Below are 117,146 nucleotides of genomic sequence, written 5' to 3'. Positions count from 1 at the left end.
TTTGCCGTTTCAACGAACGAAATCGATTGAGTATTGCCAAAGTTATGTTTGAATTAATTATGACTTAAAAAGTTATCATAGGTTAGGCCTACACATAGGCCTATAAACATAAACTTGTTCAGCAATCAGCATATCAAAAAAATGACATGGTCAACAATTAGTAATTTATAGCGGGGAATGATCACTGGAACGAGGTCATATCAGTGGACTACTGAGCATAGCATGATGTTTGGTTGCCTGTGAGTGCTATTAATTGATATGTTGATAACAGATCTAATGATGTTGTAGAATCAAAATCTTTATTATATGGACCACATTGAAGTCAAAGTAGTTATCTATCCTATCCTGTATCCGATGGAAAATAAAGTTTTTAGGTGCTAGCTATAATATTGAACAATATAGGCCTATCCCATATTTTGACATGCACTTATAGAAAATAAATAAATTATTGTCTTACTTTATTATAAATACTGTAAAAAATACTGTAAAATGACACATAACTAAAGTGAAGCCACTTTCTATCTTTTTTATTTGATTCATAAAATTACATTCAACAAAATGATTGAAGACTGAGAAAACACACAATGCAGACTATTACAGAATGGAGTAGGTAAGATGCCATGTCCATAGCTTTGCAGGAGTTTCTGACTAACAATCAACACATTCAAAAAATACAGTTTAAAAGTGAAGATTGTAGTGAATGATCAGTCCTTTATCATGTGCTTGCCACTATCTACGATGATCTACTTTATAGTAAACTATACATTGCGAAATAATATAAAATCATTTTCAAATAAAATGTGCATGTAAGTTGAGTTTACATAGCGAATTAACTAACAACTTCAGTGTATTTCTTGATTTTAATAATAAGCATGGGTAAAGCAGTAAAGACAAAAATGCAGAACAATTTGGAGTAATGAATTAAAGAGATGACAGGAGTTATAGGAGTTAATGTTTTTTGCTGTTTCAGTGTGCATGTTATCACCATTGATGGTTTGGTGAACTGTCATGTAACATGGATGTAAGCGTGATCCTAAAAAATGCCTTTCACGGTGACCCAAACTATTTACAAGCCTCATTGAGGCTGGCCTTCCCTTTAAAGGGAATTTTTATTTAATACTTACACGGATTTTTATTTATTTTTTAAAAATGTTTAATGCTTTTTCTTTTATCTTATTTTATTTTATATCTTTTTACACTCACAGTTTTTTACTGTTTTTAAAAAAAATTATTTTATGAGTTTTACCGTAAAATGGGGGTAACTTTGGGCACTTTTCAGAGTTTTTAAACCACTGCTATTCTCTGCTTCAATTCCAAACAAAACCCATTACATTTCTAATTATCTCTCTTTTTTTTTATGACGTTAGGGTTCCCTTCTACACCTTGAAGTTGAAAAAGATTTTTAAATAATTTTGTAAGGGCGCCCTTAGACCCGGGGGGGTCACTTGCATACCAAAGTGGTACGCATGCTCGTCCCCAAAAACGTCGAAAAAGGGTTGATTTTTGGCCTTGTGGCGGCGTCGACGTTTTTAGAAAAAAGGGTGCTTTTCAGCCTAAAGTTTCGACGTTTAGGGTATATTTTTTCATTTTCAGTGGGTTTGTTTAAGAATTTACGCCATTTAGGTGTCCATTTTAGTTTCTTACGCCGAATTACGCCATATTTTAGGGGTAAGATTTACAGAGCCTTACGCCAATAAGGGGTGAAGTTTTTCCACACTGATTACGCCATTTAGGGTCCATTTTGAGGTGCTGGGACGAGCATGCATACCACTTTGGTATGCGAGTGATCCCCCCGGGCCCTTAATAGACTGCGCTGCATTCTTTTTTTTTTTTTTTTTTTTGATAAACAATTCATACGTTTACATGCATGAAACCATTTAAAATCTATGACGAAACACATCACATCTCCAGTGACTGCCCTGCCCAGATAGCTGAGCTGTTGAATCAGAACAGGAATGATGAGTTTTCCATGGTTAGGTCAGAGAGATTAATTTAGGGAATGATAATTAAACTTAACTGGTCTAATACAGTAGACTGAAACTAACTAAAATAAGGTTGATTTTGCGTTACTTTATTTTTTCATTCTGTTCAAACAAACTTTCTAACATTACTTTAAGTCCTTCATACCTCACTCCAACTCCAGTTTTTTAACCCCAATATGTCCAAACTTACTGGATATTTTATAATTCACTCCAATTCAATTTGCCCGCATTTCATTTCGACATTTGAAAAACCCGCCTATATACAAATTTATATGTTCTTGATAGAGAATAAACATCTTTAAAGTAAAGGGAAAATGAAAATAACAACAAATAATGTTTCTTCTCCTCAGACAAAACCCTGGACAATAACACTTTGGGCGCTCCATTTTATTTGAAGCTATTTGAATGCAATGCCAGTTAAGAAAATGACAGTTGTTCCTAATCTACCTTACACAGAGCGGGCTGACATTTAAATTTTAGATATCTCTTGGACAAACATTAAAATAAAATGTGTCATAAAAACAAAACGGTAAATGATTTTCTCACACATGATATCTAATGGGAATGTTATGTATAAAATGTTTTAAAACCTTAAAGGTTCAACTCGGTTCTTAAATAAAAATTGATTCTTTTCACTATTGCACTTTTTTTGACTCACCCTGTATGATTGGTTATAAGAATAAAACACGCCTTTTCCCAAAAAATAGATAATGAATAAATTGAAATTAGACTTCGTACAAAGTACAAGTCTTTAGACATCATGTGATTGGCGCCTGCCAAAAATGCAAAAACACATAAAAATACACGTTTTTGGCCCTTAATTCATAAATTTGTCCAAATTGTGAAATTTAGCTTTTATTGCTAGTTAAGGGGTACTACACCCCTGGCCAATTTTTTGCCTATTTTTGCATTTTTCTCAAAAATTATAGCACATTGGTGACAAGTAAGATATCTATATTATAGGGGCAAGGACTACAACTACTGTACTGAAAATTCAGCAACTCAAAGCAAGTAGTTATTGATTTATTGATCAAATATTGGTTTTCCTCATTTTTGACTGTAACTCCACAACTGTTGTCTGTGCTGAAATAAAATTTCCAGTGCAGTAGTTGTAGTCCTTGCCCCTATAATATACATATCTTACTTGTCCCCAATGTACTATAATTTTTGAGAAAAACGCAAAAATCAGCACAAAATTGGGCAGGGGTGTAGTACCCCCTTAAACCTAAATGAATAATTAGGATTGAGCTGTTTAGTCGGGCCTATTTGGCAGAGGTTGATAATATCTTTTTAATCTAAAAAAAAACGGCTGTATTTTTCTGGAATTGGGAGTATAGGCGTGGTTTGCAACATAAAATTGGGAACCTAGAAAAGTTGGCACATGCATCATAGGAACCGGGGAATCCTAGGTGAAGCTCAAAAATTGTGATAAAATAGAGGGAAAATGTGTGTTTGTGACCTATATTTTGCAAAATTTTCTGACACCGAGGGTGAAACCCGAGGGACCACTCACATAAATTGTCTGTACGCATGCATGCGTGAAAAAAACAAAGTAAGGGGTGTTTTTTTTAGGCAAGGCAAGCCTGCCGCGAGTGACCCATAGGGTCTAAATAACACTGATTTTCAAGAATAAGGGTAGTTTTCAACAACCGTGTAGTCATGAAAATATATGAATGAACCCGTTCAAAAAATACCATAACATTTTGTGATTCTTATTTCATCAAAACAATAACAAAAAAGTACAAGTAACATGATTAGGCCTATTAAAAAAAACCTGAGGGGATAAATTTTATATTAAATTACCTTAAGGGATCTGGAATGAGCGTTTTGACAGTATTTTTGTGGGACATAAGAGCACATCAGACATATCAAATTGCATTCTGAATACGAAGCATGTCTTCCTGATATCAAATAATTTTCATTTTGTGAAATTCACGATATAGGCCTAATACAAATTTTATGACAAATTATTAAAAATTGATATTTTTCACATTTTTGATATATCAATCAATCAATCATTTTATAAGTCTAATGATATATTCTTAAAGTGTAGGCCTAATAGCTGGGAGGAAAAGCCGACGATCAATTGATTTGATCAAAAATTTGACCTTTCATATTGAAGATATGGATAAGACCTAATTTGTTTTGGTGTTTGGGGGAAAAAGTCCATATCTTCAATACGAAAGGTCAAAATTTTCAATTGATCGTCGGCTTTTCATCCCACCTATATATACATACACTTTAAGTACATATCAACAGATTTGTAAAGTTTACTTCGTACTGTTAAATATCAAAAATGTAAATTTTTAATCATTTGCCATAAAATGTGTATTACATTGCGAATTTCAAAAAATCAAAATTATTTGATATCAGGACATTCTTCGTACATGTATTCAAAATGCAATTCGATATGTCTGATATGCTCTAAATTATGTCCCACAATAAATACCGGTACTGTCCAAACGCTCATACCCCATCCCTTAAGGGCCTAAATTTGCTGGTAGTGTAAAACTCGTTTAGGGGGTGTTTAAAAAAATCATTGGTAACGCATGCGTAGGGGAGACCGGGGCAAAGTGGATCACGGGGTAAAGCGAAACACTTCTTTATATGCTGCCCTCGATCTCCAAGCTCATATGTATTTAGAACATTAACACAGCATGGTTCCAGCATTGCTTGTGAAAGGGGGCAATCAAGTGAGTCAGGTATGTGTGATTTTTGCAGAATGTCTGTTTTTCATATATTTAACCCGATAATTTATAGAAATATTATTATCTGCCAAAGCACTGTGCTTTTGCTGAATTACTTTGATAGCCATATTGGGCTATTCCAGAAAATAGATGCACACCCCTATAGAGGAGTTTGGATTTCCGGACTTTTTGGCCAATCGTGACTGTTGGAAATCCAGACTTTTAAAGTGTCCAAAGGCGACAAAATCCAACAGAAAAATAGTTCAAAATCAGAAATCCTCAATTTGAGAGCTCATTTTGGACATTACCGTGATTTTCCCTTCATTTAAGTTGGAATTTCCAGGCTTTTTCAAGTGCCATTTGTAACCCGAATTCCTGTCATTTTCAGAAAGCAGACCTGGAAATCCAGACATTTCCTTGATTGAAAATTTACTCCTCTATGGGGGGTGTGCGCTTATTTTCTGGAATAGCTTAAGCCTATTCTATGCATGGTAACAGGAATAGGATACGGTACAGCATGCACGTATTTTTCTGGGGGGCAGTAGCCCCCGGGGTCAAAGTAGGCCTAGGGGCGGCAAAAACGAAGGGCGGCGGAAGAAGAAGGGCGGCAAAAATAAGGGCGGCAAAAAGATTTTTTTTTTCTCTTCACTTTTTCAAACCACCGAAAAAAAAAATTGGGTCAACCTTTTCGGGCTGTTGAGGAAGGGCCGGCAAAATGTGATATTCTTCAGCCCCCGCGGGATAGGAGCGGCCACGGTACACCACTGGTAGGCCTACAATATTATAGCATAGTTTTGCCTTGTCTTGCTTCGGTAATCCTGTTTGGGCATGGAAATAGTAGATTTCCATGGTTTGGGCTAGACGAAAACTTTTTGTGGTCCACTTTGCCCCAGTCTCCCCTACAATATCATAGGAGTCTACTGAGTGGCCCCCTGGGGGGACCCCCCCTGCCCAGCCCCATGGTGGCCCACCAAATTTCTTCAGCCCCCTCCAATGTTGAAAATCTTTCTAAGCCAATGCACGTGCAAAGCCAAGGGGGGGGGGGGGGCAAAGATTTTTGGAGTCATAGTCCACAATGCGCGGAGCATGATGGGATGGATTTAACTTTTCAAATTTGGCGCAATTTTTGGAACTGACACGAAGTGGATTCTGGGATCGCGTCGACAAATTATTTTATCCAAGATGGCGACCGAACAATTTGTTCGAGCTCCTGAACATGATGAAGAAGTTCTTGTCGCAACAGCACTTCTTCATGCTCTTCAAGGAGAGTATGTGGAGAGAGTGGATGAATCAGGGACTACTACTGCTAATATAATGACTGTTATGAACACGGATGGTGTTCAAGTTTGGCAACAACCGACGGGTAAGTCTCACGTACTTCCTCACCAGAAAACAGCCGTCCAGCAATTAATTAGTGATTCTAGCCTGTAACAGTTTATTCCTATAAACCTCTATTCGATTGCAAAAATTATGGTAAATTGTACAAATATAAGGCCAATCTATGAACAATCTAAATCTTTAATATATTACTCTGATCATTTCAGCTCGAAAAATAACTAAATGTTGAACGAATCATGTTTAAAATAGTGTAAAATAAGGTCTGAATCGAGGGATCGTCGTGAAATCAAACGCCATGTCGAGTTTCCAAATTTCTGTAGTGTTTCTAGAAAAGGCAATTATTTTTCTTCTTTATTTACATGTTTTTTCAAGAATTTGAGAATTAATCGATAAACTGCAGGAAGCACGGTATTCGTGAGATTGGATTGCGAAAGTTTATACTGTTATTTTATGTACAAAATACAAGATTTGTCGGTGCTATTTGTAAAGGTGGTATGTGTGGAGTTATTATTTTGTCGTCATTGTGTGGTTGAATATATCGTTGTCGTTGATGTTGTTTATTGTGCACTTGGCGTCTTTCGGCGCTGCGCTGCACTGCTTTGGCCGTGGTTTCCCCGGTACATAGGGCCAATGATTGGCTATGTAGCATGCGCAGTAGGCTACATGAGTAGGGCGGGTCTCTTCATTATTTTATATCCAAAGCTTTGCCATTGATTGATAATCTTAATATTAAGATTGACGATCTTCATCATTCACATGTTCAGCAGGCCAGCCCAGGCTGTTCATATGTTTTATTTTAGGCAAAATAAAAAAGTAAACATGTGTGAGGTTTCTTCAACATTACTTTTTTATTGTTTGAAATTTAGTTAAAACTTTTCAAAAAGAGATGCCTTTATATAGCCTTGCTAATATACAAGAAACACTTTTATAAGGTTTTGTGATAAAAAGAGGCCTCCTTTTTCCAGGCATTATTGTGTACGCTAAGTAAAACAGCTCTAATTATGGTTATTTACATGTACACAGATTTTGCGATTAAAAATAAAAAATAAAAAGCCCCCTCCTCCTTTTTTTCAAAAATCCGGACGTGAAACATGCTTTTTATTTTACTTGGGCCTTGGCCTTATAAAAAAAAAGTTAGTAAGTGTAAAAAATGTTCTTTTCTCTTAATCATGTTTTAAAAATGTAGCCGTATAATAAGCTAGCATGGTAAAGGGGCTGGCATTTTCTTCGGAAGGGGGGGCCCAAATATACGGGGGTGGGTCATAAATTTATGGAAAGAAAAAAAATAGGGTGGGGGCGGGAACATGAGTACATGACCAATAACGAAAATGTCATATACCGATACATGATGTGTCTGTTTGCCCGTTTTTTTAGTTTGCGTTGCGAACTAGGGGGCTCATAAAATTGTTGATGACCAAAAATGTAGGGAGTCACAAGATGACCACAGATACACAGATACTTGTGTAAATTCAATACAATTTTAGCCTGTTTAAGGGGTAAGGTGTATCGGTGAGGGGGGGGGGGGTCATAAATTTTTTGTTGACAAAGTAGGGGGGTCACAAGTTTATAAACGCTGACTTTTTGTTAATTTGGGACCCCCCCTTCTGAAGAAAATACCAGCCCCCTAATGGTACAGACAAATTTCTCTCAGATTTCCAATGTTTATGTTTATAAACCAAACAATTTCCTTCCATTCCAGATTACCAAATATCCTGGGAATGCCCGAACGAGTCCTGAATATTCCTCATTTTTTCCAAGCCTGCCATTTGGGGGGGGGGGGATTTCCATTCCATATGGCATGACAAAAATTAATGCTCCCCCTGTTTTCCTAAGCCTTTTTAGAGAGTTTTATTTAATAGGTGCCCTATGAACGTGTGCCAACAATCACTCTCTCCCCCACCTCTTGGCTTGCCAAAAGGGCTATTTCATTATAAATGACACGTTCACAAAAATGGCTTTTATCATATCTGGTTGATATAATTAGGGTGATAATGCAGTGTTATTAACTTAATTCTAAGTATGCCACAAACTACAAGCTACATGAGCATTTTTACAGAATTCTGTCTATTTTTGTATAAAAAAATTGCCAAAAGGTACATTTTTAACCCAATTTTGGAGTCCCATTTCATTTTGCCCATGTATTCTGAATTAATTCTTTGAAAAATTAGGTACATTCTATGGCAATGTGCTTGTTGCAATGAAAATATGATATGTGTGGAACATCATGCAAGTTGAATGGTGAAAATTGGTGCAAAAATGTTAAAATTCAGAGATTCTTGCAAAATTGGCATTTTCGTTAAATAAAAAAATGAGTGTCCTCTCCAATTCATGCCTCCATTTTTGTTAACATTAAAGAGGAAATATAAACCCTTACCCTACCTGTATAATCTGTGTTATATTACCAATTGATGGGACAGGGCACTGATTGAGGAATTCATTTATTTTACATACAGTAGACCACTTGTTCTTGATACCACAGTTCGCGTTAAAAATTTGTCCTCTCCAGAACTGAAGTTAATTACTAATTGTTGAAATAAGAAGGATTATATCATAGAATGTGAAATTTGTAGAGGAAGAGTGGTCTTCCTTCTACCAAGGTGGCACATGATTTGGTATTTGTTGCATTTTTGCAAGCCTGTATCCACGATTCTGTTTGCAATTTAACAAATGTCCTCTCCAGCACAATTATGTCATTTCCATGAATTGGTAAACAAACAAAAAAATAAAAATTTCAAAGAGCCAAACCCACAAGAAATTTTTGCATTTTATTGCAAATTATGCTTACAAACCACTTTAGTGTTCAAATTATTGTCCAGTTGTTGAGAACACATATGATATTATTCTGCATTGAACATCGGATAGATAAAAATTGCAATATTCCTAATTTAACCAGAATATTAACCCTGTTTGTAGTGGATTTTAAATGCTGGGGATCTTTTATGCAATAATATTGATGCAATAATATTGATGCAGCTATTTCTAAAGTTAAAGTATGCTTTATTATGTGTTAAAAATGTGTCCTATCCAGAACAAATGACACAGGAGGGTCTTTTATTTTAGGTTTTCCATGACTAGTACAACAGATTGACGCAGAATACTCACTTATGCATCAGTGTAGCTATTGGGCAGGACAAAATGACTATTTCATGAATTTTTCATGTGAAGATAAAGTTTATCCTTAAAATATGTAGTAATTTTGCACCATTTATCTTGATTAGTATCAATTTACTAATTGTTTTATATTGAAACTGGCATATTTAAGACACTGAAGTGTAAAGGAACATACAACAATTATTACAGACTAAATATGAATAAGTATGAACCCAATGTTGGTTACATATACTCTTTCAAAGTTGTGTATTAAATTGTTTAAAAAATGTCCCTCCAGACGGCAGCTATGTTTTACACAGCAAAAATTCAATTTAATTTTTTAATGGTTCCTGAGGGTTTGACGCTCTAATATTTTGAGAATTATTGACACACCATCTGAACTTTGAAATGATAATGAATTTGCATGAAATAAATGAGTTTGAATTTTGACCCCTTTTGGGACTCAATGTTGTCATTTATAATGAAATAGCCCAAAAACTGCTTGCCCCCCTTTTGCCCTTTGGCTACTGGCTACTACCCATGTATCCTACATGTGATAAATCACAGTTTGTAGTTTACAGATCAGGGTTCGATTTAGAAAATAAAATTTACATGCACAACTTTTTTTTTTTCCTCAAAATGGGCTGAATAACACAAAATTTTGCATGCACAGGCAAAATTCTACATGCACAGAGCCAAAGTTACATGCCTTTGTGCATGTAAAACCCCTCTAAATCGAACCCTGTTACAGATGTAGTTTACAACCACATGAAGGTGATTGTACAACTATTATCAAAAGTTTCACAATATTTTTTACGGGATGAGATCAGAGCAGATCAAAAAGTGCGGGACAGAGAAGTGAGTAGGTATTCATTATTAATTCATTATTAACCATATACCATGCTCCTACTGCAAAGAAAATCTCTGAAAATCAACAGAAAGAGATTTATGATATATTTAAAACCATAATTATTTATACGTAAAAACATGTTCAAGTTTGTTAGAAATCAACATTTTATTCAGAATAATGAAATATTTGGCCAGCATTTGGTTTTGAGCGGAGTAGGGTAACAGGAAACTAGGGATCGACTTTCATTAGCCTAAGGAGAAAATATTGGTCAACTAAGGAGAGCTATTTAGTAAAAATCACTCTCCTATCAGATTTAAGGAGAGTGCCAGTAGAGAGCGATTGCTCTCGCTCTCCTCAAAAGGCAGTCCCTGCATTTTTGTGCAGATTAAAAAAAAAAAATTATCATACATTAGGCCTATGTAGCACTCTGGAAAATAACCATCAATTATCACATTCTGAAATTTATACTAGCTTTTTATCAAGCGTTGGCCGTAGCCAGTATCGCGGAGCAAAATGATGCTCAATTTTGATCACTTTGCTACACAATTTTTGGAAATGTGTAGCAATTTTATGCCATAGACTTACAATGAAGTGTGCAAAATGTAACAAAAATCAAGTAGTGCAAGCTGATAATGCTACGCATGAAAATGTCTTACAGCAGGTACGTCCAACGCTGCCTTTATCACATTCAAGGGTGAAAATGTTGTCTACTGTAGTGTACCGTACTGTATAAGTTGAAATTTTCGCGAGGGTTTTATTCGCGATTAGAGCTCCAACCGCGAAAATAACACCTCGCGAATGTATGCAATAATGTATTACAAGTATAGAGGAGGACTGGGCAATCGCGAAAATAACATTCACGAAAATGTATCTCTCAATCCAAATCAAGAAAATAACTGCATTGTACGCGAAAATTACCACTTATACAGTAGTAGCCCATTGAGATTAAAAACACCAGGCTACACAAGTCACCAATCCACCATACAGTCTCAAGAAATAGGAGATGGTGAACCAAAATGGGGTATCTATCCAGCAGGGCTGTCAACTCTCACGCATTGGCCGTGTGTCTCACGCATTGGGTCACTTTCTCACGGCCTCACGCCAAGGTGGTATAATCTCACGCCTAGGTAGTAAATCTCACGCAAAAAGCTGGAAAATTAGTAAAATCGCACGCATCGTCATGAATAATTTGTTGCTCTACCCCCCCCCCCCACACACACACTTTTCACATTCTCGAGCGCCGTGGCTCAAATAATCATGGTACAAAATGAACATTGGAGTCGGCAAATCCCGGTACGCCTCTGTCTCACGCCAAGCAATTCCAAAAAAGTTGACAGCCCTGCTATATCCAGTGTGTCAGGATTTGAGATATTATTTATTGTTGAAAGTAGCTGTGCCATTTTAGATTAGACCATTTTGGTTTAAAATCTGACTGTTAAAAAAAAAAAGCGAGGCCTGTTAGGACTTAAGTGAGTCCTGGTCCTGAAAGTTAATTCAGATGAACCAGGACTTACTTTCCCCCCAAACTGAGTCCTGGTAGAAAAGATATTATTTTCGCCCTTGATCACATTATTTTGTGTGGCTGACCTGGACATTATGCTAATTATTTGAACATTTCTATTCGACTCCATTGCAGAGGATGGGGGAACACACACTGTACAGGTACAAGTTCAAGTCCAGGAAGGTGTCCCTGACACTATTGTACATCATGAGTTTATTCAACAAGAAATACAGGGTGGAGAAATTGTGCAGGTAGGTTATCAATTAACTCTCAACAATTACAAAAATAAAAATTTCAGAATTGTAAATTTTAATTTCATGACCATTTTTGGAATCAGCTTTAAAAATGCATAAAATGAATACAACAAGCCTAGTTATTGATTCAGAGGTTTTTGAGATATAGCTATTGATATTTTGATAAAATATCTCAAAAATTTTCTTTGGAAGACATGATCTTTTAATTGTCCACACAAGGAGTGTGAATTTTGAATGGGGTTACCTGATATGTGATTCCATTCGAAATCTACAACCCCTGTGTGGGAGATTAAGGTTATATCCTCCATAGGGGGTGTATGGATTTCAACTGGAATAGCCTAAATGTACATGTTATTCCTTCTTCAGGTGCCTGTACAAGTACAGTTGCAGCAGATTGTTGATTCATCTGGCATGCATATGGAAGCAACAACCATTGACGGTGAGATTCCTGCTCCGACTACAGTTGTGGCGTTACCAGATAAAGGCCGTAAAACAAGACCCAAAAGTAAAAATCATAGGTAGGTTTATGAACTGGAAGTGAAGGCTGGCTCTGTCTAGGGTACATAGTGCTAGGTGCCAATTATTGGGCTGTGAATGTGGTCTAGGAAGCTGTTCCATATCATTGCATTTTGCTGGGGTGTCAGTGGGACAACTGCTTGGTTACTGACATGTGTTCAGAGTAAGAGTAGAGTATTGAAGCAATCTTGTTTGTAATTGTAGTTAATTTTGATGGACAGGATTTGAAGATCTAACCTTTTTGAAAATTTTTTTTGGCTTAGTGTAGTATTTGTCCCTGATTGGTAAATTACATTTTAAAAATAATATACATGTACCGTACCAAAAGTAGCTAAATGCACAGTTGAAAGAAAGAGTGCACAATTAAGTTTCAACACATTTAGTCCATGATGTGGGCTAAATGATATACAATTATACATAAGCCGCGACTTTTATTCCAGAAGTTATTGTAATCCATCGTAGACTCGGAGTAAGTCGAGTAACCAATGGCATTTTCTTTTGCATACATGTAGGTGTTTGTTTTGTGGCAAGGAATTTGCTGACAGCAGTAACTTGAAATCTCACCAAAGGACACACACTGGAGAAAAACCCTACATGCCGCTTTTGTGGCGAGGATTTTCACAAAGCAGTAATTGCAAAGCTCATGAGCTGATTCACTCCGCAGCAAAGCCGTTTAAATGCCGCTTTTGTCCTAAGGTATGTATTGATGGTCCTAGAATTCAACCTTGTGGAATGTTGAATGCTTTTGTGGCGAGGATTTTCACAAAGCAGTAATTGCAAAGCTCATGAGCTGATTCACTCCATAGCAAAAGCCATTTAAAGCATGCTGCTTTTGTCCTGTATATAAATTGATGGTCCTAAAAATGTCAGATATGAACTGCTCAGTGCTGATGATTTCAGCAGGTTGTCTTAGTTTAGGGGCAGAAGATGTAGCTAATAATGAAAATGTAAAGATGCCCTCATTGTTCCTGGTGATTACAAACATACTATGTGCCTGCACTTTGCCATGCCCAATTGCCCATGGTTTATTTCTTCATTTATGACAGGCTCTCTGTAACACTATATTTTTTTTGTGACAGGCTTTCTCAAAGAGTGGCTACATGAAACTTCATGAGAAAACCCACACAGGGGATATACCTTGGAAATGTCAGATCTGTGGTAAAGGCTTCCTGTCAGGACAGGATCTCAGGTATGAAAGGTCAAAGGTTAAATCTTGGGGCAAGATCTCATATTGGTATATTCCATTTAAAATCCATACACCCCCTATGGAAGACATGATCTTAATCTTCCACACACAGGGTGTGATTTCAAATGGAGTCACTCATCCCACTTGTTTAGGATTCTTTTTGAGACATATGGTCATGCATGATGCCACTTGTCACTAACCAGAGCTCCACCCCACTAAAAAGCTTGAAAGAAATTTATTCCTAATCAACTAAATATGGGCTATTCCAGTTGAAACCCATACACCCTCTATGGAAGACATGACCTTAATCTTCCATACAGTGGGTGTGATTTCAAATGGGGTTACCTGAATGGGTGACTCCATTTGAAATCTACACTGTCTGTGTGGAAGATTAAGGTATATCTTCCATAGGGGGTGTATGGATTTCAACAAGAAAGTCAAATAAGCTGTGGACAAAGGGTACATATGATGACTGATTTATGCATGTGCCTAATTTTCAGGATTGCCAAAATAAAAGAATCAGCCAGAATTGTGGGTAAAATAATCGAAAAGTCTCCTTTTCTAAAACCATTGGTTTCTATGGGACAGGAAACTACCAAAAGTCATGGGGGCAATGTTGAAAAGTCGCCCAATTTTTTTCTTAACCATTGGTTTCTATGGGACAGGAAATTGTTAAAAGTTGCTGGGAAAATCTTCAAAAGTTGCCCAGTTGGGCTACCAATTCGCGAGTTTGGCAACCCTGAAAATGCTACCTCTGATTGGTATAAACATATCAAAATAGAGCTTTTAGACCCTAGCAATCTCTGCATGTTCCATAATTTTAACCCACTGCTGCCATTCTTACAGTGCCTCTGATTGGTTAATTACATTATACTCATCTGAGTAACCAATCAAAATAGAGCAGTTAGATCTCTTAGTAGCAATTTCTGCATTTACCTTTTAAAATTGTTATTTCAGAAAACATGAAAAAGGACATACGGCAGAGAGACCATACTGGTGTCAAATCTGTGGACGCAACTTCACATCGGACGAGGAACTTCGCAAGCATAATGAGCGCGCTCATCTGGTTGACAAGTCTTATAAGTGTAAGACCTGCGGCAAAGCATTCGCTAGACCAAACTATTTGAAGTGGCATGAAAAACAGCATCTGGGGAATAAGAGATTTACATGTGGAGAGTGCAATGGAAGCTTTCCAAAGAAGATCCAGCTGATTGATCATATGAAAGTCCATGCAGGTGAGTTACTCATTCCTCCCAAACACTGCCCTTGGCATTATTTGCATAAAAAATTAAAAATGTAAGATTTGGGGCAAGTCCATGCAGGTTAGGGACTTATTCCTCCCAAACACTGCCCTGTTATATTAACCCAGGACAAAATCTGGACAAGAGGACCAAATTAATGCAGGGTGACTTTTCATACATTAGCAAAAATACACAAGAATATATACAAACAAGCAGAACACACCAGGAATACCAAGCAGGACTGAAAGAACCCAACAAAATGGCAGGGCGGCAGGTGCGATCACAAACTGATACTGTGGGACTGATCTTCGGAGCCTCAGGCCGGCTCCTGCCTAGCATTCCAGATCGTTTAACTAGACAGGAGGGGCATTTTGCTGAGTTCCTTCATGAATTTCTTGGTACGGTTTGGATATGCATACAAAAGAGAATCCCGACAATGCAATTTGCATAAAAATTTTGGTTTGGGGCAAGTCCATCCTGTGTATTTGCATAAAAGTGCAAGGCTTATGGCAGTCCATGCATGTAAATTATCCAATCCTCCAACCACTGCCCTGGTCATTACAAGTGTAAGACCTGTATCAAGTCTTTTGCAAGACCTAATGAGCTGATCCTGGCAGCCAAGGTAGTTTAATGTGAATTGTGATATGTCTTGGGTGTGCTTTCTCACGGTACCTCTGATTGGTTAATGACATGATATATATGTGTAAGTAACCAATCAAAATAGAGCGTTCTAGGCTGATTGTTGTTAAGTGAGCTATTCCAGTTAACATACATACACCACTGTAGAAGACATGGAGCCAATAGGGTTGTAGATTTTAAATGGGGTTACCTGAATGGGTGGCACCATTTGAAAATCTACACCATTTGAAAATCTACACTCTTGCCATACTCTGTGTGTTGGAGAATTAGGTCATGTCTTCCATCTAAGGTGGAATATGGATTTCAACTGGAATAGCCCAATATATATTTTTTCCTTATGAAATTGAAAACATTGTGATTTATTTTAAACAACTTTTAAAACTTTCTAGTATTCACCAAGGTTCAATTCAGGGACCTTTAATCTTATTATTACATTTTCATACACTCATGTATCAAAGCAGAAAAGCGGTTAGAAAAAATATGTGGAGTGCATTGATTTTATATAATCCGCAGCACGTGCATAGGCTTGATTCATTTTTCGGGCAGGTTGATGCATTTACATTTGGTGCTATTTTCTAATATTTATAGTGATAATTTTGTTATAAAAACAACAAATATCACATGTTTTTTTCTCTATGTGTATGGAATGTGAATAAACACATATTACTTCTTGCTCGAGAAATTAGACATTATTTAATATTTTGTCTAATTTCTCTTTCAATAAGTAACTATAAGTGATAAATATTTTTGTTGCAGGTGCCAAGCCCTACCAATGTAAGCAGTGTGGTTTTGCATTCGTAGCACCAGAAGAACTCCAAGAACATGTCAAAATTCACGAAGCTGGGGCGAAATTTGTCAGCCCACCGAAGGTACCACCATCTCCGCCACGCATCGATCCACCAGACTTACCTTCATTAGTACAGTCACCGCAACAAGTGCAGGTAAGATATGTGTGTAAGAGTCTATAGTATACCCCAAGGTTCAATTCAGAGTCTTCTAATCTAATTACATTGTGATAAATTTGTCTGCCCCAAAGGTCTCTGCCTCGCATTGATCCACCAGACTTGCCTTCATTAACTAGCACAGTCACCACAGCAAGTGCAGGTATGATATGTGTGTAAGAGGTGGAGTATAAAACAATGTGGTATATGGTTACGGTTTACCCCAAGGTTCAATTCAGGGCCCTCAAATCTAATATCATTGTGAGAAATAAATTTGTCAACCCCCGAAAGTACCACCATCTCTGCTGCACAGTGCACATCGATCCACCTGATTGACATTCGTTAGTACAGCCACCACAAGGGAAGGTAAGATGTCAGGATAAAGAATGCAATCATTGCCTTGCCTTAAGCTGTTAGAACTATACCTGGGGATTGGCCAAAATGAATATTGTGTCCAATTTTGAACCAATCAAGGAGGGTATTAATAAGAACATATGTGAGTGGACGCGGCGAATCAGCCGTAAACTCGGCAAATTGTATTCTGAGTTAAAGTGTAAAATGTATGTGAAGGTCGTATTCATAGGTGTATCAATTCGCTATGCGACAAGTATCTTATCAAACGCTGTTTAAATCAATCAATAATACTACTGCTGAAGAGGATAATAAGCTTCTACCTATTTCTATAGAATAGTTCTTGTCTTTGTTTGCTTTGGCTAAATCCTGTTCAAGTGGTAGATACACAAAGCATTGTATTTTGTCTAGGTATGTATAATCAACAATGAACAATGAGAGGATATTTCTGAACCTCGTTGACTTGGGGATGATTTGAAATGACCGCCAATTATGACTGTTGGATATTTATTACCAGAAATGTAGAAAAAGAGACACATGTAGAACCGATAAAAATACAATTTTGTCGAAGTAACAGAGTTCAACAAATCATAACCCCGCTTTTGGATATCGTTTGAAGTCAAATGATATACGATTTTAAAGATTATGGTGTATATTTTCTAAACACGAAATAAAACAAAATTGACGGGCCGACTTTACGGCTGATTCGCCGGCGATCCAGTCACATATATGCAAATGCAAGTTTATAAACCATAGAAGTTTAAAAACTAGTCATAATTGGCAATTGAAATGAGCATTTCAAATGATCAACCAATCAATTATCAGAAACATGTACATGTATTGGGCTATGCCAGTTAAAATCCATACATTCCCTATGGAAGACATGGAAGGGTGAATTCCCTAATTCCAAGTGGGATTACCTGCATGGATGACTCCATTTGTGACACGATCAAGGGAAATGAGTCGGATGTCGCTAATATTGATTTTGAGATATCGGCAAAGAAAGTGTTCAAATTCTTTTGTTTTATATTGTTTTCAGCGATTGATAAATTGACATAACTTCGCAACGAAAAGTCGTATCAACATGGGGGTTTCAGTTTCTGAAAGCTCTAAATGTCCTCTTTAGAAACATGTAAAACTTATTTTGGACCAGGGTCGACATGTGACTCATTCCCCTTGATCATGTCACATTTGAAATCTACACTCCCTGTGTGGAAGATTAAGGTCATATCTTCTATGGGGGTTTATGGATTTCAACTGAAATAGTCCATTGTCATTTCTTAGCATAGCACAGAGCTATTGTCATTTAGTCACCAGAAACTGCTAAGAGTTGTCATCATGATGTGGTAGTATATTTCTCTGATAGAAATATACTGCCACATCATGATATTTCTATGGTTAAAATATTTTATCTGTTTGTTTTTTTCTGGTTGCTGTGACAGACTGACAGTCATTAAATAATATAGTTTCATAGACCCAGATGGTTAAAACCATATATTCCCCAAGACTCAATTCAGGGACCTCTCATCTCATGTTAATGCAGTCATATCTATACTTACCCATGGGCTGATGTTAGCTCACTAGACTGATACTAGTGTTAACCATCTAGGTCTGCACTGCAAATATATAATTATGGTATTCCCCAAGGTTCAATTCAGGGACCTCTCATCTCATGTTAATGCAGTCATATCTATACTTACCCATGGGCTGATGTTAGCTCACTAGACTGATACTAGTGTTAACCATCTAGGTCTGCACTGCAAATATATAATTATGGTATTCCCCAAGGCTCAATTCAGGGACCTCTTGCTAATTGTTATTCAGGTGGTTATGACAAAGTCACCAGAGATACCTGATGGACATACTACCATTATATATGGTATTCCACAAGGCTCAATTCAGGGACCTCTTGTTAATTGTTATTCAGGTGGTTGTGACAAAGTCACCAGAGATACCTGATGGAGATACTACCATTATTTATGGTATTCCCCAAGGCTCAATTCCGGGACCTCTTATCTCATTACATTTTGTTAATTGTTATTCAGGTGGTTGTTCAGGAGTCACCAGAGATACCTGATGGAGATACTACCATTATTGAATTAGGACCTGAGCCAGAAGACACAGATGAAACTCAAGGATACACTGTGGTGGATGCCAGTACTCTGATGCAACAAGTCGGTAAGTGTTGATAACTAAGCTGTATGGTATTCCCCAAGGCTCCATTTAGGGACCTCTTAATCTTATTACATTAGGACCTGAGCCAGAAGACACAGATGGAACTCAAGTATATATTGATTATTGTGGTGGATGCCAGTACTTGGATTCAACATTTTAGTTAGTGTTGATCACCTTTATGTTTGCAAAAGAACATTTACATTAATGAATATGTTTGAAATTAAACAAGGCTCAATGCAGGGCCCTTAATATAGTTTACATTAATTTTCTTTACAACAGTGGAGACACTATTATAAGCAGGACCAGAAAAAATGCTTATTTCCAGGAACCAGGGCTAGAAATTTGAAGATTTCCCTCCAAGATTGCTGTTTTTTTCTTCCAAATGACAAAATTTCCCTCCAAGTGACAAAATTTCCTGGCCACCAGGTGGCTGAGTCACCGAGTTTTTCCTACCTGCACTATAAGCAAAGGAGGAGGTTAAACAAGTTGAGCCACATTTGGCATTCCACAAGTCTCAATTCAGGACCCTCCAATATTATTTTTGTTAATGCATCATTGCTGCAGAAAGATGGAAGAGTTAAAACATACATTACGCACATACCACACCTGACATTTAACATGAACATGGCTCAATTCATAATTGTTTTCTACATTTCCTTGCCACAGATCAAGGCGTTAAGCCATAATTGGCATTCCACAAGGCTCAATTCAAGGCCCAATAATAATGTTGTTTATATTTGCTTTGTTTACAGTTACAGAGAAGGCACCTTCATCAAAAGAGGAGATAAAACAAGTCCCACCGGGTTCTATAGAGCTGCCGCCACCTATGAACCCAAGAAGGATCCGGCCTAAGAACTCCCAGTACCAATGCCTCTACTGCAGCAAATGCTTTGCTGATAGCAGCAATTTGAAGCAACATTTGAGAACACACACAGGAGAGAAACCTTATACGTGTCAATTCTGTGGAAAAGGATTCACACAGAGCAGTAATTGCAGGTAAATATGATATTACAATAGGTGTTCCACAATGATCATAAACTAGAATGTTGTGCGATGAAATGAAATCATGGATTCGGTTATAAATAACCTTTTCAAGTAATTTAGAAATGGCTGGAAGGATTGAAATTGGTCTTTAATGCGAAAAATCATGGGTGTCACCAGATTTAAAGATTGGTGTCACTTTGGCAATTTTGAGTTTATCAAGAACTAAGCCATGTTTAATTGAAATATTGAAAATGTGGCAGAGGACCATGCTGACATTGTTTATGATTGATTTCAATAAGATGGTGCTGATGCCATCCATGCCTGAACTATGGCTTGATTTTAGGTTAGCACATAATATAATTAGTTCCTCCGGTGTTGTTGGGGATAAAAAAATGCTATTCATTAGTGGCGGTTTTGATGGAGCCTGAAAATCGCCACATGGAGGTGGAATTTTATCAGCAAGGGAAGCACCAATGTTTGTGAAAAAATCATTGAATTTGGTGGCAATTTCATGGGCATTGGTGATTTTGGATCAATTCAAGGGCCAATAATAATAAGATTTGAGAATACTTTACCAAAGAGAGAAAGTCTGTACATGCCAATTGTGTGGAAAGGGATCCACTTAGTAGTAATGTGTGATCTCACAATTGGTATTCCACAAGGTTCAATTCAAGGGCCAATAATAATAACATTTGAGAATACATACTGGAGAGAGAAACAATTTAAAAAACAGGAAAATTTTCAGATCAGTGCCGCCATTGGCATTAACCATTCTTAATATTGATAATGATTTTGTTGTCTCTTTCAGAGCTCATGAACGCCTTCATAGCGGAGAGACCCCATATAATTGCTCTTATTGTCCTAAATCATTTGGACGCAAAGCCAATCTGAAACTACATGAAAAAACACATACTGGTAAGTACTGCTGCTGCTATCAGAGCATCTGAAAGCCTACAGAGGTGTAGCATCCTAATTCAGCACCCAAAAAGTATCTGAACACATATAACAAAAGCCATATCTTAAAGATACTAAAACTAAATTACCAAATAAAGAACACATTTTGTTCTGTGTGATTACAAAATAAAGTAGTCTAGATCAGGGTTGTAGCTATGCTGGGTGGTGGCGGGCGGACCCGCCCGGCACTCTTAATTTCCACCCAGCACTCAAGTTAATTTTGAGCCCAAATACCCGGCACTCCAGTCTCAAATGTTTCAAAATCAATGAACAATCAGTATAACAATTAGCAATTCTTATCAAAATTTTTTTACCATTTCATATCAATTTCACCCGGCACTAAAATTTGCCTAGCTATAACCCTGGTCTAGATAGAGCATTTTGTTCTACATGTTTTGATACCTCATTTGGTATGATACAAGTTTGTTTTCTTGTAACTTGTAGCAATTTGAATAAAAAAGAGAGCTTTTCAAAATAAACTGTAACAAAAATATGCATTGCCTCTTCCCTCGAAGCATGCAGATATTGATCGCAGTGGAGTGAGCGTTCATCCTTTAGGCATTATTGAACCTGTAACAATAAGTAGCAGAAATCGCCTTGAAGGAGGAAATATCTAAATTTGTCACTTTTGAAACTCGATCATTTGTCATTCAAACAAGTATAGCTTAGTGGAATAAAATTGCATCATGCCGATTAAGGTATCAAAGTACGCAGAACAAAATTCTCCATTATTTATCAACTACTTTATTTTGTAATTTAGATTTAGTGTCTTCCAGATATGGCTTTTGTTTTAAGTATTCGGATACTTTTTGGCGCAGTATATATAGATCCGATCTATATATACCCCATTATTAATGCTTTTGTTGGCATTCTCACCATATCTCTGATTGGCCAATCTAATAAAACTAAAGTTGTTTTCTTTAAACTTCCGTGGTCCGAGCTCTGCGCCAAGCGTCTACGAGCGTACACACAGAAAAAATAAGCAATCACGCTGATTGGCTGATCAACGCACTTGACAACAAGTCGTCGGTTGACCCATTGGTTGTCTGTTCGGCGCGTAGTAGGCGACCTTGTCACTTTTACGCGATCGCAATTCACCAGCGCGTACCCCGACCACGGAAGTTTAAAAAAACGAGGGAGCCCGTCTCGTTGTGCCATGCAAAAGTGATGCTATCTCCTGTGTTATATCAGGTGATAGAGACATGGCTGGGTCTCAAACCATACTTCTATTCTCATTGTTAAACAGATCAACCATAAAATTATTTTGGCGATGTGATTTACATCCACTTTTTATGACCCTTTTTTATCATCACTAAATAAATCAGGTTTGTTGATAAACATAAAAGATTTCATTGGAACAAAACCAAAATTGTTGGGATACGTCCAACCGGAAGTAAGGATCTACAAGTTGTACAACCATCATTTTGATGATGCCTACCGACCATGATAGGCGAAACCGTCAATAGTGAGTTCAATTTTGGTTTTGTTCCAATGAAATCTTTTATTGTAACCTTTTTTATCATGTTTTATATAAGTTGCCAGAAATTAGCTAATCCGTCATTAATGCTCTGTGTGCTAGCCATAGGCTTTAACATAAAAAGTCCATTGGTTCTTAAGATAGCTCTTGATATATATTGAGAAAATATCTCAAAACTTGAATTTTGATGTTGAAGTCTGTAAATCTGATCTCTGCAAGTCCTTAATGTCATTGATGAATGATTATTGTATTTCTTTGCAGGCATTGCAGACTACAGTTGTCAAATCTCATGGCAAAACCTTTGTGTATCACTGTATGCTGAAGACGATATCCGACTCCACACCGGTGAGGGTTTACTGACGTGTACCATATGTAGCAAGAAATTCCTGTCACAATCGCAGCTGAAAATGCACATGATAGTACACACAGCAGATCGGCCATATAAATGTAGCAAGTGTAACAAAGGCTTCAAATACGCCAGTTATATGAAGCTACACATGGCATCGCATACCGAAGAAGGGAAAGGGGAAGTTTAAATGCCCGACATGCCATAAAGCGTATTCAAGCGAGAAGTACCTGCAGATGCACGCCCGAATACATACGGGTGATAAACCGTATAAATGCCATCAATGTGGGAAGTTATTTGCGTTGCGCGCGACCCATCTGCAGCACATACGCACACACGATCCAAAAAAGATGTGGAAGTGCTCATTTTGCGACAAGCAGTTTCACACCAAGACGCAGGTTAAAGTTCATGAAAGGATGCATACTGGTGAGAAACCATATAGTTGCTTGCATTGCGATAAGAAATTCACTCAACGGAGTAATTTAAACGGGCATGTCTCTATGCATCATGGTGATGTTACGGGTGAAAGCGAAGGACAAGTTCAAGCACCACGTAGAGGTAGGCCCGTAAAACCAGGACCTAACAAAACCATAAAGTGTCCAGAGTGTGATCGTATGTTTGCGTATAAAGGCGCCCTGCAAGTTCATATGCGCACTCATACCGGTGAGAAACCGTATGTTTGTGGTACTTGTGGGAAAGGGTATGCTCAAAGCGGGAATTTGAAGCAACACGAGGTGACCCATTCTGGAGACCGACCATTTAAGTGTGCGTATTGCAGCAAGACGTACAAGTACCGTGGCGACCTGGTCTCACATCGACGCGAAAAGCATTATACGAAAACAGGACGGCACTACAAATCAAATAAGACCTACACTTGCGAGTTATGCGAAGGCGATGATAAGATGACCTTTCCGGCGTTGCATCTCTATCGAATGCATCAAAGAGGAAAACACGGAGTCAAGCCGTATAAATGCGACAAATGCGATCGAGAATTTGGACGAAAACTTGAATTAACCATGCACATGGAGAAGCATATCGAGTTATACAAATGTTCGCATTGTGAGAGGGCGTTTTTGTCGGAAGATGATTGTCATGATCACGAACGCATTCATCGTATCAAGACAGTTGCTGCTAAGTGTGATCTTTGCGGAAAGACGTTTGCTTCAGCAAGTTATCTAAAAATGCACGAAGCAAACAAACACGGACTGCATCCGTACAAGTGTAAGCATTGCGATTTCACTTTCAAATTTAACGAAGAAAAGCGTGAACACGAACATAAAGAGCACGGAGTAGATACGCCGTTTAAATGTCCGGTATGCGATTTATATTATCGCACTGATCATTTGCTTCAGCTGCACGTAACAGAGAGTCATTCATCAGCGGGAATGAGACCGTGGAAGTGTGGACAGTGCGATAAATCGTACAAATGGAAAGGCGACTTGACCAAGCATGAGAAAGAACATCGCGGGGACCTTCCATTTCAGTGCGACTTCTGCGATAAAGCTTTTACGTGTAACTCTGATCTTCAGAAGCATTTGCGACGTCACACCAAAGAGAAACCGTTTCAATGCCAATCATGTGATCGCTCGTTTGCGCAAAGTTCCACGTTGCTCCTTCATGTCCGCAAAGCTCACGGAATCGACCCATTTACGTGTCAAATATGCAACGAGACATTCAAAATGATGGCGGATTTGAAATTTCATCTGGAGACGCACAAGACGCACAAATGTCAACATTGTCCGCAGAGCTTCATCTCACAGGAAATCCTCGAGAAGCACGCCCTCAAACATATGCCATATCGTTGCTCTTACTGCTCACAACGATTCAACGCAGAAGAGGAGCAAACTGAACACGAGCAAAGTTGCCCTAAAAATAAGAAATATAAGTGCTTAAAATGTCCGCGTGGATTTGATACGGAGGAGGAGTTAACAAAACATCTAGAAAAACATGCCAGAAAAGACAGCCCGTGTCCACATTGTGAAGAAGTATTTACTTATAAAGGCGAATTGAAAAAGCACATCAAAGCTGAACATCCCGGGGAGGTAGCAATCATAGCGCCCCCTCCTGTGAGAAATCTTAGCGGTGGGAGAAACAAAGACTATCAATGCCCGCATTGTTCGATGACGTTTTCAAGACAGAGTAGTTTGAAACATCATGAAAAGATTATACATACAGAACAAGTGTACAAAGATTTGTTTGAGTGAAAAGATTATACATACAGAACAAGTGTACAAAGATTTGTTTGAGTGAAAAGATTATACATACAGAACAAGTGTACAAAGATTTGTTTGAGTGAAGCAGCTATGGGTGATGGAAGAAGTAAAAAGCTAATACTTACTTAATGATATAAATAATTTGATTTAAGGGCAGAGGCCTGAGTAGTGTATAAAAAGAACATGGACCTTTTCCTGACTTCATTATTTCTTAATTTACATGTTGAATATATAACAAAACTATGGCAGGTTTGGGTTGCGTATTGCATATATCATCGCATGCATTATCAAAGTATTTCGCATTAGTGCATTCTGGACTCAAAATTTTCCTGCCAATTTGTGTTTGCCCTCTTGAGCCATGTGACTTTTTAGTGTAGGGAAGAGGGAAATATTAATTTCTAAATGAAGAAAAAATTGGAGAGTAATAATGTTGTTTTATTTTACCAGATTCAAGTGAACGAATACATCATAGTGTTAATCTCAAATGTGGGCATGTACAAATGTGTCTCCGGCACTCTCCCCTTATTCTGCCCTTGGGGAAGCTGTTGGTGTATAGAAGAAGTAATAAAAAAGGAGCTGTGGGTGCATTCAAAGATTTGTGGTAAAAAAATTTTTTAAACAGTTCTCTCAATAAAATAGTGACTTACTTTATATTTCGTCACCACATCCGTGGGATTTCATCAGATTGTGACTGCAGCGGTGAAGCATATTACACGACTCCCAGGAAGCTGCAGAGTCACATTGGTTATGGGTTAGACAGGGGTAGCTAGGTGAGCTCCAACTGGATAGTATCGAAATGTTTATGAACAGTTAGATTTGCAATTTCAATAAACAAATTGATTTAATGTGTTTTTATTCTATCGTAGGTAATGGTAAAACTGTAGCTTGTATTTTGTCTATAAATTCCAGTTGAAATCCATGGAAAACATGACCTTAATCTCTCACACAGGAGGTGTAGATTTCAAAAGGTGTCACCCATTCAGGTAACCCCACTCTCTGTGTATGAGATTAATGTCATGTTTTCCATAAAGGGATGCATGGGTATTAACTGGAATTGTTCACTGGTACAGTAGTTGTCAATCATTCGTGTTTTGTACATATCAATATACTTTGGAAGGACAATCCTGAATTTAGAGGATTTCAATTTGTATTTATGGGGAAACTCGTTGCCATGGATTCACCACCAAATGTGATGCTTTTCTTTTCTTATAATTATTTTGATTACTTTCTTGTTTGTTTGAGTGACTTTGCCTCAATTTGCAAAACCAGTTTAATTATGAAGTGTAGAGAATCCTGGAATCTAAACATTGATTTTATTAGTTTACCTGAAAATGAAATGACTTTTGCATTATCTCGAGTACAGGCCATACTTTACCTGGTTCTGCAGGTGGGTTTTTTGGCTCCCAAAATTTGGTTTTCCTCCTGTGTGCTATGATGTGTGGTATTTATCTAGAGTGTAATTACGGTAGAATTTAATGTGAATAATAAATACTTAAATAAATGATGAGATGTTAGGTATTATTGGGTTATTTCAGTTGAAATCCATACACCCCCTATTTAAGACAGGCCTTAATCTCCCACACATGGGGTGTAGATTTCAACCCATTAAGGTAACTCCATTTGAAATGCATGTACTCCATGTGTTTGTGTGGGAGATCAAGGTCATTTAGGCGCATTCTTAACACCGGTACTGCGGTACATGTTCAATGTAGTGCTAATTTTATTTTAAAATTAAGAAGAAAAAACAACATTAAGTAATACATTTTGGTGCATTCCTGGGACATTTGGGTGTACTCTCTGAGGATAGCTCATTGTATATTATTTTATATTTATTTAGTTGGTTTGATTTGTTTGTTGTAAATTTGTAGTTATGTAAATATTCTGATGTAAATAGTTTGATTTGAGAAAGGTCTATTCCATTTAAAATCCACACCTGGAATAGCCAATGACTCTAAATTTGAATGTGAACATTAGGGGCAACAGAAGTAATCTTACACTTCCCATAATGCAATTCTCCCTTTTCAATTCTCTACACTGAATGCAACACAGGTAGAGAGTGACGCACTGTACCTATTGACCCATGTTTAACCAGTTGGCCTATATTCTCAAAATGAAAACAAAGGGTACCTGAACGAAGTAATGAGAGTGTCACTTGATGAAATGAAGTGATATATCATGTTGCAAAGGATTCTGGGAAGGGTAAGATGTTTTCTCTGATTAGTGGTACATACTGGGCTAATTGTAGAAGTAAAATTTCCAAGTCGTCCCAATCTTGGAATGGCTCCACTGTGACAAATGCTTTTGAAGCACATGAAAATATACAATTTAATGCTACCTTCGTCCTTCGGCTAAAGAGGTGATGGTTTTTGGTTTGGGTGTTTTACTGATACATTTGGGTGTATTCCTAATACATTTGGGTGCATTCCTAAAATCCTAATAAAGTTTGGTTTGAAACAGGTTTGAAATCAACAAAAATCAATGAAATATTTTTGTTCCAGCACCAAAAAATGTTTTGGGTCGAAGGGTTGTTGTCCAGCCTTAAGACTTGAGAAAATGCATAAATTTATTGTCTCGGCATTTTTGAGCCAGGAGAGGCAACTTGTGCCCCCACCATTTGCCACTGGTGATGTGTGTACATATATGTAGTGAAAGTAAGCAAGAACTGATACATATAATATGGTGTATTTCTGATACATTTTGGTATTTGTTAGGTGATACATTTGGGTGTAACCAGTGATACCTACATGTAGGAAGGAATATCCCAATTGGCTTCCTGTTGAAATACATACACCCCTAGATGGAAGACATTGTCTTAATCTTTCACACAGCGAGTGTGAACTTCAAATGGGGTTAGCCGAGTGAGTGAACTTCAAATGGGGTTAGCCGAGTGAGTGATTCTATTTTGAAATCTTACTTCATTGTGTTGGACAAAATCTTGTGAGTGCATGTAGATATACAGTAGTACACTGATGATTGAATTTATGCATGATTTGTAAATTAGTAATTTGTTAGTTGTATGTATATTAGGCATGATGTGTAAAATTGATATAAAATAAGAAATTGTATTGTATCTGATCTGATTCAATATTCATTAACCTCATGAGAACTACCTGCCGATTGACCAAAAAGAAGTCTTCATTATCAATTGGACCAATCAGCAACATTGTTAGAATAATTTCACCACACAAAATAATTGGGGTGAATTATTTGCAAAGCTTCATTCTGATTGGTGATTAAAGTGAAGATATCTTGTAATTGACCAATCAGAGGCAATGTTAGATCGGCAGGTAGTGCTCAGTGGGTTAAAAGACCTAAAACAGCTTGAAATTTTGTCATAAATGTGGTAACCAAATTGACAGCCTCATTCCCATGTGAACCCATTGAAATCTGAAGAAACCTCATGTTTCTCATAACCTCAGACATCAGTAAATCAGTTATGCCTGAGATATATTATTGGCCATTCCAGTTGAAATCAAAACAACCCATTGGTAGACATTACTTTAATCTACCACACAGGAAGTGTGAATTTCAGATGGGGTTACCTGAATGGGTGACTCCATTTGAAATCTACACCCCCCCCCCATATGGGAGATAATCCATGGGGGGGGAGGTTGTATGGATTTCAACTGGTATAGCTCATTTCCTTTGGATGGTCGAAGTAATAGCCTTTTCATCAGGTGTTAATACTTCTAATATAACCGCTGGAGCAATTTAACACCTGTACATATGTGACCATCCAGCACAACTGAGCCCTGAAGTCGTTTTTGAGATATTCAACTAAAATATTCTGCTTGAAATTGGCTTTAAAATGATGTATATCATGTCTATAGTACCGTACTTGACATTTAAGTAGTGAAAAATCAATAAAACAGTCAATAAATCCTTTGTTTCCTATTGTTTATTGTTAAGTTCAATGGAGCATATCTCAATAGTGGCACTGGCAACATCCGGGCTCAGTTGTGGAGGATGGTCACATTATCACATATGTGACCAGCATGAATTCTTCCCTATGCTAGGCAAGGGTTTTTGGTCACCAAGGGCTAACATAACATTTCCCCCTGAGGCTATAGTTTCAGACAAATATTTGCAAAAACATTTTGTGTTTGCTGGGATGTTAGTATCTGTTATTTTGTTGTTGCACAGAAAACCCCTTTGTACATTTGGCCCTTGAACATGTGTAAAACAAAACTGCCAGGAGGTTTAAGATGCTGTAAGCATGTTCCAACGACCGAATGACACACATTGTATTTGCACATAACTGCAATTGTACTGAGAGTTTTTTTGCTTATGGCAAAAAGTATTTTGGTTTTTGTTACTATGCCCGTAAAGTCCCAACCTATGTAAATTCACCTGCGCACGCAAGTCACGCAACACACAACTAGTGTAGGTGCTGCACCAATCTGTGCATGCCTACACTACGTGTATGTTACACTGTGAAAAGTTGAAAAAAGTATATAGGCTATAGTTTGTTCGGCTATAATTGGCAAAAAAATAGACTCTTAACATAGTGCACACAGATTATTTGACCTGCGATTCAGGTTGAGTTTTTTTGACAAATCTGTATACACACATGCATACAAGGGCGGTTTTCGCCGGGGTGTCTGTACGCTTGCGACGCAACCATGTTATTACCAAACTCAAGATCTTGTATATATCATAAAAATATCAATGTATCACTATGTATTTCTGTTATGTTATTATGACCATGCAGTTGCTACTATTAAAATATATAAGCTTTGAATTCAACAAGTTGTGTGATTTGCTCTGTGGATTGCTAGGGACCCGGGGGTGATCACTTAACACAAGACCCCTGTTTTTGGACTGTGCAGCTTCTAAAGACCCCTGAATGTTGCCAAAAATGAGCCCTGAAAGACGCTGCTTTTAAATCTGTGTCCGGGGACACCTTACTTTTGGTTTGGACCTTTTAAATTACAAGTTGAAACTGAGCAACGTTTCTGATCAAAACTTCATGGACCCTAACTTTTAAGATGCACAGTTAAGCGTTTATCATGTAAATATTCCTTGGCAAGTTGCTCATAAAAATTTCTTCATTGTTGATACAAAAAAGGAACCAATTATGACAGAAAACCTAAGAAATCGTTGTCAGAGATAAAACTTCATGATGATGAAGATTTTGTAATGATAGACGTTCATAGGCTAGCATTTTCTTCAAAACAGGATAAATTTGAAAAACCTTTGTGTTGGATAGTGACCAACACAAAGGTTTTCTTAGTTTAACCTCTTTTGAAGAAAGGGCTGGCCTTTAATCGGCTATCATTACAAAATTTTATATACAATATTTTATACATAGAAAATAAATTTTGAACAGACATATTGTGTGGGGAAGTTATTTTGTGGACTCTAAATCAGTATTTGACTATTTTTAAAGTTAAGAACTTCGGACCCCTTAGATTGAATCTCACTGGACCCCTTAAATTTGTGTTTTGCAGGACTTATAAAGTTTGGAAAAATCAGCTGGACCCTTTATATTTTTGAGCTCGCGCTATCCCTTGTGCAGATCATCTTTCCATTATCAATTCCAATATACTGATGATGGGGGTATATGTTTAAATACTTTGACGAAAAAAAAATGATGCATAACATGTTCTCTGAACTTAATTTTTGACTTTATAGACCACTTGACATGTGACGTCATTGCCCGGCAGTATGCGCACGCATTATGGTATTTTCCATTGTTCTTTGCTCTGCAGTGTGCGTGCGCATCGTAGTCTGCTCAGGGCATGTGTATTTTAAATCTCCCACCACATTTCATATAGTACAAGAAAGCCATTGAACAGTGAAGCGGTTCGTTCGGGCATATCGACAGACCAATCCCTCGCCTTTGTTGATGAACAATAATGTAAAGTGGTCTATTGATGTCTCTACTCAGCAGCCCTAGCCAGGACAACAATGGCCCTCAGGTAGCCTGTAAATTCAGGCCTGGGTAGGACATCTAGGGTTCGGACCTGGGCACCAGGTTTTTAGTCACTGTCTTGGATAAAATCAAGTCAACTAAAAATTGCAGTGTACAAGATGCTTTTGCAGTAAGTTGATGATTTGTTTTATTTATTTGAATTAAATACTTGCAAGTAATACAAAATAAATAATAGAATTATACAAGTGATAAATTTACAAATATTATTATATACTCATTGTACTGTAGCAGAGCAAAATTATAAAATACATCAGGGGGCCGACATTTTCTTCGGAAGGGGGGTCATAGAATTTTTAGACCAAATAATTAATATAGGGGGGCTATCATATTTTAACACCCAAAATAGGGGGGGGGGATATAGAATTATTAATGGCTGGTGACTCAAAATGTGCACTCTAAGTTTTGGTGCGCTCCTTGCCTTTGTTCCGGCAATGAATAATTTGTCTTGAGTCTGTGTAGTCGGAAGGGGGGGTCATAAAAAATTTCGACTCAAGATGGGGGGGTCGTCAAAATAATTTACCCACGATAGGGGTCATAAAATATTTACTCCAGTCACTGACATATTCATGACCCCCCTGCCGAAGGAAATGACACTCCCCTAATGTGTTTTTGCCAGGGCTGCAAATTCAGTGAGATTCGATACTAAACTTGGTTTGCGATAATCAAAATTGATTCTCCCCTAAATTTGTACCCAATTTAAAGTCATAATGTACGATCTTTTTTCAGAATTTACCTTTATTTTTTTCAAAACCGATTTTTTGGCATATTTGTAATACTTACACATGTTCCAACTTAAATCTATGAGCAAACTGTCAAATTCGTCCTATTTGTAGTAAAACAACATTCACTCCCCCCAATGCCCCCCTGAAAAAAATTCCTGGTGCCGCCACTGGCTAGACATGGGTTGATAGTCAAGAAATAAACAAGATCTGGACGTGCATCATGTGCACTGATCATTGAAGTAATTGTTGTTACTACTGACTCATGTTACACTAGATTGCAAATTGGTATAGAAAATTGAAAGATTTTTGAAGAAATGGAAGAAATGCATTATGGGAAGTGTAAAGATATCTTCTCTGCATGTACATAAAAAGGATTTCATAAAATAACAAAAATGTTGAACAATATTATTAATTTATTTTGCTAAGTTTTCTAATCTTTCATCAAATTTGTCTAATTCTGCCAGTGCTTCTGCTGCTTCGTCAACATCATCTTGTGTGTAGTCCCTGATGGGAAAAATAAGAAAAACAAAACAACTTAATGGATCTGGAATGAGCGTTTATTGCGTTTCGACAGTATTTTTTGTGGGACATGAGAGCACCTCAGACCTATCGAATTGCATTATGAATATGAAGCATGTCTTTCTGATATCAAATAATTTTCATTTTTGAAAATCACAATATAATACAAATTTTATGACAAATTATAAAAATTTGATATTTTTCAAATTTTGATACATAACAGTCCTCAAGTAATTATATAAATCTAATGATATATTCTTAAAGTGTATGTAGCTGGGAGGAAAAGCCGACGGTCAATTGAAAATTTTGACCTTTCATATTGAAGATATGGATTTTTTTCCCAAAAAGACCTAATTTTTTTTGGTGTTTTGGGAAAAAATCCATATCTCCAATAATGTAAACGTCAACATTTTCAATTGATCGTCGGCTTTTCATCCCACCTACATACACTTTAAGTATAAATCATCAGATTTGTAAAGTTTACTCCAAGTACTGTTAAATATCAAAAATGTCAATTTTTAATGATTTGCCATAAAATGTGTATTAAATTGCGAATTTCAAAAAATCAAAATTATTTTATATCAGAAGGACATTCTTCGTATTCAGAATGCAATTCGATATGTCTGATGTGCTCTAATGTCCCAAAATAAATACTGTCCAAACGTTCATACCCCAGCCCTTAAGGCAACGAAAAAAAACCAACAAACTGTTCTACTATAACAGGTGGACGGACCGTCGGCGTTCAAGTAGAGTCGGGCAAGAGTTCTAGTATTTTTTGTGGGGCCTGAGAGCACATCAGACATACCGAATTGCATTCTGAATTTATACGAAGAATGTCCTTCTAATATCAAATAATTTTGATTTTTTGAAATTTGCAATAATACAAATTGGATACAGTATCCCAATTAGACCTACCCATCATCATCTGTGATTTGAGGTTGTATTGTCGCTCTTCTCACTATGTCATCTTTCTGTAAAACAAAACACAGGAATTGGAATTGAAATGAGAGCTACATGTATAATAAGGTCAAGAAAAAAAGGGACTTTTTCTCTGGTTATAAAATCGATCGTGCAGAAAAACCTTGTTTTTCCTTGTTTTTTATAGATTTTTTAAAAGAATTTTTAGCAAAATCATAAAGAAGTCCTCGTTTGCAGATAGGTCTAGTCTAAATGTGAAAATCATTTGTATGTCCTTGTTTGCTGCCAACACACATACCTACATACAAATATACAGACATAAACCATGCCCTTTGTTGTTTCTCCTTTGTATATTCAAGATGTGAAGTTTCTTGCTGGGCTATGTGATATATGCACCTACATACCACCTCCACACACCCACCCCTACATGTATGCCTATCCCACTACACACCATCATGCGCATATTTTGGGGGGGCTTTGGGGGCGCCAGCCCCCTGGGGTCAAAGAAGGGGCGGCCAAAACGAAGAGGCGGCGGAAGAAGAAGGCGGCAAAAACAAAGGGGGGTAAATAGTCCCAAACAAAAATGTTTGGTAGACTCATAACCGGTGCGATCTTACCTTTCCGATGTTGATTAAGATACTTCTTGCATCGATCCCGAGATGCGGAAAAACCAATAGTCATTTTGTCCCACATAAATGAATAAATAACAAAACCCCCGATCCCGAAAGTGGACTCACCCATTCGGTGACGCCACACACGATAATCACCCCTTATCCGACTTGGGCAGCCCCTACCGCCAAACTTGTAGGGGCGGCCGGGTCGGGATAATCAACATCGGAAAGGTAAGATCGCACCGGTTATGAGTCTACCAAACATTTTTGTTTGGGACTAGACTCAGTACACCGTCGATCTTACCGCTTCCGATGTTGATTAAGATACTTCTTGCATCAACATCTGAAAGATCGATCTAGCAAGTAACCGACGGATGGAGGTACAAGATTGGCCAGCATCTGATAAGGATCGGGAGAGTGGGTAGCATGGTAATCGCGAGGTCAAACTATTCCCCCCCTCACGGCCGGAAACAGAAAGACTACGTGAACAGATTAAAAACCCCTGAACTGAAAGTTCAGTGGTTAAGAATAGAAACACTGGTTCTTACCATGTTGGAATTCTGATTGTCCGCAAAACACCTGATACCCAACCACCATATTATCTCCGCAGAATAGCCCTGGAGAACTTATCGCCTGGTCGTTGGTTACGTTTTTGTAGTAAACCGTGGAAAAGGACGACGGGTTCTTCCAAGACACAGCCTGACAAATCTCTTCTATGGGGACCCCCCTATGGTAGGCACACGAAGATGAGATAGATCTGGTTGAGTGGGCCTTGGGGCGAGCGTCTTTTGTCGCCCCCGAGTCCACCAACACCTGGACCAGCCACCGTGCCAGAGTCTGTTTAGCGGCTGGACCGTGCGGTTCTGCGTGAGTGATAAATAAGCGGTCATGAGCCCCTCTTAAGGTTTGTGTTCGGCCAAGGTAGTGCTGTAGCGCCTCACCGGGCACCACAACCTGTCTTCGGCTATTGACGAACCCTGCCCAATATTGGGGAGGAAGAGGGCGAGTGTCGGAATGTACTTCGCTCATTTTTGCAAGGAAATCCGGGCGAAGAAACAGCGTCGCCACGTTGTTAGTAACACGGAGGCTGACTTCGAGACTGCGTGCAACTCTGAGCAGCGCCGTCCTGAAGCCAACGCCAGAAGAAAGGCCGCCTTAAGAGTGACGTATTTAAGGGTCGCTTTTGACAGGGGCTCAAAAGGGGGGCCCTTAATATACTCCAAGACTGTGTTGAGGTCCCACGGAGGGACCACCTTCCTTTCCGGCGGGCGCGCGTTGAACATACCGTCGAGAAGAAGACTTAGGGACCCATCTGAATTGATAGTCGACCCATCTTCAAATCCCCGATGAATCGAGAGAATGGCTGACTTATAGTTGGCTATCGTTGCCTGCTGAAGTCCTGACCTGAACTTTTCTGTCAGAAAATCTGCCACTAGAGGCACAGGGGCTCTAGTGGGAGATGTATTTCTCATCGCACCATGCGTAGTAGGGAGCCAAACGCTGACTATATCGCACGGAGGGTAGACTCGTCTACCCCGGCGATGAGAGAAGCAGCTTCTGATGAAAAGCCTCCCTCCGCCGACGTTCCTGATAAGGGCCATGCAGCTAACTGCAGGTGCTCTAGTGGTAGACTTGGTACCTCTCCTCCGGCATCCGGAGTAGATTTGGTAACTCGGGGGAGTACTCGCGGCTGAGCCGCTAGTAGATCCACCATCGGTCGAAACCACAGGTGTTTCGCCAGAACGGTGCTATCAGAATGACGTTGCAATCCTCCCTCCCGATCTTGGTCACCACCCTTGCGAGCAGTGAGATCGGGGAAAGCGTAAGCAGTCATTCCTCCCCAGTCTCACGGACAGAGCGCCCACGGCGAATGCCTGTGGGTCTGCGACCTTGAGCAATACACCGGCAGCTGATGATTTCGATGAGATGCGAACAAATCTATCGAGGGGTGGTACATCACCTCGAAGATCGTCTGGGCGACCTGCGGAGCAAGGGACCATTCTGTAGGTCCCGACACCTTTCCTCGTGACAGATCGTCCGCGAGGATGTTGGTGACTCCCGCTATGTGCATCGCTCTCAACGTAATCTGCCTGGCCTTGCACCACCCTATCAGGCGAGTGCGTGCAGGCATAACTGGTGACCTGGTGCCCCTTGTCTGTTGAGGTAGGCCACCACGGTTGTGTTGTCTGTTTGGACAACGATATGAGATCTCACGATCACCTTCTCGAAATGCTGGAGAGTTCTTTCCACTGCCCAACGTTCGAGGAGGTTGATATGGAACTCCGTCTCCTGGCCGACCATAGGCCCGAGACTGAGTCCCGGATGTGGGCCCCCAGCCCAGCTTTGACGCGCCGGTCGTCACTACGCGGCCGCACCGCTGGTGCAGGAAACCTGACACCTTGAGTCAAATTGGGCTGATGGGTCCACCACCAGAGTTCCTCTCGCGCGATCTCCGACATCGGAACCGCGAGGGATATTGGGTGACGACTGGGCCTGTAAAAGGCTAGAAGGTGTAGTTGTATAGGCCTCATGTGAAAGCGGCAGTACGGGACGAGGTCTACCATACTGGCCATAAGGCCCAAAACCTTCATCCATGCCACAGCGGGTGCCCCTCTGACTCGCCAAGAGTCGGGCACACCTCGCCATGTTCGTCACCCTCTCGGTGAGGGCACCGCGATCCCTCCTTGAGGTTGATCTGGGCCCCTAAGAATAGTGGTGTCTCGCGTCGGGACCAAATTGGATTTCTTGACGTTGATCAGAAATCCCAGGTCCCGCACCGCACGGACTACTAACTCCACGAGACACTGTGTCTCCAGCGGGTGCGCCCGTAAATGAACCAATCGTCCAGGTAGCAACACATGTTGACTCCCCTGCGCTTCAGGTACGCTGCCACCGCCCGGACCAGGAGTGTACACCCCCGGGGCGCGGTGGACAAGCCGAATGGCAGGCATCGAAACTGGTAAGTTTGACCCTGTACCTTGAAGCGTAGAAACCTCTGATCTTGAGGTGCGATCGAACATGCAGATATGCGTCCGAGAGATCTAGCGATGCCGCCCACATACCCTTGATGGGGCAGGCTAGCACCGGCGAGAGTCTCCATTCTGAACCTCTTGGGCCTGATGAACTCGCTCAACGGCTTGAGGTTCAGAATGGGCCTCCAGTCGCCGGTCTTCTTTGGAGCCAGAAAAAACGTGCTCCAAAACCCCTTGGTGAAAGGGGGTAGACCGGGACAATCGCTTGCTTCGTGAGAAGCTGAGTGACCTCTGACAGTAGTGCCCGACGCTGGGGGCCGTCTGGCGGCACTACCGTGGACCTCTGAATCGTGCAGGCGCACGAGGGGTGGCTGGTAAATTCCAGCCTGTAACCCCCACTGACCACTGACAATACCCAGGCGCCCGGTGAGATGGCATGCCATCTCTGGGCGTAATGCACAGCGGCCGCCCACAGGGGAATCCCCTGTGGAAGTCCAAGGCCTGCCGGCATGGACTGTCGACCGCCCGTGCCCTCAGGACCGATCTGGTTTGCCACCCTTAGAAGAACGGCTCTTCTTAGGGGCTTGCCATACTGGTCCAGCACTACTCTTGCGCTTCCCAGTTTTTTGGGAGGTGCTGGAGTAGCCTCGGCTCGGGTGTAGTCTGTGGTGCGCGCCCTGCTGAAGCCGGAGCTGGCGCTGAAGAACGCTTAGAAGACTTCTTCTTCTTGTGCTTCTTCTTCGCCTTACTGCCCTTCCCCTTGGTCAGGGCAGCCTCCGACTTCTTCAGAGTGCTCTCATTGGTGGCCTTCTTTGCCCGGTCCTCAACCGTAGCGCAAAAGGCCTGTCCAAAGAGTAGCCCCTGTCCCACCGAGTCTGACTTCTTCATTGCATCAGCAAAGTCGGAGCCGTAAGTTGACTGGAGGGACAGACAGGCATTCTCCCGGCGGCGAGATGACATCCTATGGGCTAGGCCCATAGAACTCTCGTTGAGGTTAGCTGTTAGCACCGCTAACAGATTAACCTCGCGGAAGAGTTCGACGTTGCCCGTGGTCGCTCGCTACCTTCCTACCGAGGTGCTCGGCAAGCGTGGTAGCGACGCTAGAGACTCTGATAAGCGAGCGTGCTCGCTTATCGATGAGCTTTAGCTCCTCCTCCCACTGGGGGAGAACGACCCGGCGCCTTTGGCCGCTAGCGGCAGGCGCTGGCAACGCTCTGGATCCATGTCAGGGACCCTGAGGTAGGTTTCAGTAGTCCTCCTGCGAAACACGCAGTGGAAGCGTGCAAGCACGCGGGCGTCGAAGCTCCAGCGAGCCTGACAGCCCTACTGAAACCTACCCTTGAGGTCCGCCGGGAATGCAAGTGCGGGCGACCCTTGTGTGGACGCCGCTAGCTGGGCATCCTACTGAAAAGATGCCCTGGTCCTCCTGAACGGACTCCTCCTGAGAGAAAGCCAGGCCCAAACCTTGGGCCACACGGCTCATCACCTCAGCGGTGTCCGCAGGCAGACCATTGCTAGCGAGTTCCTCACGGGAAGCGGGGAAGGATACCTGAAGCTAGCTGCACAGTCTCATCAGACTGTGAGTCGCTACTGGTTTCATCTTCCGACTCCTTTCCTCGCCTTCAGACTCTGACTCACTCTCTGATGAGGAAGAGATCTGACGACGGGCATCTGAAGGTGGACAGGAGGTGTCGCCACCGTGTGGCTAGCCAACTGAACACCAGCAGAAGAGGGAGTACTCCGCTAGACCCCGAGATGCTAGCTATAGCACCCGGGATCCGTGACGCTCTCGCTGCTGTCGCCCTAGCCATAGCAGTGTGCGGCCTGCCGTGAGCGGTATCAGGGTTAGCCACTCGCCGCCCGGGGTGGGTAACAACTGGTGGTACTGCTTGCCCAACGCTAGGCGGCACTTGCCACGGTGGAAGACCGTGGAAGAAACCACCCTGCGGCGGATACCACGGGGCATACCCTGTTGGTAGCTGACCCTGAAAGGATCCGCCACCAGGGAAACCCCATGGAACGGCAGTACCAGTACCGCCTCCCCCCCCTGTTGCCACAGAGACTGTGGTAACCAGGACGAGTACTGCGGTACCTGCGTGGTTGTAGCGTAGGTGCCCGGTAGGGCTCCGGCGCGCACCACTGTACCCATGCCTCACAGCGTGCTCCCCGCTAGAGGATCAAGCCGCAGTGTATGGGTACCCGCTATACTGGCTGTCCCTTGGCTAAAAGGAGCTTGCCTAGTATCACGGGTAGCTGAGCGTGTATACCCTCGATCAGTCACCTCGCTACCTGAATAGGCAGTATCAATCAATGGAGCCATGCTCCGCTGAATAGATAGTGATCGATCATAAGAGGGTAATTGACCCATTGACTGTAATGGATCACCCACGCTCTGCTGGCTCTCGAGGACATAAGTGGGTTGTTGATCAGCCAGGCTGTTCAAACTACCTACCCTAACCTCTTGAGCCTCGCCCAAGGTCGCTGTGTGTGGCGGACCACTCACGGCAGCTATGGGCGCGTGCATAGTGGCTACCACTGAAGTCAAGCCGTAGCTCGTCTCGGTAGCTGCCACTGTTTGCACTTGGGTCGCTGTCCGTGAGAGACTGCGAGCCCAACCCCGTATAGCCGCTAGCCAGTCCCGGAGGACAGCCGGCAGCCATTCCAAGGCCCAGGGAATCACTCGGCGGTCCCACCATGGAACGCTGCCGTGTGACAACCCCAGTTGGTTCTGCTAAGACTACACCTGAAGCGTTAGCCCCGGTATCGTCTCTGCTAAACCCATGCACGTTTTCATTCGACCCTTGCGGGAACGAAGAAAGCGTGCTGCGTGTCGTGGATCAACCCAGGCAAGCCCGGGTTCCACTGGCACGCTGCGTGCTACAGACCGCCGAGGCAAGTCCGCTGCACGCTGTATGCTAGGATTCAACCCAGGCAAGCCCGGGTACCCTTGGCATACTGTCCGTCGCCGGCTACTTCGCTGGTGCTAGACCCGCTCGTTCGCCAGCAATAGACGGGTGTCCACCTGCAAGAAGCTCGCTAGAGATCTCACTGGTAGACTGGTACTCGCCTGTTAGGGCAAGTACCGGCCTGCTGCCTGCTACTAGCTTAGACGTAAAGTCAGTGCTTTCGCTGGCTGTTAGGCCTTCGGGCTCGCTTAGCAGTCCCCGGAGGGTCCGCCTGCTTGCCCGGGACCGGAGCCCCAGAGGTTACCTTAGCGTGGCCCTTGCCGCCTCGCTAGTACCTACCATATCAATCTTACCTGTAGGCTTCTGTTTCTTAGTCTTCGTCTTCTGTCTGTGTCAAGACCTAAACGAAGCGCTACTTTCTAAATCCTCAAGTGGATGTCCGATAAGCCTATGCAAAAGGAAGCACACTTATTTGATTTAGAGCAATCCCTGTGGGAGTAGCAGAGTGGATGCGGGTCCCACTCTGGCACAAGGGAAGGGCATGATTGACAAGGCCTAGACATTGTAGTAATCGGGGAGCGTACAGCACTACCCCCCCGAACACAAGCTCAAGCCCAATAAACAGACCCACACGCACAGTGGCTGACGCTGATGTAGTGGTATGATATAAAAATATATATACAAAGGGATGAAAAACTGAAAACCTTTTGGGAAGATTTGTCAGGCTGGTCCTTCGAAACCCACCGAACTCTTAGCAGTAACTCGTCATCAGACGCAGCATACTGAAAGATATAACGATAGAGCACACCATAAACATAGCGATAATCACTCACCATACATGTATACACAGTACTGTACAAACATCTATTGTAACTTACTAGTCTGTTATAGTTGTTTTACGTGAGAACAAAAATAAAATGGCGCCCTAAGGGCGGCTATTTTGAAAACGTGTGTCCCGTGATATGAACGGAAACACACATACAAGCTAAGTTTTTGGATCGTTTTTGTCACTTTTCTAGCCGAAAAATGTCGTCAAAACTATCTCCCTAGCGACTATATTGGTTGGCTTTTACCTCAGTGTAACAAACAAACTGTATATCTCGTCCTTTGGTTCGTAATGATACTTAGCGTTGGTAAAGAAAAATCCACACGCCTATCTCATCTAGAAACCAAGGAGGATAAGGGTGATTATCGTGTGACGTCACCGAATGGGTGAGTCCACCGGGGGATCGGGGGGTTTTTGTTATTTATTCATTTATGTGGGACAAAATGACTATTGGTTTTTTCCGCATCTCGGGATCGATGCAAGAAGTATCTTAATCAACATCGGAAACGGTAAGATCGACCGGTGTACTGAGTCAAGAATAAGTAAAGAAAAAAGGGCGGAAAATTGTGAAAAAATTGTACAATATCTAAAAATTTGTAGGTTTTAGGGCGCTAACGCCTAAAATCTTTTTTTTTTTTTTTTTTTTTTTTCTCTTCACTTTTTCAAACAACCGAAAAAAAAATTGGGTCAACCTTTTCGGGCTGTTGGGGAAAGGGGCGGCAAAATTGGATTTTCTTCAGCTCCCCGGGGTAGGAGCGACCACGGTATGCCACTGACCATATACCCTACCCACCCACCCCGACACACACAAACACCCCATACCCACACCTACATACAGACAGACAGACAGACAAACATAAAATGCTTACCTTTGTCCTTTCCTGTTTTCTCTTTTGTAAGATGTGAAGATTTTCTTGCCTGGCTATAGCCTGAAACAAAATTAATATGGAAGTGATTTAATTCGCATAGATATTGCAGAACCTCTTTTCCTGATATTTAAGATTTTAGGCCTAAACCATTTTTGACAATTTTAATCAAATTTCGCCCTCCCCTTCAAAGCTGCCTTGCTCCCTCTGAAGCAGTTCTGGCTTACTGTTTCAAAACTCCAGAAAGTTAGTATATTTTGGGGGTCTCTTTTTAGCCAAATTTTCAAGGTACGCCGCACATGCATCCCCACCCAATCCACTTCCCAGAAATCTCTGGGATTTGTTAGATGGAAGAGTGCTTGCTGTACTCGTGTTTGTTTGAATCATGATTGGTCTGTCTGTCAATCAATGTCATCAGAGAAGGTGATGTAGATGTACCGTACTCAAGCAAGACACTGGACTGGAAGCATCTGACTTGGGAACGGCGATGCAGGACAGGAGGATATGGAGAGCTGTTGTGGTTCGGGAAAACCACCGAAATAAGCAAGTAAGCAAAGTAATCACAGCTGAATAGCTGAATTATCCACTCAAGATTTCTGTTCTGACCTCTCTTAATAATATTGTGTCTTTGTATGGTATTGATTCACTGATGAATGATTGAGTGATATATATATATATATAGAGAGGTCGAAGTTCTGTGTGACGCTGGTTATTTATATGGTCGACAGTTGGGTAAACAAAGTTTGGCACAGCGCCTGATAATAATGTTATACCCGAAACGTTGTGTAATTTAATGTGTAATTTAATGTATTTTACATTATTATCAGGCGCTGTGCCAAACTTTGTTTACCCAACTGTCGACCATATATATATATATATTATATATATATATTATAAACAGAATCCATTAATTAATATCCTACCTGCTTTGTGAGTCTCACACTCTCTTCATATATGGTCTGTGCATGGGCTTCAGCTAAGTGAGCTGTTAATTCTGAAATAAAACCAATACCAATAATAAATATTAGGTTAATTACTCACAGTATGTGACACAAATGGCTGATTGAAACCATATACATCTGGATATTTTGATTTGCTCCTATAAATTTCGCAAACTAGCCCCTTGCAAAATATTTGGCCTTGTCAAAATTTTATTTTTTATTCTTTTCCTTTTAGTTTCAACTGCCCAATGACCACATTTTTAACGCAACTTTTTATACCGATAGGCCCTACTTTCCAACGTAGGTAAATACCCCGGGGTAGATGTCCGTCACTTCTAAAGTCGAGTGCCCCTGGGGCATGCACAGGTTTATAAAATGCTGTATTATAGATGTGTGTGCACATGAGAATCATGCAGTTGTCTCAACACATTGACAGGGTTGCCAAAGCTGCAATTTGGAAAGCCCAATTGGGGAACTTTTGGACTAGATTTTCCCAGCAACTTAACAACAATATCCTGTCCCATATAGAAACCAATGGTTATAAGAACAACATGGGCGACTTTTCAACATTAGCTCCTGTGATTTCTGATAGAATTCCTGTCCCATAGAAAGTAGAAACCAATGGTTAAGGGAAAAATTGGGTGACTGTTCAATTATTAATTGACCCGCAATTCAGGCTGAATTTTTTTGACATTACTGACTGCGCTAGAGTCATTGGCATGGCCAGTGGTGGGGCCAAGTGGTGGGGTGGGGGGTTGTCCCCGCATCATGACTGTCGGTAGATCTTAAGGCTTCTGTACATGGCAGGGCGTGGCGACAAAAAAATTGGTTGAACAATAGACAATAAATTTGTGTGAATGCATACTGTGAAGATTCAATTTAATCTGCCTACAGTCAGTCTACTCTGAAGTACAAAGTGCCGACGCGGACGCACACATTGTGCCGACTTTGAAGGCATGCATACCTGCAGCAGTGACGCAGCACTGCGCACTGTTTACGTGCGCATTGTCACTTCGTACTTCAGAGTGGACAAACTGTATTTACATTGATAAATAAGTTTTAAATATATATAAATGTGTGTTAGAAAATTTTTGAAAAAGGTTGCCCTACACTTTTTAGATTCTTTAGGGCACAGGCAAATAAAATTGTGGTCAACAATGTACAACTTCCAAGGGAAAAAATTTCCATCAGTACCGGTACATTTACAAGTTGTGCTCCCCCCCCCCAGTTCCGAAACCCTGGCTACACCACTGCTAGAGTACGTCTGACAAACTTACATGTACACAACAAATTAAACTTACTGGGTGATTCCTCTGTGGGTTTGTATGCATAATTGGCAGCTGAAAAACAAAACAAAATAACAATAGTAATGAAATTAATACTACAATGACAACCTTTTTTTTTACCTCAGAATTTAAAAAAAAAGAGACAGAATATTTTCTCCTCTGCTCTCCTTTTCTCACCATTTCCATTTTAGTGAGGGGGTGGGTGTGTGTGTGTGTGTGGGAGCGGGTAGTTCAATTGATTGTGCATGCAACATCCCTTTGGATTAACAATAACATTGTGTGAATCATAGCCATTATGATAAAGTAAGAGAGATTGCGCCGAGGGATCGTCTCCTGATGTAGCTCCGCACCACCCAGTTTTTAACCTGCACTGTATATTTCGCACCTGTCTACAATTTTATGTTCAAGTTGTTCCTACCCATGCACACAAGCAGTGCGTTTGTCCTCATAATTGAGGCTGCACTTTAAAGGAAGGAAGGAAGGAAGAGAGAGAGAGAGAGAGAGATCGAGTTAAAAAGTTCAATATTTAAAAAAAAGTCTTGTCACTCATCAAATTTCCTTCTAAAAAATATTAACTTTTACAGAAGTAGGGTAACATGCAGAACATTTCGGAGCACAAATGCATGCTTAGTACAGTAACGTATAGGAAAAGCCTAGAACCCATGACACAGAATGCAGCACATTTACAACAAATTAAACCAGCTTGGAATAAAATTGGTCAAGTTACCTACTAGACATAAATACCAAAACAATGGTACATAATTCATCCTAATACCTTGCTGGGTTATGAAGTTACAGTAAAAAATAAATTTGAGAGGCACTGAAAATCAATATTCCCTATACTTTAACACACGCCTCAACCGTAGGCACCTCAACCGTAGGCACCACCACCCCTGACTTTGCATCATTTGAATTGCAATATCTCAAAAAGTAAATACAGCATGAAGTTTTTACTTTCCACAGTTTTAGGTAGATAAATTAGCAACAAAATGAGACCATTTCTAGTTCAGTAGCCCTCTACATTCTTGAGATCTGCATACCTGCCAACATTGTAAAAATAAAAATCTGTACAGGGTGCGCGATCCGGGGCGCGCGAAGCACGCGCTCAACGGTAACGGCACATGCTTGCCAACCTTTGGAACTAAGGTTGGTGTATAATTAGAGTGAAGCAAGAAGCTTAAACAAAACTTTGGAAAACAGAAGTTATATACTTGTTATTCAAGGTTGGGAAAAAATAAAAATAAAATTTTTTTTTTAATTAAATTTTTTTTTCTAATTTTTTAAAAATTTGAATTTCTAAAAAATTCAAAGTTTTTGAAACTTTAGAGAACCACTGGACCTATTCTGAAAATTCTGAAGTGCTAAGATCATTCACAGGTAATTTGAAAAAAATTTGAAAAAAAATTACAAAAAAATTACAGTTTGTTATCCTTAATATGTAAACCATTAACTAGTGTTTACCTCTTCATGTATCACATATTATAGATGCATTGGTTTTGCATGCATTTATAATATGTGCTACATGAATAGGTAAATATTGGTTAATGGTTTGCATATTAAAATAACAAACTGTAATTTGTTTGTAATTTTTCCAATTTTTTTTAAATTAACTGTGAATGATCCTTATGATCCTAGCACTTCAGAGAATAGGTCCAGTGGTTCTCCAAAGTCGCTAAAAACTTTGAAAAAAATCTTTAAAAAAATATTTTTTTTTTTTTTTTTTTTTTTTGCATTTTCAAAATCGGATTCGTTCCGATTTTTGAGGTCAAGGTCACAAAAATCGGAACGAATCCGATTAAATCGGAACGGTTGGCAGGCATGGATCTGGGCCAAAACGTCCTGAATTTTTTTTTTTTTAAATGTAACACCACCACCTTCGTGACCTTTTCCTATACCCCAATTCATGACTTACGACCTATTAGGCCAAGTAAAAAATAAAACATGTTTCACGTCCGGTTTTCGAGAAAAAAAGGAGGAGGAGGGGCTTTTTATTTTCTATTTTTATCATAAAATTGGTGCAAATACCCATACTTAGAGCTGTTTTAGCGCATACAATAATGCCTGGAAAAAGAAGGAGGCCCTTTTTTATTTATTGTTCTGAGAGTTACACCCCCTCCAATGATCAGAAAACCTTCCTAAAATGTTTCTTGTATCTTAACAAGGCTATAGAAAGCATTCCAACTTCCTAAACATATTTTTTGAAAAGTTATAACTGAATTTCAAAAAATAAAAATATATTTGAGGAAACCTCAAAAAAGGAAGCGGGAGGGGACGTGAAACATGTTTATTTTTTTATTTTGCCTTAGGTCTTTTAAATATCTTTAAAAAAGTCTTTTAAAAAGACTCTCTTGACAAAACTTTTGAAGTTTTTTCAGTAAAATTGTTGATCTGATATCAAGTATAGTGTGAATTTCCCTTTATTTTTATATTAGGCCAAATAAAAAAATAAACATGTTTCACGCCCCTCCGCTTCCTTTTTTGAGGTTTTCTCAATAAATTTTTATTTTTGAAATTCAGTTATAACTTTTCAAAAAATATGTTTAGGAAGTTGGGATGCTTTCTATAGCCTTGTTAAGATACAAGAAACATTTTAGGAAGGTTTTGTGATCATTAGAGGGGGTGTAACTCTCAGAACAACAAATAAAAAAAGGCCTCCTCCTTTTTCCAGGCATTATTGTATGTACGGATTATACGCTAAAACAGCTCTAAGTATGGGTATTTACACCAATTTTGCGATAAAAATAGAAAATAAAAAGCCCCCTCTTCCTCCTTTTTTTCGAAAACCCGGACGTGAAACATGTTTTATTTTTTACTTAGCCTTAAATTATTATATTAATTTATGAAACTTTTTTTCGCGCTCTTCACAAATCTGTTTATTTTGGGCAATTGTATTTGTAATCTAAAAATCATTGCTGTTACAGTTCTACAATGTACCATTTCACAAATCAGTGTATTCCACAATTTCTTCCATCACTTACTTTGTACACCCGGTGGAGCTACCGGCAAACGTTGTCTGATGTCTCCGGACACCAACCGTGATTCAATGGGCGGATGTAACGTTAATGATTGCCAGAAAAGTTTAGCACATGCTTGATCTTCTTCACTACAACCACTAAAAACTGTCCATTGCTCATTTTCTGCGTCATTTTCTGGGGAATTCGTGTGGTAATCTACAATTAGATTGTCTACTCGTTCAATGGAGGCTGCCATTTTCGTGATTTCTGTGTTCCGGTTGTTTCTTTTATTAAATTTTTGAAGCGCTGGCAAAGCTAATTTTCGAAAACCAACCAAAAATTATCGTTGCTAATAACGCAAATAGAAGTTTACACACTTTTGTAAATACTCGTGAATTTTAGTCATTGCATGACGCAGTCTGTAAATACGACTAGTACTTTTCGAGTTTTTAAAAAGTATGAAAATTTTAATGCCTTAAATTTACGAATCATAAACGGTTGATATCAAATTTGATTTTTAATGATGATGAGTTTCAATGATTAAAAGTAAAAATCGATTTTGTTGTTTTTATTTATTTTTTGATTTTAATTTGGTAAACTTGTATTCATTTTTGAGAACTATATTTTTGAGAACTATACTAGAAACACCTATCCGCGGGAATTTCGCTGACTTCATAACTGATGGTAAATAAACCCGGTAAGCTTACTGTATTTTTGATATTTATTTCATTTTCAAGGCGGTACATGTGAAGTTACACACGTCAACTTGTTCTTGAAGATTAGAGGATAGTTATGGGAACTGTTGGCACTAACGCACGACGTTATTACTTTCGGCGAGGATGACAACAAGTTTGCCTTGCTTGTGCAGTGTGTGTTGTCAAATCCCATGCGAAAAGATATGTTCATTACCGCATTCGGAACTGCACCAAATATTTTGCAGTTCCGCATGCGGACATGAACAAAATAGGTATGACAAAAATTTAGTAGGCCTACATTCGTGGTAAAAAATACGTCAGGCTCTTAGGTGTTTTTACTTTTTTTAGTAATTACATGTAGTTTTAGTAGGGGGTCACATCATTATTTTATCTACAATATAAATGTTTGGCATTAAGTTTTTCAGAAGCATCTTGCAAAATGATGAAGATAGCAATTTAAATGGTTCAAATTGGATAAAGCGTTTTCGAAGTTACGCCAATTTAAAAGTTCGAAAAATAGCTGTTTTTCAGCATGATTTTGATAAAACGCATGTTTTCGACAATATGGCATGTTTGAAGACTAAAAAAATCAAAATTATATGCTTCCTATGTCCGATTTTCACTTAAAGTTGCTGTATAACTGAGTCTTTCAACATAGTCATAGATATGTCAAGAGGTACATCATTTGCTTCAGTTTTTGAAAAAGATTACTCCAAATATGGACTAAAACACCAAAATCAAGGATCGTCGCACTCTCATTTTAACCCCTTGCAGAATAAAATTGCAGATTTACGACAATCTCGGATTAAAAATAAGAATTGTGAATGGCTGCATTTACACTAAGCCAACTCTAACCCTTGGGTTGAAACACAAAAACAACAACAAAAGCTTCATGTGCATCAAAATATTGTGAGAAATTGCCTCCAAAGTGGGAAAAATCTAGAAAATCAAGGAAATTGCCGCTCAATGTAAAAAAGTGCTACAGAATGAAACAGCAAGTTACGGACACCCTTGGAAAGAAAATATCAACTTTGTACATCCATATTCAAGGTAAAACAACTCTAGGACTTCAAGTTGGACCACTGCAGTAGATAAAAACAACAAGTTGGTCATAATATGTTGATAACTACACTCCAGAAATGGAAAAATATGAAAACTTCACAAGTAAGGTCAACAATTTCTATGGGAAAATACACAGGAAAATGGCCAAAAACAAATGTTTCAATATATTGCCATTTTTAACCCAACATCCTAGAAATTTCTTGTTTACGCTCAAAAGAAAGATATTTTTGTGGAGATTCAGGAAAAAGGAGTCTCAATTTGATTGCACATGTGGCACACAGTAGGGTAACTCATCATCTACAGTCATCATATCAAAATTTCACCCTTGGACAGCGTTTCCTATGGGGAAAATACACACGCGTTCGGGCAAAAAACATCAAATTTTCAAATTTATCGAGAAAAAAACAAGTTGTGCCAAAATAAAGATACATTTCTCATGGTTCAGAAAAAGTAACTTTAAAATTCACTACATCGTTGGCACCGGTTGAAAAACTCACTTTCTAAAGGCAATTTCTTAATTTCTTCTGCGGATCCAGACACTGGTCTTTCCTGATAAATAATCTGGTGCTTTCACAGAGCCGCCGTGTAAAATTCAAAAGGTCAATAGACCTAAAAATATTTTTTTTGTAACTACACATATACTAAATAAATATTTGAAAATGTTTAGGTCTCTATGAAGAAAACAATTTGATATTTTTTTATGCTCAAAACATGCCATTGTTCATTTATGGGTCGCATGCAGACACCTAATGAGCTAATGTGTGACCCCCCTAGTTTTAGACAATCAATGATCGTCGCATGTAATTAATGTCGCATTTCTGTATTTAAAAGAGAGTCTTGGAAAAGTCTTGTCCGAAAGGTCCAGGTATAGTATAGAAACCTAGCTAATAGTTATTGTATGAAATTAATTTGATTGAAATCAATTTCACACGCCTCTTTAATGATGACTAGTATTATATATTCAACTTGACATTCATGGGACATTGTGACCACCTTCTACATGTGTTCTATTAAAGTTCCAACGGAGAATTTCTCAAGTGGATCGATTATCAATCAATATTTACGGAGGATAGTAATTTAATTTAGCATATAAATGAAATTTATATATATTTACTGCATGTCAAAACACGTAGCCATCTCACGTAAACTAAGAAATAAATTAAATAGACGACTATAATATTTACAGTAATTTCTTGGCCAAACTGGAACATGCGCGTTGCGTCCATGTAGCGTATTAAGCGTGTACGCAATGTAAGGCGTGTGTATGCTTTCTTCTGTACCACGCTATATTCGCGTGTGTTTATCGCGGAGCCACTAGCGTTTATAGTGTTCCAGTTTGGCCAAGAAATTACTGTAAATATTATAGCTATAGCTATAAGAGCTATAGCTATAAGTAGATCTAAGTAGGCCTAAATAATTACCTTTTTAACTTATATTATTACAAAGTTCGACACAAAAAGTATATCCCCCCGTTAACCAAGCGGAAAAACACCAAAAATATTGCACATCCCCATGCGGAAAAACACCAAAAATATTCCACATCCCCTAGCGGAAATGCACCAAAAATATTGCAGTTCCCCATGCGGAAAAACACCAAAAATATTCCACATCCCCTAGCGGAAATGCACCAAAAATATTGCAGTTGCCCACGCGAAAATACACCAAAAATTGTACATCTCCTAGCGGAAATGCACCAAAAATGTTGCAGTTCCCCACGCGGAAAAACACCAAAAATATTGCACATCCCCTGGCGGAAATACACCAAAAATATTGCACATCCCCATGCGGAAAAAACACCAAAATATTGCACATCCCTAGCGGAAATGCACCAAAATATTGCCCATCCTGGCGGAAATACACCAAAAATATTGCACATCCCCATGCGGAAAAACACCAAATATATTGCACATCCCCTGGCGGAAATGCACCCAAAATATTGCAGTTCCCACGCGGAAATACACCAAAAATATTGCACATCCCCTAGCGGAAATGCACCACAAATGTTGCAGTACCGCATGCGGTACTGCACATCCCGACCTGCATTACCGCATGCGGGAATGCAGGTCAGGATGCGCAGTCCCGCATGCGGAAGTGCGTGACGGAAGGTGCAGTTCGCATGCGGGACTAATAACGGAAGTGTGCAGTACCGCACACGGTACTGCACACTTCCGCGTCCCAAAAAATAGTTCAAATTTTAATGCCTTAAATTTACGAATCATAAACGGTTGATATCAAATTTGATTTTTAATGATGATGAGTTTCAATGATTAAAAGTAAAAATCGATTTTGTTGTTTTTATATATTTTTTGATTTTAATTTGGTAAACTTGTATTCATTTTTGAGAACTATATTTTTGAGAACTATACTAGAAACACCTATCCGCGGGAATTTTGCTGACTTCATAACTGATGGTAAATAAACCCGTAAACTTACTGTATTTTTGATATTTATTTCATTTTCAAGGCAGTACATGTGAAGTTACACACGTCAACTTGTTCTTGAAGATTAGAGGATAGTTATGGGAACTGTTGGCACTAACGTACGACGTTATTACTTTCGGCGAGGATGACAACAAGTTTGCCTTGCTTGTGTTGTCAAATGTTGAAAACAGTTGACTTGCAGTCAATTGCAAGCCCGGCTACCAGGGACCCGGGCACAGCGCGGACGTAGCGGGGGAGATTACCAAAGGCAATTGTAATAATCCCCGCTATGCCCCGGGTATTGTCCCGGGTACCGGGGCACAAATTGTGGGTGAAACCCCCGGTACTGTCCCCGCCCATGTCAGCCGGGCTGATTAAACTCTTGTGCCTTCAAGGGCTGTTATGCATCCGTCAATTGCAAGCCCGGCTACAGTACCAGGGACCCGGGCACAGCGGGGACGTAGCGGGGGAGATTACCAAAGGCAATTGTAATAATCCCGCTTATGCCCCGAGTACAGTCCCGGTACCGGGACATACTTTCTGGTAATTTCAGGGTGACAGTCCCGGGTATTGTGCAGGGTTAGAGCTACGCTGGTCGCTGCCGGTCGGGGCTAGCCGGCACTGACTTGGTCCGACCGGCACTAAGCTTAAAACTTGCAGTCACCGACCGGCACAGAAAGGCTTGGTAAAAATCCGAAAATTGCAATAAGGAGTGTTAAAAGTTGACAATTATTGCAACAGCAAATGTTAAAAGTTGACAATTAAGTCAGAAATGACTATTTAGTAACAAATATAATAAATCCTGGCGTTTAAAATCTCATAAACTCACATATTTACCATGTGAACCATACTTGCAGTGATTCTCATCCTCATTATACATGTAATATTAAATGCATGCACACTGCGTGATGTATGGGGGAACCCCTGTCTCTACACAGCCGCCTGGCTTCCGCTCACTCACTCCACACATTTGTGTGGGGTGAGCGGCAGGGCTGTCAACTCTCACGCATTGGCCGTGAGTCTCACGCATTGGGTCACTTTCTCACGGTCTCACGCCAAGCTACGTAGTATAATCTCACGCCTAGGTAGTAAATCTCACACAAAATGAGTAAAATCTCACGCATCGGGATGAATAATTTGTTACTCCTACTACCCCCCCTGTAAGTTTTGACAAATTCAGTGGGATTTTGCCGATGATTATTTCGGACAGAAATTTTTATTCACATTGATTGAATATTTTATTGCAACACCTGTAAACATTGCCGGGTTGTGAGAGCCCATTTGCGTGGCGATTGATGCATTTTTAATGCACCAAATCGTGTCAAAAGAGGTTCATTTTTTCAAAAATCTCCAACATCTGAGGGGGCCACATCCCCCCTCAGACACCTTCGCTCCGACCGGCACTCAAAATCCGCTGGCTATAACCCTGGTATTGTGTCTTCAGTGCGCGGGTCCCTGGTAGCCGGGATTGCAATTGACGGAAGCATTACAAACAGCTATAGTTTTCCAGTTCCAATCATTGAAACTCCTGGCTCCGACCGGGAGTTCCAACAGGTGATGTGTACGAGGGGGTATCAACAAGTTTTAGAAATCGCCCAGAAGTGAAAGAGCTATATCAATGAAATGTTGTCAGTGCAATCACTGGTCCTTATGTACACTATGGTGCAAAAATGGTCTCATAAGTATGTTTACTTTTTTTACAGGCGACGCTAGATGCTAATAACCTGCTGCCCCAGTTACTGCGCATAAACTGCAAGATTGAGAAAATTGAGGCAAGCAGCGTTATTAAGATCCTGCATTTGAAGGGTTGCAGTGCCTAGAAAATCGATGATGAAATGAAAGTTATTTTCGGTGGTGATTGTGATATTGTCGCTGTTGCTTTTTGGAAAATGAATTTTTATTTCATCACAGATTTTTTGGGCACTGTAACCCTTAAAATGGAACTTAATCATGCTACATGCCTCAATTTTCTCCATTTTGCTGGTTATGCGGTTACATAGGCAGGTACTGACATCTAGCGCCTGTAAAAAAAGTAAACATTCTTATGAGACCATTTTTGCATCATAGTGTACATAAGGACCAGTGATTCCACTGACAAAATTTCATTGATAGCTCTTTCACTTCTGGGCGATTTCTAAAACTTTTTGATACCCCCTCGTATGTACTGTGTTTATATGGCCAATTCCACCGTTATGGACATTACAGATGCATGCAAGTTCTTTCAAGTGAATAGCACACATGTTTGCTGTTAGGATAACACTTTATTTCTTAGTATGCTACTAGTACACACTCTAATGTTCAATGTAATGAAGCAATTTTGTTTTGGCTTTCTTAGTTAATTAGCTACAACAATTGGAAGCGAGCGTTACGGACGTTACGTACGCAAAAGTGCCTGCCTATTTGATGGATGGTACATATATCCTTAAATCTCTGTTCTGTTCTGTGATTTATTTTTCTGTTATCTATATTGAGGAAGCCCCGACTCCATTCTATGTAAACATGAAAAAATGGCATGAGCCCGTCCTTATATACATGTGTGACTGGTGAATGAGAGTCTAACTTAACCCTAATCCTAGTCAACCCCAGTGCTGTACGGTGCGACCAATTTAGGCGCATTGGCGACTAGATTTTTTCTGATGCGACTAAACCTTCAATCCTTGGCGCCAATGGCGACCAACTGTTGAAGCTTTTATTCGCCAGCAAATGCAAAACGTGTAAATAATGTAGTGTTCAATATAGTACAAATGTACGGCTATGAAAATCATGACATCTCAATGGGGACTTTCTGGAAAACGTATATAGGCCTACACTGTACATGCTGTCTATGGAGTATGTAGATTGAGTACAGCAGCTATGATTCATTCAACGCAACATGTGGCTGTGACAGGGAAACCCCTTTAAAATTGAACGTAGATATAAACATTGTGGCAGAATGACTTCGAGAAAAGTTGGAATACGGTGCGTTGGCGCCTCAGGTTTTTTACTTGGGAGCAAAATTTGGGCGCCTAAATTTATAAAGTTAGGAGCCATTGGCTCCTCAATCAGTTTTTGCACCGTACAGCACTGGTCAACCCTGTTTGTCATAGACTTCAGGTTATCATGATCAGTGAAGGAGATGAAATGTCCTGGTGTTTGTATCATTGGGTTGTATTTTAACCATAGTTAAAATAACCCTAATCCTAGTTAACCCTGTTTGTCATCTGCAGGTTATCATGATGAGTGGAGGAGATGAAATGTCACAGCGTTTGCATCATTGAGTTGTATTTTTAACTTAACCCTAATCCTAGTTAACTCTGTTTGTCATCTGCAGATTATCATGATGAGTGGAGGAGATGAAATGTCACAGCGTTTGCATCATTGAGTTGTATTTTTAACTTATCCCTAATCCTAGTTAACCCTGTTTGTCATCTTCAGGTTATCATGATGAGTGGAGGTGATGAAATGTCACAGCGTTTGCATCATTGGGCTGTATTTTAACCATAGTTAACTTATCCCTAATCCTGGTTAACCCTGTTTGTCATCTTCAGGTTATCATGATGAGTGGAGGAGATGAAATGTCACAGCGTTTGCATCATTGAGTTGTATTTTTAACTTATCCCTAATCCTAGTTAACCCTGTTTGTCATCTTCAGGTTATCATGATGAGTGGAGGTGATGAAATGTCACAGCGTTTGCATCATTGGGCTGTATTTTAACCATAGTTAACTTATCCCTAATCCTAGTTAACTCTGTTTGTCATCTGCAGGTTATCATGATGAGTGGAGGTGATGAAATGTCACAGCGTTTGCATCATTGGGCTGTGAATGAAATGCATTTTACGCCATGTGGGAGACATGTTAATTCTGATATGCCAACCACTGATGAATTGGCCATGTGAGTACAAACCTTAGTTAACTTAACCCTAACCCTAGTTAACCATGCATGGGAGACATTAATTCTGATATACCAACCACTGATGAATTGGCCTTATGAGTACAAACCATAGTTAACTTACCCTTAACTCTAGTTAACCATGCCTGGGAGACATTAATTCTGATATACCAACCACTGATGAATTGGCCATGTGAGTACAAACCATAGTTAACTTAACCCTAACCCTAGTTAACCATGCATGGGAGACATTACTTCTGATATGCCAACCACTGATGCATTGGCCATGTGAGTACAAACCATAGTTAACTTAATCCTAACCCTAGTTAACCATGCATGGGAGACATTAATTCTGATATGCCAACCACTGACGAATTGGCCATGTGAGTACAAATTAGTTAACTTAACCCTAACCCTAGTTAACCATGCATGGGAGACATTAATTCTGATATATGCCAACCACTGACGAATTGGCCATGTGAGTACAAACCATAATAGTTAACTTAATCCTAACCCTAGTTAACCATGCATGGGAGACATTAATTCTGATATGCCAACCACTGACGAATTGGCCATGTGAGTACAAACCTTAACTTAACCCTAACCTTAGTTAACCATGCATGGGAGACATTAATTCTGATATATGCCAACCACTGATGAATTGGCCATGTGAGTACAAATTAGTTAACTTAATCCTAACCCTAGTTAACCATGCATGGGAGACATTAATTCTGATATGCCAACCACTGATGAATTGGCCATGTGAGTACAAATTAGTTAACTTAACCCTAACCCTAGTTAACCATGCATGGGAGACATTAATTCTGATATATGCCAACCACTGATGAATTGGCCATGTGAGTACAAATTAGTTAACTTAACCCTAACCCTAGTTAACCATGCATGGGAGACATTAATTCTGATATACCAACCACTGATGAATTGGCCATGTGAGTACAAACCATAGTTAACTTAACCCTAACCCTAGTTAACCATGCATGGGAGACATTACTTCTGATATGCCAACCACTGATGCATTGGCCATGTGAGTACAAACCATAGTTAACTTAATCCTAACCCTAGTTAACCATGCATGGGAGACATTAATTCTGATATGCCAACCACTGACGAATTGGCCATGTGAGTACAAATTAGTTAACTTAACCCTAACCCTAGTTAACCATGCATGGGAGACATTAATTCTGATATATGCCAACCACTGACGAATTGGCCATGTGAGTACAAACCATAATAGTTAACTTAATCCTAACCCTAGTTAACCATGCATGGGAGACATTAATTCTGATATGCCAACCACTGACGAATTGGCCATGTGAGTACAAACCTTAACTTAACCCTAACCTTAGTTAACCATGCATGGGTGACATTAATTCTGATATATGCCAACCACTGATGAATTGGCCATGTGAGTACAAATTAGTTAACTTAACCCTAACCCTAGTTAACCATGCATGGGAGACATTAATTCTGATATGCCAACCACTGATGAATTGGCCATGTGAGTACAAATTAGTTAACTTAACCCTAACCCTAGTTAACCATGCATGGGAGACATTAATTCTGATATATGCCAACCACTGATGAATTGGCCATGTGAGTACAAACCATAGTTAACTTAAGCCTAACCCAAGTGAACCATGCATGGGAGACATTAATTCTGATATGCCAACCACTGATGAATTGGCCTTGTGACAAACCTTAAAACTTAATCCTAACCCTAGGTAACCATGTGGGAAACATGTTAATTCTGATATGGCAACCACTGATGATTTGTCCATGTGCAAGGTTTACTTTAACACACAATTTACACCAGGCTTCCCGTTAGTGTGCGTCATTGCGTCCAGACGCGTATTTTACAAATTTGGACGCAAGTTCACATGGCTAATCAAGTATTTTGCGTCCATGTCACATGCATGTGGACGCGAGACAAAACTTCAAATTTTATCATTAATTGATGATAAAAATAAGAAATTTTATTCTTTATATTTTTAAGATAATAAAAGCCCCAAAATTTTGACCAACCTGCTGAGAATTGAAGTAAATTCTGCAATATTTGTAAATGCAACGTCAGGAAATCGTGCACTTTTTGCATGATTTCCGAACGATCGCTGGAGTGTTTGATGGCCTGGGGAAGTCCCGATTGATTTGTTTACAAGCAAGCACCACATGCCGCTAACGTGCGGTTAATGTTTATTTAATTACTTATCACAACCTGACAATATTCAATTTTTAAAAGTTTATTTTCTCATAAATAATCTAGGTTTCCGTTATTAGTAATTATTGTTACGATGAATAAAAGCAATTTTAAAGACAAAATCCAAATGATAACCCTTTTTTTTTTTATTTTTGGCAGAGCGTGTTTTAGTTTTTGTAGCATCAACAACACGTTAATTTAAAAAAAGAAATGCGGAAGTGAAAGTACAAACGAAAATTGCTCAAGATTGACGGACTTTGCTCATGTTTTTGGCACCTGTTTTTGACCACGTTTCAGACCAAAACTGACACAGAAATGAGAAAAATTATCATAGCGAATGGAGATGGAATATCACGGCGAAAATGCACTTTTATTTTTAACAATCAACATTTGATGAGGTGTAGACCCGGGGTACGCGTGTATCGCCATAATCGTGAATTTCAGATGGACGCACAAAAATCTGTCTGGACGCAAGTTTTTGCAACCTCGTCAGCAAACTTGCGTCATTACGGACGCACATTTTTAAAACCTTAACGGGAACCCTGATTCACACATATTTAACCGATCACGCCCTTTCTGTACCCCTTCAAATGCAAAGTGATAAGTCCAACACATACAAAATATTGAAAACGTACACATTCATAGAAAACCCCAATATTTTCATCTTGTAGTGAACTAGTGATACACTGATAGACAGCGACACCCATTTGGCCTTGTGAGTACATTGGGCTATTACATGTACATTTGAAATCCAGACTCCTCCAAGGAGGGTTACTCAGTTCAGTAATTACAATACTGGGTCTCCCATGAGACCCTGATTAATAATATAGAAACAAAATAAATGTTTAACATATTAAGGGGGTACTACACCCTTCGATAAATTTGTGACTATTTTTGCACTTTTCTCAAAATACCACACTGGTAAGAAAAGTTATGTATATTATAGGGGCAAGGAATCCAATTACTACAGTGGAATTTCAATGACCCAAGACAAGCGGTTCGTTATTTATGATAAGAAATGAGGTACTGCTAGGATGTACCTCATTTCCTATCATATAAACTGAACCGCTTGTCTTGAGTCACAGAAATTTCAGTAGTAATTGGATTCTTTGCCCCAATAATATACATAACTTCTATTACCAGTGTGTTATTAGTTTTTGAGAAAAGTACAAAAATAGTCACAAATTTACCACAGGGTTGTAGTACCCCCTTAAATAAAAGTGGGAGTGGCAGGTCTCAAAAAAGTTAACCCTAGCCAATTCCATTTGAAACACATACTCCCTCTGTGGAGGACTTTCCTTAATTGTTCCAGTGGTATGGCAGATTTCAAATGGAATGGCCCATTTTATTGTAGCTCTTCCATTTGAACCCCCCCACCCCAGGAAGGTTTTGGAATTTCAAATAAGTTCAACAGTTGCAATTATTCCAGATAAACCATTTACAAAAGTAGAAAAGATAAATTCCAAACAAAATAATTTTCTGCATCACAGACTGTCGTAAAAGTTACCTTCTATATACGTATGTATCTTCCATAGGGGGTGTACGAATTTCAAATGGAATAGCCCACTTTTTACTCATTCTTACATACTTACGAATTATCCTCACTGTTATTAATTTCTATTCTTGTTCTTTTAATTTCAGGGTTTGCCGTGGGAAGTTGCTAGACATCTGGGACTATGTGACAACCCATGTACACTCAGCACAACGTGTACACAATGTCAAGTCTAATCTACTCCTGTATCCTTATTTATTCTGGCTGTGATGGTTATTTTATGTGTAGGCTGATTAAGGTTCTGTGCTTATATAAGTTGCTAGACATCTGGGACTATGTGACAACCCATGTACACTCAGCACAGCGTGTACACAATGTCAAGTCTAATCTACTCCTGTATCCTTATTTATTCTGGCTGTGATGGTTATTTTATATGTAGGCTGATTAAGGTTCTGTGCTTATATAAGTTGCTAGACATCTGGGACTATGTGACAACCCATGTACACTCAGCACAGCGTGTGCACAATGTCAAGTCTAATCTACTCCTGTATCCTTATTTATCCTGGCTGTGATGGTTATTTTATGTGTAGGCTGATTAAGGTTCTGTGCTTGTATAAGTTGCTAGACATCTGGGACTATGTGACAACCCATGTACACTCAGCACAGCGTGTACACAATGTCAAGTCTAATCTACTCCTGTATCCTTATTTATCCTGGCTGTGATGGTTATTTTATATGTAGGCTGATTAAGGTTCTGTGCCTATATAAGTTGCTAGACATCTGGGACTATGTGACAACCCATGTACACTCAGCACAGCGTGTTCACAATGTCAAGTCGTCGCCAGAGTGCTACACTATCGTAAGTGACATTTTTGGCCAAAATGAGATTTTGACGAATTATGGAAGGCCATATAAAAACGCACATTTTAAACCAGGTTTTAAGTTTCAAAATTGCTTAATTATTTTTTAATTAATAAAATAAAATATCGTAAGTGCAATGCAATTTTAATTAATGAATGCAAGACTATCGTATGTGCCACTTACGATAGTCTTGCCCGCTAATTTTGTTTTTCATTTGCTGCAAGACCATCGTATGTGCCACATATGCTACTTTATAGGGCCTAAACAACAAAATCACAGAATGCTACACCATCGTAAGTGCAAAACCGTCTCTGACACATCACTGGCTGTGACGCTTACGGCTGTATCAGGCCGTTGCAACTCGTATACAAGCGCAATACAAAAAGGTGGCGACAGCGTCGGCTTTCCCTGTGTATTACTCTGCGCTTAAATGGCGTCCGATGGCGTCTCCAACAGGCACCAAATTGATTCAAGGGCGGCGCCATATTGGAAAAGTAAAGAAAAATGCTGCTGCCACCATGATAGTACTAAAAGCTACGTAAAAAAATATGCGTAGTGCTGTGGAGACTTATGCTAATTAAAGAAAAATGCTGCTGCCATCTACGCCCACATGTTGCAAGCGTGACGATCGCTGACCTCACATCGACGAACGGAGTTGCAAGTCCATCGCACTTCGTGCTCTATTATACGTCCATGGCTGTATGCGTTGTCATCATGCTGGCTACATTCATAGCTCCCATGATAAATCCGGTGTTTTTAGTTTTAGATTCAGTAATAAATCTTGAGAGATAACATTACGGCAAAAGGTGTCTTGCTATTGTAAATATTATATGCCAAAATTAATTAACACTTGTTAAGAAACATAAAATGACAAAATATTGGATATTTGAGCCGATATTACGCATATCACAATTTAGCAATGAGTGCAACACTATCGTATGTGGCACATACGATAGTGTTGCACTCTACACCATTTCTATTTGAGTGCAACACTATCGTATGTGGCACATACGATAGTGTTGCACTCTACACTCATTTCTATTTGAGTGCAACACTATCGTATGTGGCACATACGATAGTGTTGCACTCACACTTATTTCTATTTGGGTGTAACACTATCGTATGTGGCACATACGATAGTGTTGCACTCTACACTCATTTCAATTTGAGTGTAACACTATCGTATGTGGCACTTACGACATCTAAATCAGTAAATAATTCATCGATTTATTAACTTTAACACCATTTATATAGTTTATATTATTAAAATCAAATTGCTTTACATTCCCATGTCATTTTATGGCTACTTGGAAACAAACGGCTATGCTAAACACAAAAATGCTCCTCCTGTAAAACTGTCCAAACTGCACTTACGATAGTGTAGCACTCTGCCGACGAAGTCTAATCTACTCCTGTATCCAAAATTATTTATCCTGGCTGTGATGGTTTTTTTCATGTTGGCCGATTAGGATTCTGTGCCTGTTTTATGTAATAAATATGGTTTCCATAAGGAGTGTGACCATGAGTGGTCAGTGACTTTCTGTAAAATGGACTATTCCAGTTGAAATCCATGCATCCCCTATGGATTATGACCTTAATCTTCCACACAGGGAGTGTGAATTTCAAGTTGGGTTACCTGAATGGGTAACTCCATTTGAAATTTATGTGGATGGAAGATTAACCCTTAAACGGATCCATATCAAAAAAGCTCAATGCACAAAGCAACTGCAAGCACAAGTATCCCATGTGGTATTTTTTCTGATAATTGTGGTAATGCATAAATCGTAAGCAATCAAAAAAGAGCTTTTAGCTTTCTTAACAAGAAATTCCAGGAATAATGCACGTGCCGCATATCGGGTGAAGTACAAAGGGGATCGCAAGTATTCACAACAACGCGCAGAGAAACTGGAGAAGAAGAGAGCGTTGATAGCACAGCTTGCTACAGCAAAGACTGATATGCAGCATCTTAGCAGAGAGGTGGAAAGAATGCAGACAGACATTGGTGATAAAGGTAAGGTCTGGGAAGAGGTGGTAAGAATGCAGACAGACATTGGTGATAAAGGTAAGGTCTGGGAAGAGGTGGTAAGAATGCAGACAGACATTGGTGATAAAGGTAAGGTCTGGGAAGAGGTGGTAAGAATGCAGGCAGACATTGGTGATAAAGGTATGGTCTGGGAAGAGGTGGTAACAATGCAGGCAGACATTGGTGATAAAGGTATGGTCTGGGAAGAGGTGGTAACAATGCAGACAGACATTGGTGATAAAGGTATGGTTTGGGAAGAGGTGGTAAGAATGCAGACATTGGTGATAAAGGTAAGGTCTGGGAAGAGGTGGCAAGAATGCAGACAGACATTGTTGATGAAGGTATGGTCTGGGAAGAGGTGGTAACAATGCAGACAGACATTGGTGATAAAGGTATGGTCTGGGAAGAGGTGGTAAGAATGCAGACATTGGTGATAAAGGTATGGTCTGGGAAGAGGTGGCAAGAATGCAGACAGACATTGTTGATGAAGGTATGGTCTGGGAAGAGGTGGAAAGAATGCAGACAGACATTGGTGATAAAGGTGAGGTCTGGGAAGAGGTGGTAAGAATGCAGACAGACATTGGTGATAAAGGTATGGTCTGGGAAGATGTGGCAATCACGGTTGATTGCTTCGGCCTCCTTTTTTCTTTCGATCACATACATACAATCAAGTAATGTGATCAAGCCGTCATCCCACACAGCGAAAGCTAAAGTAGTGAGTTACTTTTTTTAATGGATTTGCCTAGCAAAATGTTTTAATTATGTTATGTATCCTAATTGCATCTATTTGCTGAAAATCTGAATCTGTTTCGTATGTTCATCTGTTGGGTGTATTCCTAATACATTTGGATTCAGATGTTCATCGGTCCCTATGACATTGGATTGTATTTTGTATCTTCCTAATTTCATAGAAGCTGAATACCAAGAAAATTGCTCAAAACTTGTGGATTTGCAGAGGAAAAGCGCCCTCTTAGAAGCGCATACAGCAGAGTGCAAAGTTGATATAGCCAGATATGAAGAATACAGCAAGAGAGTTGCAGATAGATTAAGCCAATATCAACAGCCTCATATGTAAGTACATGTATGCCCTCATGTTATGTGTTCTGACTTGGATTGGGCGGATAGTGTGCTGATTGGGATAGGTAGTGGCAGGCAGATAGATTAAGGTGGTACATGTATTACACCCCTTGATAAATTTGGGAGTAATTTTGCATTTTTCTCAAAAAGTAATAACAAACAAAAGTTATGTATATGGGCAAGGAATCCAGTTACTACATTGTAATTTCAGTGACTGAAGACAATCAGTATGTTATAGAAAAGAGGTACCGCTACATGTAGAATGTACCTCATTTCTTAACATACATAATGAACCACTTGCCTTGAATAACTGAAATTTCAGTGAAGTAATTGGATCCCATGCCCCTATACATAACTTTTGTAAAAATTAGTCACAAAATTTATTAGGGGGTGTAGTACCACCTTAAGGCCAGAGTAAGGGGAGACACATTCGTCCACACCCGAATTTGAGATTTCTTGATATTTATCAACACTAAGATGTATTCTTTCACTTGAAACTGATAAAAATACAACTTCCTAATATTTACTTGTATTTTTGCTTGATTTATTTCACTCTTTTCAACTCTAAAAAGTCACATGGCTCAAGATAGCTTAGTAAATTGGCGGGAAATAATGAGTCGGCAATGCGCGAATGCGAAATATTGTGATTACGCGCGCTATTCGCGTCGCGTGACGCGGCGCACCTATGCGCGTATGTCCAACGCAGTCAAGGCGCATTCGGTATGTTGTTAACGCCAGCAAATGTGATGTAAACAAAACAAAAATTTGCAGTGAAAAAGCCACTTAGATTTTTTAATTATTTTGGATTTAGGCGCACTAAAAACAGACATTATAGATTCATTGGTGCAAAAAGATGCATATTTAGACCATGCACCACATACAGCTTTTACAAGCGTGAAAGTCTTGCCGTTTTAAAATATAAGGACGTTTTGTTCATAATTTTGACATTTTTTTACTAAAACGTCGATTTCTCAGAGTTCATTTTTAACAATATTATACGATTTTTGTGACAAGATAACTCGGAAAATATGCAAGCAAAAGGTAAACCTTTTGCACTATCGTTTAGAGCACATCAAAGTCTAGGGAAGGTTTTCTCATTTTTTCAAAATATTTGTTTTGAACAAAAATATACACCATTATGTGCAATTTTTAACTTAATAGAGTGACAAAATTGCTTTTTTCACATGTTTTTTGCAATATTTCGAAAAATAAGACGAATTTCAAAAAAATATAAAAACCTTCCCTAAGTTCATGTCTCTTCTCCATGAAAAACTAACTTTTTTTTTTTACTCCGAACGGAAGTTGTCACAAAAAAATTGGGGTAAAAAAGTGCATTTTTGTGATTTTTTCAAAAACTCGAGATTTTTGAACAAATCTGACGTCACCATGGGATTCCTTGACTCATTTCCTTTCCAAAAATGTATAGTTTTATATACTTTTGGACATACAATTCAAAAATAATAATGTTTGAAAAGGTCCGTGTTCTCTCCCATTACTCTGCCCTTAAACCAATATCAACAGCCTCATATAAGTGTGTAGTATGTCCTTATGTTATATGTGTACTGACTGGGACCGGGAGGCAGCCTCATATAAGTGTGTAGTATGTCCTTATGTTATATGTGTACTGACTGGGACCGGGAGGCAGCCTCATATATAAGTGTGTAGTATGTCCTTATGTTATATGTGTACTGACTGGGACCGGGAGGCAGCCTCATATATAAGTGTGTAGTATGTCCTTATGTTATATGTGTACTGACTGGGACCGGGAGGCAGCCTCATATATAAGTGTGTAGTATGTCCTTATGTTATATGTGTACTGACTGGGACCGGGAGGCAGCCTCATATATAAGTGTGTAGTATGTCCTTATGTTATATGTGTACTGACTGGGACCGGGAGGCAGCCTCATATATAAGTGTGTAGTATGTCCTTATGTTATATGTGTACTGACTGGGACGGGAGGCAGCCTCATATATAAGTGTGTAGTATGTCCTTATGTTATATGTGTACTGACTGGGACCGGGAGGCAGCCTCATATATAAGTGTGTAGTATGTCCTTATGTTATATGTGTACTGACTGGGACCGGGAGGCAGCCTCATATATAAGTGTGTAGTATGTCCTTATGTTATATGTGTACTGACTGGGACCGGGAGGCAGCCTCATATATAAGTGTGTAGTATGTCCTTATGTTATATGTGTACTGACTGGGACCGGGAGGCAGCCTCATATATAAGTGTGTAGTATGTCCTTATGTTATATGTGTACTGACTGGGACCGGGAGGCAGCCTCATATATAAGTGTGTAGTATGTCCTTATGTTATATGTGTACTGACTGGGACCGGGAGGCAGCCTTATATAAGTGTGTAGTATGTCCTTATGTTATATGTGTACTGACTGGGACCGGGAGGCAGCCTCATATATAAGTGTGTAGTATGTCCTTATGTTATATGTGTACTGACTGGGACCGGGAGGCAGCCTCATATATAAGTGTGTAGTATGTCCTTATGTTATATGTGTACTGACTGGGACCGGGAGGCAGCCTCATATAAGTGTGTAGTATGTCCTTATGTTATATGTGTACTGACTGGGACCGGGAGGCAGCCTCATATATAAGTGTGTAGTATGTCCTTATGTTATATGTGTACTGACTGGGACCGGGAGGCAGCCTCATATAAGTGTGTAGTATGTCCTTATGTTATATGTGTACTGACTGGGACCGGGAGGGGCAAGATGAAAAGTGAAGTGCATATTCCAGAGTGCAAAGTTGATATAGTCAGATATGAAGAATACAACAAGGGACAGTCTTGCATTAAGATTGGGCCAATATCAACAGACAAAGGTCGGGGAAAATCTCCAAAAGTCGCCCAATTGCATGTTTGGCAACCCCAAAGTGGGGGAGAGGTCCTTGTGATGTATGTATATTGCAGTAATTATGTCATTAATCTCTTCCACACACAGCTCATCCACACACCAGACTATATACTTCAGTAAGCATGGTAAGGGGAGTTTAGATGATGATGAAGAGACTGGTTTAGAAACAGCTTGCACGGTGAGTTGCAAAATGGATTCTCCTTCACTGGTTCCCTGTCACTTTCTCTGCACTCCTGACTAAAGATGCAAATAGTGGCTACTTGAAACCAACCATTTATTGTATCAGTTTTAACATGTGGAATTGTAATTATAAGTTTTCATGTACCAATGCATTGGGCTATTCCAGTTGAAATCCATACACCCCCTATGTGAACGCAAAGCCCGAACTCTCATAGATGCAACACTTAAGAAGTTTCCTTCTGCTCACATCATTGTATCCAGCGCCTCCCAAGACTCATCCCTGTGGAGTGGAAAAATACCACAAATGATGTGATTCGCCAACTTAATAGAATGTTTGAGCATAACTGTAGGAACAGTACAAGAGTCACTTTCGCTGATCACATTCCAACTTTTGTGACAGAATCAGGGGCCATACGCCTGTGAAGACTTATACTATGACTATGTACATTTGAACAATCGCGGTTTAGGCAAATTGGTGATGAATTTGAGACGTGTAATTGACTCTGTGGATTTTCATATGACTGCTCATCAACCAAGGCCTTAGAACTTTCAAGAAAGACTCTAGATAAGAAAGTAAACAATGGCATTTGTACCGTGAAGTATAGTACAAATCGTAATGTAAACACCAATAATGTGATCAACTTAATGAGTGATAATGAAGACAAAAATGATTGTAATAATAGTATAAATTTTATAAGTGATCATGTGCATGTTTCTAACCTTAGTACCAAAGTAAATAATTACAATAATTGTTTACGTTCCCACAATGTACCTATAAATACACATGAAATTGATGCCTTAGATGCAAACAGTGTAAATGATACTATTAATGACACATGTAATGAAGATATTATGGATGATAATGTAAATATTGTAAATAAGGATTTTTCAGATAGTACTTCTGTTATTGAAAATAGTGCTGAAAATAGCAATGACAGTTATACTGATTATGTTTTAAATGATATTAGTGAAGCTTGTATGGGCATTGAAAGCAGCAATAGTTTGAATATATCAAGTGACAATTCAAACCAAATCAGTAAAGACAACAATAGTAATGATATTAATCACTTGAATAATTTTAATCCCTACAAAGTTCTTAATACACATGAAAAAAATATTGTTTTAGCAAACCTAAACATTTGCAGTCTTACTGGTAATATTGATGAGCTAAAGCATATACTTAATGATAATCCCATTGATGTTATGGGACTTGGTGAAACTTTCTTAAATGAACATATATCAGATAACATTATAGATATTGATAATTATTTTTTGTATAGACATGATAGAGTACTAAATGGAAATTATGTTAATAATAGGCGTGGTGGTGTAGCTTTTATGTAAACAAAACTGTATTCACAAAGTAAGAGATGATTTAGTTTCAAATCAACTTGAACTGCTTACTATTGAACTAATGCCTCTTAAAAGGAAGCCCATTATAGTTATATTATGGTATAGAGTGCCTGGGTCAGCTATTGATCTATTCAATCATCTTAATCATCTTCTTCAAGTAGTTGAGTCAGAAGGTAAAGATTATATACTTATGGGTGATCTAAATTGTGATCTATTAACAAGCACTCCTCATTGTTATACAAATAGACTCAAAGAAATTTGTAGTAATATGAACCTTGTACAGCTAATTAAGGAACCAACCAGGATAACCAAGAATAGTGAAACACTCATTGATGTTATATATTGTACAAATCCTTCTAAGATATGTGATTCTGGAGTAATTCATGTTGGTTTAAGTGACCATTCAATATCATATGCAATATGGGGTAAAAAACACAGGATATGTAATGAACCAACAAATGAAAATGATGATGATAAAATGCGTGCAGATAAACATAACTTCAGAACATCTCGTTCTTACAAGAAATTCAATGAAACTGACTTCTTAAATGATTTGTGTCAAACAAACTGGGATAGTGTATTTAATACTGGTAATGTTAACACTTCAGCTGAACTATTTGAAAAATTATTTCTTGAAGTAATTGACAGGCATGCACCTTTCAAAAAGCATAGAATTAAGTAAAAAGTGTTCTCCATGGATCACCGATGATGTGCTAAATATGATGCGTAAACGTGACAAACTTAAACAAATTGCTATTAAATCAAGTAATGATAACAAATGCTGGGAAAATTTCCGTAAAATTAGAAACGAAACTAACAAACTTATAAAAGATAAAAAGAAAGAGTTTCTTAAACAAGGTTTTGATGCTCACAAGAATAATATCAAAAAAAGCTGGGAACATCTACGGCATATTGTTCCATCTAAAGGTAAAAATACAAAAATCTCTGTTATTAACTCTGAAAATGGCCTGGCACTAACTGAACCTAAGGATAAAGCAAATGAATTGAACAATTTTTTTGCCAATATAGGCCCTAAACTTGCAAGTAAGATTGCTAAAAATTACTTTTGTAATTATGAAGTCAATGAAAAGCAGCAAACTGATCAGTCACATTTTGAATTTGTAAATGTATCAAATGACTATGTATTCAATCAACTCAATAAGTTAGCAAATGATAAAGCTACTGGTTTAGATAACATTCCATCTCGACTACTGAAAATAGCATCACCAGTAATCACACCAATTGTAACTTATTTAATAAATAATTCTTTTGCATCATGTACTTTTCCTACATGCTGGAAACGTGCAAAGGTGATTCCTGTATTTAAAGCTGGTGATCCCAATGATCCTAGCAATTATAGACCTATCTCAATTCTAGTTGTTATCTCTAAAATTATTGAAAGGGCCGTGTTTGATCAACTGTACAAGTACTTAAATGTAAATTGTTTAATTAATATAAACCAATCTGGTTGCCGGCCATCTGTGTCCTCTTCTTCTTCTCTTATAAACATCACGGAGGACTGGTATAATGAAATTGATAAAGGTAATTTAATTGGATTATGTCTGCTGGATCTGAAGAAAGCATTTGACACCGTGAGACCATAATATCTTCTTGAGTAAGCTTAAAATGTATAAAGTAGGTGAATATTGTATTAAGTGGTTTACTAGTTATCTTTCTGGTCGCACCCAATGTACATCTGTAAATGGGACTCTCTCAGACTTTAAAGAAACTGTTTGTGGAATGCCCCAGGGCTCAATTGACGGACCACTCGCTTTTCTCATTTATATAAATGATTTACCAAATTATGTTTCTCATTGTAAAGTTAATATGTATGCAGATGATACTGTGTTGTACTATGCCTCTAACTCGTCAAAAGATATCACGGAATGTATTAATAATGATTTAAAATGATAAATAATTGGTTACAAAGTAATAAACTTAGTCTGAATACTGATAAAACTGAATTTATGCTAATAGGATCTAGACAAAGACTCAATACAATTAAGAACAGTGTTAATGAATTATCTATCAACATAAATGGTGTAACTATAAAGAAAGTTAATAAATGTAAACATCTGGGTGTAATTATTGATGACACATTAACTTGGAATGAGCAAATCAATAATGTACGTAAAAAAGTCTAAAAGGTATGTTCATGCTCAAACAATGCAGGGCAAATAGTCTCCCTAAGGATATTTTATGTACTGTGTATAATGCTATTGTTCTGCCGCACTTAGATTATTGTAATGTTGTATGGGGAAATTGTGGTGTTACTGTTTCAAAGAAACTTCAAGTTATTCAAAACAGGGCTGCAAGAACTATCTGTGGTGCACAATGGGACACACCTAGCATAGATGTCCGTGCTGAACTTAATTGGAAACCATTAATTGACAGACAAAACTCAAATTGTTTAATTTTAACCTACAAAATCTTAAATCATCTTGCACCTCCTTATTTGAGTCATATTTTCAGTCACGTAAACAATACCTATAATTTTCGTCAAAGCCAAAGCAATGTAACTATTCCACTGCCAAGAACAGAGTACAAAAGCGCAGTCTGTCATATAGAGGTGCTGTAAGCTGGAATGAACTAGAAAATAATATCCAAAACTCTCCAACATTGTATACTTTCAAAAATAATCTTAAAAAATCATAAAGCCATGCCTGTAAGCATGGTATGTATGTAACCATAAGTATCATTTTGACTTGACAATTAATACTTTTGAGTTTGTAATATGTTTAAGTCTAGATAATAAGCTTTTGTAATTATTTGTTATTTTGTACATGTATGTTTGTTTATGCACGGCCCCAAGGAAGAACAACTTTTGTTGAATTGGGCTTTCCGTGTTGAAATAAAGTCTAATATATATATATATATATATATATATATATATGGAAGACATGACATTTAATAATCTTCCACACAGGGAGTGTGAATTTCAAATTGAGTTATCTGAATGGGTAACTCTATTTGAAATATACACCCCCTTCACATGAGATTAAGGTCATGTCTTTAATAGGGGGTGTATGGATTTCAGCTGGCATGGAATGGCCTATTAGATATAATATCATCTCTGGATAGTTTTTCCCAATGGGGATTGATGGGCTTTCAAGAAAGCAACCAAACGCAAACATGTGGTCCAGGGTGAAGGCCGTTATTATAGAATCTATATAAACACATCAACAAAAATAAGTCCCCCTCCCAATATTTGGTCATGTAGCATTGTAAGGTTTCATTTTGTACCAATAAAACTAACTTTGAAATAATTATATGACTGTTTACTAAATGTTGTGTGAAAATGAAAGATGTCCATGACTTCAGTTGAAGACAAAAACTGCCCTTTACAAAAGTCACAAAGTAGGCCTAGATGCTTGTCACAAAAGTTGATTCATGGCTTGTCACTAATGCAAAACCCATGTGGACTGTGGTTGAGTGCAATTTAAAATCCTCACCAAGTGAACATTTTTGATCATTCAGCCATGCAAATCCCCATCTTGATGCAGAGCACAGCACAGTGAGCGGTAAGATGGTCAGTCTCATTCCTTGTCCCAATACACCTTGCAGTTAACAAGCATAGGCCTACTTTGTGACTTTTGGAACGGGCAGTTTTTGTCTTTAATTTGGGCTCATTCAGCCATGAAGTCATTGACCAGGGCAGCGAAAAATAATTTCCTTTCTGGGAACGTGAACTGTTGTTTGAAATATTTTCTCTGAGCGTGGAGCCGGAGCCTTGAGTATGAACACAATTATTAAACAGGTGGGGTCCAGGGCAAAGCCCCAGCATGAGTCTTAGAATTAATTTGCTTTGCAAGCGCTAAAAATTGGCACTTTTATTTTAAAATGACCAAATATGGGGTTAATTTTGGTTAGAAACCCATATACAGGCGTCAATTTTGTGGGGATGATTGTATGGACCATCCCCTAACAATATATTGGGGGGATTTATACCCCCTCCCACCCCGAATCTACCCCTATGTCATTAGCTAAAAATGACTGTTTGGAGTTATTATTCATTGGAGTCATAGTGTTACACCCAAATTGTAAAGTGCGCACATTTTGTTGATTTGTAGCTTGAGATTACAAAATTGAATACTTAACATTCGATGCTTGCATGAGCGTGCAAAATTTTGGAATGTACATGCCTTCTTGTACATTTTACTCCGAATTTTACCCTCGAATTTTTTTGATCCCCTCTATTAAGGACTGAATTTTTTTTATCCCCCTTTTAGGACCCAAAATCCTAGTTATTGAACATTAATTTAGTTCCAAAGATGTGAACAGTTGAAGTTTTTCCAAAACAATATGCAACAAAAGAAATTATTTCCCTTGGCAAATCAATGAAAAACCTGCTTTTCTGGGGAACGAATCCTACTTATGCTATATTCATTCCTGTCACTGGCGTTTAGTTTTATTTATCAGTTATCGCCGCAGAAAGTTCGAGAAAATATTTCACAGTGATCGTGTTCACAGAATATTTTCAGAGCTTCAGAAAAATGATATTAAAGATTATTTTTCCCGTCTTGATTTTTTTCTGCGACTCTGAATTTTTTTCTGGGATTTTTTTTCCCGGTGATTTCGTAGCCCTGTCATTGACATCTTTCATTTTCACACAACACTTAGCAAACAGTCATATAATTATTTCTCAGTTTGTTTTATTGGTACAAAGTTTTATCCTACGATGTTATGACGTAATTTTGAGAGGGGGGACTTATTTCTTTTGATGTGTTTATTTGGTGCCCTGTATTATCTAAAACGAATATTAACTGCTTTATATTTGGGACACGGTTAAAATGAAAAGCAGCTGTTACAAACAAGTTGTTCCCATATTATAATGATATTTATTACATCAAGTTGTTCACATAAGAAAAAACCCTGTTCTACGGGCGGATTGTATTTGACCATTCAAGTTGGGTCTGTCGCTCAGGCATTTTTTTTCAAATGACCTTTAAAATCACAAAAACCTGTAAATATTTTTCATATATTTTGAAAAAAAATCCTGGAAATTTGGGTCTGCATTCATTTGCATGGGAAAATTTCCCCCCAATTTTTGGTTTGCAACACATAGAGCCATAAGGTGATTTTAGATTTGATGACATTTAGGCACCGAATCAGCATCATCTGTCATGTTGTGTATGCTTCAGAAACTGCCAAAAACCCAGAGTCTTCTGTTTCACATTATGACGGACGATATGTGTACATCCATAACAAAATGATGCACTTGTCGGCTGCTACATGTTATTTATTCCTAGCTATTATGTGAAATGAGACACATCACACATGTAGCAGCCGACAAGTGCATCGTTTTGATATGGATGTACACATATGGCGTAAGGTACAAAATGAACTGAAAGCCCGATATGCTCTGTTTCACATAGTGGCATATTTTTATGTGTGATCTAAGCTTCAAAAATGTGCCGAAATCGCCAAATCTTCCATTAGCTATATCATTTTAAAGTTATTCCTTTTTAACTATTTAAAAGATGCATAGTTTGAACCTTTAACTTCAATTTCAAATGGAATCGGTTCACTTCAAATGCGTTTTTCTCAGAAACATTTTGCATTTGTCCAGCACGTATGCCACTATTATGTGTTGGGACAACAAATTTCTTAAAATCTGGGTCAGTCGCGTTCGTTGGAACAAGGGTTTTTTTTGTGGCCTCAAGGAAAATGTTTATACATGCACTGAGTTTCATTTACTTGCGATAACAAATGTTTCATCAATCACTTTGCAGAAACTTACACGTGAAACCTGTGAAGACATTGAGGGCTTACTGCAAGACATGGTACTGGGAGAAGACAAAACAGATGAAAAAACAATGTGAGTAATAACCATGGTAATACACCCCAAATACACCTAACTGTCTCCCAAATACACCCCAATGTCCCCCAATTACACCCAAATGTCTCCCAAATACACCCAAATGTCTCCCAATTACAGCCAAATGTCTCCCAAATACACCAAAATGTCCCAAATACACCCAAATGTCTCCCAAATACACCCAAATGTCTCCCAATTACAGCCAAATGTCTCCCAAATACACCCAAATGTCTCCCAAATACACCCAAAAGACATTTAGGGCTTACTGCAAGAAATGGTGCTGGGAGAAGACAAAACAGATGAGAAAACAATGTGAGTAGTAACCATGGTAACTCAGGGTTGTGTCTGACGGGAAAGGGGAGTAAACAACCTGCCAGTAACATAGATGAAAACCCTGGTGTCTTTGGAATCTAAAACCTCCTAGATCACTTCCACAGTTAAAACGCTGAGATCTTTGGCATAAAGAATCTTTCAGTTGCACAGGTGAATCCCTGGGGTATGTGGAATCGAGAAGTTGCTAGTTCCATATGGACAAACTGTTAGGGTCTGTGTCTGAGTCAGTGATCTTTGGGTATAATATCCTGGGCTTCTATGCAGTGGCGGCGCCAGGAAATTTTTTTCGGGGATGGGGGGGAGGGGCATTAGGGAGGCAAAGTGAATTTCAGGGGGAGGGTAGAAAATGAAGAATATCTCCCGTCATTTTTTGTTTTAAAAGAACCCAATTGTAAGGCTTGCATTTCGATATATGTGTTCAGAGAACATGATAAGCTTAAGTGAGCGTATTAAACTTCAACTGTGCGTTTTGAAATCAAAAACTTACACTAAATTTCAGATTTTATATGTGCAGAATAAAAAAATGACAGCTGCCCTCATTCATAAACACTTGGTTTACGGAACATAACACGCGGTAGGCTCCCCTACTAGCGGTAGGCTCCCCTACGCTAAAATCTGGCCTTTTTATATAATGCTAATTTTCTCAAAAAGTAGACCTAAAATGTGTCATTGTTATGCAGAATTTTGTTCTGATTAAGGTGATATCAAATATATTTTTTGCACATAAAGTCTATGGAAAGCTACTTTGTGTTATGTACCCTTAAGCAGATGACTTTCCAGGATCTGAACTCTACAGAGATCAATTGTCAATAGTCAGTAGTCGGAGGTCCCTTGGCCCATAGTTTCAAAACTATTGCACAGGTCAGAACAAAATGGCCATGCATGGCTGTTGAAGATCTAGTGGATTTGTTCTACCATCATGGAGTTTTCTGCCATGAAGATATCGGGGCGATGACACTGTGCTCCTATTACTTTGAACAGGTTCCCTTTGTTTTCATGTTGAGAACAGACTTGCTAAACATGGCTCGATAGTCAAAAAATAGCATATTTTCCAAAATCTGGATGTGCTCTGCATTGAGGTATTTTTTGTCACCACCTATGTTACACTAGATAGTAAATCAATACAAAAATTGAAATGGAAGAAATGCATTGTGGGAAGTGTAAGATATCTACTTGTTTCTGTGCATCTTTGATGCCCAATTTTGTTTTCTTGTGCAGGCAACAAAGACGTAATACAATAGCTGATAAATTGGAGAAGATTATGACGTCAAACACGGCAGAACAACTACTGCATTCGGTAGCGCAAACTACAGAGGGCGCTCATTATATGGTGCAGCAGAAAACAGCAAATATTGATCTGAAGAAAGATGCAGAAATGCTGAGGTATGACAGTTTTCAGAAGATTAAGAGTTTACACTCACACTTGACTTCGTAATAGTTCAACCCTGTGCACCATCAGATTGGGCAATGCCAGTTGAAATCCATACACCCCATATGAAGGACATGACTTTAATCTCCCACTTAGGGAGTGTAAATTTCAAATGGAGTCGCCCATTCAGGTAACCTTATTCACACTCCTGTGTGGAAGATTAAGGTAATATCTTCCATAGGGGGGGTGTATGAATTTTAACTGGAATAACACATGTTGAAGCAGACAACCCTGAACGGGTGGCTCCATTTGAAATTCACACCCCCTGTGAGGATTTCAGCTGGAATAGCCCATTGAAAAGGTTGTGCACCTTTTGACAGGTGCGATTCCGACTTCTTCAGGACTGAAGAAGTTCCGAGTCACAAAAGGTCAACAACCTTTTCAATCTGTTGGCACACCTGTTGAAACAGCTATTTGATACATCAAATTAATGATCCGGCAGCCAACCTGATGAAATATGTACACCAACTGATTATGAGGGGTCCCAGGACAGAACCCTGGGGAACACCATAATGCATTATTAGTCATACATGTGTTTTTTCTGAATTGTTCATAGATTCAAGTATGGCGATGGAGGTCAACTATTTGATACAGCAACATCATCACCCAACCTGATGAAAAATGTCCACCAACTGATTATGAGGGGTCCCAGGACAGACCCCTAGGGAATATCGTAATACATTATTAGTCATGTGTGTGGAGGGTAACTTTTTGACACATCAACATCAACACCCAACGTGATGAAAAGTGTCCTCTAACTGATTACGAGTGGTCCCAGGACAGACCCCTGTTTTTTCTGAATTGTTTATAGATTCAAGTATGGCGAAATTGGCGATGGAGGGCAACTATTTGACACATCAACATCAGCACCCAACTTGATGATTAGTGTCCTCTAACTGATTACGAGGGGTCCCAGGACAAACCCCTGGGGAACACCATAATACATTATTAGTCATGTGTGTTTTTTTCTGAATTGTTTATAGATTCAAGTATGGCGATGGAGGCCAACTATTTGATACGTCAACATCATCACCCAACCTGATGAAAAGTGTCCACCAATTGATTACGGTAATGGGGTATTCCAGTTGAAATCCATACACCCCCTATGAAAGACATGACCTTAATCTTCTACACAGGGAGTGTGAATTTCAAGTGGGGTTACCTGAATGAGTGACTCCATTTAAAATCTACCCCACCGTGTGAGAGATTAAGGCCATGTCTTCCACAGGGGGTGTATGGAATTGCCCAACTATTTGAAACCTATGTTGTATGATTTGTTGGGTAGGACACCCATTGTTTTTTGTATATTTTTACTTTGACATGATTCAACCTATTATTAGTGCCCTGGGTGCTTTTTTTGGGTGCATATTAATGAGATGAGAAATTGGAATGAAAGAGGAATTACTAATTTTATTATTTTGGTGAGATTCAAAAAATTACAGCTTGATTTAGGTGTTTGTTACCAATAGATAGCACATGCTAACTGCCACTCACTTCAGTTGGGGAGGACACAAGTGGCGTGCGCGCCGCCAGTTGAAAAGGCCTGCTTTATGCATTGTCACACTGCGTAATCTGTTAAATTAGAGATTTTGGCAAGGTTCTTCAGCAGTCTTGATGATTTACACTGTTTATGGTGTAAAAACCGAAGTGGGGTTCTGATTGACTAATTGAATCATGTCATCATCACATCGGCACCTCATTCGCTTATCAAGCTACATAGCGCCTCGAAACCTAGTTTTTCTAAGCGATTATCAGAACTCAGGGAAAATGAAAAGTCATTTTTCCAGACAAAATAAGGGTAAAATGAAGGCCAAAGATGGCATTTATTTTGGCCATTTTGGCATGCACATATCTTGCATACAATGACTCCATTCAGCTATAAGCAGTTCATATGCCTTAGATAGTCATGTTTTAGTGAAATGAAGGGAGCCTGTGTACTGTTTTCAGTAATTATGTCAAGAATTCTAATCTAAGAATGACTCTATCAACTTTTCAATTTTCAGGAGAAGCAGCTTGCACATATCCAAAATTTTACCGAGACAGAGAGGCATCTGAACCAAGCATGTCGACTGGATAAAAGACTTGAACAACTAGCGGGTGATGTTAACAATAGACTGGCTATGATATATGCCAAGAATCCTGGTGCATTGGAGTTAGCAAGGTAAATGTCACATGATCTGTTAATTCCACCCACTACTAAGCATTATACGTTAGAGGTCCCTGGATTGAACCTTGAGGAATACCATTATAATAAAAGACTTGAACAACTAGCAGGTGATGTTAACAATAGGCTGGCTATAATCTATGCTAAGATTCCTGGTGCATTGGTGTTAACAAGGTAAATGTCACATTGTCTGTTACTGCTTCCACCCATACGCACATGTCGGTGATCGTGTGTGTGGCATGCAAAGGTCCTGGGTTCGAATCCCGGGGGTACCAAGTGACTTCTTTCTTCACCTTCTCTCCTTTTTCGTTTCTTCTTTCCCTTCCGATAGCAAAAAAAACATGGATAGGGTTAGAGTTAAAAGGGCATTTTGTGATCCACAACCTCATCTCCCCACTTTTCTCAAAAAAAGTTGAGATTTTTATACCACTGGAAACCTCTGGCTACATAATGTTTATGTACCAAAAATTTCTTGCAGATTAATATGTTTAGTAAAAATATCGTCAAATTTGAATTTTGTTCTGGGATACCAGAGCGAAATTACAACAGTGGCCTATGGAGCAGTGTAATACACATAATCATGCATAATTCGCAAACGCAAAATAGGAATCAACTGAAATTTTGGGAATAAGCTTTTTTCGTGAATATCTACTGAAAAATGTCATAAAAAGAGGATGCTAGGATCACAAAATCCTCCTTTAATACATGAACATACGAGTGAAATGATATGTGATGTTTCCATGGCAACGGTACAGGTCTTAAACTGGAATTGGGTTCTTCTTCCACTAATATACTGCAAGTTCTAGTTACGCAAGGTTATAAATAGCTATATAAATTTGTTAATTATTGTAGTGAAAAGCAGATTTCATGGATAAACAAAACTCCACTTTAAGCCAATATTTGTGGAAGAAAGGCCCAACTCCATGTAGTTGGGTCTAACTCATTTTTGTAAAAAAGTGGAGTTTCAGGTATTCAATTGAAAAATTACAACTTTGCCATTTCGGCCGGGAAAAAAAAACATTTTGCTTGACCCTATCTCCCTAGCCCCCTGATAATATCGAATGATGCGTCCCTTAGCAGCTATTGCAGCTGTACACAGTCTCCCAGTTTTTAACTTCTTTGCTTTACTATTCTTTCCCCTAATAGGAAGTTGTTTAGCAATGAGCTTGAGTTAGCAGCCAACACAGCTGTACACAGTCTCCCAGTTTAACTTCTTTGCTTTTCTCTTCTTTCCCTAATAGGAAGTTGTTTAGCAATGAGCTTGAGTTAGCAGCCAACACAGCAATGGTGAAATGCCTTCATGAATTCAAACTGGAATATGAAACAACTGCATCAAAAGCTACAAAAGAAAAGGAAATCTTGTACAATAAATACCAGAAAATACAAGACTTCAAGAAGCTTGCGGTATGTACATGTATAATAACATAACATAAAGCCATGATTTCTCTGTGTTACAAAATTAAAAATCTGTGTAAATTGGAACATTTCTGTGATTTTCTGTTTTCCACTATAAAGTACTGAAAAGTTAAAACAAACATGTTTTAAGATTGTATTTTGTCTTACCTTTTACTGTAGTATGGCCAGAATCTTGAATCGTAAGCCTAGAATGAATGCTAGTATGGATTGTGTAATGGTTTATTGCTGCTAAATAATCACTGGTCTTTGTTTTATTTTGCAAAACAACAAAAAAGCTAGACATTTTACAGTTTTTCACTATTTTGTGGCATTTTCAAATTTTTCTTGAGCAAACCTTGAATTCTGTGAGTTTTTCCGTATCACGGATAAACCGTGGCTTTAACATAACATAACAATGGCGCCTTTTTATATATTAAAATATATAAAAATGAACATTGCGCTTTACATCATATACAAAAAATAACAACACTAAAATATGTTTTAAAACCCTTTTTGAAAGTTTCAACTGTGAGAGAAGTCCATAGAGTAGCATAATGGTATACAAGTCATCCAAAAATCAATTGCCGATCTTGATTATACAAATATTAACTGTCTATAAGTGTGATGGTCGAAATATAATCACGAGGTGAAAGATGGATTGTTCCATTCCATGAGCCGGAACGGCGAGTGGAATGGAACAATCCGTCTTTCACCGAGACATGAATTTTTCATGAAGACATTTCACCGAGACATTTAAGACAGTTAATATTTGTTTTATATCACCCATGCATAAATTCTATTACTAAAATACTATTTAAGGTAGGAAATACATTTTTTCATCAACATAACACAATGTTTTGCCGTGATATACTTCACATTTTGGGGTCCACCCCATAAATAAATCGGCGAGTCCAAGAGTCGGCGCACGGCTTGGCGCAGGCGCACTACGGCAGAGCACTGTGATGGTAAAGACTATCACACGGAGTGGGTGATGGTAAAAATGATAAATGGTAATCAACCAATGAACTGTCTAGAATTTATGTATGAGTGATATAAATAAAAATGGCTGTTCTGTGATTATTTCTGAAAATTCTACACATTTCAAAATGTGATTAATTCTTGAGCTGATCGCGTTGGATTTACTTCGCTCGGGCAGCTAATGCTGCCCTCGCAAAGTAAACCACGCAGACGACGCGGACGCATTGTTGTTAATCGGTGATGAACAACGGTGAAACATGATTGAATCCCTAAATCAATCTATTTTTGTGTTGTAGGATCAAAAGCAGAACATCATTCGAGTGTTGGTGAGACAAAACTCTGAAGCAAAAAGAAAACTGGATGAGCAGCAAAAACAGGTTAGTAGCAGTGATAGGTCAGGACGAAAATTGTGATCTACTGCAGGTTGTTTAAAAAAGAACTCATATTTGTGGTGCTTTTGTACCAAATCTATTAAGTAATATGCAGTAAATGAAAATACCATTGAAAAGAGTAGATTCTGAATGGCTAAATTTTAAAAAAGAATTGTGGTATTTGTTTGGATACCTTCTTGTCTTCTGGATGGTCCGACTAAAACTGTTGTGAAGGGGGTTTCATCTTGAGCTGCTGATCTTTGGGTCTGTTTGCAACACATTCAAATACAACAAAAGCACCACAAAAAGTTATTTGAATTGTTCTAAAACAAATCCAGTAAAATAGGTGATGTTGACATAACTCTCAATGACGTTTCGTGCTGTGTCACAGCACTTTCTCAAATTGAATGACAAGCACTTTCTCAAATTGAATGACCACAAAAAGTGTACTTCATTTTGACTCGTCCTGTATATCCAGAGTGAGTGAGATGTAAATGGATATAAGAATAGAGGCCGTCAGCCTTTCGCCATCTTGTGGGTACACTACGCGCGTCGGACACTACTCGCAGGGCGCAGCTTGCCACGCAGCTGTTATCGCGCATCGACACGCAGTGATTTTGCTGTTCGCGCATGAGTTCGAACGACCATCGCAGCTTGTACCCACAAGATGGCGGCATATGACGTCACGCTGACGGCCTCTATTACATCCTTTACATTCAAATAATGTATCTGAGGCAGTAAAAATAATGGGTGAGGTACAGCCAATCCCATTAATTAAATGTTTTCACTGCTGTAACAGATTAGATTACATGTGTATTAAAAAATCCACAATTTCTATAAATAATGAAGCATTATGTTTCAGAGTGCATATTATGTCTGAGTTTGTATGAGAGCAATATTAATAAACTGAGAGTGTATGAATAACATTAATATTCTCATTTTTCATCAAAGAGATAAACTTACCAAATGTTGCATTGACTCTATAAAAACAGGATTGTACTTATCTCTTAAAACCTTAAAGAAGGTGGAAAACAAATTGGAATTCACCTATAACACTTCCACCATTGCACAATTCACAAAACCTCTCATCTGCATTTATAATGTGTTATTCCATCTGCCAGTTTCAATTCTGAGAGGGGGATCTGAACATCTTAATTTTGCCATAGCCCTAATTTCCAAAGTTAGTTTGTAATCAATAAGTATCGTTCAGGAGTAAGGAGTGATTTGAACTCATATCAGAAACCAATTTTGAAAGGATCTCTGATTCTAGTACAAACCATTTATGATTTGATTCATTTCAGTTGCTACGGTACATGCAAACAACTTTATGTGGTCATGAAGCAGGGACTGTTGCCATGACAACACAACTACGAAATGGTGTCATAAATGAAGTAGAGAAGTTTGCTGGGTTGCCGCTGCAGTTGATGAGACTCACACAATTAGACAGGTAAACTCTATTTTGATTGGTTACTGAGATGATTATATCATGTTTATGATGTAATTATCCAATCAGAAGCTCCAGTAGAGAAGTTTGCTGGGTTGCCTCTGCTGATTGGTTACTGAGATGATTATATCACGTTTATGATGTAATTATCCAATCAGAAGCTCCAGTAGAAAAGGTTGCTGGGTTGCCAGTGCAGTTGATGAGACTCACACGATTAGACAGGTAAAAGCTCTATTTTGATTGGTTACTGAGATGATTATATCATGTAATTAACCAATCATGGACTCCAGTAGAGAAGTTTGCTGGGTTGCCAGTGCAGTTGATTAGACTCACTCAATTAAGTTGACAGGGAAAAAAGTTTTTTTTTGTATCTCATTTATTGGTTGTATGGAATCACATCACGGGTTCCATGCAACACTGCCTTGTCTCCATTTGGGGGATTTGGAAAAAAATTGCATTTAAAGACTTATGCCCTCATAGGCCTCTGTATATACAGTAATGTTTCACTAGTATGTGTCTTGGCTATTCCATTTAAAGATTTAGCTAAAGTCTTTCACAGTGGGAGTATGAGTTTTGAATAGTATAGACAATTAGGTAACTTCCATTTGAAATATTCACTCCAGTTGTGGAAGACTAGGTAAAGCCATATTAAATACTGGTGGCGAATGAGTTTCAAAATAAGCCCTGACCAATTACATTTGAAAAACATGCTCCCCCTGTGGAAGAAGTTTCCGAAATCTTCCACAAGGGGGAATGTGAACTTTAAATTGAATAGCCCATTGGGACTAGAAATGGACACAATCTTTGTTGTCCCTGGAAAGCCCATAATTTTCTAAAAAGTTTGGTATTCTCTTTTTCTTGCCAAAGTGGAGATGGGGCTGTGTTGTGCTGAGCGCTCAATAAATTGAATCTATACAACAATAGTTGGTATTCCACTTTTCACCCTGATGTGGCAGTGCAGTCAATGTGTTGAGGCAGCAGTTTAGTGTGTGCATCTATGCGCATCCCTCGAATTAACCCACTGCACCCACAGCATAATGCCGCGGGTGCCCATCCCCACTGCGGTAATGCCCTCAAAATACAATGAGCCAAAAAATTAAGGTACCAGTTGTGTTCACCCCTGTATATCATAAATAAAGACAAATGTGTCAAAATTAAAACAGAAACTAATACCTGAACTCTTTAACTGTGATTCAAGACCTTATTTGTTGAAATTGGTTGAGAATTAAAGAAACGGTGATCTAAAACCTACCGAAGAGACGAAATCAAAAGTTGCATTTTTGGAAAGCATGACACTAGTTTTAACGTGCTAATCAATGGAAGCACAGCGCTAGTTCCCTTGTTCGCGAACGGTTTGTGTACAAATCAATAGCGCATGCAATGGAGGAAACTGCAAAAATTGGCACCTTCCTTGGGATTTTGGATCGTCGTGTCTTTGTTTCTTGAACTATTTCAACGAATGAGGTCTTAAATTAGAGCTAAAAGATGCAGCTATTGGCTGCTGGTACCAATTATGACATATTTGTCTTTGTTTAGGATATACAGGGGGTAAACTTACATGTAACTGGTACCTTAATTTTTTGGCTTACTGTATGTCCTTTACCTACGGCAGTCACTTGCCGTGCTGATGAAGTTGCTGTCAGTGCCCCAGCCCTGCCCCTTCATTAAAATCATCTATCAGACTGTTTGTGTGTTTTCTTCACTTTTGAGAAATTGCTCTGGTGCCCTCCTCAAATTTTCAACAGTTGCCATGATGCCCTCTTGAAATATTACAAACTGCTGTGCTGCCTTGCCTTCAGTGAAAATCCAAGGCAATTATCAACTTGCCCTAAAAAAGTTGCCGTGCCCCTACAGATCCTTAATTCGAGGGCTGTTTATGCGGCATCTTTAAGCGTGTGCGCGAGTACGTCAGCGCTTGGAGCGAACTCCAGATATTTGAAACTGCGCCCAATGAAATGTGCACTGTCACATCGGTGAAAAATGGTATAATATTCATTGAGCCATCACATAGGGTTATTCCAGTTGAAGCCATATACAACCCCTGTTGAAGACCTGACCTTAATCTCCCATACTGGGTGTAGATTTTGTCACTCATTCAGATAATTCGCACTCCCTGTGTGGAAGGTTAAGGTCATGTATTTCTTACGGGTGTATGGTTTCAACTGGAATAGCCCATTAAATGTGTGTGTGTTTTTTTATCCGCTTAAATGTGTTCTGTTGCAGCCCTACAAACCTTACATTTGGAAAATTTAAATACAGCAACTTTCTTTTTCTGAGATGACTGGTTTCTCATGTCTATCTGGGGTATTTCATAATCAATTTCAGTCTTCAAAACGGTTTAAAATCACATCACAAGTATCAGATGTAAAACGCACAACCCAACTAGTAGAGATATTTTGATAAAATTCTTATGTTATTTTGATGTGCTGCCTTCGTCAATACTTTTGATTTACCAAATGTTTCCTTTATGATTCATACACAGTGGCCAGTATGTGCCAATATTCCAGCTGTCAATCAACCGATGTACTGACAAATCAGCATTCAGTGGAGGTGGTGCTTTCTGTGATATTTTGAATCATCTCAATTTCCCGCTCTATAAGGTATGTGTATAATGAAGTAAAATGCCAAATCCTTTTTACAAATTTTTGTATTCTGTATTACTGCATTACAACCCACTCATTTAAGGTTACAGAAAAATCTTTCCAGTTTGATCAATGAGGTATAAATATTATGAGAGAATAAATTCAATCTAGTCAACCAGATTATTCCAACGTACCTTGGAGCAACCAACGTTGCAGTGACATTAGCTGGGTTGTGATGTTAAACACCTTATTCTGAGCAAGTGAGGCACCAAAACCAAATTTGCTTGGATCGACCATTGATGCTGCTTCGACGCTTGATATGAATGAACTATCACCTAATTGGTCAATATCAATACAGGCAAAAATTTATATGTTATCACAATTAACAACAGTCAGTTAATTTTTGATTTCATAAATAATAAGTATCGACCAAGCATCAATAGTTGATCGAAAGATCAAACTAATTTGTTTCTATTGCCTTATTATTTTTGTGCACTTCTTGACACACATTGTGTCCAAGTTAGACTTTAAGGAAGTCCATGTATTTTGTGGAATTCTCAGTGAGTTATCTTATAGGTTATGGCTAGTGATGAATGGCTCGATGTAAATCAACTTTGGGCGAATGATGGGTTACCTCAAATCTAGATTTTTGAAAATATATTGTATCTCTCTTATTTTGTTTGATTAATAAAGCTTGTAAAGAATTGCCAGCCAGGCAGTGGCTTACTGGTCAAAATTTCCAAGGAGGACAAAATTGCAAAGTCAGCCCACTCCAAATGATTTTGGGTATTAAGACAAATGACTCATCAAAATTTGCAAAACTGGTTTCTTTTTGCTATTTCGGTTTTAAATGCATACTAGGCGGTTACCCGTATTTGGCGGTTCTCGGCTGTCGCGATTACCTGGCTGATGGTGACTGTGCCCACCACGTGTCATGCCCATACGACAGTTTTGAGTAATTTGACCTTGGATGACCCCAAAATTACCGTCAAAAAATTTGACTCTAAAAGTTGACTGTACCCACCAAGATTCATGGCCATACGACATTTTTTACTGTTTTGACCTCAGATGACCCCTGGGTGACCCCGGATGACCCCATAATGACCGTCCAAAAATTTGACTCTAAAAGTTGACTGTACCCACCAAGTTTCATGGCCATACGACATTTTTTACTATTTTGACCTCAGATGACCCCTGGGTGACCCCGGATAACCCCATAATGACCGTCCAAAATTTGACTCTAAAAGTTGACTGTACCCACCAAGTTTCATGCCCATACGACAGTTTTACTAATTTGACCTCAGATGACCCCTGGATGACCTCGGGTGATCTTGGCCCACTTACCGAAACAAACTTGTTCTGTCTGAGATCCAGATGCACCCACCCACCAAGTTTGAGGAACGTGCGACCCCTAGTCTCCGAGAAAATAGGCGGGAAAACAGTTTTACTAATTTGACCTCAGATGACCCCTGGGTGACCTTGACCCACTAACCAATACAAATTTGTTCCGTCTTAGGTCAAGATGCACCTACCCACCAAGTTGCATGCCCATATGACAGTTTTTACTAATTTGACACCTAGATGACCTCTGGTGACCTTGACCCACTAACCAATACAAACTTGTTCTGTCCCGGGTCAAGACGCACCCACCCGTCAAGTTTGAGGAACGTGCGACCCCCAGTCTCTGTTATTATCTCGTAATAAAGAGGGGTAATTACATTTTGGTACATGTTTAGATCACTCTTGAGGAATTTAATTATTTTATTTATCAATTATTGGATAATTTCAGGCACCAGAAAACCTGTTATCACATGTGATGGACATGAAATGCCAAATAAGTAGGATTGAGTTACAGCTGAATGCACAGCAAGTATTATATGAAGAAATGACTGGTATACATACAGAAGATAGTACTACTATACAACATATAGCAGGTAACATGTCTGTCTGTCTGTCTGTCACCTGAGAAATTAAAGTAATTTGTTTATATGTGTTCATCAATATTTTTGCTTTGCTCCATGGTACAATGTACTTGAGACCCATAAACATTGGATTTGCACAACTTAGTTCACTATAAGTTAACAACTGTAAGATTTTATTCAGATTATATAATCATTGGGCTATTCCAGTTGAAATCCATATACCTCCTATGAAAAGCATGACCTTAATCATCTACACCGGGAGTGTGAGCCTTAAATGGGGTTACCTAACTGGGTGACTCCATTTGAAATCTATACCCCCTGTGTTGGAGATAAAGGTTATGCCTTCCATAGGGAGTGCACGGATTTAAAAAGGAATAACTCATTGGTGCCAACCAGTTAACTTCTAAAAAGGTGTACAAAACATTTGATCAAAAACCTCAATTCTTTGAAAGTGTTCATCTTGAAGAATTAAATGCCTTGTATATACTGAAAACAACAAGAGCAAGTTACATCAACTTGTCCCCCCTCTATGTCCGTAATTTACTTGTTTCCTCATGTCAAGTTCGTGTACTTTTTCTTTCCAGTTGTTCGTATATTCAAGGTATCCTCTTGTATCATTTATTGATCCTTGATGTATTTTGTGTCCTCGTCCGTGGGATTCACTATTACCCACTTTTCACTTGTACATGTAGCAAGTAAAGTATTGGTTCAGCCTGGTTAGAACCAGAGAAAATATCTTCCCCTTCCCAGAATCCTTTGCAACATGATGCATCACCTCATTGCAGCAAATGTCACTCCTATTACTGTACAGGTTCCCTTAGTTTTCATGTTGAGAATAGACTGGCTAAATATCGGTCGATAGTCAAGATATAATCAGATTTTACAAGATCTGGATATGCTCTGTTCAATGAGGTTAATATACTTTTTGTCACTATCGACCCATGTTGCATAGATAGTAAATCAGTACAGAAATTTGAAATAGAAGAAATGCATTGTGGGAAGTGCAAGATATCTTCTTTGGGTTAAAAAATGTCATGTTGTAACTGAAAGGAAAAATAACAAAAATTCCAGACGATCAAAGTACACCTTTGGGGAGATTGGATTGTTTATTGCTCACATTGCACTTTGTTCTGTATTATCGGTTATTTGCTCAGTGTTTGTTTGTTTGTTCACAGCACTTGTAGCCGAAGTTGCTGCACATGACAAGAAACAACTTAGTAGACTCTTTCCCTTGCTTCAAAGTAGACAAGCTGAAGCCACACAAGGATTGCAAGACTGCATAAGAGTCAAAGATGAACTAACAGCATGGTAAGTTATCTTTACAAACTAAAAATAAAACTTTACTGAGGTATAGTAGATAAGGGCTTGATTTTTTGGGTGAACACACCTTTCCAGTTGGGTTGCCTGTCAGGCACTTAGTAGTTTGTTTGCAAGTGACCCTTAAAAACCTTAATCACAAAAAATATGTACTAAATTGACATTTTTTTCCCGTTCACTTCGCTCGCATTTTCAGATGAAAGCAATCTCAAATGCATTCATTTGAATGAACACAGCTGTCAACAGTGTGACGATTTCTCCGCATACACTGTTTGATGAACGCCGGAATGTGCGTAACGCGGAAGTAAATCCTACCATGTCAACTCATTCATGATGGGTTAGTATTTTCATTATTGTATCCACGGGCATACATTCGCGTTGTACTTCGAAATATGCGGCATACGTTCACGGTCAGATCGCGTACAGCTGTTGACAGCTGTGTTCATTCAAATTATATTACTTTAGTCGGTTGGGCCTATGAAACAGGATTTTTGTGTGTGTTTTTGGCCGTATGAAGATTATTGCAAAACATTTATTTTATCTTATTTTACACAAAACGCAATGTGAAATTACACAATACATGGAAAAAAAAAGTAACAAAGAAAATGGGCTTGCCAGGAAGAGTCAGAAGCATCAATACACTGTCACCAAGGCACCAGAACCAAATTTGTTTGATCTTTGAATCGACCATCGATGCTGTTTCAATGCTTGTTATTTGTTATCACAAATAACAATAGTCAATTGATTGATTTCATAAATAATAAGGATCGACCAAGCATCGATGGTCGATCGAAAGATCACTAATTTGTTTCTATTGCCCAAGAGGTGTGACTCCTCCAACCAATTTCATTAATGAACTCAGGATAACTAGGACTCTTTAATGAACAGAAAAGGGTGAGACATTTAACCCTCTCCACACAGGTGTCAACTGTAGTCGACAAGTTCCAATTTTCTGTAAAAATTCAAAAGTTTCAGAATTGTACATATCCATGACCATATTTGGAATCAGTACAAAAAATGCATTAAAATGAGTACAGACAAGTCCTGCATTTGTTCACTGGTTGTTGAGATAGTTCTTGATACTCAAAACTTGAGACTTTCCATTTTGAAGTGTACAGGGCTAGGGCTGTCTTGCTCTCTAAGTCACTACATATGAATTCTATTTACTTTGACAGGTGGGAGCAGCCAGCCCAGCAGTTAACACCATGGGTGAGATTGGACAACAAAAGTCTTCAACAATGGCTTGACCAGTGGACAGTGGCTGTAACCAGATTGAGACAACTGAATAAATGAGTGGCTAGCTTTATGCTCTATGAAACACTGGCTTGATTGACACAACTGAATAAATGTGTGGTCACTGGTCAATTGGCTCTATGAAAGCTTGACCAGTGGACAGGGGCTGTAACCAATCTAACCATATTGGTCTGATGAGAGCGGTTTTTGGTGTTTAGTGTTTCCATTGGTATAGGGGCTAACAAAGCAATTTGAACACAAGCTCATTCATCAGGTCTGTCATTGAAAGAGTCTGAAATACGTTTTGCTTCTGTTGCATTCAAGGAACTATCTGGTCATCTATCTGTTAAATAACCATTGGTGACCAGCAACAAGTCTGAATGAATAGTTGCCACACAGAAGACTGCCATCTTGTTTAATGCATAGGGTGAGTCACTCTCAAGGGACTACCTGGTCATCTATCTGTCAAATGACGAATTACTTACCTGATCTTTGTTGACCAGCAAGTCTGAAGACCAGTGGCGTACCGTGGCCGTTCCTACCCCGAGGGCTAAAGAAAAGGTAAATTTAGCCGCCAGAAGTAGGGGGGGGGGGTAGGAGTCAAAAATTTTTCACCAATTTTTTACAGTACATTTTTACAGGTGTTACACCCCCCTCATAGCCCCCACCGCATCGAGCTGTTACCCTGTTGACAATCAAAAAGGTAAAATTTCATTAGTTTTCCATAATATTTCGAACTTTTTCATTGAAAATTCTTCTTGCCACCCAATCAATCCCACCCTTTTTTCTTTAATTAGTCTTCTTGCCGCCCCTTCTTTTTTGCCGCCCCCGCTTTTACCCCGGGAAGCCCCCCCAATATAAATTGAGCATTAATACTCATGTATGTATTATCACAATTAACAATAGTCAATTAAATGATTTCATAAATAATAAGGGTCGGCCAAGGATGATGTAAGATCCAAATAATTTGTAGATTAATTGTATAGTAAGTCATAAACTATACATTCTGGATATTTCTAGACTATCCAATGTTGCATTTGGAAGAGGCAAAATTGATGGGTAACAATTATTTTGATACAGCCTGTACAGTCCCCCACAAAGGTCATGGGTTTTCAAAAATTACATCCCTTGTCATACAATCCCCAGGTTGGAAGATAGAGATTACAAAACGCTGCACGCCTACCCCTGGAGCGCATCAATCGGTTAATCCCAGCTTACAATTCCCACCCATGCCCCACATTTCCCGGGATAGGGGGAATAATACATTACTGAAATAAACTGAGTATTACATAATGTGACACAATGTGATCCACTCGGGCCAAATGTGGGAATTACAAAATTGAGATGCAGGAAGAACTAGGGAACAAACATGCAACCAAGCATTCTTGGGATGTAGGAATTTCAACAATAGTACTAAATAATGGTTACGGGGATAATTTAAATATTCATAATTGCCACCTGTGGCTTGAATCAGTGATGTAGCTTGAGTCATCCGATAGGGGGCAGGGTGCACCGAGACAGATGGAAGGGTCACTGGTTCTGATTTTTGACTCTGATTGGGGCATCTCCCTGTGCTACTATGATGCTGCACCAATGGATAAAACAATATTCCCCTGTACATGATGGATTCAGATTGGGCTCAATGGGCTATTCCAGTTGAAATCCATACGCCCCTATGGAAGACATATCCTTAATCTTCCAAACAGGGAGTGTGAATTTCAAATGGGGGTTACCTGAATAGGTGGCTCCCAATGTGTGGGAGTTTAAGGTTATGTCTTCCATAGGGGGTGTATGCATTTCTACTGGAATAGCCCAATTGATGAGAAAGAGAAATTGTTAATAAAGTGAGACAATAAGGCCTAAAAAATTGTTTGATTGGCATAACCCGACAGACCCTAAAAATAGGCCCGACTTTAAAAAAAAAAAATTTTTGCAAAATTTTTTTTTATGTTACGCCAATCAAACAATTGTTTAGGCCTAAATTACAATATTCACAAAGAAGCAACAAAAGTCAATCTGGTGTACTTGCATATTATTCCCAAATTTAGGTTTAATTATATCAAACTGGATCCAGCACTGATTCAGTAAATATAATCAGATATTAATAAAATACTGTAACCTTAGATTGAGATATTTCAGTTGAAAACGTACACCTGTTATGGAAGACATGACCTTAATCTCCCACACAGGGGGTGTAGAATTCAAATGGAGACACCCTAATTTGAAATTCATCTTCGCTGTGTGGAAGATTAAGGTCATGTCGTCCATGGATTTCAACATACCCAATTATGTGAGTTGAGAATTACAAGGTTCTGACATTTTTGTGTTTTGGGAGATAATGGTATTATTTTATTAAAATCTTCTTTTCCAGGCTTGAATTTTATAATACATAATAAATATGGCTACCCAAAAACCATGTTATAAATGTGTTATGGTTTTTGGTCAAAACATAAATGTCAGGTTATTACGAATATATTTTTTTAAACATTGTTTATTGGCACAAAGTTGACAAAGTATTTTGTCAACAATCACATAATTGTTAGAATGTTTTGCAGCAGTTTAACAATGTTATTTGTAAACCGTAATGCTCTTTAAATAACCCAACATTGACACATTTTGTGTTTGCTGGGTAGGCTTGTAAAGCATATCGAGAGGTCATTGACACAAAGACGTAACTCCATTTTGGCCATTCTGAGAAAAATGAGTTTAAAGATAATGGTCCACATTGACTTATGTACTTGATGATTCACTGGCCATGGATGTCAATGGGATGCTAAATGGAAGTACTTCTATGTGCTATTGGAAAGTGCTCATGTTTCCAAACATTTTGATATCAAAATGTCATTTTCGCAAAAAAATGAAGTTACGTGTTTTGTGTCACCGACCCCTCGATATACTTGTTTAGTTATAATCTTATAATTCTCAACCCACGATTTGATGAATGAACTCAAAACAATTTACATGGTATTGATGGATCCAGCGATATGATTAGGAAATCAATTCAAATTAGTATTGAAATGAAAGGTGATACTCCAAATCTGTGTTAACTATCCTTTTATAAAGCTGAATCCAATACAACATAGACTTTCTCAACCCACGATTTGATGAATGAATTCAAAACAATTTACATGGTATTGATGGATCCAGCGATATGATTAGGAAATCAATTCAAATTAGTATTGAAATGAAAGGTGATACTCCAAATCTGTGTTAACTATCCTTTTATAAAGCTGAATCCAATACAACATAGACTTTCTCAACCCACGATTTGATGAATGAATTCAAAACAATTTACATGGTATTGATGGATCCAGCGATATCAAAACCCGCCATCTTTGCACAAAGAAAATGGCTAGAAAATCAACTCAAATTAGTGTTAAAAGGTAACATTTTCTCGAAATCTATGCTAGGTGTCCTTTTAAAAAGCTGGATCCAACAAGAACTTCACAATTCGTCTCCAGATTAAGTTTTAAATGTGACCGTCCACCACAAACCAGCTGTAAAGTCGGCCCCGGTCAATTTTGTTTTATTTCATGTTTAGAAAATATATATCATACGCTTTAAAATGGTATATCAATTGACTTCAAATGATATCCAGAAGCGGGGTTATGATTTGTTGAACTTTGCTCCTTCAACAAAATGGTACCTTATTTCGGTTCTACTTCTCTTTTTCCACATTGCTGATAATGAATACCAAACAGTCATAATTGGCGGCCATTTCAAATCATCCCCAAGTCAACAAGATTCAGGAATGTCGTCTCATTGTTAATTGTTGGTTATACATACCTGGACAAAATACAATGCTTTGTAACCCACCACTTCAAAAGGATTCAGCCAAAGCAAACAAAGACTAGAGCTGTTTAAGAATTCTACAGACATAGGTAGAAGATTATCATCCTCTTCAAAAAATAGGATTATTGATTTGTTTAAAAGGTGTTTGACTGGCACTAGCCAATTGAGATACATGTAGCACCAACTTGAGGTACCTATGAATATGACCTTCATTCATATTTTACACTGTAACTCAGAATACAATTTACCGACTTTAGGCCTACGGCTCATTTGTGGCGTACGGTCACAAATATTAAGGATTAACTTTTAAGGATAAAACAGTGAACATTTGCCTAATCATAACCAAGACAATTATTATGCAGGAGGTGTTACTGGAATTGAAACAGATTAAGGGGTCCTTAAGGGCCCCCCTTAAGACTTTTAGAATGAATCCAAAAGCGTTTTGCCAAATTTAAATATTATAAAAGCTATTGGGAGCACATTTTGTTACACACAACTGGTCCAAAATGCATACTTCGTGAGAGTTGAATGGACCAAAGTGGAACTTTGAACTGCATCTTTCACGTAATGAGTCATTTTTATGAATGAACACGAAGATGCGTGGCATTGTAAATATTGATGATATTGGACCAAGTGTGTAAAGCAAAATAAGCTACCAATAAATTTTAGAATTTTGTAATTTCTTAATTTGTTTATATTGTTTAAAGTCTTAGGGGGAACTTAGAACTTATGGATCCCTTGTTTAGTACAATGTGAACTTTGGCAAAATATCTGTAATATGCATTACGCATTTTTCACTTGGATTTAAATAAATCACTTTCAGGAGTTAATTGATGGAAACATGAATTAGGGTACATTATGTCATCTCTTTTAAAAAGAGTATACAGTTTTCAATAAAAAAAAAGCAAACAAAAAACAAACCAAACAAGAAATGTCTTTAAAAAAGACAATGCCTCAAGAGATTCCAGCGGGCACCATTTGTTATTAGCTTATAAGAGATACTTGAAATGCTAGCTTTAAGCCATCTTGCAATGGTAATAATTCTGTTGTATTTAATGTAGGAATACCTGCATGCCGGGTGGTAGTCCGAATAATCAGTCCCAAAACAAAATAGGCCTAGGCCCTATTCATTTACTGACATGATCGATGGACCCTGCATTTTTCAATACATTGATGCTGTAGCCAGCTGTGTAGCCTTCGTACTGAGGCTACACACAAGGAAACTAGGCTATAATCCCGGGCTATAATCACGTATCATGAGCCCCGGATGCTTATATATAATAGAGGGCCTCCTTCAACTCCCAACTTGTGACCACAGAAATAGCTTAATAACTGTGTAGGAAATACAAAAAAATTGAAATTTGGACACCAGAAACTTAAGGTTGAAAGTCAAAAAGTGTCAATTGGTACACCTTTATTTCAGCAGAAGTGATAGTAAGATTTTTTCAAATAAAATCTCTTTTCTGTAAAATTGATTGCTGTGCTGAAAAATGTTGCATAATGGGTACTTGCTTTTTTGTACAGGTATTCATTGTAAGGTACCATCAATGATGGTCACAGAATTGGGAAAAATACATTTGCCCAAGTTAAATAATCACCTTTCTAAACAAAACAATTTCAATGTGAAATATCCTACTTGCAGGGTTGTCACCAGGACCAAAAAAGTACTAAAAAGGCTACTTGAAATTTGATGATCATACCTAGCATAGGCCTAGGACAGGCCTAGGCAAAAAACCCTTTTTTCTAATAATTTCTCCAGAAGCGTCATTTATGTCGACAAATTGTTCACATATCCACAGCAGGGTTGCAAATATACCGTACCATATGTCACTCAGAGTGCGACAATTTGTACAGATAAATTTATCACAACAGGTAATTTGGCCATTCGTCTGCATATTACTAAAAATAACGTCATTTATGTCAACAAATTGTTCGCAAATCCACCGGTTAGTTTTAAGGATATAATATATGGCATAAAATATGACAAATCATCAAAATAAATTTATAATGAATGCTTTTGTGGATATTTGCTAATACAATATATACATCTGACATGTGTAGATGATTTATGTCTTCAGTAGGAATTCGGCTGAGGGAATTCCAATTGAATGAACTTTCAATAGCGTGATTTAATTTTTTATGTACACTGCGCGATATACGCCAGCGTGTGCGATTGTGTGTGAGTATCGCGGAAGTGAATCCAACCATGCCAACGCACTCATAGACATACCACCTAGACCTATGAGTGCCCATCCCTAACCAGGGCAGTAGGTGAAGCCACGTATCCAAGGTGATTTTGGTCGGTTGGTCGGACGCGGAGAAAAAAAGCGTTCATATCTGGAGAGAAAGACGGGCTTTGCGTGATTTCTGCGCCATTATCACTCGTGTCAAATGCAACATGTTCTGTACACGCGACTGGAGAGAAAGGCGCGCTGGTTTGTGTGATTCCAGCGCCATTATCGCTCGCATCAAATACAACATGTTCCGTAGACGCGAACATATCTGCTTGCTTGCGCTCAGGTATGCGTCCGTGTCAAAGTCGTTGCTAAGCAGTGTCCGCTTCACTACGCGAGTCAAAGTCACTGGTCTAGGTGCTCGTTTGTCTGGGAATGCACTCGTGATTGGTTAGCATTATATCCAAGGTCGTGCGTTCGCGTTGTAGTTTGAAATACGCGATACGATCGCGGTTGGATCGAGTGCAGCTGTTGAAACCTGCGTTCATTCAAAAGTCTCAGCCTCAGGTTGTAGTAAGTAGGTATGCCAGGTGAATTCAAATTTGCCATCAAACTGCATCATTTTATATATCAAATTAAAGCCCTTGAGTAAAGAAAGCCAAAACTGAAAACCTTTTTTTCATAGCACTTTCCATAGTAAAGTTACATCTTGTCAAAGATTGACTTTCATCAAAAAGATTCATCTAGCAAAATTCCCCAAAAAAGCATTTCGGTGGTGTTTCTAGATCTTAGACCTCATGTTGATAGCAGCTTTTTTAATGGAACTGCTATCAAAATCCTCTAAAATTCCATGTGCGAGTGACTTATCACCATAAAAAATCATATATTTGGGTTAAGTGAAGTATAGACAACATATTTATGTAGGTTTCCTTGACCGGCCAGTTCTTTTATATTTCTATGTAAATATATGTATTGTGTTCTAGGCGAATTTGGCTGACTAGCAAATGTGTTAACTAAGGTTTGCCTGGCATACCTATAGTAACGCTACAAATTTCAAATGTTTGAGGACTTGTTCTCATTGCTTAGGCCTACCTGGGGGTACCTGTATTTTCCCGGTATTTTCACATCATATTTTGTGGTCAAAATGATTACAAATGTGTAAATTTGCAATCATTTCGTCGTGTGTACGGCGATACTCTCGAAGAGAGGAATGTACTCACCGGTAGAAGAAGAAGAAGAACGTTGTCAGTGCTACTACTTCAATAGTGAAACAGTTGACGCGAATTTCTCCAACATGTCGAATGCTAATTTATGCACCCTTATCAGCAAAAATACAGCTGATTTAGCCAAAGTGAACATGAAGTCATCGGTTATAATATTTTCCTAGCATATTGAGCTAACACCACAGCTACTTGGTTTTTACAATATACTAGTATTAAAATAAAGAAAATCAGTAAAGCTTAACCCATCGAGCGATGCTTTAAAACCGGAGACAGCCGAGACGAATATACCTAGTATAGGGAGACCGGGGCAAAGTGGAACACATTTTTTTTGTGGCCCAATCAGGATTACGAAGGAAGGCAAGGCAAAATTTAAGGTTTACAAGATACATATTTGGTGCATACGCACCAATATGAACCTCGCGCCAATCGGGCCGTCTTCACGTACCAGAGGTAAAGTTTGACATATCGCACGATATTTGGTTAAAAGGATAGAGGGTTAAGTGCACAAAGTACAAAAAAGTAACTATATCTCATTAACAATGATCCTATAGATATGCGACCACTGACTTTTTTGTTCCTTATGACCAGAGGAAAAGTTTGACATATCGCACAACTCTGTGGGATATTTGGTTAACAAGATAGAGGGTTAAATGCATAAAGTAGAAAAAGTGACTATATCTCATTAACCAATAATCCTAAAGATATGCGACCACTGACTTTTTTGTTCCTTATGACCAGAGGAAAAGTTTGACATATCGCACGACTCTGTGGTATATTTGGTTAAAAAGATAGAGGGTTAAATGCACAAAGTAGAAAAAAGTGACTATATCTCATCAACCAATGATCCTACAGATATGCGACCACTGACTTTTTTGTTCCATATTACCAGTCTAAAAGTATGACATATCGCACGACTCTGTGGTATATTTGGTTAAAAAGATAGAGGGCTAAATGCACAAAGTAGAAAAAGTGACTATATCTCATAAACCAATGATCCTACAGAAATGCGACCACTGACTTTTTTGTTCCTTATGACCAGAGGAAAAGTTTGACATATCGCACGACTCTGTGGTATATTTGGTTAAAAGATAGAGGGTTAAATGCACAAAGTAGAAAAAGTGACTATATCTCGTTAACCAATGATCCTACAGATATGCGACCACTGACTTTTTTGTTCCTTATGACCAGAGGAAAAGTATGACATATCGCACGACTCTGTGGTATATTTGGTTAAAAAGATAGAGGGCTAAATGCACAAAGTAGAAAAAAGTGACTATATCTCATAAACCAATGATCCTACAGAAATGCGACCACTGACTTTTTTGTTCCTTATGACCAGAGGAAAAGTTTGACATATCGCACGACTCTGTGGTATATTTGGTTAAAAGATAGAGGGTTAAATGCACAAAGTAGAAAAAGTGACTATATCTCGTTAACCAATGATCCTACAGATATGCGACCACTGACTTTTTTGTTCCTTATGACCAGAGGAAAAGTATGACATATCGCACGACTCTGTGGTATTTGGTTAACAAGATAGAGGGTTAAATGCACAAAGTAGAAAAAAGTGACTATATCTCATCAACCAATGATCCTACAGAGATGTGACCACTGACTTTTTTGTTCTTTATGACCAGAGGAAAAGTTTGACATATCGCACGACTCTGTGGGATATTTGGTTAAAAAGATAGAGGGTTAAGTACACAAAGTACAAAAAAGGATGCAGCCAAAGATAGGAGCTTGTAGTCACCTGCTCCGCAGCCGACTGATGATTCCGCTTTACCCCGTGTTCCACTTTGCCCCGATCTCCCCTAAATATTCGTCTCAGGCTGAACTATTTAGCTACCGTTCACAAAAAATTCGACATTTTTGTAAGACGGGGGGTGCAGGCCCTTTAAATATCCCTAAAATCCTTCACAGATACCTTATTTCAGATTAACTTCTTTAAAACAATAACAACTTTACACATTCAAAGCTTTATATTCTTTTCAAAGTCCAGAATCAAGTCAAACATTTTTATAATCACTCTTCAAGGCAAACATTTTACTACAACCCCGTATAAAGAATTTATGACCGTCCCTGTCATTTTTTTTTCTAATGCATAATTCATTAGCCCGAAATGCAGACTCATTGAGCATTTTGTACTGTAAGAACTTCGTGGCAACATGGAAAACGTAGCCCAAATGTACTTGACAGAATGATTTGTCATGGCAATCCGGCCATTATTTCGCCCAATAGTCGTGTTTCATGTTCCAATTCGAATACATACTGCTTTCGGCAGAAAAACGAGTATACATGTTTCGATGTAAAAGATACATACATAAAATACTATTCTACTTTTCAGTATTTAAGAAAACGTACTTGTTATTTACTTATACTAGCGGGACACCCGCGCTACGCGCGGGTCCCCGCTAGGTGAGTAAATGGGAGCGTTCACTAAAACGGGAGGAATTACTGAACAGGTAGAATCATTGAAAAGGTAAATTTCATTTATCTGAGTCTGACCCTCGTTAAGCCTAAGTTTCCATTTTAGCTTCTTTCTTTCTTTTTAGTTTCTTCTACATGGGCCAATTTTGTTCCATTTTTTAAAAACATTTTGCTGCTAAGCTTGCAAATTTCCGTTACCCTGTTTTTTATTTACTCAATCCCGTTCCCATTATTTTCTAAATCTGTCCTTTCTTACATTCCCTGTTGACTTCATTTTTTTATTTGCTGCTTAGCTTGTGATTTCCCGTTTTCATGTTATTTATTTAGTTCTGTCCTCAGTTTAATAGCTTTTTTTAATTTAAATCATCTAATTTTATTAGATTTTATTATTCTTTCCTTCTTTAGCCTATTTTATTCCCGTTTTCATTTTCTTACTGTGACTAACTATAGGCTAACCCACATACTCGTAGGCCTACCTGTTTGTCCTCATTTTGTTTTCTTTTTTAATTACAGTAGGCCTACCTCTTCATGTTGTTTGTACTTTTTAACACACATCTTTTCCCCGTATTTATTACGCAGTTCTCAAAATTCGGCAAGTGGATGTAAGGGGTTTTGAAACTAAGTTCTTCATATATTGAAACTAATTATCTGTTTTATTCATTCATAAAAACAACCGAAAATTATATCTCGTCACTTACCAAATTAACACAAAAAGCAAAAGGAATTTTATTCCAAGTAAAAACAACTCGGTTCCAAATACAAATTATACCCAAGGCTATAAAAAGAAGAAAATTTGTCTCAGAAGACTGCGCATACTTTTTAAATTGGTTTTTTAGCGCAATTCATTTTTTACATGTTACTTTTTACGAACATTTTCAGATTTTCTCGATGATATGAAACAAAATGAAAAAAAAAATAGCAGTAGAGCAGCTAAAAAAGCCGGCAATAAATACCCCATACTTGCCAGTACCATGAAAGATGTTTTCTTCCTTTTGAGACCAGATTTGTTCTCTTTTGCCTTTAACAAAATTCCAACATTACTACATACATTATTTCTACATGTTTTCCCTGGTACTGAATGCTTAAATAAAATACACGGAGCATTCTAACTTATCAGAAGTCTAATAAGATCATATATTTTATTTATGAACAAAATTGTATCCTTTGTGTAAAACGATGTAAAAAAGATCACAGAATATGAAATAATCCGCCATTGTAATATACAGAGACGCCACTTTTCCTGATTTATCAGGAATTCCTGATTTTTGTCTTTTTAGCCAAAAATCCAAGATTAGTTTTTGACAATGAATGAGTGGCCACGCTTCGCAACTTCCTGATTTTTTTCAACAAGCAAGTGGCATCTCTGAATCTATACGCAAGTTCTGTGCTTTCTAACACCAATGAGAAACCAATGATTAGGTGATCTTGAAAATCGGAGGTCTCTAATAAGCTTGTTGATTTACAGAAATGCCACTTTCCAGGGTTTAGCATGAATTCAGATTCTTTGTGAGTCAAATTCCCGCGTTTTGATATATTTTCAGCTCGTTTGGGGGCTTTTGGCCTGCATTAGCGTGTCTTTTCAGAGTTTTTGGGTAAAACTGAGTGACATCTCTGAATATAGCTGATACATCAAAACATACTTTGTATTCCCATCATGCAGGAGTACACTAATTTGAATATTTAATTATTTCTGAATGTTTACTGTGAAAAACCTACATTAACAAAACAAAAATACAATCTTACTTTTGTCACCAACATACTTAATAATATACATTCTTCAGTGATCAAGACGCCAAGTTGACGTAGAGCGTATAACTGATGATGATGCTTTAGGAATATGCTATGCTAAATTTAGATTTCTAACTATTTGTACCTGTCTGTTCTGATGCTGACAACAAACACTAGCATGGATTAACAAAACATAATAAAATCACTAAACTTATCGTCATTTGAAACATCTTGGCAAAAATGTAAAAATATGCGAGCACAAAAATGTTCTTAAAACGTTCAATCAAAACGTTTTAATAACATTTACATGTCGGGTTATATAAAGATCACGAATACGTTTGTAAAACGTTATTATAAAATATTTTGAGCAAATATTTTTGAAAAATATTTTGTCAGCAGTTAAATAACATTCTGGGGTATAATGTTTTGCAACAAGTTTTTTAAACTGTTTTATTAATGTTATTAAAACGTTTTTATATCCTTTATATGACCCAACATTTAAACCTTTTCTGTAAAACGTGTGTTTGCTAAGAAGCGTTTTAAGCTTCTTAGATATTCAACTATTTCTACATGTCTGCTCTAATGCTTACAAACCATCTGCCTCACCATCTTATCGCCATTGAAACATCTTGCAAACATATTTAAAAATATACATGCTTCAGGAATATGCTATATTAATATAGATATGCAAATATTTCTACATATTTGTACTGATGCTTACAAAATATCTGCCTTAACCAAACATAATACAAGCATATAGTATTGTATACTCGCTAATTGAAACATCTTGGCAAACATACTTTAAAATATACGATTCAGGACGCCACAGAGAGCGTAACTGATGATCATGATGCTTTAGAACTATGCTACATTTAGATATCTTGCTATTTCTATATGTCTGATTCTTGCAACAAAACATCACATAATACATTCATATACTCATATCGCCAATTGAAACATCTTGGCAAACATACTTTAAAATATACGATTCAGGACGCCATAGAGAGCGTAACTGATGATCATGATGCTTTAGAACTATGCTAAATTTAGATATCTTGCTATTTCTATATGTCTGATTCTTGCAACAAAACATCACATAATACATTCATATACTCATATCGCCAATTGAAACATCTTGGCAAACATACTTTAAAATATACGATTCAGGACGCCATAGAGAGCGTAACTGATGATCATGATGCTTTAGAACTATGCTAAATTTAGATATCTTACTATTTCTACATGTCTGATTCTTGCAACAAAACATCACATAATAGATTCATATACTCATATCGCCAATTGAAACATCTTGGCAAACATACTTCATGTACTTTAAAATATAAACGATTCAGGACGCCAAGTTGACGTAGAGCGTGACTGATGATGATGATGCTTCAGAACTATGCTAAATTAAGATATCAACTATTATACATGTCTGCTCTGATGCTTACAACAAAACAGCTGCCTTATAACATACCGTAAAACCTCGTCTACAAGCATATATAGTGTTTTTATGAAAGCTAAATTAATTCGAAACAAGCGTAAATATTCTAATACAATAGATTGGTCTTAAAATAATACTTGTGTGTACATGCTTGGAGCCGTAATTTATTTGCTCAAACTCCATAATGGCGCCTGGATTAATGTAGCTTTCATCAGAAGCACTCTATATGCTTGTTGACGAGGTTTTACGGTAATACATTCATATACTCATATCGCCAATTGAAACATCTTGGCAAACAGGAATATGCTATATTTATATCCCTTTTTCTACATGTTTACAAAACACCTGCATTATAAACAAAGCAATACAATCATTATTACTATCTAATTTAGATATCCAAATATTTCTACATGTCTGTTCTGATGCTTATACGAACCATCTACATTAACAAAACATATTACAACTAGAGTCAACAGAATCTGAGTACAAGCCGCAATTTGATATTTGACCCCTAAACTTTGACCTTTGGGGTCATAAATATTTTTAACGTGTTTAGAATGTCGTAAGAATCGTTCCTGTTGAATTTGAGCTCAATTGGACCAATTTTAAAATTTGACCTTTGACCCCTATAACTTGACCCCTGGTTCACGGATATGGTCAACTGCTCTTGCATTGTGCTTAGGATGTCATAAGAAATATTCCTGGTGAATTTCAGTTTAATCGGAACTTATACATGGATTTTTTTTAAAATTTTTTGATTGACCTTTTGACCCCCTTAATGACCTTTGACCTCAATGAAAAAAAAAAAACCTAATGTAAACCGACAAAGTGCATTGTTTCAATTTTAATAAAACAATTCTAACATGTTTAGTTATTGAGATAAAAATTCTTAAAGTTATTTAGCTAAAAACAGGAAGTGACCCCTTAATGACCTTTGACCCCAAAAATAAAAATACCATGCATACATCAGGTAACACTAATTCATGTATGATGGTTATATTACTCTGGTCTGTTTACATTTTGAGATAAAAAAATTTGAACATTTTTGATAATTTTGGTTTTTGACCAGAAGTAACCCCTTAATGACCTTTGACCCCAAAACTGTAGGCATCCTAAAGACCCTGGATAGTAGCAATGCATGTGTGCTAATGGCGACTCTCTGCTATGTAATTTGTAAAGACAGTGATTTTTTGAATATTTTTCAGACTTTGACCGGAAATTACCCCTTAATGACCTTTGACCCCTTATCTTAGCACACCCTATAGACACCGACTAAAGTCGAGTCACATGATATAACCATGTCCTCATCGCATAAAATTTGTGGAAGGAGTAGCATTTTTTGTGAAATTTACATTTTTGACCATTATAGCTAGGTCAAAGGTCACAGCGAGGTCAAAGTCAAATGGAAGGTTTGGCCTAGCCCAGTGGTCATTTGGGTCAAGTTTGGTTGAAATCTGTCAATCCCTTGTGGAGCTAGATGCAGATAATCATGTGTTGCCAGAAGAAGAAGAATTATAAGAAGACAGAACAAGCCGACGTTTGACGTCGGCTTGTAATCATGCAATTTGGCGCCATTTGAAACATCTTGGCATACATTAAAAATATGTGAGAAATATTGCTATACTACTTAAGATATTGACCTATTTCTACGTGTATGTTCTGATGCTTATAAACAATTCTTCAAATAAAACATGACAAGATCATACTCTCTCGTTGCATGCTAATCTTATAGTCTTATAGTAAGGACACAGTATGTACATGCTTGGAGTAAACTTATTTGTAATGTCTTAACACTTACCAATCATGAAAGATTGTATACTTTAAAAACATACGTAGTATTATAATAATAATCTGATCGCCAATTGAAACATGCTCAAAAATATACATGCTATATAAGTCGTGTTCACACGGTCGGACAAAAGTGACATATTACCGGTAATAAGTGACTTATTGCCGGTAATAGTGACTTATTACCGGTAATAAGTGATTTATGTCCGACCGTGTGAACACGACTATATTCAAATATTTCCATATGACATAGGAATATGATTTAGGAATATGCTGTGTTAAATTTAGATATCTAACCATTTCTACATGTCTGCTCGGATGCTTACAACAAAACACCTGCATTACCAAAAACAAAAACAACACAATATACCCTAGTCGCCATTTAAAACATCTTGGCAAACATATTTAACAATATACACTACGCAAAAAAAGTTTCTTTATGGTTAGGAAATTTACCCACTATTAAAATCTAGCGACTAATTTTGTATGTTTGCTAAATAATCGCATGCGAGTGATTGTCCTGCGCATTTTGGCACCTCACTCACTACCCTACGACACTCCTGAGAAAAGATATGAATGTTTAAGTAACACGAGGTCGAAAAATAAAAATTGCAAACAGGCCTATTCAACTTTTCAGCATAAAAGAACACACAAAAAAAGCATGCAGATAACATTTTTTGTTTACTTGCTGAGCACATTTCAGGCATCATACTGCCGCGGCTTCCAACTTCACTTGAGATTAATCTCTTTTTCTTGCAGTACTTTGTGTGTCCACCGTTGGCTTCCCTTACTGCAGCAGCCACGCGGCGTCTAATGAGGCGTCGAATGTTACCTTGCTCAATCCCGTTCCATTCATTAATAACGATGCGACGCAATCCCACCAGAGTTGTATCTGCCTTTATCTTCTTTTTGACTCGTCTCTTGAGCTGATCCCAAAGGTTCTCCAAGGAGTTAAGATCAGGGCTTCTGGAGGGCCACTCAAGTGTCTCAATTCCTTCTGTTTTGGGAAAATATTGAACATACAGTATTTTCCAAACTGCTGTAATCATGACCTGTTTTCAATCCCTTTTCCAAACCCATCTCTCAAAACGTAAATGTCTTAGTACCCACACACCTTTGTTTTTGATCATTCATCTGCACAATAAGCAACGAATTATCCAACATGCATCAGGGAACATGCTTTAAATTCAAATTGAAAAGGCGGGAATAATGAAACCGTCTTTGATCAGTGAATCAGCTCTAAAACCATTGAATAGGCTTCTTTGCAATTTTAATTTTGGACCTCGTGTTACTTAAACATTCATATCTTTTCTCAGGAGTGTCGTAGGGTAGTGATTGAGGTGTCAAAATGCGCAGGACAATCACCCGCATGCGATTATTTAGGAAACGTACAAAAGTAGTTGCTAGATTTTAACAGTGGGCAAATTTCCTAACCATAAAGAAACTTTTTTTGCGTAGTTTACATGCTTCAGGAATATGCTACCGTAGATATCCAACTTTTTCTACATGTATGCTCTGATCCTTACAAAACATCTGCCTTAATAAAAACATAAAACAATCACAGACTGTAATATTACGAAATATCAGCATTAATAAAACATATAACAATCATATACTCTTGATACCAATTGAAACATCTTGGCAAACATTTAAAAATATATACATGTTTCAGGAATATTCTATACTAATGATGTCTAACTTTTTCTACATGTCGTTCTGATGCTTACAAAACATTCTGCATAATAAAACATAATAAGATCATACACTATTGTTGCTACGTGATACATCTTAGTATACCTACAGTATACATGCTTGGAGTAAACTTATTTATAATTTTCAAACACTTACAAATCATGAAAAATTACTTTTAAAAGGCACACGTAGTGTTATAATACAGGTGGTGTACTGTTCGACTTTTAGGGTTAGGGGTGGAAGGGTTTCTTTTAAAGCATTCTTCGCCCACCAGTGAGAAGAAAAAAATAATCAGCATAGATGATGGAAAACAAAATGCCCCACCGAACTCTGTATAAGTGATACTTAAAATTGGAAACTTAAAAGAATTGCAGCCTAAGTCAACGAAAAAAACTTACTTCCACCCCCCTAAAAATCTACTGGTCTAACGAATCATCAGTCGTATACAATAATACGACCATATATCCCTGTTGCTAATTGATACGTCGTACATCTTATCAAGCATATTTACAGACTATATAATACATGCTACAGGAATATCAGACTATATAATACATGCTACAGGAATATCATAAGCTAATATAACTATATAACTAATACATCTAATATACTTGATTTCATCCTCTTTGCAGATGATACAACAATTTTATATTCACATGAAAACATAGAAAAGCAAGTCAATCTTATAAACAAAGAACTAGAGGAAGTGAGCAATTGGTTCAGAGCAAATAAATTGTCTGTTAATGCCAAAACATACACCATATACAATGTAGACCTATATTATACATTGCATGTATATTATACATGCTTGGAGGAAACTTATTTTGGAATTTTTCAAACGGCTACAAATCTTGAAAAATAACTAAAACACCTTAGATTTGTACTTTACCCAACAATTTTGCGCACAAAAAGTATCCGAACACTTAAAACAAAAGCAATTTCTTTTTAGGGGTACTACCCCTGGCCAATGTTTGCCTATTTTTGCATTTTTCTCAAAAATTATAGCACATTGGTGACAAGTAAGATATGTATATTATAGGGGCAAGGACTACAACTACTGTACTGAAAATTCAGCAACTCAAAGCAAGTAGTTATTGATTTATTGATCAAATACTGGTTTTCCTCATTTTTGACTGTAACTCCACAACTGTTGTCTGTGCTGAAATAAAATTCCCAGTGCAGTAGTTGTAGTCCCTGCCCTATATCATACATATGTTACTTGTGCCCAATGCGCTATAATTTTTAAGAAAAATGCAAAAATAGGCACAAAATTGGGCAGGGGTGTAGTACCCCCTTAAAGACACTAAATCTAAATTACAAAATAAAGTCAAGTGAAAGATAGAAGGAGAATTTTGTTATGGCTACTTTGACACACGATGTGACTTCATTCCACTAACGCATTTGAATAAGAAAATGTAGAGTTTCAAAAGTGACACATTTTGATATTGCCACGTTCAAGGCTATTTCCGCTGCCTATTGTTACGGGTTCAATCCCGCTTGACAGATGAACGCTCACTCCACTGTGTTTAATTGCGTGCTCCGAGGGAAAAGTCAATGTAAATGTTTGTCACTTTTGAAAAACTTTTTTTTATAATTCAAATTACCAAAAGTTAGTGAAATAAAATCGTATTATGCTGAATGTGATATCAAATTAGCAGAACAAATTTCTTCATCTATCGACTACTTGATTTGTGTAATTAAGTTTCAGTGTCTTAAAAATGGCTGTTGTTTGAAGTGTTCGGATACTTTTTGTGCGCAGTATACATTAAGCATAAGTTTTCTTTAATATCTGAGTAGGAATAAAGCATTTTTGTCACGTAAGGCGCCGTTATGTGAAACGATGGACGCTATGAAGATGAAGAGTGTTCTATCACAAAACTTGTTATTTTTTCTACAATCAAATTATCATTATACTCCATTTGAATATTATGAATCATAGTCTACAACCCCATCAAGTCACGTGACGCTTCATATTCACAATCTGATGAAGTCCAACGAATCGGTGACGAAACATAAAAAATTATTTTGTTGAGAGAACTGTTAAGAATGTTTTTTACTATGACTCATAGTATTCAAATCATCCATCGTTTATTTCCTTGATATTCGGCACTACAGTCTTAGTTGTGGCTTTCATGGCAACAACCATGTGTCTAAATTGAACCCTTGCAATTGTCTAATCTAAAGTCTGCACAAAAAGAAAAACAGCTGTTATAAATACGCCTATAGATTCAGAACTAATCATTGTTTTCAAAATATTTGAACATAGAAAGACGGATGGATAATTTACGCGCATTTTGATACCCTATTTCATTTGTCAAATGTCGTTCAATATTAACAACACAGTAGTGCTTTTACAGAAAAAATACCAGAATTTAAAAGTTTCAGTTTACAGCGATCAATGGTTATAATGCCAGCACTGTAACACGTAAACATGGTAAAGCCCGCCATTTATCTTCGCGCTTACTTCAAATCAATACAAATAGCTGCAACTTTTAAATTCGGATATTTCTTCTTTCGAAACACTGCTGTATTGTTAATATCGAACAAAATTGGACAAATTGGGTATCAAAATGCGTGTAAATAAATCACCCTTCTTTTTATGTTGAAATATTGTGAAAAGAATTACTAGTTCTGAAGCTCTTGGCGTATTTGTACCAGCTGCGTTACTTATTGTGCAGACTTTATATATATTCCCGTCATCAATTGCCTTGGCAATGTAGGGCAATAACTGGGCGAGGTCCTCTGCTACTTGAGAGAGTCCAAGTTCATTCCCCCATTCGTCCATTGTGAAAATTGTATTTTCTCAAGTACACGACCATACAGTACGCGTAAATTCGCCAGACGCTAATTATAATATTTAACAGTAACACAAAAACGGAATTACTATAAATGTTAAGCATTTTGTCTTGCCAATAATGAATAAATCCCATGTTTTGAACGGAAATCTCAATCAAGTTCTGCTTCAATATTACAGTTTCTTGCATCTTGTTAGCTTTGTAAAATTATGAAGGGTTTGTTTACTTCAGTTACTCCTGAAGTTGCGTGAACAAGATGAACAGGGCTTCCTTCCTGACGCATAAAACCTAGTTCGGTGTTTTAAGCAGGTCACCAAGGAGCACTGTTCTTGTGATACAAAAGGTGAAGCTGATTGCAGTAAAACAATTGACGTTGTAGGAATGGTAGGTGAAAAATATTTCTCCTAATGTTGCTTGCACATGCTGGACAGGGGCTTCCGTCCAGACACCAAAATCTGAGTTTAGTGTCTTGAGCAGGTCGCTATTAAGCACCAAGGATCTTGTGAATCAACTGGTCGAGCTGGGTGCAGGGAAGCAACTGATGTTGTAGGAAAGACATTATGCACAAGTTGGATAGGAGCATCCTTTCAGACGCAAATTCCGGATTCAATGTTTGGAGCAGATTGCAAGCCTAGGAGCGCTGTTCTTGTTATATATACAACAAGTCGGTCGCTTTCAAATCCAGGCCTTAAATGATGTAATGTTCTGGATTTGGTACTTCGTAATTACTCCCTAATGAGCATGTACCTACATCTCAACAGGGGTTGTGACCGTTCATCCTAAGATTGGCTGCGGTGCGGAAAAATCTAGAGCAAAGTACATGAAGAGGTTCCAGATGATGGTCTTGGAGATCTCGTAGTCAGGGATGCATGCAATGAATCCCATAAGAAAGGCTGTTCCAGTGAGGAATGATCAGAAGGAAGAAAACTTTAGAGTAGCTAGATGATTTGACTTGAATTTCCATAACAGGATGAAGGATGATGTCTTGTTGGTCTGGTTGGTTTGGTTAGATTGTTTTGCCAGTCGATGTCAATTAAGTTGTGGGTGATAACATATATCATGGAGAGTTGGTTATCAGTCGGTATGTATCTAGGTTGGTCATCTTCTGTGTCACACTTGAGTCTGGTTGGATTTATAGCCCTTTTTTAGATTTTGTCGACTAAATTGTTTTTCGTTAGCGTCTTGGAGAGGCGATGCTTCCTGGTAGCAGTTGTCTTGTTACGATCATCAAACCAAACTTTGTCATTAGTTGTTTTAGAAACAAACTTGCACTAAATGTCCATTACATAACGGATGATATTAGTAACGTTGCTGCAACCGTCCGTCAGTTTAGGTGACTTGAGACCAGTCAACAGAAGAAAGATAACCCCCATTCCCCAGTAATTAGTCTTGCCTTAGCAACAAACCTTAGTAGAACCGCTTAAGGTTTTAATATGTATGTGGGCACGCATTTGTTTAATATAGGACACTATTGTCGTCAGATGTATAAACTTGCAGGTGTTGTAGTGGTGGCAGCCATGTCGGTCAAAACCAGGCCTGGATTCTGGTCCGACCATAATCTAATTCAGCCTAAATGACTTGGACATCTTTAAAGTGCGTCGGCCAGCTGCGCAGTTAACTACACACGTTTAGATATGTTGTTAGTGTCCATGTAACTGATGATATTACTATTTGCAATTGGTGGTCTGTGAAGTGCAGCGACCAGATGCATCTCAGAGCTTAGAGCCACTGAGAAAAATTAACATTATCAGTTCCAGATCTTTAGGATAATAGATCTTTGTCATGCAAAGTGTTGATTACTTGTAGTAGACAGCAATCCCTCCTTCTGATATCCATCTTTGTAAGTAGAGAGTAGCCACCGAGCTTCACATTAATACTGCATCATCAGAATCATCATCAGAAACCGTAGGCGTTTGTTTCCATTATGCTCTTGACGTAATTAGTAGCTATGACCTTCACTATTCTTCTCTTTCTCTTTTCTTTTTCTTCCCTTTCATATCATTTTCTCTTCTTTTCTTTCTGTTCTCTAGGTTGATTTTCATCCAAGATTATCTTGATTCTATTCTGAATGATTCGCGTGAAATTTTATATGGATGTGACAGCAGACTAATTGGTCGGTAGTTTTTGATATCCTCTTTATCTCCTTTCTTATGTAGAAGAATAATATTGGCTTCCGTCCAGGCTGCTGGTATCTTCTTTTCTGTCAATATTTTGTTGAATAGTCTTGATAATTGAGTGATGATTTCCGCACCTCCTATCTTATACACGTCACTGGATATGTCACCAGTGCCGGGTGCTTTGTTGTCTTTCATTTGTTTTACTGCTGTCTCTACTTCTTTAACAGTTACATTTGGTATGTCTGTTTGATCTGGACACAAGAAGTTTGGTTTACTTTGGTTAGAATGAGAGCTTTATAGGTCTTGGTAAAACTCTGCACAGATGTTGAGTATTTCTTCTCTACTAGATGTAGGAATACCATTTTTGTCTTTCATCTAGCTGATTCTAGTTTTCTTACTGTTCATTTTGGAGACCTGTTTTGGGCCTTTGCCACTTTCTAGGATGGACTCAATTTGTTCTCTTTGTTTTCTTCTACTTTTCTGACGCCTCTTCTTTCGTACTTCCTTCACTGGATGTTACTATCGGTAGCTATATACGTTCGCCAATACGATTTGTAGATAGTTATTGTTTGTTGATAGTTGTCTTATGGGTTTGTCGATTGGAATGGTTGATGGTTCCTATGCGTTGAATGGAAACTACTTCACATAGTTTTGACCCATGGAAATAACACCCCATAACACACAATGCTTTAATTCATGCTCTTTGTGGGCTAAGAAATGTTGGTCTCAGGTGGACAGGTGGACAACCAACGAGTCACGGAGCCTGAAGATGCCATTCAAGGTAAGACTGATCACAGGATTCTAGCACCAACATATTTCAGTAAACGCAACCGTCACACAACTTCTATAGTGAACTCATCCTTCACCAACTTCTTCAGTCAACTCAACCTTCACCAACTGCTTCACACTTACTCACAACTTCACCAACTGCTTCACACTTACTCACACCTTCAAATCCGATTATTTCAGTTTACACACCTACTTCAATTCAGTCAACTATCAGTTTATAGTTATTCAATGGTGTAACTCTTCAGCTGAAGGTAGCGTGACCATACATGTGTATCAAAGAATGACTATTTTCAGCTGCTTCTGCCACCTTCTTACACAAGTGTTCTACTCTGCTTCTGATGGAAACTAACTCACGCAGCCACTTGTGAAAGGATGTTACAATAAACCTTCGGAATCCAACTTTTAAATGATATCTGGCTACATTGCACCACTTGTCTTCGCACTCTGCTCTTCACTCTGCATACTTTAATACTTCGATCATGCCACTCTTGGATGTCCTTGCGAGGGATGATAGTTGGCTATCTTAAGATAACTTGCCGTTCCTACACTGACTAAATGAGAATGCATGGTCTGTTAAGGGTGTGCTGTTGCCTTATAGTCATAATACCTCGTCTGATGTTAACTGATGAACTGGCTAGTGCCAGGTGATACGACTGCCATACTATATTGGCTCATAAACACACAACCAGGTGGGATTGGTTCATACGTATTGATGCCTGCACTATGGGTTCAATAATAAAGGTATCAATTATAAATAAAGGGGTATCAATAATAATAAGTAATTGTTGTAGGTTCATGCATGCCGGCGATGCCTGCCCTATGGGTAGGCAATTTGATTGGTTGCTGTTTCCTACATACCAATAGGTTAATATAATGGTTGGTTGGTGGATCCGACATGTTCATATATGCCCGACGGGTTCGCCAGTCGAAATGGTTCTTGGTTCCTGCCTGTTGATACCTGCCCTATGTATTGTTTGCCTATAAGATTGCTTAATGGCTCCTGCGCGTTGATATCTGACATATAGGTTCGCCTATAGGTCGGTTGTTGCTGGCTCACGCATTTTGATATATGCCTTATGGATTCACCAATAGGTTGATTGTTGGTTTCTTCATGTTGGGACCTCCCTATGGATTTGCCAATAGGTTGTTTGATGGTTCTACATGCTGGGACCTGCCATTTCGGTTCGTCAATAGATTGGTTGTTGGTTTCTGCTTGTTGGAACCTGCCCTATGGGTACGCCAATAAGTTGGTTGTTGGTTTCTACATGTTGGGATGTGCCATTTGGGTTCGCCAATAGGTTGGTTGTTGGTTTCTGCATGTTGATATCTGCCCTATGGGTTCGCCAATAGGTTGGTAGTTGATTGCTGCAACTTGGGACCTGCCCTATGGGTTCTCCAATAGGTTGATTGTTGATTTCTTCATGTTGGGACCTGCCCTTTAGTTTCGGCAATAGGTTGGTTGTTGGTTTCTACATGTTGGGACCTACCTTTTGTTTTTGCCAATAGGTTGGTTGTAGGTTTCTTCATGTTGGGACCCGTCTTATGGGTTCACTAATAGCTTGGTTGTTGGTTTCTGCATGTTGGAACCTGCCCTCTGGTTTCGCCAATAGGTTGATTGTTGGTTTCTGCATGTTGGGACCTACCCTTTGTGTTTGCCAATAGGTTGGTTGTAGGTTTTTTCATGTTGGGACCCGTCTTATGGGTTCACTAATAGCTTGGTTGTTGGTTTCTGCATGTTGGGACCTGCCCTCTGGGTTCGCCAATAGGTTGGTTGCTGATTTCTGCATGTTGGGACCTGCCCATACTGGTTCACCAATATGTTGGTTGCTTGTTTCTGCATGTTGGGACCTGCCCTTTGTATTCTTCAATAGGTTGGTTGTTGGTTTATTCATGTTGGGACCTGCTCTCTGGGTTCGCCAATATATTGGTTGTTGGTTTCTACATTTTGGGACCTACCCTTTGTGTTCACCAATAGGTTAGTTGTTGGTTTCTGCATGTTGGGACCTGCCCTTTGTGTTCGCCAATAGGTTGGTTGTTGGTTTCTACATGTTGGGACCTACCCTTTGTTTTTGCCAATAGGTTGGTTGTAGGTTTCTTCATGTTGGGACCCGTCTTATGGGTTCATTAATAGCTTGGTTGTTGGTTTCTGCATGTTTGGGTCCTGCCCTCTGGGTTCGCCAATAGGTTGATTGCTGGTTTCTACATGTTGGGACCTACCCTTTGTGTTTGCCAATAGGTTGGTTGTAGGTTTCTTCATGTTGGGACCCGTCTTATGGGTTCACTAATAGCTTGGTTGTTGGTTTCTGCATGTTGGGACCTGCCCTCTGGGTTCGCCAATAGGTTGAGTGTTGGTTTCTACATGTTGGGACCTACCCTTTGTGTTTGCCAATAGATTGGTTGTTGGTTTCTTCATGTCGGGACCCGTCCTATGGGTTCACCAATATGTTGGTTGTTGGTTTTTGCATGTTGGGACAAGTCCTTTGTGTTCGCCAATAGGTTGGTTGTTGTTTACTGCATGCTGGAACCTACCCTTTGTGTTTGCCAATAGGTTGGTTGTTGGTTTCTTCATGTTGGGACCCGTCCTATGGGTTCACCGATAGGTTGGTTGTTAGTCTCTTCATGTTGGGACCCGTCCTATGGGTTCGGCAATAGGTTGGTTGTTGGTTTCTGCATGTTGGGACCTACCCTTTGTGTTTGCCAATAGGTTGGTTGTTGGTTTCTTTATGTTGGGACCTGTCCTCTGGGTTCACCAATAGGTTGGTTGTTGGTTTCTTTATGTTGGGACCTGTCCTATGGGTTCACCGATAGGTTGGTTGTTAGTCTCTTCATGTTGGGACCCGTCCTATGGGTTCGGCAATAGGTTGGTTGTTGGTTTCTGCATGTTGGGACCTACCCTTTGTGTTTGCCAATAGGTTGGTTGTTGGTTTCTTTATGTTGGGACCTGTCCTCTGGGTTCACCAATAGGTTGGTTGTTGGTTTCTTTATGTTGGGACCTGTCCTATGGGTTCACCGATAGGTTGGTTGTTAGTCTCTTCATGTTGGGACCCGTCCTATGGGTTCGGCAATAGGTTGGTTGTTGGTTTCTGCATGTTGGGACCTACCCTTTGTGTTTGCCAATAGGTTGGTTGTTGGTTTCTTTATGTTGGGACCTGTCCTCTGGGTTCACCAATAGGTTGGTTGTTGGTTTCTTTATGTTGGGACCTGTCCTATGGGTTCACCGATAGGTTGGTTGTTAGTCTCTTCATGTTGGGACCCGTCCTATGGGTTCGGCAATAGGTTGGTTGTTGGTTTCTTTATGTTGGGACCTGTCCTCTGGGTTCACCAATAGGTTGGTTGTTGGTTTCTTTATGTTGGGACCTGTCCTCTGGGTTCACCAATAGGTTGGTTGTTGGTTTCTTCATGTTGGGACCCGTCCTATGGGTTCACCGATAGGTTGGTTGTTAGTCTCTTCATGTTGGGACCCGTCCTATGGGTTCGGCAATAGGTTGGTTGTTGGTTTCTGCATGTTGGGACCTACCCTTTGTGTTTGCCAATAGGTTGGTTGTTGGTTTCTTTATGTTGGGACCTGTCCTCTGGGTTCGTCAATAGGTTGGTTGTTGGTTTCTGCATGTTGGGACCAGCCCTCTGGGTTCGCCAATATGTTGGTTGTTGGTTTCTATTGGGACCTACCCTTTGTGTTCGCCAATAGGTTGGTTGTAGGTTTCTTCATGTTGGGACCCGTCTTATGGGTTCACTAATAGCTTTGTTGTTGGTTTCTTTATGTTGGGACCTGTCCTCTGGGTTCACCAATAGGTTGGTTGTTGGTTTCTTTATGTTGGGACCTGTCCTCTGGGTTCACCAATAGGTTGGTTGTTGGTTTCTTCATGTTGGGACCCGTCCTATGGGTTCACCGATAGGTTGGTTGTTAGTCTCTTCATGTTGGGACCCGTCCTATGGGTTCGGCAATAGGTTGGTTGTTGGTTTCTGCATGTTGGGACCTACCCTTTGTGTTTGCCAATAGGTTGGTTGTTGGTTTCTTTATGTTGGGACCTGTCCTCTGGGTTCGTCAATAGGTTGGTTGTTGGTTTCTGCATGTTGGGACCAGCCCTCTGGGTTCGCCAATATGTTGGTTGTTGGTTTCTATTGGGACCTACCCTTTGTGTTCGCCAATAGGTTGGTTGTAGGTTTCTTCATGTTGGGACCCGTCTTATGGGTTCACTAATAGCTTTGTTGTTGGTTTCTGCATGTTGGGAGACCTGCCCTCTGGGTTCGCCAATAGGTTGATTGTTGGTTTCTACTTGTTGGGACCTACCCTTTGTGTTTGCCAATAGGTTGGTTGTTGGTTTCTTCATGTTGGGACCCGTGCTATGGGTTCACCAATATGTTTGTTGTTGGTCTTTGCATGTTGGGACAAGCCCTTTGTGTTCGCCAATAGGTTGGTTGTTGTTTACTGCATGCTGGGACCTACCCTTTGTGTTTGCCAATAGGTTGGTTGTTGGTTTCTTCATGTTGGGACCCGTCCTATGGGTTCGGCAATAGGTTGGTTGTTGGTTTCTGCATGTTGGGACCTGTCCTCTTGGTTCACCAATATGTTGGTTGTTGGTTTTTGCATGTTGGGACAAGCTTTTTGTGTTCGCCAATGGTTGTTAGTTTCTGCATGTTGGGACCTACCCTTTGTGTTCGCCAATATGTTGGTTGTTGTTTACTGCATGCTGGGACCTACCCTTTGTGTTTGCCAATATGTTGGTTGTTGGTTTCTTCATGTTGGGACCCGTCCTATGGGTTCACCAATAGGTTGGTTGTTAGTTTCTTCATGTTGGGACCCGTCCTATGGGTTCGGCAATAGGTTGGTTGTTGGTTTCTGCATGTTGGGACCTGTCCTCTGGGTTCACCAATAGGTTGGTTTTTGGTTTCTACATGTTGGGACCCGTCCTATGGGTTCACCAATATGTTGGTTGTTAGTTTTTGTATGTTGGGACAAGCTCTTTGTGTTCGCCAATGGTTGTTGGTTTCTGCATGTTGGGACCTACCCTTTGTGTTCGCCAATATGTTGGTTGTTGTTGTATCTGCATCGTGGGACTTGCCCTCTGGGTTTGCCAATATGTTGGTTAATGGTTTCTACATGTTGGGACCTACCCATTGTGTTTACCAATAGGTTGGTTGTTGGTTTCTACATTTTAATACCTGTCCTATGGATTTGCCAGTAGGTTGGTTGTTGATTCTGCATGTTAAGACCTGCCCTATGGGTTCGCAAATAGGTTGGTTGGTGGTTTTTGCATTGATACCTGTTCTATGGGTTCGCCGATTTTTGGGATGTGCCCTTTGTGTTCGCTAATATGTTGGTTTTTACTTTCTGTATGTTAATATCTGTGCTATGGATTCACCAATAGGTTGGATACAGGTTCCTGCATGTTGATACCTGCCCTAAGAATTCGCCAATAGCTTGGTGGTTTTTGAACGTTGATACATGTCCTATGAACTCGTCAATGGTTGGTTGTTGGTTTCTGCTTGTTGATATCTGTAATATGGGTTCGCCAATATGTTGGTTGTTGTTTTCTGCATTTTCATACCTGCCAATAGGTTGGTTGTTGATTTCTACCTATTTAGTCAGTTGACCATATTGGTGCAATGTGCCTCTTAATTAAAATTAAACAAAGACTGAATATGCCTTTCCTTGGACCTGGTAGCTCTGTCTTTGAACGTAACGTTGTGGGCCCACCGTGAAATAGATTTCATGTCAAAAAGATCCTTTAAGGTTTGTCCCATATGTTTAAGACGAAATAGCTCTTCCTGAAGCTTCTTAACATCCTCTGGAGTGCGTATGTTTTCACCGGTTTTTCCAACAATTGCCTTATCCAAGATCGCCCTTTCTTGTTCGTACTCACGCTTCATACTTATCATTTGTACCAGTAGTGGGTCGTTTCTGATTGCTTTTGCCTGGTTTCTCTCTTGCTCAATGGACATGTCTAGGTAGTCGGCTACTGCGTCATTGTAGGGTATGATTGCATATGCTTGGTGGTATGAGCCAAATTTGGCGCTGGCTTTCATGATGCATTTTTGTTCTTCCATCAATTCCCTAATTTTTGTATCAATCGCTTTTTTCAAAGCCTCTTTTCTTTCTTTGTCGCTTTTCCTTTCATTGATTTGTGCTTGAAAGTGATTTTCAAGACCTCCTTGTTTTAAGAACTCCATATCTTTGCCGTACTTGTCAATCTGCTTCTTTGCATCGATACCGCTTTGAATATTCTGTTGGATTGTCTTGGCTACTTCTGCTAAGGGTTTGCTCATAGCTACGATGATTCTTCGAGCCTCATTCATATTCAAAGTATTCTTTACTTTATGCGGCGGCAAGGTGTTGATGTGCTCGAAGAGGCGTTTTGTTTCGTCAACAGACTTGTTCCAGCTCTCAGCATATGTGTTTATGTCTCCTTGGTTGAATTTTACCCCATTTTTTAAACAAGCCAAAAAGCGGAAAGGCTCGTTATCAAAACAGAAGTAATTTTGAGGGGTAGCTTTAATTCCGGCATTGCTATTGACGAGCTCTCTATTTAGGGCAGGCAAGGTGTCACCGGGCTGGTAAAATGTTGCCCGAGCGTTTGTGAAGCAGAAGACAATGTTGTCTTTGGCTGAGGAATGTAGATGGGTCAAGAGCTCTTGAATACAAAATCGGAACATTGCTGTAAGACGTGAGTTATTCGGCTTGAGAAGGATGCACACAGCATGGATCTCGTCGTATAAATTCAGGTATGACAGTATGTTGTCAACGTTTTTCTTGTCTTGTGCTATACCATCACTGTCCCCTACTCCTGGTGTATCAATCAACCGAACTTTCTGATCTCCTACATGGAAGACATAAGCACGAGGCTCTTTTCTAACAGATTTGCACACTTCCATGTTCTCATAGGCGTCACTTTCTCCAACCCGTATCATATCTGTCTTTCCTTGTTGTGTGAATGTGAAACTGGATGGTTTCAGAATATGGAAATCTCTAGAATTAACAGCTTCTTCAATATCAGCGAAGTAATTGTAGTTGAGAAAACTATTGATCCATGTAGATTTTCCAACTCCTGTCTCACCGAAGAGCAGTATGTTTTTCGCCTGCAATACTTTATGCCGTGACAACTGCTCATCTAGAATATCATCTGGATATTTGACGTAGTCCATGCCGTGATCCGTCTCATTGCATCGGAAGAGTGATTTTCTGGGATCAGATTCTCCGCACTTGCAGTAAAAGGACTTCGTTTCTATGCCATATTCAACTACCTGTTTGCATTTGGAACACATCCAGACAACTGGATCACCTGTACATTCACCATTTCCAGACAAAGCATTTGGACATCTTAGCTTGACACGTGCTCGGTTGCTTGGGCGTAATTGTTGGTAGACCGGCCTATCAAATTTGATCAGACACATTTCTGAGTCTTGGCCTTCTTTGGCATACAGGTCCATTGATGTTAATCTGCCGTCTACAAACGTATGAACGCTTGCCTTCTCTTTGCCAGCTGGCCAAAGATTCTTTATTATTTCTTGGTCTACAACGATAAATTTATAGTTGCTATCATCCTGCGCATACGTTTTCTGTAGTCGCAAAAATAACTGTTGATTCTTGTCATGATTATCCTTGTCATCTTCATCGGCAGTCTTGTAGAATATATAGACATTATGTTTGTCATCTTTGATGAGATCCCCTGTTCGTCCAATATAGACGATTCCTTTCCTCATCCACGATATGATAGATTTTGCTTTGTTGAAATCCTTTTGAAACCCCCGAATTTGATCATTGTACTTTGAGAAGAAAGATGTGTCAGTAGACAGTGCTATTTTAAGGAATGCTTCCAGAAACAAAACGTCTTCATCCCCCAATCTTACTCTCTCCACCAACCTTTGAAGCCTAGCTTTGAAACCAGATTCTTC

General features: G+C 38.7%; 4 protein-coding genes across 6 annotated transcripts in view; 2 read left to right on the top strand and 2 right to left on the bottom strand.

The window, feature by feature from the left end:
- The first annotated feature begins 5,845 nt into the window (after window positions 1-5,845).
- Window positions 5,846-23,015, top strand: LOC140144233 (uncharacterized). The gene is made up of 11 exons (XM_072166049.1): window positions 5,846-6,032; window positions 11,584-11,699; window positions 12,069-12,220; window positions 12,731-12,914; window positions 13,298-13,407; window positions 14,362-14,639; window positions 16,041-16,225; window positions 18,622-18,754; window positions 19,504-19,747; window positions 20,544-20,650; window positions 22,428-23,015. Exons 1-11 carry the CDS (start codon window positions 5,852-5,854, stop codon window positions 22,700-22,702), a joined length of 1,965 nt encoding a protein of 654 aa, XP_072022150.1. The 5' UTR covers window positions 5,846-5,851; the 3' UTR covers window positions 22,703-23,015.
- An 8,762-nt stretch (window positions 23,016-31,777) lies between these two features.
- On the bottom strand, window positions 31,778-46,687 carry LOC140144230 (cilia- and flagella-associated protein HOATZ-like). The gene is made up of 6 exons (XM_072166047.1): window positions 46,206-46,687; window positions 43,243-43,281; window positions 41,924-41,994; window positions 41,004-41,063; window positions 32,817-32,872; window positions 31,778-31,886 (listed from the first exon to the last, which is right to left on the bottom strand). Exons 1-6 carry the CDS (start codon window positions 46,435-46,437, stop codon window positions 31,796-31,798), a joined length of 549 nt encoding a protein of 182 aa, XP_072022148.1. The 5' UTR covers window positions 46,438-46,687; the 3' UTR covers window positions 31,778-31,795.
- Window positions 46,688-46,836: 149 nt separating this feature from the next.
- LOC140144255 (HAUS augmin-like complex subunit 5) lies at window positions 46,837-90,597 on the top strand. 3 transcript variants are annotated; one of them, XM_072166076.1, is made up of 17 exons: window positions 46,837-46,878; window positions 54,103-54,230; window positions 58,084-58,179; window positions 60,619-60,806; window positions 61,730-61,889; window positions 64,853-64,943; window positions 72,031-72,116; window positions 73,668-73,832; window positions 74,862-74,946; window positions 75,882-76,039; window positions 77,284-77,446; window positions 78,712-78,792; window positions 80,088-80,233; window positions 82,713-82,830; window positions 84,602-84,746; window positions 85,910-86,042; window positions 87,227-90,597. In XM_072166076.1, exons 2-17 carry the CDS (start codon window positions 54,109-54,111, stop codon window positions 87,342-87,344), a joined length of 2,055 nt encoding a protein of 684 aa, XP_072022177.1. In that variant the 5' UTR covers window positions 46,837-46,878; window positions 54,103-54,108; the 3' UTR covers window positions 87,345-90,597. The 3 variants fall into 3 exon arrangements, with proteins under 3 accessions (XP_072022177.1, XP_072022175.1, XP_072022176.1); XM_072166074.1 differs by lacking the exons at window positions 46,837-46,878; window positions 54,103-54,230; window positions 58,084-58,179 and adding an exon at window positions 58,211-58,632 and having other exon boundaries at window positions 60,628-60,806; XM_072166075.1 differs by lacking the exons at window positions 46,837-46,878; window positions 54,103-54,230; window positions 58,084-58,179; window positions 60,619-60,806 and adding an exon at window positions 61,332-61,359.
- Window positions 90,598-114,869: 24,272 nt separating this feature from the next.
- LOC140144257 (uncharacterized) overlaps window positions 114,870-117,146 on the bottom strand; it is a gene marked incomplete at its 5' end in the record, with an annotated part of 3,387 nt that continues 1,110 nt past the window's right edge. Inside the window, one exon of the mRNA XM_072166078.1 lies at window positions 114,870-117,146. This exon is cut by the window's right edge and continues 1,110 nt beyond it. Coding sequence (XP_072022179.1) covers window positions 114,870-117,146 — 2,277 coding nt within the window.

This window comes from Amphiura filiformis, unplaced genomic scaffold (assembly GCF_039555335.1).
Source record: "Amphiura filiformis unplaced genomic scaffold, Afil_fr2py scaffold_46, whole genome shotgun sequence".
Taxonomy (NCBI): Eukaryota; Metazoa; Echinodermata; class Ophiuroidea; order Amphilepidida; family Amphiuridae; genus Amphiura; species Amphiura filiformis.
Note: the sequence above shows the minus strand (reverse complement) of the source record. Positions and strands in the feature narration are given on the sequence as shown.

What these genes read in the sequence shown, in the direction of transcription:
- LOC140144233 (XM_072166049.1), top strand. Translation starts at nt 5,852, where the DNA reads ATGGCGACCGAACAATTTGTTCGAGCTCCTGAACATGATGAAGAAGTT. An exon ending in AATGCCGCTTTTGTCCTAAG is followed by an intron (nt 12,915 to 13,297) that starts GTATGTATTGAT and finishes TTTTTGTGACAG; the next exon opens with GCTTTCTCAAAGAGTGGCTA. An exon ending in ACACAGAGCAGTAATTGCAG is followed by an intron (nt 19,748 to 20,543) that starts GTAAATATGATA and finishes TGTCTCTTTCAG; the next exon opens with AGCTCATGAACGCCTTCATA.
- LOC140144230 (XM_072166047.1), bottom strand. Translation starts at nt 46,437, where the DNA reads ATGGCAGCCTCCATTGAACGAGTAGACAATCTAATTGTAGATTACCAC. An exon ending in GTGTGAGACTCACAAAGCAG is followed by an intron (nt 41,064 to 41,923) that starts GTAGGATATTAA and finishes ATTTTGTTTCAG; the next exon opens with GCTATAGCCAGGCAAGAAAA. An exon ending in CAAATCACAGATGATGATGG is followed by an intron (nt 31,887 to 32,816) that starts GTAGGTCTAATT and finishes TTTTCCCATCAG; the next exon opens with GGACTACACACAAGATGATG.
- LOC140144255 (XM_072166076.1), top strand. Translation starts at nt 54,109, where the DNA reads ATGATGAGTGGAGGTGATGAAATGTCACAGCGTTTGCATCATTGGGCT. An exon ending in AAAGATGCAGAAATGCTGAG is followed by an intron (nt 73,833 to 74,861) that starts GTATGACAGTTT and finishes AATTGTTTATAG; the next exon opens with ATTCAAGTATGGCGATGGAG. An exon ending in AGACTCACACAATTAGACAG is followed by an intron (nt 80,234 to 82,712) that starts GTAAACTCTATT and finishes ATTCATACACAG; the next exon opens with TGGCCAGTATGTGCCAATAT.